Source organism: Hibiscus syriacus, unplaced genomic scaffold, assembly GCF_006381635.1.
Source record: "Hibiscus syriacus cultivar Baekdansim isolate YM2019G1 unplaced genomic scaffold, ASM638163v2 tig00010263_pilon, whole genome shotgun sequence".
Taxonomy (NCBI): Eukaryota; Viridiplantae; Streptophyta; class Magnoliopsida; order Malvales; family Malvaceae; genus Hibiscus; species Hibiscus syriacus.
Window position 1 is genome coordinate 1399608 of NW_024062210.1, and position 144179 is coordinate 1543786.

General features: G+C 32.2%; 11 protein-coding genes and 4 pseudogenes across 16 annotated transcripts; 9 read left to right on the forward strand and 6 right to left on the reverse strand.

The window, feature by feature from the left end:
* Positions 1–7005: 7005 nt before the first annotated feature.
* On the forward strand, positions 7006–7865 carry LOC120203684 (transcription factor PRE6-like). Its single transcript, XM_039203874.1, has 2 exons — positions 7006–7360; positions 7707–7865. The coding sequence occupies exons 1-2, from the start codon at positions 7235–7237 to the stop codon at positions 7860–7862; spliced, it is 282 nt and encodes a 93-aa protein (XP_039059805.1). The 5' UTR covers positions 7006–7234; the 3' UTR covers positions 7863–7865.
* A 2615-nt stretch (positions 7866–10480) lies between these two features.
* LOC120203679 (UDP-galactose/UDP-glucose transporter 3-like) lies at positions 10481–13626 on the reverse strand. The gene is made up of 7 exons (XM_039203869.1): positions 13513–13626; positions 13001–13098; positions 12751–12881; positions 12352–12382; positions 12020–12123; positions 11717–11841; positions 10481–11066 (listed from the first exon to the last, which is right to left on the reverse strand). Exons 1-7 carry the CDS (start codon positions 13614–13616, stop codon positions 10661–10663), a joined length of 999 nt encoding a protein of 332 aa, XP_039059800.1. The 5' UTR covers positions 13617–13626; the 3' UTR covers positions 10481–10660.
* A 14908-nt stretch (positions 13627–28534) lies between these two features.
* On the forward strand, positions 28535–31810 carry LOC120203785 (probable serine/threonine-protein kinase PBL3). The gene is made up of 6 exons (XM_039203960.1): positions 28535–28934; positions 29488–29825; positions 29924–30059; positions 30498–30634; positions 30745–30868; positions 31233–31810. The coding sequence occupies exons 1-6, from the start codon at positions 28871–28873 to the stop codon at positions 31688–31690; spliced, it is 1257 nt and encodes a 418-aa protein (XP_039059891.1). The 5' UTR covers positions 28535–28870; the 3' UTR covers positions 31691–31810.
* A 2219-nt stretch (positions 31811–34029) lies between these two features.
* On the forward strand, positions 34030–36291 carry LOC120203833 (receptor kinase-like protein Xa21). Its single transcript, XM_039203998.1, has 4 exons — positions 34030–35254; positions 35403–35660; positions 35711–35782; positions 36188–36291. Exons 1-4 carry the CDS (start codon positions 34030–34032, stop codon positions 36289–36291), a joined length of 1659 nt encoding a protein of 552 aa, XP_039059929.1.
* Positions 36292–39866: 3575 nt separating this feature from the next.
* Positions 39867–60563, reverse strand: LOC120203787 (annotated as a pseudogene).
* Positions 44782–52749, reverse strand: LOC120203784 (annotated as a pseudogene).
* On the reverse strand, positions 55895–59434 carry LOC120203786 (annotated as a pseudogene).
* A 9855-nt stretch (positions 60564–70418) lies between the features above and the next one.
* On the reverse strand, positions 70419–72171 carry LOC120203834 (annotated as a pseudogene).
* Positions 72172–80492: 8321 nt separating this feature from the next.
* On the reverse strand, positions 80493–84889 carry LOC120203788 (alpha-xylosidase 1). The gene is given in 4 exon segments (XM_039203961.1): positions 80493–80941; positions 80944–82581; positions 83826–84508; positions 84592–84889. Coding segments are annotated over 4 exon segments (2805 nt in total). The 5' UTR covers positions 84834–84889; the 3' UTR covers positions 80493–80699.
* A 14309-nt stretch (positions 84890–99198) lies between these two features.
* LOC120203789 (ubiquitin receptor RAD23c-like) lies at positions 99199–113203 on the forward strand. Of its 5 annotated transcripts, XM_039203963.1 has the most exons (13): positions 99199–99209; positions 108493–108578; positions 109374–109535; positions 109863–109916; positions 111048–111190; positions 111267–111314; positions 111484–111661; positions 112200–112352; positions 112434–112502; positions 112577–112624; positions 112713–112822; positions 112910–112988; positions 113079–113203. In XM_039203963.1, exons 2-13 carry the CDS (start codon positions 108510–108512, stop codon positions 113193–113195), a joined length of 1230 nt encoding a protein of 409 aa, XP_039059894.1. In that variant the 5' UTR covers positions 99199–99209; positions 108493–108509; the 3' UTR covers positions 113196–113203. The 5 variants fall into 5 exon arrangements, with proteins under 5 accessions (XP_039059894.1, XP_039059895.1, XP_039059893.1 ...); XM_039203964.1 differs by lacking the exon at positions 99199–99209 and having other exon boundaries at positions 108436–108578; positions 112577–112616; positions 112705–112822; XM_039203962.1 differs by lacking the exon at positions 99199–99209 and having other exon boundaries at positions 108437–108578.
* On the forward strand, positions 104532–105246 carry LOC120203791. Its single transcript, XM_039203967.1, has 2 exons — positions 104532–104602; positions 104651–105246. The coding sequence occupies exon 2, from the start codon at positions 104659–104661 to the stop codon at positions 105220–105222; it is 564 nt and encodes a 187-aa protein (XP_039059898.1). The 5' UTR covers positions 104532–104602; positions 104651–104658; the 3' UTR covers positions 105223–105246.
* Positions 113204–116007: 2804 nt separating the features above from the next.
* On the forward strand, positions 116008–119111 carry LOC120203792. Its single transcript, XM_039203968.1, has 5 exons — positions 116008–116219; positions 117513–117627; positions 117761–118564; positions 118676–118889; positions 119013–119111. Exons 1-5 carry the CDS (start codon positions 116197–116199, stop codon positions 119081–119083), a joined length of 1227 nt encoding a protein of 408 aa, XP_039059899.1. The 5' UTR covers positions 116008–116196; the 3' UTR covers positions 119084–119111.
* Positions 119112–128038: 8927 nt separating this feature from the next.
* LOC120203794 lies at positions 128039–128941 on the forward strand. 2 transcript variants are annotated; one of them, XM_039203971.1, is made up of 3 exons: positions 128039–128300; positions 128401–128482; positions 128646–128941. In XM_039203971.1, the coding sequence occupies exons 1-3, from the start codon at positions 128181–128183 to the stop codon at positions 128801–128803; spliced, it is 360 nt and encodes a 119-aa protein (XP_039059902.1). In that variant the 5' UTR covers positions 128039–128180; the 3' UTR covers positions 128804–128941. The 2 variants fall into 2 exon arrangements, with proteins under 2 accessions (XP_039059902.1, XP_039059903.1); XM_039203972.1 differs by having other exon boundaries at positions 128041–128300; positions 128649–128941.
* A 241-nt stretch (positions 128942–129182) lies between these two features.
* On the forward strand, positions 129183–129848 carry LOC120203795 (heavy metal-associated isoprenylated plant protein 25-like). The gene is made up of 3 exons (XM_039203973.1): positions 129183–129240; positions 129366–129447; positions 129536–129848. Exons 1-3 carry the CDS (start codon positions 129229–129231, stop codon positions 129706–129708), a joined length of 267 nt encoding a protein of 88 aa, XP_039059904.1. The 5' UTR covers positions 129183–129228; the 3' UTR covers positions 129709–129848.
* A 3928-nt stretch (positions 129849–133776) lies between these two features.
* On the forward strand, positions 133777–135729 carry LOC120203793 (aluminum-activated malate transporter 4-like). Its single transcript, XM_039203969.1, has 4 exons — positions 133777–134134; positions 134235–134372; positions 134459–134728; positions 134805–135729. Exons 1-4 carry the CDS (start codon positions 133777–133779, stop codon positions 135719–135721), a joined length of 1683 nt encoding a protein of 560 aa, XP_039059900.1. The 3' UTR covers positions 135722–135729.
* Positions 135730–144179: the final 8450 nt, after the last annotated feature.

Consider the following 144179-nt stretch of genomic DNA (forward strand, 5'->3'; position numbering starts at 1 on the left):
GGGTTATTGTAATTAGCACATTACCCATGTTTAGGTCCACAAATGAAATGAAATTCTTTCAAGAATCTGATTCTGGGGAAGAAATGCCCTTTTAGATTTGATTGACACCCAATTGGATGCAGTTTTTCGTTCACACACATTCCAGTGAAAATGGAATAATATTCTTTCACAACCTCGCCCACAATACAAATAATAATAATAATAATAATAATAATAACAATAATAATATGAGGTGATCCATTATTAATGCTGCAGTTGTATGATATATATTTAAAAGAAAAACAATTACGAAATTTAATTAAAAAGTGGAAGGTTGGTAATAAATAATTGAGTTTATACAGACACAGCAACTGACCATAACCAACATTTTATAACCACTTGTGGAACTCTTTGTTTCTATAACTTAATTAATAATGGTGGCTGTAGCCAGTAGTTGGTGGATGTGTCCCCTATCTTAATTGTCAAAGGGCCTTGCACTTTGGTTTATAAATAATAAAAAACCTCCCAATTTATTAATTTAATCCATGCTTAGCAAATTGGACCACACCTACATCTTGGTCTAATAGATTAATAGTTTCATAATTTATTTATATAATATGCTCCCAAAAATGCTACTCCAAGCCTGGGCCGCCACTATGTAGTCCAAGTACTAGAGTTTTTGTTAATGATTCTGCTTATTTTTAAAAAATTATAATTACAATCATAAATAGTGTTTTATTTTATAAGAAGCAATTATTGTTTTTGTCATTATAAATGGAACTAAACTAATATTATAGATTGAATTGAAATTAATATTATTATAGAATAATTTTAAAATATATCTTTAAATATTAATTGACAATATACCTTTCAGACGTAGTTATTTGAACCCTAAACCTATAACGAATACCACATTCTTTTTTATTACTAAAATTACTTATGAGTTCTATGTAACGATAGTTTCTGTCTAAATTTAATTATAGAAAGATGTAAAATATGGTATAAGTGGGCCAATTTGTATATGTATATTATTCAAGACATTTTAGGCAGAGGTTGTTTGGGACATATAGTTAAGCTATTGTGTGGACTCAACAGGTTGGGCCTTGAGGGATCTTATTACCTTAAGCATATGGAGAATGCATAGAACTGCAAGTACGAAAACTTGGATTTTCAAATCTGAAAGGATCGAAATGGGGATTTAATTATTATTTTTATCTTGGGTTCTAAATAATTAAAGAAATGCAGAAGACATTGCACTCATCGACATCCAAGTAGAAAAATATATCAAACTTTATCTTGATTATTTTATTTTAGTTTTCATTTGCCTTCTTCATATAATTTGCAATGGTATGTTCTAATTAGTTATGGTTAGTTAGTTTAGTTAGTTATTAGTTAATCATAATTGAAGTATTTTTAGATATAAAAACCCACTAATGTAATTAGGGGTGTGAAAAAATATTCGATCCAAATAATCCAATCCGTTTATTCGATGATTCGGTCTGATATTTTTTTGGATAATTGGATCAGATATCCGATAAAAAAAATTAGATAATCAGATCAAATATGAATGTGAGAAACCTCAATTTCGAATTATCCATTGGCCTTTAACCCTAAACCTGATAACCTTCCACGGGAAACTTTCCCAACTTACAGGCTAACTGGAGTACTGGGCCGTTAGTTTTCACTTCTAAACAACCCCAGCCTACAGTAATAACCGGCCTGCTAGGTGATTAATTTTTTATATAATTTATATATAATCCAAGTATAATTATATATATATATCGACTAAAAGGAGAACTAGAGAAGATTAATCTAATATATCAGTGAGCGCAACACGATTGCAGTTAGCTTCATTCGACCAGGCAGCAACTATATTAGATATTTTAGTAAATAATAAGTAAATTAACTATTAAGATATTATAATATAAATTAACTATATTAGAAATTTGTTACTGATTAAATGTCACACCCCAACATTTAAGTGTTGATAGAATTGTTTGGAGAAGAAAAATGAAAATTCCTGTTTAATTAAAGTGTTAAAAGGACTAAATTGAATGATTAATTATTCAAAAGGTTTAAAATTACCATTTTATAACATTACAATTTAGTGAACATAGGGATGGCCCTACAACAACATGTATAGTGAAAGATTTTTTATTTAGGAAAGAAAAAACATTGAAAATGACAAGTACATGTATGATTAAGTCATCTATAGTTGGCTTTTCAGACATTGATTGTGACTCTCCATTATTAACCTTTTCTATTTTCTTCCTGCACTTTCCCATTTCTTCCTAAAAAACCTTCCATTTAAAAAAAATAAATAAAAACATCGCATGTGCTTCTTTGAGAAACCAAACTTTTAGTTTGGATTTTCTTGTCCCCATTTACAACATTTACAACATGCACTTACTAATTCATCCTTCTAAAGGTTTCTAGCTATCTGGTTTTATATTTGAACACATTGCTATCAGAACATGAAGTTTTGCTGAAGCAGAAAACGCTTTGAAATCCAAATGAGACAGCAAGCGGCGAATAACCTGTTTAAGTTTGCTGTCTTTGTCTTCGGAAAACAACTGAGGTGCAAGAGGCTAATGAACGACATCACTGCCCCGGTTTGATCGTAAACGGCCGACTGCTGCAAAAAAAAAAAAAATGAAACCGACGTAAAAGATATCTTAATTATAGCACGAACTAAGTGGTTTAAGTAGTTAAGGGATTATTGATATCCTTGAAGGTTTCGGATTTAAACACGATGTTTGTATGAACATTTATTTCAAATGGTTGAAAGTTCTTCAAACAAATATTATATTGTATTCACCTAAATAAATAAATAAATAAAAAATACCTTAATTATAAAGAAAAAAAAACCATGTTGCCGAGCTTCAGGTTGCTGCAATCTTAGGAAGCACCAGTTTAAGGCTTCAAGATACATGTCTGAAACAAGGCAGAGGGAAAACATCCCACATGGTTGAATCTCAAAGACAGTAGCACAAGGGTTTGGGACCAAAATATCAATTCTGGACCACATTTACAGTTTCTTTCTTGACTTGGATTAGCGTTCGTATATTCTTATTACATTTATTCAATTTTTTTGTCATAATTATGTTTAAAATAATCTTAATCCATATAAATTTAAAGATATTTATATATTCATATCATATTTGTTTTCGTACTGTAATATCGCACTTAATGTCACCAAATAGCATCAGACAATAACGATAACGTCACACTAATACGGAGAAAAAACATGCATATTACATATAGTCACATGTCCATGAATGAACCACTAAACTAAAGACTAAAATTTTATTTGAATATAAAACGAGAGGCGATGAGCTTTGCAAATTAGAAGGTGAAGTGCTAAGATAAAAAGCTTACCAATATAAACTTATTCAAATTAGAAATTGAGTGTATAAATGTTAATTGTCTCTCAATATCGTGATTGTGTCAAAAAAATAATAAATTGAAATATGAGAGATCATATTATAAGAGAGAGCAAGTTTGTGGGTTAAGTTTTTTTTTTCTTGAATAATATGCAGTGATTATAAGGTTCAATTTTTTTAATATTTTAATATCACACTCTGCAGACAAAACTGCTCAAACTTAATACCTCTAAAAAAATAACATTTCTTTTTACCACTAAAATCACCTGACGAGTTCGTTTGTATGTTAAGTTATGAAACTAAGTCATATGTATCGATACATAATCTAAAGAATTGATACTTCAATAGAGGGCTAAGAACCATTTCCCATGTCATTCTTTGATACCCGAAAACCTTCTTTCCTATTTCCCCCATTAGGGCTTGTTGAAAGTATAAGAAAACTCTATAGCTGTTGATCTTTTCCCATCCTTTAATAATAAAAATTGTAGACCTTTACCTCTTTTGTAACATAGTGACTTCATATTTTACTTTTAATAACCTTGGGAGTTTGAAGACAGAAGAACCAAGAGATTTTCTAAGTTAAGATTTTGGTAATCTTTGGACCTAAGAAGAAAATAGTGAGAAACCCTAATTTGTCCTTCCTATTTATATTTAGATTTTAAAAGATTTGAGAGTTCAATCGTGTATAATAGTAACCCTTGGATTTATTTAATGTTTTATGTGACCTGGAAGCTTTAAGTGAAGTAGTTGGGGGAGATGTTATCAAATCAAATTAAGGTTTATATTACTATCAAATCGACTTAAGGTTTAGATGAATAATTATGGTGAATTTTGAAAGTTATAAAATTATAACTAATGTAATAGTGGATTGGGTAAACTACACATTTAGTATATTAACTATTACTTTTGTTCCATTTCAATACCTAAATTTTTCCCTCAAAATCATATCTAATGTTTAATTTGGGTTTCAATTTGATACAAGTCATTAAAAAATTAACAAAACTAAAGACATAATATTTTTTTAATTTTTCAACGAGGATGTGTCATTATCTTATAGTGGTAAACTTTAATCTATCAAAATTATGGTGATAAACTATTGACGTGACATTTTTTATTTTTTTAATAAAGACATATCATTAATCACTTATACAATAAAATCTAAAAGAATCCACGTGTAATTTTACGTATGACAAAACTAAGCTAGTCAGCTTAAAGTCTTGAAATTTTGATAGATTTGAACCCTACAATTAAACTAAAACCTCATCAACGAAAGGTGAAACTTGTTGTATTAGAATTTCAAACATATTAAATAAAAGCATCTTTAAAATTGCTCGTTTAAAAACAAATATATGCATGGCAACGACTTGATCAAAATATATATTGAAAATTGAAATCAAAGTTTAAAAGGATAATAAATATTTTATTTTCAAATGGTTAATAATTTCTATTTTCATGAAAAAAAAATCTTTTTTCATGTTCAATCTTAACTAGCTTCAAGACTTGGAACTTTGACTAAATTAAATCATAATTAAAAAGAAGAAATGATTATTCCAATGCTGCATACTCAAATGCGTGATCTCCCTTAGTCATGAATGCCATTTATCTTATATTAACGAAGTTTAGGGTAAAGTACATAAATAGTATTCCGATCATAGGGCGTTGCTTTGTTGAGTCATACGATTATTAAAGTTATAAAATGGTTTCCAAATTATAAGATATTGATGACTACAAGATATTGTTATGTGGAATTCTTTGACTATCAAAAGTTATAAAATGGTCTCTCAATATTCATATGTTCCAAAATCATCATTTTCTATATATAAAAAAATTGATGCTTGTCTGAGCTGGACATTAACTTACTGACTGAAATATAATAAAATCATATTTTAATGATGTCTATTGGCACCAGTGTTGCTTTCAAGCACTGGCTCGGCAACATAATGTTTCAAATATTGGTTCAATGACATAGTGTACACGAAGATTCGATCCACAATACATCTAAAATGATTCTAAGATCGGGTTTTATCATGTCTCAATCAATAAGTTAACATCCATCTCAAACGGTCATCAATTTTTTAACGAAAAATGACGATTTTGGAATATATGAATAGTCAAGTGGTCATTTTGTAACTTTTAATAGTCAAATGACTCAACAAAATAACGTCCTATAATCAAAAATCATTTTGTAACTTTTAATAGTTTAAAAACTCAACATAATAATACTCTATAATTAGAGACCATTTGTAAAATTACTTGAAATCGTCGTCGCGGAGGTATGAGCTAGGTTTTCCTAATTGAGGCCTTGAAATGTGTCGTAACATACGTAAATTAAAGGTCACATGACACATGTCCCATGGCAAAGTGAAAATTTCATTACATTTTCATCAAAATATAAGATCGATTTATATAATATTATACAAAACAGTCCTTCAATCAAGTCAGCATAACAATAAAAATTAGATCATACTAGACTCAATCAAGTGATAAAATAAAAAATTATTTTTTCTTAAAATTTTTAAATTCGAATAATTATATTTATAGAATATATATACGTTGTTAATATATTACAAAATTTTAAATAGTTATTATTTTATAATTACTTTAGATAATTAAAAAATATATTATATTACGAGGAATCTAAGCTTTGATTTAGCTGACCCTATTTCCATATGTAAAGGGGTAAGAGGAAGTAAGGTAGTAGGCTGTTTTCAACGCCAAGTTAAGAGCAGTTTCCGTGGAAGACCTCCGACAGTAAGAATTATGAATTGCCTACCGTGAGCCACGATCCCACGACCACAATATTAAGAGTCTTAATTGAATTACATAAATATCGAATCGTTGACTTGACCGTTTGAGAAGCTCTATATACCTTATTTTTTAAATCTAGCTGAAAAAACTGGAACATGTGACATATCACGTGTTGGACATGAAACTAATTATTTAAATGTATAATTTTTTTATATTTGTATAATTTTTATATTATTTTATAAATATCTATAATTTTAAAAAAATTAAACATTTTCATTTATATAATTTTATATTCTTATATATATAAGATGACGCCCTAAAAGGGTCGTGTAACTACTCTAACCCACTCATCTTTCTAATTCACTATTTTCAAGTAATTAAGTGTCAATTCAATTAAAAGAATATTAAAATTTATTTTTTTAAATAATAAACATTTTAATTATTTTTTTTATTTTTGATCTGAATTCATTAATAAATAAATTAAATAATAATTTTTAAAACTTTTTTTTATATATTAATCTAACAAATTGTTAAAACTTAGAGTGAGAAAGTGAGTATATATAATTAAAAAGACAGGAAGTAATCAGAGAACGTGGGCTTGCGTGCTAAACTGACAGAGGGGAGGGCCGCATAGATGGGTGATTATTGACTACATTTCCCCCCTTAATCCCACTTGCCTTCTTACCCCGGTTCCCAGACACTCCCATCTGGACACCATGGCGTATCTCTCTCCCCCTTTTTTTTCTATTTGGGATTCTCATCCTTCTTGCCTTCCTCTTAATATCTATATATATATATATATATATATATATATATATATATATATGTATGATTCTGATCTGATTCATATAAATCATATATATATAATTATATATAAACGTGAATACACCAAAATAACCTAATTTATTAAGAAGCATAGCTCACTGCTTTCTCCATGCATTTGTCTGTTATCATTACACTACCAAAGCATCTCTCTTTCTTCTTGTTTTTTCTTTCTTTCTTTGATTTGTCACCCCCCATAACCCCTGTTTTTTAATCCCATCTCTCTCTCTCTCTCTATATATATATATATATATATCCTTAAAATTTTCATTTTGTTGATTTATTTCTTTCCCCACACAACAATGGCAAGCAGAAGATCACGCTCTAGGCAATCAAGTGGTTCCAGGATCACTGATGATCAGATTATCGACCTTGTTTCCAAGTTGCAACAGCTTATCCCTGAGTTTCGTCGAAGACGCTCCGACAAGGTACCAAAACAATGTTCTTTTTTCACATTTATCTCTTTCTTTCCAATAATGTTTTTGCCGACCAGCCTTTGCATGACTTGTTAGTTATAAGGTTTAAGGTTTAAATCTGCATGTTTGAGTTTTTCGATTTGTATTCTGAAATATAGATATGATAGTGTAATGTAAGAATTAATGAGTGACTTCATTAGTAAAAAGATATGATCTCTTAGAAGATTCGAATTTGAGCAGCAACATTGTTAATAAATTTAAAAAATTCTAAACATAAACATCACACACTATTCAAAAAATAGTGTAATGTGATGATTGATTATGTTTTCTCTCTCTAATATTTAGTTTTCTCTTTCAGGTATCAGCATCCAAGGTCTTGCAGGAAACCTGCAACTATATCAGGAATTTACACAGAGAAGTGGATGGGTTAAGCGACCGGTTATCTCAGCTATTAGCTTCGACGGACACGGATACCGACCAAGCAACAATTATCAGGAGTTTACTTGAGGAATAATCAGCTTTTTGTTTTCTACTAGATTCACTATTTACTTACCTTTTCCATATATCTAGGGTTTGTTTATCTATAGTAATGGGTTAAAACAATGGGTATGGTTATCCATGTTATATAATCTTTGTCATCGAGATTTGTATACTCATCAAGTTTATCCTCGTATATTTATGAAATAAAAATAAATTATGAGTGGATTTAAAATTAGGTATAAGATAATTAAGATATATGTGTAAGGAAAATTTTGAAAATTTTTAAATATTTTCATAATTTGTTGATGGTGTTGTGCATGAATCTTTTAAAATGTATCGAGGAAACCTAACTAGTTATGCTTGGCTATAATTAATACATAAAATTAATTAAAAAATAAATGTTAAAATTATATATTTTTAATGCTTTTTGTGCTTAAAATATTTGTTGTTCGATGTAAATGTCTAACGCTTTTAATTTCACTATTTTAGGCGACTTATTCTTTACGAATTTTAAAAAAACATTGTTCGATACATGTCACGTACATATATGTATTTTTGATGTAATATTATTTTTAAAAAACCCAAATGTTTGTAAAATATTAAAAAAAACCTCTAAAATTCATAAACTCAAATCATTAATTCCTTTGTCGGTTGTCATCGTTGCCATCGTTATTGCCAGTCACATACCCACCAATCGTCGAACTCTACTGTTAAACAACTCATTATCATTGTTTCTAAACCCTAAATCCTTGTATTTTAAATCCACTTTTCAACCATCAAGTTGATCAAGAATTTAAGCAGCTACGATCTTGCGCGATCCAACCTCCTCAGCCGCCTCCAACATTTCAATCGGAGAAACAATGCACAACTAAGAAATAGGTTTTAAGGTTTTATGATTTGAGGATTTAGAACTTATATAGATTTAGAGATTTAAAAAAGGGTAAGGAGATTATCGATAGTAAAATTTAGTGGCCGTTAGATAGATGATCACTGACAACAACGATCGTAATAGCGTTCGATAATAGAACTTTTTTTTTAAACTCAACAATAGAGTTGATGATTCGAATTTAGGGATTTTTAGTTTTTTTTTATGTTTTAGAGAAATTTGATTTTTTAAAATAATAAATTTTTTAATAAACGTAATGTGAATGAAAGAGGAAATTAAGCTTTTGAATGAGAGTATGTTACTGGATTTTCACTGTCTCAGGCAGGAGATGTTTTCCCAAATGAAATAGATGCACAGTTAGTTTTACCCTATTTTATTTTAATTACAATTTTATTGCTTTTTAAATTTTAAATAAAAATTTGGTAAAATTATTTAATATAATGTGTTAACATATTATTGATTAAAATAAATTTTTAATGGAATTAATAGAAAATTTAAAATAATCACATAATAATAATTTAAGTATTTGTTTTTAAAAAATAATTTAAATACTTAAAGTAAGCATTTTTCTTTCCTTTCCTTTTCTTTTCCAATGATGTCAGCTTTGGTCTTAACGTTTGATACACTAGTGCCTCAAATCTTTTTTTTTTGTCTATTTTAATATTTATATTTTATTTTTTTAAATTATATTTAACGTTTAATTTATATTCTAATTTGATATCTATCGTTAAAAATTTAATAAAATTATTGATATGATATTTTTTAATGATATATTATCATTAACATTAAATTTTTAATGATAAGATACCAAATTAAAATTTATACAAAATGATAACAAAATAAAAGTAATAATTTATGAATTATATATGTAGTTTATTCTAATAAAAACAAGAACATAGACCTTACGCGTAGAGATCCGGAAACGAGTCCGCATTACTCTCAATGTAGATGCGACGTATCCAAATCACAAGATCCATAAACACGAGCGAAAAACGACCGTCCTTTCCAAGTTTCTGCAAAATCCCTTCCGAAATTTCCAGAAGTTCATATTTTGGTTACCTTTTGAGCATATAAAATAAAACGTTGATTAGTGTTAAAACTGAATGAAAAAAAATGGTTCTTTTGTGCTTTCTCAATTCAATCCAATTTAGTTAGAACTGATTTTTAATGTATTATTGATTTCTTTAGGTGATTGTATCTCTCGGTGCCGGTCCGTGGGATGCTCTATTTGGTGGAGGAAACATACCAGCCTTCATTTTGGCTTCCTTATGCGCCCTGGCTGCGGGGATTATCGCAACACTCAGGCTGCCTGATTTGTCGAGTTCCTTCAAGTCATCTGGTTTTCATTTTGGTTGAGGACCAAAATGGCATTAATAAAGTGAAAGCATACTTGTGTATTATATTGCTTGGCGGCCATGGAAATGTTGTCATTTGATTTCAGAAGATGGCTATTATTTTTCACACAAAAAGATATGCGAAGTGCATATCTAAATTCCTTCATTCTTTTCCCCCAATCTTCGCCGGTACGTGTATCTTTACTTGAGTAGGCAAATTGCCCATTATTATATTGGAAAAAAATTACATGCTCTCATCCACAGGGAGATAGAAGATGTAATTGACATCTGTAATAATGACACATGTTGAATTAATTTCTACTTGTACAGTCACATTTATGTCCGAAAGATGAACTGTATCGGATTTGAAACACAAATATCTTTGAAAATTATGTCATTTGTTGTAGAGTTACGCCAAGTGAAATTAATTTATTATTAACTTATACCCTAAGACACGAGGAAAAAACAATACTCCTAAAAAAAGTTTCGTTTTAAATTAAGGGATCATTGAACCTTCGGTTGCAGTGATATTATTTCGTGGAGGCAGTAAACAAAAATGAGGTGGGATAGAGAAAGGGTTAATGTAAAGCTCAAACCTGTTACGGACATCGTTCAGGCCTTTCTCTTTTTCTGCAGCTCCTGTGACTCCTTCCACTTAAGGCAGATTTGGTAAGACAAACCTGAAAAAACCATGAGTACACAACCCCATTGCTTTGTGGACAGTGGATTGCCGCTCAATAGAGAAGACACCACAATGCTGACAAATTTGCGCGTTGTGGTAATGGTTGTGTTCACCAAGGATCCAAACCGACTTATGGTCAAGAATATGAAATTCTGGCCGATGGCACCACAGAGGCAATAGAGCAAAATATCCCCAGCTGCTTCTGGATGCAGCTTGAAGAACTGGACTGCCTCGAAGCCACTAGCTTGTGGCCAACCAAACATGTAGATCATGTTGTATGCGGTACTCCATAAGTTCATTCCCAACATTACGTCCCAAGCTCTTGTCTTTGGATACCTAAGCAACGAAGTATAATGAATGAACCAAAGTTCTCCTTTGGAGAAAAAATAAAGAGTGCTTGCTCTTTAAATTTAATTGGAAAGCTTATTCAATTGACCAACAAAGGGGGGGGGAACAGGTGGGGGATAATTAGGGATGGTCATAGGTAGGTCAGGTTTTTGGCCTATCCAAATCCGACCCGAAAAGCAAATTCTTTCATCCGCATTTGACCCAACTCAAATTTAAGAGGGTTTCACCCAATCTAAATTTTGACCCGATATTTATGTGAAAACCCACATCCGATCTGATCCCACACAAATATATATATATAATTCATTTTTATTAGGTAAAATAAGGATTTAATTGGAAAAAATAATATAGAAGAATATTATTGCAATTATTCATAAATATATAAGGGATGATTATAATATTATATCAGGTCTAGTCGGGGAATTTTCACCCTATCTGACCCGATCTCATTCTTCAAAAAAAAGAGGACCCGAACCCCATCTTTTTATATATAAAAAAATGCAACTCGATCGAATCACGCAGGAACCGTCGAGATTGAGTCAAATGAACATCCCGGGATAAAGCAGCAATGCATATTAAGTGTAACAAAATAGAAAAGCACCGAAGTTAAGGTGGGACAAAGTTGTCGACAAACATACCTCGTATTTATTGAATCCTGAGTGGCGTTAGTAAAGCCATCAAATGCAAGGTTCAAAAAACAGAGCGCAAATCCAAGGGATGCATTAGGATGTGCCAACTTGCTAATAATTGTTTTTGAGCTAGTCTGGAATAAGATCAAAGCATACGTATTATGAGCAAAGCATATGACTCGGAACTGAGATTTCATTGGTGGCCTTAAAGACATTTAGTCATCACAATGCCTTGTGAAGAAGCAAGATGTCAATTACAACTAAAAAAAAGTGACATTGTTATTACGGTCTAACAAATATCACATTTCTCACCTTCATACGTGCAAACATAGATACTCCTCCAGCCACAAGGAATGTGCAGATATACTCGGGCAAAGAGTATTGAATACCATAAACTAGAGTACCCATCAGCATGACTGCATAAGGGAAATATACGTTAAGATCATTCACAAACAGCATGATACATGTTTCTTTAACCTAAAGTAAATTTAGGAATAAGTGACAATCCTTTATAAACACCAATTAAAAGTTATTGCGTTAAAAAAAAAATCAAAGTTATCAATGCTCTGCATGATACCATCAATTTACTAATCAATGAAGAATCATGAAAAATAATAGTTTACAGAAAATAGTGTATATCTTACCTAGAATCATTTTTGAGGATTTTGCCAGCATCTGCATGTAAGACGAACAGTATCAAATGTTAAAACCAATCAATTTAGCTGTCCGAGGGGAAATCAACAATAACCATAATAGCAAGGGCTAATGCCCCATCTCTAACCAGAAAAACATTTGGATTCAACAATAATCGACGGGTGATGACTCTAAATTATAGCACTAAATTAACAAGTGTTGATAGTTTGACTTTGTCCATGATAATAACATTTTGCCGATTACGAGAACTATACTGGAGAAGGCATACTTAATTAAGAATTGTTTTTGGAATGTGGATTAGGATTGCATATCAATAACTAGAGTGGCACAAAAACATGAGAGATAAAACGAGAAAATATCTAAAAGGTATGAAGAATCTAAGATCATGCCTGAGCAGGGTAACTGATGTATTTCAATGATTCAATTCCCATGGCTGGACCAATTGTATTGGTGATTCCAGCACTCCAATAAGTCCACCATGGTGCACCACCACTGCTGCCACTGGACCAAAGCTTGATCACTGTGTATAAGGCACAAGAAAAAACAGATTATTATCTCTACTTCTCACCAGTCAATGGTACACGAAAAGCCAATTTTATCAAAATACAAAAGTACAGTAAAGGGGATGGCGAAACTTACTTATGTATGACCAAACTAAACAGATCACATTCTGCGCTAAGTTAAGGAACGCAAGATGCTCAAACCTCTTTCCATCAAGGCCAAATCTCTTGGTGGATCTAAAAAGGAAAAAGAAAAAATAATAAGATGAATATGTGAGCATGAAACAATCACTTAGTACGACATGCTCATAGAAAAGCTACAATAATGCTTCACAAGCCAAATAGTCACGCATAAAAATTTGAATGAACAGGTTCAATTAAAATGAACTGAAAGGGAATCACTGCAAATTATTCTAATCCAACACAAAGATTCGGAATAGTAAAATATTCACTAATATCCTTTTTTCCTCGTTTCTGTCTTTGCATCTACATCCACTTCCAAATTAACTGAGAGATTTCGAATAATTTGTTGTATATTTAAAAATGCATAATCAACAACAGTTGATCGGAGACGTACAGACGAATCCGATGAAAATGAGAGCGAATAATTTGATAAAAAATGAATTATACAATTTCAAAATGAAAACATACAGAGTTTCCTGAAGAACGCCTTGGTAAATATAGGCAGACCAAATTCCGGCCACGAAAAACGCCAAAACCAAAGCTCGCCGTAATCCAGCGACGGGCGCTTCCATTACCACGCCATTGAAAAACTGTTTCTCCCTTCTTCTTCCTTAGTTTTTATGTGATAATTAAATCCAAAAGAAAAAGAATCGAGGAAGGAGGAAACATACAGAGATCTTGTAACGACCAAAGCACTTTCTATCATAAGGAAGTAGCGCCAAACTACGTGATTGTTCCACGTATATTCGTTTTTATTGGACGGCTGATTCTTCTTTGATTGGTTGTTGTTGAAACGCAACGGGGGCATTTTGCCGGTTCTTTAATCTCAAGGCCAACCGTCTGTTTGACTTGAAGCTTAAGCCCACTAAAATACTACCGATAATGGGCCTAAACAACGGGACTAAACCCCAAACATCCCATCCATATGTAGGAGTGTAAATGAACCGAGCTTAAACTAACAAGGCTATGTTCGTATTTATTCATTTATTTTTAAGATGTTCATGTTCAATTTATGTTTGTTTAAATTTTTAATATTATTTTCATGTTCATTTTGTTTTCATTTGCAAGCTTAAGCACATTAAAACACTACCAATAATGGGCCTAAACAACCGAGCTAAACCCCAAACATCCCACCCATATTTTATTTATCTCTCTTTTAATTCAATTATATCAATAAACCGAAACACTACCGAATGAGGTTGGTTCGAGTGGTAAGTGATTTTATATCGCTTAAGTAAGTCTCGAGTTTGAGTACTTGTGTATACAGAAAAATCCTGATGTGAGTAGGGCTGTAAACGAGCCGAGTCGAGCTCGACTCGAACTCGAAAAGTTTAAAATTAGGCTCGACTCGACTCTAAAAATCACGAGCTAAAATTTATCAAGCTCAGCTCGAACTCGAAATATAATATTGAAACTCGACTTGAACTCGAAAAGGCTCGAAATCAAAAAAATTAAGAAGCTCGATTGAAACTCGAACTCAAACTCGAATTTGAACCTACAAAAATCTTACATTACATTTAAAATATATATTTTTAAAAAATTATAATTATCAATAATGCATTTTTAATATATTTTTAATTATGTAATTTTAAAAAATCTAAAATTATAATATAATATTTTTTTCGAGTAGCTCGCGAGCTTTTCGAGTCGAGTTCATTCGATTCGAGTGTTGATCGAGCTTTGACCGAGTCGATCTCGATTAGCTCGCGATCTGTCTCTTCTCATTTACAGCCCTAACTGTGAGATTCACTCACTAAAACCAGGTGTACGATGCGGGTCGGTTCGAATTAGTCAAGGCGAAACTTTAAAATCAGGAGGACAAAAAAACAAAACACTTATTTTTATATTTAATAAATATAATTATTTGTAATCTCAAAATAAATTGTTTGTATGTATAAAATATAAATTTAAATCACTTTTTTTAAACTATTATTATATTAGTAGTATTTAAAATTAAAATTACATTTAAATTCATTAATTGATCGAGTGATAAATGATGTTCATATTATTTCATTTTATATAATTTTTAAATCTCTATATTTATTTTGAAAATATAAATATTTCTTCATTTAATTAAAGAAAATTTGAGATTACACATGTAATTATTAAAATTAAAAGAACTACATATCATATTTCATATTAAATTAAAATTCCTTCAAAAATCGATTAACTCTTTTATTTGGTTAAGATATTTTTTCTCTTTACTATATTTTTTTTGTATAAAATAGTATTTAAAAGATATTTATATTTTAATAAAAATATTTAAATGTATGAATAAAAATATATTTATATTTATATATTCCAATGTACGAATATAAATATATTAAATATATTTATATATTTAAAGGTATGAATCATTTATATTTTTATACATTTTAAAAAATAAAACTATTAATTAAACTAAAAACACTTAATTTAAGATTATATATATAATCATTAAATTAAAAATGTGAAAAAAATTAAACTTAGTTTAAAAATATATGAATCTTAAATTCAAATTTTTCTTTTAATTTTGTATAAATTAGTATTTAAAATATATATAAATTCTTTCCAACTATCATGCAAGTTAAGATTTAATTTAATGGTTTAGTGTTTCTAAGTATTTTTTATTTAGCCTAGGTTCGAATCTCTTCATGTCCATTTTTCTTTCATTTTTTCTGGCATTAACTATTGAGAAAATAACCTCAGTGACAAAAAATGTCTTATAATATACTGTTAGGATTTTCGGAAGCTCGAATCGACAACCGGAACGGTTTGCAAAGAGGGGTCGGAACGGTTTTGTGTTTAGGGAGTAAGGAGATTGAAAGATAGAAAATTGCACAGCGATTTAGAGTGGTTCGACTTTCTCAATCAAAGTCTACATCCACTACCTTAGCTCCTCACCAAGGATTTTCCAACAAATTCACTAATTTGTTCTTTCTTTTGAGGACAAAGAGATAACCTTACAACTCCCTAGTTTTTCCGGGCTAAACTAGAACCTTTCCCTAGCTTTTACACGGGCTAAGCTAGAACCTTCCCCCTTTACAAAAGGATAATAAGTGTAAACAAGAAAACCTCTCTAAGGTAGGTGTTTACAAGATTGAGCTCACAAGAACAAAATATTTACAAGAGAAAGATGAAATAAGATTGAAAAACTATTCTCTTGTGTTTGATTGCTTGGATAGTTGTTCTCTCTCTTCTTCAAGTGTTCTCAGCTTGTATTTATAGCTTGGAATGAGTTTGAAGTCGTATATAGCCGTTGGGGATGTTTTGGAGCCGTTTGGGGATGATTTTTATGCTCAAAAAGGTTGCCCAGAATAGAGGGAATCGGTACCCCTTCATAGGGAATCGATACCTCTTCATAATATTCAAATATTATGACCGTTGGGCTGTTGAACAGGGGGGGAATCGGTACCCCCTGTGGGGGAATCGGTACCCCCTGGACATTCTGTTTTTGAGCTTTAGACAGGGGGAATCGGTACCCCCTGGGGGGGTATCTGTACCCGGGGTATCTGTACCCCCTGGGGGGGAATCTGTACCCCCTGGGCAATCTTGAAACCCCTTAAAATATTTTTGGCTCAAATCAGAATTTTAATTGACTTTGAATTATTTTTGAAACCTTTTAAAAACTTTGAATAAATTCAATTAAGTCCAAAAACATATTGTAAATTTAATTCAAGTCCAAAAACCATTTTGCCTTAAATTGTTATATCAGAACATAGTTCAACAATCTCCCCCTTTTTGATATAACAAAACATTTGAAAAATTGTTTTTGACAAAACTCCCCCTTAATAAAATGTTTAATGAAAAAGATACTAATTGTTGGAAAACATATGAAAATGTTAAGCTCCCCCTTTTTCATTAAGAAATTGAATTTTTCAAACCAAACTTCTCCCCCTTTTTGTTATATCAAAAATAATTCAATCTTTGAAGTTCTAAAATAACATTGGAGAATAAGTGATAAAATTGACATTTAAAAAATAATTTGAAAAATTAAAAGCTCCCCCTTAATAATAGCATTCCAAAAAAAAATTAAGCTTTTAAGTACTCGACACTTAAACAAAATTGAATTTCAACAAAGAATAACAAACATGTTAGTAGCACATGAAATTCAATATATCCAAGACTAAAACACTTTATGCAATATCAATTGTTGAAATTTGATATTAATACCAATTGTTAAAATTAAGTGCATTTGCATAAAGTTTTCCAAAAATGTTATGCATTTTTAAAAATTTGATAGCAATTGCTAGAGAGATATCATTTTCATTTAGACCACATGCATAAACATTCAAATTTAGGTCAAAAATTAAAATTTATAAAATCAAAGCATTTTAAAATTTGATATCAATTGTTAGAGAGATATCACTTGCATTAAAACCAATTTTGACCAAAATTCATTATGATGAACTAAAAATTATGAAAAATCATTAAAACTTTAAAATGTTCATCATAAAACCTTTTTAACATACATGAGATTAAAACAAACCATAATCATTCAATATCAAAACTCATGCATGCTTAAAATCAAATGAGCAACCAAATAATCAAATTCAAAAACATTAAGCTTAGAGGTTACCCATTCCTTTTTCATGTGTGGCTAGAGCATCTTGAATATCATCATCTTCATCACCATTGCTCACACACACCTACAAGAGACATTCATTTCGATTATGGTATCCAAATTGCTTTGGATCCTTGGACGTTAGTTTCAATGCTCCTTGTTCCTTTCGGAACCCATACTTGTCTAATTTTAAAATGTTTTCCTTTCTTCAAAGGACAAGTATGTTCCAAATGACCATGAAAATGGCAATGTGAGCATTTTGCCATTTTTACACATAATAGGTTATTTTTAGAAATTAATTCTTTTTCTTTTGTTAAGCCTTCAAGCTTAACTTCTAACTCAAAATTTTTCTTTTCTAAATCTTTTATTTTGATTTTTGAAACCTCTAAATCATTTTTCAAAATTTGATTTTGATTTTCAAAATCAACTTTTGCTTTCAAAATCAAATTATCTTTAATTTTGAGTTTTGAAATTAATTTCGTATGTTTGGAATTCATGGTCTCAAATCCCAAATACAACCTATTATAAGCATCTTGTAACTCATCAAAAGTAAATGAATTAAATTCATTTGAGTTAGAAGATACCTCAACTTCTTCATGAGTGGCTATGAGGCATAGGTTGACTACTTCATCTTCATCATTGGAATCATCTTCATCACTCCAAGATGCAACAAATGTCTTCTTCCCCTTTTTCTTTAGAAGAGGACATTCATACATGACATGCCCCTTTCTTTGACAATCGAAACATACCGGGGGACTCTTCTTCTTGGTTGATTCATGTTCACTTCCTTGGAAATCATGAATCTCTTGAGTTCCTTCAAGAGCTTGACCATTTCTTCTTTTTGTTCATCATCGTCTTCATCAACCTCATCACTTGAATCTTGATAGCTTTCATTGATGCCTACGTCCTCATTATTCTTCTTCTTGTTTTTCTTCTCTTCCCTTTCTTCATCTTCCTTCACCATCATCTCATGAGTGAGAAGGGAACCAATTAGCTCGTCGAGAGTGAGAGACTTTAGGTTTCTTGCTTCGATAATGGCCGTCTTCTTTGATTGCCACTCCTTTGGAAGAGAGTAAATCATCTTCCTCACAAGCTTCTCATTTGGGATTACTTCTCCATATCCATTGAGACCGTTGACAATCATAGAGAATCTATCCGTCATAGCTTGATGTCTTCATCGGGTTTCATCTTGAAGTTCTCGTAGCTATGGTTGAGAAGACTTTTCTTTGATTCCCTCACTTCGTCGGTTCCTTCATGAGTGACTTGGAGCTTATCCCAAATCTCTTTGGCACTGGAACAAGATGAGACTCTTCCATATTCATTTGGGCCTAAAGCACAAAATAGAATATGTATAGCCTTAGAATTAAGCTGAAATTTTTTTTGCTCTTCTCTACTCCAATCGTTGTACTTGTCGGGTGGAAAGGAGTAACCGTCCATGATTGAGTACCAAGCTCCTAGATTGTATGATTGAATGAAGTACATCATCTTATTCTTCCAATGTGCATAATTTGCTCCATTGAAGAAGGGTGGCTTGTTGACCGGTTGTGAATCCATAATAGGATATTCTTCAAGATAATAAGCACCGGAGGAAAAAGTCATTTCTTTGTCGGTTGCGTCGGGAATTGATAGAGCTTCTTCTAGGATCGTCTCAAGGTGGTTAAACCTTCTTAACGAGTTAGGCTCTGATGCCAATTATTAGGATTTTCGGAAGCTCGAATCGACAACCGGAACGGTTTGCAAAGAGGGGTCGGAACGGTTTTGTGTTTAGGGAGTAAGGAGATTGAAAGATAGAAAATTGCACAGCGATTTAGAGTGGTTCGACTTTCTCAATCAAAGTCTACATCCACTACCTTAGCTCCTCACCAAGGATTTTCCAACAAATTCACTAATTTGTTCTTTCTTTTGAGGACAAAGAGATAACCTTACAACTCCCTAGTTTTTCCGGGCTAAACTAGAACCTTTCCCTAGCTTTTACACGGGCTAAGCTAGAACCTTCCCCCTTTACAAAAGGATAATAAGTGTAAACAAGAAAACCTCTCTAAGGTAGGTGTTTACAAGATTGAGCTCACAAGAACAAAATATTTACAAGAGAAAGATGAAATAAGATTGAAAAACTATTCTCTTGTGTTTGATTGCTTTGATAGTTGTTCTCTCTCTTCTTCAAGTGTCCTCAGCTTGTATTTATAGCTTGGAATGAGTTTGAAGTCGTATATAGCCGTTGGGGATGTTTTGGAGCCGTTTGGGGATGATTTTTATGCTCAAAAAGGTTGCCCAGAATAGAGGGAATCGGTACCCCTTCATAGGGAATCGATACCTCTTCATAATATTCAAATATTATGACCGTTGGGCTGTTGAACAGGGGGGAATCGGTACCCCCTGGGGGGGAATCGGTACCCCCTGGACATTCTGTTTTTGAGCTTTAGACAGGGGGAATCGGTACCCCCTGGGGGGGGGTATCTGTACCCGGGGTATCTGTACCCCCTGGGGGGGAATCTGTACCCCCTGGGCAATCTTGAAACCCCTTAAAATATTTTTGGCTCAAATCAGAATTTTAATTGACTTTGAATTATTTTTGAAACCTTTTAAAAACTTTGAATAAATTCAATTAAGTCCAAAAACATATTGTAAATTTAATTCAAGTCCAAAAACCATTTTGCCTTAAATTGTTATATCAAAACATAGTTCAACATATACGATTTTAACCAATTTTTTTTGGATTTACCAAAATGATCAACTAAATCGCAATGCGATCGATAATTCACAACGCGATCTCCGGTATCGCAAATCAGTTTCCAGATTCGCAACGCGAACATCGACTATCGCATTGCGATTTACATATTCGCATTGCGATAGTCCAAGTTCGCATTGCGATAGTCGAAGTTCGCGTTGCGATTTTCCAAATTCGACTATCGCAACGCGAACTTCGACTATCGCATTGCGATTTACATATTCGCATTGCGATAGTCCAAGTTTGCATTGCGATAATCGAAGTTCGCGTTGCGATTTTCCAAATTCGACTATCGCAACGCAAACTTCGACTATCGCATTGTGATTTACATATTCGCATTGCGATAGTCCAAGTTCGCATTGCGATAGTCGAAGTTCGCGTTGCGATTTTCCAAATTAGACTATCGCAACGTGAACTTCGACTATCGCATTGCGATTTACATATTCGCATTGCGATAGTCCAAGTTCGTGTTGCGATTTTCCAAATTCGTTGCGATAGTCGAAGTTCGCGTTGCGATTTATTCCAAATTCGTTGCGATAGTCCAAAATCGCAACGACTGGTGGTATTGCATTTGTTTCTTAAGAATTTTCTCTAAAAAGATAGTATTCGCGCGGACGTGTGGAAGACACGTATTACCACGACCACGAGACGGACGGCGGCGCGCGAGAGTCTCTCTTGTTCTCTATCACTCAACAAGAAAGTGGGAAAGCCAAGCCTTAAATACTATTCCCAATAGTGTTTCCAATACTATGTGGGATTGGGCATTACTAACACTTGTTTCCAATACAATGTGATTTTTTAGGAAACAATTAACAATCATGCACCTTAAAACAACTGAATCAACAACCAATTGTATTAGTATTATACGATTAAATATGTCATAATTAAAAGTCAATCTACAATCAATCGTGATTATTGCAATTTTAAGCAAAACATTCAAAAATAATATCACTATTTAAGGCTCAATCCCACAGTATTGGGAACAAGTGTTGGTAATGCTCAATCCCACATAGTATTGGAAATACTATTGGAAATGGTATTTAAGGTTTGACATTTCCACTTCCTTATTAAGTGATAGAGAACAAGGGGGACTCTCGCACGCCGCCGCCGTCCCGTCCCATCTCGTGGTCGTGGCTAAGTGTAAACTATAGATCAAAAGTTGGGTCTAGCTCAGTGGCTAAGGCGTGCTCTCCCTACACTTTCTTCTTGAAGCAGGTTTGAATCTCCTCGAGCCATTTTCAATTCCCTTTCTTTGTTACGTGTCACCATTTGAGTATAATAAAAAAAATTAAACTACATAAATTTAAAATATAAAAACCCTATAAAATAGTGACACATGTCACAATTTAATTAGAGAATTAAATTTATTAAATTAAATTAAAATTAGAATTAAATTGATAAAGTGTATAAATATTGAGGACTAAATATATAATTATGTTAATTTTATTAACAGACATGTCACCATATTCGTTAAAAACTTAACGGTCGGTGGCTTAATTGAAGCATTTAAATAGTTAAATGATCTGATTGATTAAATAAAAATGTTGATAGTTAAAATATTTTTTTGATTGTAGTTTAGTGGTCTCTCGTGTAGTGTACTCTCTTTTTTTTCTATGCTTCATTTCGCATTTTTTAAATTTTTTCTCTCTAAATTTTTTAGTATTTGAATTATGTTGGTTTCTTTTCTTACGAAAAATAATAAATATATTTTTATCTATTTTTGTACATGTTTGCTTCTTATTCTTTAAAATTAGATTTATCGTTACATCTCTAGTATTATTTTATTTGATAATATTATTTATCTATTTTTGCTTTAAATTATCGAACTAATTTTTTTATATTGATAGAAGCTTATAATAAATTTTTATATTAATTAGAGGTAAGTACAATACAATATTTATCTAAAGATAACTTTCAATCATTTGATATTAAACTTTCATACCTCTAAATGCTTGATACTCGAACCTTAAACTTTAAAATATAACAATAATTTTTTTATTGTCGATATCATTTGATTCTTACAGAAGTTGATAATAATCTTGAAAATATACATGATAAAAAGTCAATTAAAATACGTCGTTATCATTCTTTTTGGTATTAATGTTGATGCGCTTAACCTTCATCACCAAGTATTATCTAACAGTAATTTTTTTCAAATTATTTAGTTGATTTTTTTAATTTTTATCACATATGATATTTTTTTATCTAACAATTAAATTGAGCTCTATGATAGATTAAGAGAAATGTTTGGTTAATGTGCTTATCTACCTCAAAAATTCAATTTATTTTAAAGTATATAAATTATTTATTTATTTATTTAATAAGTTAACTACTATTAAATTAAAAATCAATTTAAAGATTTCATTTTTATTGAAAATTACCCAATGTTACCGGCCCTAAAGCCACGAGAAGGGCGATGTAGATCGTTGGTGACAGTCGTGTAAAGCGTGAAGTGGGCTAAGCATGACCATGACGCTACGATATGACAACTGTCTTGCTCTGGAATCTGCACATCACGACATCTTTTTCTTCTTTTTTTCAGCAGTGAAATTTCCTTATACTTCTCAAGAAATTTGGGTTTTGCACATGTCACAATATCAAAATATATATATATATATATATATATATATATATATATATATATATATATATTGAACAAACAAAAATTATTAAAATGTGAACAAATAAATTTCATCCTCTACTATAGAAACCGATTTAATAAATGAATTAATTTATTTTTTCATTATAGAAATTGATTCAGATTATTATCATTATCAGGTGTGTAAATGAATTGAGTTTGAATGAATAAAATTGTATTTGTGTTCATTTATTTATTTTTAAAGATATATATGTTCGGTTTGTAATCATTTGTTTATTTTTTAAGGTGTTCATGTTCGTTATTGTTCATTTTGATTTTTAATATTGTGTTCATTTGTTTATTTTTTGAAGGTGTTCGTGAACATATTCATTTAGTATTTGCGAATATGTTCGTTAAACATTCGAAAACATGTTCATATAATATTCGCGAACATGTTTATTTAGCATGTACGAAAATATTCCTCATGATGAAATAACACTACTTGTCATTAAGCTCCTTAGGCTTCGCAATTTGAATTCTAAAGTTCACCTTATATTTAATTTAGTCCATACATTCACCAATATTTAAAAAGAAAAGAAAAAGAGAACCGGATAAACGAGTTTATTTGTGAATATAAATCAATCAAACATATCTTTATATATATATATTCATTTGTTTATTAAATAAACATAAAAATTTTATTCATATTTATTGTTTAACTTAATAAACGTAGATTTTCACGAACAGATTATCGAATAGTTTCTTTCCTTACACGTCTAATTTATTATTAAAGAAAGGATTTTTGAGACGTGGGTTGCACGTTTAAACAACGGAGGAGTGTCGAGGAGTTGTGGGATATTGGCGTGATCTCTGATTCAGCCAAATAATTCATGTAAGAAAAGGGGCCACCACCACTCAATCAGTTCACACTTATGTTTGATCAAATGTGCTATAGCTGTTAAACGTCTATGCACATGCATACCGACTTTGGTTTCTCGTTTGTTTCGTCTGTCATTTCCCTTTGGAATTTCTTTGGCAAATTTCCAACACATCATTAATACATCTATATGATAGGGTTTGGGTTTAGATTGACTTGATTAGTTAAAGCTGTTTATCATTTGAATTCATTTAAATCTGATAAATTTTTATTTGTGGATAATTATTTTAATATATTAACAGTAGTTTTTTCACAAGTAAATAGAATTAATAAAATCATTAATCATAATTGATATTTAATAAATAAATTAAACAAACTAATTACTTTCTAGCACTTATCATTTTTTTTAAAATACTATAAACATGTTAAATAATATTAATCCATAAATCTATTGAGTGGTTTTAGTGATAAAAAAATATTATTTTTTAAATGTATCATGTTCGAACAACATCACACACTATTAAAAATAAAAATAAAATATTTATTAAATTACTAATAATTCTTTTTAAATCATAGTTTAATTGATCATTGTCCAATGACACTCATATGTATATATGGCCTCTTTTTTCCTTTGACATTTTAGGAAGTAAGAAGCTACTTATTTAGCTTTATGAGTGAAAAGTTTTATAAAATAGTGAATTCACACTTAGAAACTTGCGAAAGATATTACAGAGACAAAATGGTAGGTCCAAATTTAATGTGAATACAAAAAGTAAACTTTTGGTCAAAATGGGCATCGAAATATTCCAGAGTTGAGTGTATGAGACAAGGGTCAAGATTTCTTTTAATATTTTTCCGTTTATTATTAGTTGATATAAACTTAAGTTCGTTTATTATTATGTATAAATATGATTTATATAATTTATAACTAAATCTTCAACATACATAAAATAATAATTAAAATATTAAAAAGTACGAATAAAATAATAATGATATGAATCTCAATTCAAACGACAATATTGCTCTGAAAATATCAGGTAGAAATAACTTTTAGGGTGCGTTTGGTTCACGGAATGTAAGATTACCAGTGAGAATGTAAAATTACCAGGGAATAGGATTACTGGAAATGTTGTATTTTGTGTTTGGTTGGCTTAGCAAGAATATAAGATTACCGTGTTTGGTTAAAAGAATAAAATATTATTTGAATGTATATTTGACCAAATTGTCCTTATTATATATATTTTTTTAACAAGTTGGAAAATATTTATACATTTTATTTAAAAAAAATTAAATTCATAAAATTTATTTAATTTTTTTTACAAAAATTAAAATATAAAAAAGGTTTAATGAAAAAATAAATTTTTTATTTTAACCCCTGAACTTCATATAAAATTTTAATTATAGATTTTTTTGTAAATCTAAAATAATTTAAGGATAAATTTGTAATTTAACATTCGTAGAATTTTTATTATTCAATGACATAAGAATGATATTTTTGGGGGGAAAATTAAGAGCATTTTAGTCCAAAACGTTAGTAATCTAACAATACCTAAGGAAAGGGAGGTAATGACATTCCCGGTAATATACCTAAAAAAATCCACTATTGGTAATTTTACATTACCGGGAATGAGATTCTCGGGCTAACCCACCAAACGGGGAATGTAGATTTCATTCCCATGAGAATCCCATATTCCCCATCCAAACACCTTAGGATTTATATACCCTTTTCCCACCTTTTGTCCTTTATTGGGTGACGCTTCAATGACAGGTGGTTGGTCTATTTCGTCTATTGTCCTTAGGGTGCGTTTGGTTGGTTTATTTTATCTATTGTTTTTAGGGTTGTATTGATTGACGAGATGTGATATTATTTTTTGTTGGAAGCTACAACCCAATCAAGAAATTGTTGGAAGCTCTCCTAATTTAGAATTTGTTGGAAGCTCCCCTAATTCTTCCTTTTTTAAAAATGTTTTTGTTTAGCAATTAGGTTTTTAGTCAATTTAATTGAAATTAATTAACATTTACCGACTGTATCTCTCCACCCTTTTACACAAATGTCAACATGAAAATAATATCATCATTATCTATCAAAAAATTAATTAAAATTTCATTAACAAAGATTCAAGGACATTCAACCAGTTAAATTTATTCTATTTAATATTGGAGTGTTTGGTTTTAATTATTAATTGTATATTTATTATATGATTTATGTTTGAAATTTATAAGTGTTTTTTTACGGTCATGCAATATTTTATGTTTGACTTTGTTTAGTTTCAAAGACTTATCCTTGATTTGTCGAGGATGGATAATTATATGTTTGACATTTTTGACAATCCACGTGCTTTTGTTTGTTTTCCTATTTCATTCCCATTTTAAAGTTTGATTTTGACTTTAATTCTTAAAAGTGATTTCAATGATAAAAGAACGTTTAGAAAAGTAGATTATTTCTTAATAAAGGGGGCCTCGAGTGCTTCAGACCTCGTATCTCTATAATTTTTGAATTTAAATAGTTGTTTGATTGTATTTGAAGAGTGTGTGTACGTTATTAGCTGCTTAATTTTTTTTAATAAATATTATTTTGTAATCTCCACATATTATTAAAAAATGATTTTGATTTTTTGTTTATTTAGTATATAAAAGAATTAAAGTTTAGAAATTAAACGCTCGAATTTCAATTTTGTCAAACAATGATGAAATGTGATAACAAGTAAATGTTTTTATTAGTATTTTAAAAGTTCCGTTCACAGTAGAATTAATTTTGTACTAATCCTCCTTTACAAATAAAAAAGCCGAAGTCAATTATCAACCATTTTTGGATTAATAATAAATATATAATATTAGATGTAATAAAAAAAATATTATTTGATATATAAGTTTTGTAAAATTTATTTTGTATAACAAGATTATTTTTTAGAAGTATTCAATCAATCACTAAATCAAATTAGTCAAAATCAAAATTAATTTTTTCTTTAACCGTTAATTAAGTATAAGTTTTTACATAATTATTAATCAAACTGAACAAAATGTGACTATTTCGATCAATTTTTGAATTAACCAAAATTTATTATAAGTTTTTTAGTTAATTTAAGTTGGGTTTAATAGAAGTGGTTTTTTAGTTAGGTTAAAATTTGATTGAGTCATGAAGGTTTGATGAGTTTAGTGTAGTTAAAAAATAATTGACTTTTGATTCTTAGCGGGGTTGGACTTAAAATATATATGTAATATAAATAATATATTAAATTTTTAATATTTGCGGTACTTCAGTTAATTCAATTAATTAATCAATTTAGAATTGAATTAGTTAAACTGCAAACAACTTCTTAATTGTTAATCGAACTAAATTTTAATTCGGTTTATTAATACAATTAAAACTCAATAATAAACACCCCTACTTATTTTAATCACAAATCTTAAATTCTAAACTTTAAATAATAGATTCTAAACTCAACACCTATTGCGGCGTTTTTAGGACAAACGCCGCTAAATATCAAAGTCTATTGTGAACAAACGCCTCTATATATCGATACATATTGCAGCGTTTTTTAACCCCAAACGCCGCAAACTTTAACGGCATTATTTTCAGCGGTGCTTTTTGCAACGTTTGTAATATCGTCGCATATGTTTTTAGCGGCGCTTAAAAACGCCGAAAAAAACCATTTTTATTGTAGTGTCCTCACATGGCACGTATCGAAAATTTAATCTCCATTCTCACCGAAGCATAGCAGCAATATGCGGAATCATTGAAGACCTAATCTCCATATCCGCACCTCGAACAAGGAGGTTGAACACAACTTTACTATCGGTTTCACCGACCACATCCTTGTACTCTTGATCCCAAACCAATGAAAATCCCTCATACACTCCCCACAACTTTACTATCGGAATCATACGACGGCTGACCCGAGTCAGCTGGTTTTCCAGTCATACAATATTAATCTCTATCGCATGATGTGCCTCCGCTTGAAGGCGATAGCCATCGCTTAACACACTGCAAATTTATCGAAACTCCAGTTCAAAGAGCAGCCTATTACGTCGACTCCAAAGACTCCAAAGGATCGAGCCAAACAATAAGTCTCAGTCCTCATGAACAAGAGGGAAATATGTAGGCTTATGTAAATTTAATTGCACCCAGTCCCCCATCTGCATATTCATTATTGACATATTATATCCATTTTCTCATAATTTTCATATAATTTAATAAATTTAATTCTTGTGTCTCCATTTAATTAAAAGATTAAATTTAGTAAATTAAAATAAAATTAGGATTAAATGAATAAAATGTGTAATATATCTAACAAAATTAAGACCAAATGGTCCAAATATATAAATATAGAGGTTAAATTATTATTTTATCTAAAGTTTAAGAGTTAAATTAATGTTTTATCTGAAATTTAAAAATTAAATTGATTTTTTATCTAATATTTAAAGGTTAGATTAATATTTTATCCAAAATTTAAAGAATAAATTTAAAATTAAACATTTTTCATAACATATTGCATCATAAAATTAACAGATTTAATATCTTAGTGATCAAAACGTTATACTCTAAATGATAATATAAGTGATTAAAATATTATAAAATAATAATATAAATGAAAAAAAGTTTTTTTTTTAATTTTTAAATCGTAAAAAAAACAAAATCTATCAAACGAAATTAACCAGTTAGTTTACCCAACCCAAATCAAGAGTTGGTGTGTGCATACGTCATAGCAAACGCCAAGTTTTACCCCTCTTGACACTTCTCACGCATTTGTCGTGTCTCGTTTCCAGACCTCTCCCATTACCACAGGCAAGAAAAAAGACCCAAACTTTAGTTTCTTCTCTGAACTTTCCTTCTCTCTGTTTTTCTATTTCATCCTTAGTTCCTGCTAAGAATTTAGCTACCTAAGTGTGTAGCCTGACCGATCAAACCAACCCAAAACTTCCATGTAAGAGAAACAAATTCCAAATCCGAATAGAGTCGTTCTCCAGTTTCCTTCTTTTAAGGATCCCAGAAATTACCTTTGCTTGTTGAATTGTAAAACTTTTAGCTCTTATAAAAGAGAAGAAAGAAGAAGAAGAAAAAGTGTTTTCTGTTTCTTTTGAAGTGTTCGTTTCTCTCTGATGGGCAACTGCTTGTTTTATTCAACTAGAATCGATTCCAGCCAAAGCCCCCAAGCAACTTCTGGTATTCATTTCTTTTCTATTGATGGGTATTAGTTGTCTTGATGGATTATTATTTTTCTGAAGTTTTCTTAAAGGTCTTTTAGCTTACAGGTTTAAACTATTTTGTTGAATTTGACTTTCTGATTTTGATAACCCTGGTTTTTAGTTCTGGTTCAATGTGTGGTTCTTGAGATTTCTTCAATTTCGTGAGTTTTGAGTGTGAGGGATTGTGTTAGGAATAAATCTAGATCACTTGAAACTATCCTTTGATTTTTGAAAGCGCACTTTTTCCAATCAAATTGAGTTTCAATTTGCAAAACTTGAAGAAAGTGTGAGCTTGAATGGCAATTTTCTCTGTCATGAACTTTGGCTTGCTCATATATACATGAATATGCAGCGTTCTTGTGGGAAACAAAAGGATGTATGAATTTATGTTTTTTGAAGGAAAGGAGAAGTGGTAGACATAGGAAGTTGGGAACAATTGGCAGTTTAAGTTTGAATGTCTCTTGCATTTGATATTTCGCTATGTTATCTATTTTATAACCGGACCTTAAGAACTTATTTTTCTCTTTCAGCATCAGGAGGCTCTAGAGTTTCTAGCAAAACCACTCGTTCGAGCTTGACCATCCCATCTTTCAGTGATACAAGTAGTAGTAATGGGTGTCTTCCAACGCCAAGGACCGAAGAAGAAATATTGGCATCTCCCAATTTGAAACCTTTCTCGTTCAGTGAGTTGAAGAATGCCACCAGAAACTTTCGTCCCGACAGTCTTCTTGGTGAAGGTGGCTTTGGGTATGTCTTTAAAGGATGGATTGATGAGCACACATTAGCTGCTGCTAGACCTGGCTCAGGAATGGTTATTGCTGTCAAGAAACTTAAACCCGAAGGTTTCCAAGGCCACAAAGAGTGGCTGGTATGTTTCGTCTTTATCATTTTTGATTCCTTCTGCTTTGCCTCTCCCAGTTTTTGTTTGTCCTTGTGCCCTATTTGCTGATACATTGTTGGTTTCAGACCGAAGTTGATTATCTCGGGCAACTTCACCACCCGAATCTAGTTAAGTTGATTGGATATTGTTCAGAGGGTGAATACCGTCTTTTGGTCTATGAGTTCATGCCTAAAGGAAGCTTAGAGAATCATCTTTTTAGACGTAAGTATCACAAACTATGATTTTTTTTCAGAGAATCATTTTTTGAAAAGTATTACGTCCATGAACTGATAAGGCAATTTGGAATCCAGTTTTGTTGCATTAAGTCATTGTTCTCTGGAAACAATCCTCACCCTCAAATGGTCGCCATGAAAACTTAAAAAGGGAATTCGAATCTTTTCTTTTTTTTAATATTTTAGTTTCAAGGAGAATCTCAAAATATAGAAATATTCTGTTTCATTTTTTCTTTAACAGCATGCATGTTCTGACGGGATAAAGCTACATGGATAGAATTTGGAAATATTCACGAGCCTGAAAAAGGGTTACTCACCATACACTATTGCTTCTTAAACAACTGAACAATGGAGCAGCTATATATATTGGAACTACCAAGTAGTTCTTTTTTTTTTTTAACTTTTGATGCTATGTCTTGTTATGCAGGAGGGCCGCAGCCACTATCTTGGGCGGTGAGGCTTAAGGTCGCCATAGGTGCTGCTAGAGGGCTCTCTTTTCTTCACGATTTGAAATCGCAAGTCATATACCGTGATTTTAAAGCTTCAAACATTCTACTAGATGCGGTATGCTGAATAAAGAAAAATAATAATTTTATGCATTTTCAATATTTTGTCTAAATTGTTTGTATTAGAAAATTTTATATATTGCTGACATAATATTCTATTGGATGCAGGAATTCAACGCAAAACTTTCGGATTTTGGATTGGCCAAGGCAGGGCCTACTGGTGATAGGACTCATGTATCGACTCAGGTTATGGGTACTCAAGGCTATGCAGCACCTGAATACGTTGCTACAGGTACGAGTCCTATAATGAACCTAGAAGGTACCTATTTCGTTCGTTAATAATGAAAACTTCTAATCACTGACCTGGAAACTTGTTGGGTTGAGCTTGAAAATTCGTCCGCGACTAGTTCTCACAACTTTCTTACACCCCCGGGTTTCATCTTTGTTAGAGGGGAAAATGTACCAGATAGTTGCCATAAAAGCGTAATATCTGTTTCGTCTTTTATATGCAATGCATTTGGTCCAAATGTAGGATATTTGCACTAAGCAACTATTTTCTGGGTTCTATCTTCAGTGTGCAAAATGCTTGTCGGAAGGCACTCCGATGTAATATGTTGTCAGAAGTTATGTGTAACAAAGTTTCCATTGTTGAGCAGGTCGGTTGACGGCTAAGAGTGATGTATACAGCTTTGGAGTTGTTTTACTTGAACTATTGTCTGGTCGACGAGCTGTTGATAAAACAAAAGTCGGTGTGGAGCAGAGTCTAGTAGACTGGGCAAAACCATATCTGGGTGACAAAAGAAAACTATTTCGAATCATGGACACCAGGTTGGGCGGCCAGTACCCTCAGAAAGGCGCCTATACCGCAGCTACTCTTGCTTTACAGTGCCTAAATAGCGAAGCTAAACTCAGGCCTCGAATGTCGGAAGTTTTGGCAGCACTGGAGCAACTAGAAGCCCCCAAAACTGCTTTGAAACACTATCAACCGGAACAGCACCCGGTTGCACTTCCTGTTCGGAGATCCCCAAAGCGACAGCATCACTCACCTATGCATCTAACACCCAATGCATCTCCATTACCATCTCACAACAGGCAGTCTCCACGAGTACATTGAATCCATCTGTAAATTTTCTTACTGTATTCATATATTTTCTTATTGCTTATGATAAAGTTTTTGAGCGTGTATTTTTTTTAATGCAATTATGCATTTCATATAAAAAAACACCTTTTGTTGTAATGAGGTATTGTCATTAGTGTATTTGTGCCTTGTTTTCAATGATGCATATTATTAATCTTTAACCTTCTGTCATTACTGTCTCTTAATCTATGAAATGCCCTTTTCATCGGATGAAAAACAATGGCCAAAGAAACGACGAACCAAAACCAAATCACAGAAAAAATCAAGTAAATTCATTCACAGAGTTTTTGGGAATTACAAAATATCCATATGATGAATAAGAAACAAATAAAACCATCTAAGTTGGCATCTCAAATCGGAAGTTGTTCTCAACCTGGCGTTGGGGGAGTCTACTATCCTACATTCCCTTTACACCATTACATATGAGAATCCCTTACACCATTACATATGGGAATAGGCCCAGCTAATTTAAGTTGGCATCTCAAATCGGCAAAGAGGACAGTAATGACTTTCTTTCAACCACTCATTGATGCAGTGATCGTGAAAACTATGGAAGCAAGGCATCTGAGAAGCTGTTGAACCAACCTCGATTTCCTCGAGACATGTGACGCATTCTTCGCCCTTCACTCGCCTCTTTTTCCTACTTCCTTCGTATTCATCTTCCTCTTCGACTCGAACCCTTTTCAACATCTTCTTCACCGACGATTCATTCGCTGGAACCAATGCCGTTGTTTCCCTGCAATGCCGAGTCCACCAAAGCTCTCTTTAGCGAATCCCTTTCCCGGATGACGTGTTGAGTAACTTTGTCGATAACATCAACGCTTAAAGGCAGTACCTCACGTCCCATGTTGGAATCACACTTCCCGATTGTGACTGCATGCTGGATAATCTTATCAACGACCATGCCAAATTCAAGAGATGTTGGGTCGACTGGAAATCTCCTTAACATGTCGGTAATGATGTCGTGACCCTGTTTCTGGTGTTTCAAAATATGGATATTGAATCGTTGTTCAGGAAAATGAATCAGATTTTCAGTAAAACGATCATGTAAAGTCATGAAGGCAGATTACACGATCAAAGATGATGGTGACTTCGATTTGAACGGAATGACGAATAGGGTATTTTACTGGTATTGTATGGGGTTGGTAAACTTCAAGAAGGTGCATGCCATCAGGCAGCTGAAAGAATGAAGCCATGGAAGAGAGTAAGCTTGTAGGTCAAAAGATTTCATTGATGCATTTTTTACGTTGAGGGTTTAAATGTAATTTTGATGAAAATGCTAGGTTAAATCTTTTAAAAAAATTCCAAGGCAAAACTACTTATCAAGTCCAAAAAGATAAAAATTATTTGCACAAAATAAAACCATAAAAGCTAAGAAGTATACAAATAATTCAACATCTTTTTAAATATTTTTAGTCATATAAATGTATATATTATGCGTTTAATATTCACGCTGTCAAATTTTTATGAAACTTCAATTGGAGAATAAACTTTCTTTAATATAATAAATATTACCCATTTCCAGTGAAGCAATTTGATTAAAATAATAAATTCAAAAATATAAATTTAAAATATAATTCGTTATTGAAGAATTGAAATTGAGAGAAAAATAATAAATTTAATATCTGTATAATTAAAATGTGTATTTAGGATTATGGTGAATTTAGAAATTAAAGAATAGGAGTTTAAAATTTTAATATATATATATATATATATATTTTAAAAATATAGATATACAAATTTTCTTATTTTTTCCCATTCCTCTTTATATACTAAACTGAATTTAAAAAATTTCCAGAAATATATATATACAGTCTCCTCTTGGAATTTGCATGCATCCACCTCTGCTTAAGATTTTAGCATATGAATTTCTCTTGTCTGTTTATAATTTTTATTATTTAATTTTTTTAATATAAATTTGTGTTTTTATTTTATGATCTTATTTGTCTATAACCATTGTCTTCTTAACAAATTAGAATTTAATAATCCTGATAAACAGAGTAATTAATATTCCAAGAGAAGATATTATACTTTAATCCGAGAGAGATGGATTTTAAGAAGCTCGATCAATGGCATTCATTCAAGGGTATTAGCCCACGAACAATAAACAAACATAAAATCTAAAAACGGTATCCATTACGTTTCGGTTGATGTTATTTTCAAGCATTTTGAAAAAAAAAAATATGGAGCTTAAAGTCAAACAGAAAAGTCCAACCCAAAGTTGAAAAACATTGAATTAGTTGACAGGAGATAGAGCAGGAGTTTGACAAGTATTTGTTTTGCACAGGGGATTACCAAGAAACAAGTTCAGATCGATGGAGCTACCAAGAAAGCATATCAACTCTTTTTTTCCTGGTTTTGGTTCTTCCCTCATGCTTCAACTTGCTGGTTTAGCAACAGCAAGCCATGTAGTTAGAGGAAACGACACTGATCAACAAGCCTTACTACACTTCAAATCCAAGATAACTGGTGATCAGCTCAGGATTATGGACTCCTGGAATAGTTCCATTCACTTCTGTCAGTGGCGTGGCGTTACATGCGGTCGTGGTCGTGAGCATCAGAGAGTCACCAAGTTGGAACTTCAATACCTCAAACTCTCGGGCTCTTTATCCCCATACGTTGGAAATCTGAGCTTTCTCACAGAGCTGAATCTTACGGGGAACAGCTTCTACAGTCAAATTCCTCAAGAAATCGGTCGTTTAAGAAGATTGGAGGTATTAAGACTGACCAATAACTCCATTAGTGGTGAAATTCCTTCTAATTTATCTGCTTGTTCTAAGCTTACATTTGTTAACATGAGAGGTAACCAACTAAGAGGAGAAATACCTGCTTCGTTGGGTTTCTTGTCAAACCTGAAACTGATGAGTTTTAGCAACAACAGTTTGAGAGGGAGTATCCCACCTTCTTTAGGGAACTTGTCATCCCTGCAGGAACTCACTTTGTCCATTAATCAATTGACTGGGATCCTACCTGAAGCTCTTGGAAGACTCACAAATCTTTCATATTTCACGGTAGGGTCAAATGGAATTTCTGGTATTCTTCCTATTTCCATGTTCAATCTCTCCAATGTTCAAGTCTTTGATATTACTGGGAACATGATTCAAGGTACTCTTTCTTCTGACTTACCAATTACTATGCCAAATGTCGAGTTCTTTTCAATAGGGGGAAATCAAATATCTGGAACAATCCCGATTTCAATATCGAATGCTACAAATCTGAATGTACTTCAATTTGCTGAAAATAGACTTAGTGGAAGCGTTCCTTCATTAGAAAAGCTAGATAAACTGTTCAGATTATCCTTGTACCAAAACCATTTGGGGCACGGGAGAGACGGTGACTTGAACTTTCTTTGCACTTTGGTCAACAATACCAAACTAGGAACTCTATCTATAACTGAAAATAATTTTGGAGGGATGTTACCTAAATGCATTAGCAATTTTTCTAGCACCCTTTCTCATTTATCAATGGATCGGAACAAAATATTGGGAAGAACACCAGATGGAATTGGAAATCTCATCAACTTGGAGGCCTTGGGTGGGGGTATCACGAAATCAACTATCAGGTTCGATTCCCTTTGACATTGGAAGGCTTCAGAATCTAAAGTTATTTTTCACTAACGGTAATTTTCTCTCTGGGGCCATTCCACATTCTATTGGAAATTTAACAATGTTAATTGAACTTGCTTTAGATTTTAACAATCTTCAAGGGAGCATTCCTTCAAGTCTAAGTAACTGTCAAAGTTTGATTCGAATGAGTCTTGCTCATAACAATCTTAGTGGATCAATACCTTATGAAGTACTTGGACTCTCATCCTTGTCCATTGTACTAGATTTGTCATCGAACTATCTGACTGGTGAACTTCCTGTTGAAGTAGAAAAACTGAAAAATCTAGCTAAATTGGATATTTCTCAGAATAGGTTATTTGGTTTGCTCCCAAGCAGCCTTGGTAGCTGTGTAAGTCTTGAGTACCTGTTCGTGGATGGCAATCTGTTGAAGGGTCAATTCCTTCATCTTTTAGTTCATTGACGGGTCTTGCGGAATTTGACGTATCTGACAACAATCTTTCAGGTGGGATTCCAGAATTTCTAGTGAGCTTTAGGGTATTAAAATATTTAAATATCTCTCTCAATGATTTCGAGGGAGTGATACCAAGTGAAGGCATCTTTAAGAATGCAAGTGCTACATTTGTTGAGGGAAACAATAAGCTTTGTGGAGGCATCCCTGAGTTTAACTTATCCAGATGTAACTCAAAAACATCAGTCCAAAGATCAAACACTTCCCTTAAAATTTTAATTATTGTTTTGATTTTAGGAGTGGCTTTGATTTTCAGTTGTCTTCTCATCTTGTGGTTTAGAAAAAAGAAAGAGCCCATGCCAACAACGACAGATGCAGAAAATTCACTTTTACACTTATCGTACCAAAGCATCCTAAAGGCTACGAATGGTTTCTCTATGCAAAATTTTCTTGGTTCAGGAAGCTCTGGTTCTGTATACAGAGGAATTCTTGAAGAGAGTGGAGCAATTGTTGCAATAAAAGTGTTTAATCTTCTGAATTGTGGAGAGGAGTTTTTTGGTTGAATGTGAGGCCTTAAAGAATATTCGACATCGGAATCTTGTCAAGGTATTGACATCCGTTTCAAGTGTCGATTATCAAGGCAATGATTTTAAAGCATTGATTTATGAGTTCATGGAAAACGGAAGCTTGGAGACTGGTTACATCTATCGACATGAATGAATCAGAGACAACGAGCAAAATGAGCTTCCTTCAAAGAGTTAATGTGGCCATTGATGTTGCTCATGCACTGGATTATTTGCACAATGGTTGCGAGACATCAATCATTCATTGTGACCTCAAGCCAAGCAATATTTTACTCAATAAGGAAATGGTTGGCCATATAAGTGACTTTGGTTTATCAAAAATCCTTTCTACAGACCTTCTTAACTACTCTACTAATCAATCAAGCTCAATTGGATTGAGAGGAACAATTGGTTATGCTCCACCAGGTAAGTTCACTTTGTTCATTTACCTTGTTATCTAATCAAAGCAAAACATACAATATTAAAACAAATATTTTTTCATATATTTAAAGGATTTTCCTTTGCAATTTGTTTGCATGTAATTTGTGATGAATTAATGGTAGAATATAGCATGGGAAGCAAGTTGTCGACAAGAGGTGATGTGTATAGCTATGGCATTCTCTTGTTAGAGATGTTTACGGGAAAAAGGCCGACCGATGAAATGTTCAAAGAAGGTTTAAATCTTCACAACTTTGTTAAGGCAGCTTTGTCCGGACAAGTGATTGCGATTATAGATCCCATTCTTCTTCAAGAGATAGCTAGACACGGAACAGTCGTAGATATCACTCTCAATGGAAACAACATGGGAAATGACAGACATCTTCAATGTTTGAATTCGATATTTGAAATAGGACTCGGTTGTTCTGCTGATTCACTAGGTGAGAGGATGGATATGAGTGATGTTGTTTCCGAGCTTTGTTCAATTAAAGACAAGCTTCTTGCTGAACTTTATATGCAACTCCATCAGCAGGTATAATCAAGTCTTCTTATGTTGATGTAAACAACTTGCATTATTCTTAAAAAAATCATTCATCACATGACTTTGTTACATTAAATTTTGCAGGTACCCACGGTGCATAATATCAAAGGAATGAAGGGTTTGTGTTTGTCAGGTACACATGGACTCACTTTGGTACATTATTCTTAAGTTCATTAGTATTAACGCATAGGATCTGTAAACCGCATATGGAGGTATCGTCCATTACCGTCCTACAAAGTCATCTTTGAACCATTTTGCCATGTTGTCGGCTAGCTTATTTCCTCCCTTTCAAACCTGTGAAAAATAAACTGACCAATTCCTCTCCACTAATTCTCGTATATGTTGCATAATAGAAGGCGATATCGCCCCTAGAGAGATCTTTGTTAGCATCCGAAAAACCTCAACATTGTCCGTCTCGAGTACAACTTTTCTTACCCCTATTTTCTATGCATAGGATAACCCTTCAAATGTCCCCCAAAGTTCCGCTTCCACCACCGAAAAAATCCCGATAACTTTGGCGAAGCCAATCATCCATTCACCATTGCTGTTCCTAATGACTCCTCCACATGACGCATATCCATCACATTCATCCCTTGCCCCATCGGTATTTATCTTGGTCCATCCCTCTGGTGGGGTCTTCCACCTAGTTGTCCTGGGCACGCTTGCAGGCTCCATGTTCTGTGTTCTAGCTATCGCTTCCATGGCCCGAATTCCTTCTACTTGAAGCTGTTTGCTCCGTTCCAGCACTGAGTACCTATCCAACTTCTCCGGGTCAAAGAGGTATAGGTTCCGGTGTTTCCAAAGAGACCAAAGCAGCGAACCAAGCAGCAGATCCCATTCTTTTTCCTCTCTCGCAAAATAACTTGGTTTCAACAGATTAATCATCAACCGGTTCTTTGTATTCAAGGTTAAAAACTCGGTCATCTTCTCGGGTCGTATCATTCCCTTCCAAGCTGCTAGTGCTGGCGGGCAGGTTCGGAATAGATGATCGATTGTTTCTTCCGACGAACCGCATATTCCACACTTCGAATTTGTGTCCATATGATGTCTCACTCTCTCATTATTCGTGATAATTTTACCACAAGCAAGCAACCATAAGAAGATCTTAACCCTTTGCCTCCCACGAAACTTCGCAATTGCTTGCCATAATTTGTTCGTTGATCCTGAAGTGTTCCCCGTCCGAACCTCATATGCAGAGCAAACTGAAAATTTTCGAGTTGGGTTCCATTTCCAACCTGGATGAATATTATATGCATCTAACACCCAATGCATCTCCATTACCATCTCACAACAGGCAATCCCCACGAGTACATTGAATCCATCTGTAAATTTCCTTTGTGTGTTCATATATTTTCTTATTGTTTATGATTAAATTTTTGAGCGTGTATTTTTTTTAAAGCAAGTATGCATTTCATATAAGAAAACCCTTTTGTTGTAGTGAGGTATTGTCATTAGTGTATTTGTGCCTTGTTTTCAATGATGCGTATTATTAATCTTTAACCTTCTGTCATTACTGTCTCTTAATCTATGAAATGCTCTTTTCATCGGATGAAAAACGATGGCCAAACAAACGACGAACCAAAACCAAATCACAGAAAAAGTAAGTAAATTCATTCACAGAGTGTTTGGGAATTACAAAATATCCATTTGATGAATAAGAAACAAATAAAACCATCTAAGTTGGCATCTCAAATCGGCAAAGCGGACAGAATGACTTTCTTTCAACCACTTCTTGATGCAGTGATCGTGAAAACTATGGGAGCACGGCATCTGAGAAGCTGTTGAACCAACCTCGATTTCCTCGAGACATATAACGCAGTCTTCGCCCTTCACTCGCCTCTTTTTCCTACTTTCTTCGTATTCATCTTCCTCTTCGACTCGAACCCTTTTCAACATCTTCTTTACCGACGATTCATTCGCTGGAACCATGCCGTTGTTTCCCTGCAATGCCGATTCCACCAAAGCTCTCCTTAGCGAATCCCTTTCCCGGAAGACGTCTTAGTAACTTTGTCGATAACATTAACGATTAGAGGCAGTACCTCACGTCCCATGTTGGAATCACACTTCCCGATTGTGACAGCACGCTGGATAATCTTATCAATGACCATGCCAAATTCAAGAGATGTTGGGTCGACTGGAAATCTCCTTAACATGTCGGCAATGATGTCGTGAATCGAAGAGTTTGTTCAGGAAAATGAATCAGATTTTCAGTAAAACGATCATGTAAGCAGTCATGAAGGCAGATTACACGATCAAAGATGATGGTGACTTCGAGTTGAACGGAATGACGAATAGGGTACTTTACTGGTATTGTATGGGGTTGGTAAACGTCAAGAAGGTGCATGCAGTCAGGCAGCTGAGAGAATGAAGCCATGGAAGAGAGTAAACTTGAGTAGAAAGTTTTTTGTAGTAGGTTAAACTAATTGCGCGGTATTTATATAACTCAACAGGAGTATGTGTGTGATTAAACAGAATGGGAAAAGAAAAACTAAAGAATAGATGTATACAGTATAAGAGTATTATGCCTATCTAATATATATTATCATCTAGCAGTATAATTTTATCTGCAGAACAAGTAAACTTTATAGTTCCACTTGTATTTACACAAATCACCATCATCAAGAAGTTCCCAAATGTAAGTTTCAAGTTTGATTAACCGACTTAAGGTTTATTTATGCTTTTTGAGCGCTAGATGAAAGTGCTACCCAAGGAGCAGCGTTCATTTTCGTAACACAAACAGCTAATAAAGTCAAATAGTTTGCAACACATTTTCAGTTTTCAGTGTTATTTAGCAGGCCATTGGACAATTTTTGCTGTTCCATAGAAACCAAACCTCAAGCTATGAATCAGCACTCCGCACTCCGTTTGACAGTCTCGCATACTCTCCTATTGTATCCACGCTTTGTTCTTACTGTGGAGTCCAACATGAGATATCAATCGGCAGTCCAACTCTGCTCGACAATCTCGCGCACTCTCCTGTTGTATTCGCGCTTGTTCTCACTGAACATCCGAGCAGCTTCTGAATTTGCAGGGGAGTTTGGGTTTGGATCACAAAGCAATGACTGCATACACAAAATAAGAGAGGTTTAAAACAAGTCTGAGAGAGAGAGAGAGAGAGAGAGAGAGATCACCATAAGTGTCATACAAGTTAAATGAAATAAAATCACAGTTTTATAACCTATCTGGGTTAGAACTGATGATTCTTAACCGACATGTTTACAAGAAAAGTTACCTCTATTGCCTCCAATTGTTTATCCTGAAGCCCAATTTCTATATGTTCCATGTATACACACAACAGGTCAATGCTAAGCAATATCATACATATGATGCATGCACAGGAATAAAGATCTAGATTCTGGATCCTTCACATGAATGAATGATAGGATAAAAAAATATATGCCATTATCATCATTATAATGAAAGATCTTCCAACAAAATATCAGAAGTTGGTTGTCTATAGAGCTTCGCAAAGGTAACCAATGTTTTCGCTTCAAACATCTTCCATAAGGAAGTTTACGATATTAGGCAGGTGGTTTCAAAGCATATACTATGAAGGGTGGAATTGGAATTAAAAATTTTATTCCATGGTCCTGAGCCGCAAATGAAAGCCTGAAGAAATTATAACCTACCTGAATAGATGTCAGTATTGCAGCTACATCATAAATTGGACTCCATTGATTTTGTAGAATGTCCAACAGATGCTTCCATCAGCATATACTGACAAATTTGCAGGATAAAATAGGGATCAGATCAAGAATGGCTAAAACTGTTGATTACCAAAATATAAAAGCACAGAGATAAAACTTATATCATAATAAGAAAATAAAATATAATATAGTATCAAAAGACGAGAACCAGAAACTAAAGTTGAACATGTAAATTTGCCATGTCAACATCAGCTTCAAAGCTTCAGTTGTACGGATGCTTATGACACAAGAAGCTAGCAAATGATGTCATTGTGTTTACTAAACATTCGCTCATGTTTGCAGATTCAGAAACAAATACTACATAGTCCTCCTTAAACACCCACTTAGGGATTCATTCAGAAAGCACAAGTATCAATCACTTTCTCAATATTAGGTCTACTTATTCAAAGGTATAGTTAACAAAAAATAACAGCATGAAAAATGAGATAAGCACAAATGCTAGAGTTGCACCCTATGTATTGCACCTATAATTCGAGAAAGAATAAGTTTTCTTGCACAATGTCTAAAATGTTGAAGCTAGTAATAAAAAGTTTAAAAACCGCCTGGCAGGCAATAATAAATGAAATGTAAGCTGAAAACGTGGATGCAGTTAAAAATAATAGGATTTGTCTAGAGGCTTACTATTTGGATGGAACATTCGAGATACAAAACGAACCGTAGGTGGCTTGTTTGGGTAATCCTCCGTGAACTGAAGTGTCAGCTTAAACGTACCTAAAAGACTCAAAAAGTCAAAGCATGTATTAATTTATAGTTGTTAGCAGTTTACCTGCATTATGTGATAAAAGTATCCGGTCATAATTCTCCAAGCTATAATACTTAAATTCTACTATTCAAATTAAAATTCACAACAGAAATATGCATGAATAATTCCGTCCTCACTTTAAGGTCAATGCAGAGGTCTTATAGTCATCCTCTCAAAACATCCTTAATAATAATCTTGAGGCCATTGAATTAAAAAAATTACTAAGGTTCAAGTCCATGGGAAAAGATTGTTCACTTATGTTTCACCTATTCGCATGAAAAATAAGTCTATGAGAGCATTAAAAATGCCACTCCCCATCGAACAAATCAAACTTCAGCCTTTGAAGCATTTAACCAATTACTATATGGGAAATTGATAACATCATTATTGGAGTACGGAACTATTGATGAATTGTCTCCAATTAGATGGATTATATCAACATATAGTGTGCATAACAATCTTTTAAAGAGTCAGTGAAACAAATCAACCAAAGATCCATAGACAATTTGGTACTTCAAACCAAAATATGCACCACAATTTATTTTACCTCCATCCCATGGGGTATCATCAGGCCTGCAAATCCATCAAGTAAAGACATTAGCACTGTATTGAATCTTAATCTAAAAAAGAATATGGGTCCATTCTTATTTTATCATATACCCAAATATAACAGCATTCCAGAGCATAATGTTGTTATCTTGAGGAGCACCACTAATTCCAGCAGGAGGATCTTGCTGCAACCTCTTAAAATCCCTCATCAGTCTCTTCCTCGCGGGAGTCGACATTCTCACCACCTCCTGTAGATTTAAGGAAACCAATCCCGAATCAATACAAGATGCAAAAAATGAACTATAAATCAAATTTAACATTAACAGAAACCAAACCAGACTAAAATCAGACTTCTGCAAGTAAACCAAGATTTGGATGAGTTCTATAACTTTATATGCAGACTGACATTCAAACCTCAATATTTACTTGAGGTGCATGCAAAGGCCCACTCAAGGGCTACACAACAAGAAGCAACTCATTCCAATCCTATAAACTCTAGTTGACATCCCACGGTTCTAATTAACATTCACAACTTTGAATCTCAAACAACAATTGCTAGGAAACATCGATTTAAATGCTACTCCTACAGAAAAAGGTGGGAAATTGCTTACAGATAAAGAAATTGAGACAAAAGGACCAAATATGACAGAAAGCACACTTTTGCTTTTAAATTCTGTTCAGGACACTGATTGAGTAAATCACAACCATTAAACATGAAACTAAGATTGTAATTCAATCATTTCTAGAATTATTTGAACAAATTAACACCTAGCATAAAAACCCGTAGAATCTACGCGTAGGACGTTAAAATCGCATGAAAATAAGCTAAAAACAAATCTAATTAACACCAAAGATCCATAACAATAACAACGATAATAAGCTTCAACTATCTTAGCAATCAAACCGAGAACTTTCCTTTGATATGTAATTATCATACACAAATCTAAGCAAAATTAAAGAAACAAGCCAAAATGAACAAATCTAGTTCTAGAAATAGAAATCAAAGAACAATAAAAGGGATCAAAAAGACTTTCATACAGAGTAAACGCGGCGAGTTAACCAAGATTCTCCAAAAGAAAGCTTAACAATCACAACGAGTTAACAACAGGAAAAAGAAAAAAAGGTTTTCTTTCCCGATATTTGCTCAGGAAACAAACGGAAATTTTTATCAGAGAACCATTTTCTTAAAAATAAGACAAAGGTCTTTTCTTCTCAATTAATTATAAACCAATTGATTCCATTAATTTAAAATTTAATAGATTTAATATTTATGTTTATAATATTTAATTTAATTCTTTTGTGTATTAAAGTAGTAATTAAAAATTACATTTTTAAAAAAATAATAAATTATTATTATTATATCAAAAAATAAGAAGAATGTATCATATTATTTTTAGAAGAAGGACAAGTAATTTAAAAGACAAACAAAAGTTAAATTAATAAAAAAAATTAAATATATTAAATTATTTAAATTAAAATTAAATTGATAAAATATATAGTTTAAGGATAAATTATTATTATATTATATTATTTTATTATTGTATTTAATATTTAATTTTTAATAATCTGTTTATATTTTAGTAAAATGATATATTTATATATATATATATATATTTTAAAATATTTATTATAAAAACACATATTAAATAAGTATGTTTGAAAAAATGGGCGAATAGTCCATTTGATATCTACTTTTTGCTATTTTTTAATGAAAATTTTCCATTAACAATTCAATTAATTTATTATTATTTTATTTGGGTGGGCCCTTGCTGCCAAGTGATTGCGGAACTACGACATGCATAAACATTCCTACGTGTAATTTTGTTTTATCATATATGACAATAATAAAAAGATTAATTTAATTAATTTTTTTCTACAATGCTCTTTAGAATGAAAAAGATACTTGCATGTTAATTTTATCCAGAAAGCTTGGGGACACAGACGGCCCAAAATAAATATTACATTTTTTTATATAAATGAAAGTAATTAATTTATTAAAATATTTAAAATTACAATAAAAATTTTATAATTATAAACATAAACTGAACATATAACCATGACATTCTCTATAACTATTGACAAAAAAATTAGTCACTTGAAATCATACAAAAAGCTTAGAATGAAAAGGTTAAACATTTATCAAAAAAAACCCGAATAAATATATATATGAATATATTTTGTTGTATCAGCAAACGAACCATAATAAGGAATCAAACTACTAAAAAAACACATATAATAAAAATCGAGTTATTAGAAACTAAAAAATAAATAAGAGGAGAAAAACAATATAAAAAAATATTAACGATCAAAAACCAACACTAAAATTATATTACCGCCAACCAACAAAGATGAAAAAAGAAATAGGCAATAGCACAAACTTTAGAGAAAACTATGATTTTATCATAAGAAAAAATTAAATATCATTTTTAAAATAGAATAAAATAATTAAATCTACATAATGGATCATGTTGGATAGCATTCTAGTCTTAATAATTTTAGGTTCAAATTTAGTACTGAATAATGTTTTATTTCATTACAAAATAATATGAATACAATATGTTTTTAAAAATATATGTCCTATTTATACAAAGGATAATATTTCCTACGACATTAGCTTAACTGGCTTCATAATCACCTGGTCTAGCCTTGCCTTTAATCAATCCCCACCCCAAGTATATCCGAGTAAAAATGCCAAATGGTACAACGATGCCAAATAATCAGTGAGGCCGACCCTCCCCGCTATCCCGAAACAAATACAATAATACAGGTTCAACATTCTTCGACTCGATGATCGATATCCGTATAGGATATATACACTTCGAAAAATAGATAATGCCCATGGTTTACATTTAAGATGCTTCCCAAACCTTGTAATCTTTCCCTTCAAGGGCTACAGACCATCTTTGGGGACCACTTGGAGGCTCATAATAACCTGGTCCGATCTTCATTGCGACTTTTTCGTCCATGATGGCTGCATAAACATCCCTCTCTCTTGGACAATTTTAATCTGCCATTATATAATTCACAACATGAAGTTAGTATATTCCTTTGTTGAAATCCGCTTGTCAATATTTATCCAGGTTGGTGATTTTGCCAACAAAAATAACTGCCTATAGGATTCATGCAATCTGAATAAACAAGTTAGATGAACTCGAATCAGTCCAGCAAACATTTCCGGTTTTTCACACACGGTACTTTGGAATTCTAATAAACAGTCTATGTTTACTTCCTAAAATTTTCTCTTTATAACGATCAGATTGTGTTAGTTCTCAAGTATAAAGGTGAGAAAATTATTTGGAAAAGCTTCCCACATAAACCTTAGTACACCAATATGAAGCGAAGTATTTGATACTCACTGTACTCCGGCAATGGATTTGGTTTCTGTTTCTGATAGAGAAGGGCAGCAATTTCAGATCGATAATGAGAGAAAATGTGATCGTAGAACACAGCTGGTGTTCCTGGATGAGTCAAGATATAAGCATATCCTTGCACTTCTTTTCCACCTGGAAACCTCCAATGACCCTACAAGAGTGTTGCAAAAACAAAGGATTAATGGATAAGGGAAAAAATAAATCTCTCTCCTCAAAGTTTGAACTTCACGTTCTTTCTCCTCAAAATAAAATTGCAGTGAACATATATTAACCCATATATGAAGGCGAATACTGTGCACTCTGACTTAATATTAAAAGTGAACTGGACTTACCTTGAACTTAAAGAAGTAACAATATCTAGCTTAAAGCATTTTACAAAAAAGAATCATTTAGGATCAATTAAGAAATTCATAGGACTCTACATGTGAACACTGCTTTCTTCCATAAAATGTTTGAACTGAGTAAATTTCAAATGAAACCTAAAGAAAATTTATTTTGTACATGAGAACGAAAAGAAGAACTCCAACAATTTCATGCCTCGTTTCAGTTCAGGGTAATTATAACATGCACTTGATTTTGCATGCATCATTTGGATTACTTCAGCTGGCAAAAAAACAAAAACTAGAAGAGTTAAAGACTTTGAGTGAGATTCAACCTGGGTAGAACCAGTGTCATGATTCTCTATGAAGGTAACAGCACGAGATGGCCACCATCCGACAACCCCAGGAGGCCTCCCTTTCTGATCTGATAATCTCCAATATCCATCTTTCCAGAGCCTGAGGGAAATTATCCGTAAAAATAACATTTGCCTTACTACTTTAGGAAATTATTAGAAAAAATTGCCAAGGAGAATCGGCCAAGAGGAAGAGGTTAGAGAAGTAAAAAAATAAAATCCTCAGAGTTTCTCGACCTCTTAAATGTTTGAATGATGCAGAAGATACAGGATAACATGCATGCCATAAAAGCTAGGTGTAATACACCTGGAAACACCAATGGTAGTTCTCAATTTGTAGGAAGAGCAACGACAGCAACCAATAGAAAAGGTTGTATTTTTTCTTTCACTAAAATTCTACAGAGAAATTGAAAGAAACTTACTGAATGAAGAATCCCCTTGGTTGTGACATCAAATGCACCAGCAGTTCCATTAGTGGCATTGATCCAGTCAATGATTCTCTGCCGATGGGATCTTGGTTGCGGTCCATTTCACCGTATGTGTAACTAAGAGAATCCCAATATTCACCCACAGCAAAGTAAGGTTCACTGGCATCCAAGTAGTCCTTGACATAACCACCCCAAAATCCTCTGACAAAATCCAGCCTCCATCCATCATAACCAATTTCTTGTCTACATGTCACAAAATGACAGCAAAATATCAAATCAATAAATCATGCAGTACGTATGTATTATAAAGAAACATGAAGTAAGAAATGTTCTTGAAAGAAACAGAAGACGACTTGTCATTGAAGGGGGAGAGGGGTGGAGTTCAATAATTTTTTTTTTAATCTGGAATAAGTACAAATATGAAGGAATAACAACAATTCTTTACCACAGAGGTCGCTTGGTTCATGCGGAGTCAAATAGTTAAAGTGTAAAATAGGGGAGTTTAACCAAAAAGTAGAACCTAAGATTAAGCAATTGAAACAATCAAATATCTCAACGGAATGCATTTTGATGCAAGACGACTATTAATAGCTATGCCAAGAGAATCCATTATCAAATAACTTCTTTATTTTCACAAACCTTCTGTAAATTAGGCCATACAGTGAGAAAAAAAAGAAACTTTCTTCTCTATTTTTTTCTTTTTTGTGAAAGGAAAAGGTTAAATTTCAAATATGGAGGATTGGGCTGAAAACTTGTGACAAATACCACTATTTTGCACCTTGTTGTTTACAGAACGGAAAATTTTCAATTAGCACCCCTGTTTCTCTTGGGAAACGTATTGAATTAGAAACAAAGGATGAATACTAATAATATAAACTGCAACTGTGTTTCTAGTTTCATTTACGTAATCCTATTGGGAAAACTTGTGACAAATAACCACTATTTTGCACCTTGTTGTTTACAGAACGGAAAATTTTCAATTAGCACACCCTGTTTCTCTTGGGAAACGTATTGAATTAGAAACAAAGGATGAATACTAATTAATATAAACTGCAACTGTGTTTCTAGTTCATTTACGTAATCATCCTATTGGCAGCGTATAGAATTATGTGAACAAACAGCACAATCCATAGTAGCTGCAAATAATATATAAATATTTCATGATGCCTATATTGTATATCTTCTATTCTCAATATAGAAGGTTTTAAGTAAGATCTGACACAACACAAGACAACGTTATCACTAGTGTTGAACCAAATATTCAGCATATATCCAGCTGTTTCCATTGCATAACTTTTGACAGGGAAAGAAAAGAAGGCAAAAGCATGATCAAACTAAGAAAATACACGCTTTACTAATCCTTTCATGCATATAAGATAGTATAAAGAAATTAGATTAAATTTTAACCTCAGCCAGCCAAGCCATTCTTTGAGATCCTTCCTCACAAACTCTTGGGAATGATCAATGTTTGGAGCAGCATGGAAATTATCTCCACTACTTTTGTTGCCCCGCCCCTGTATAAGAAATTGCAACATATCAAGCATAAAATAAGAAATGTTATTCAGGTTTGGATTGAAAATTTGGATAACAAGCATAAACACATGCATGAAGCTAGATGAACAATGTTTTCCTATAACAATCAAAATTTATAGGTAAGCCGTATAGGAACTTGTGCAACAACTCAGTCGTAAGCCAACTAAGGAATTTAAGATATGCTATCTATGAACCTCTTGAATGTCCTATGTTTCTCGAAGCTTCCAGAACAAAAGAAAACATCAATACCTGAAAATGAGGATCGTCACCAACCACTGCACGATCATCCCAATTTAGGCGCCCACCAAAAATATTCCATATACCATTCTGATTTTTGAAGTGTGCACAACGGTGATTCAATACAACATCACCGAGAACTTTTAGACCAACTTCATGGAGGCTCTTCACAAGTTCCTTCAGCTCATCAATAGATCCATATCTGATAAATCAAGAAAAATTACACAATGTTTTGCTTTAGTCCCTTTGAGGATCATGGAACACATATTTTCTTTCATATGCAAGAAATAACTATTGATTTTCTACACCTTTGGATGTCCAATAGGTATTTGCATGCTATATCTTAGACTAATAAGAGTAACAGAAGTCTCATTTTAGTTTTACCATGGCAGTTAGTAAACAACAAGTTGCAGAAGAGAAGGTCCACGATCTGATACTTGGAACCAACGTTATATGAGCTACTGAAGCAAACCTAAAAAAATGCAGTTTCATCTCTCTTTTTCCCTATTAGAGATTCTCGGTTATAATTATCATAAAGTACTTGTTATGTAAAAGAATTTGAAAGTTCATATTTGCAAGTTTCAGCTTCTATGACCTAGTCCAAGCACCAAATGGTCTACCCTGAAAGATTGACCAACGTACAAGCTTGAAATATGTACCTGGAATTTAGATTATACAAGTCCTTTGGCATGTATCCTTCAGGTGACACAGACTCTGTTGGTGGTGGTAGCCAAATCACAGTAAATCCAAGCGAAGATATTTCTGAAGCTCTCTCTTTGAGTTCCATATACCATCGTCCAGATTTATGAGATTCCCAGTTGAAACCTTGCAACAATATTTCAAAACCTGTGCCTGTTCCAGAGGATATTTTAACAGCAGGATGTACTGTATCAGTACCAGTTTCTGAAACATCTTCCTCTGGATAAGTTGCAATGGAGCTCCGGAAGATGCTATAAGCTTCTGCAGCTAGCTGTTCAATTTCTTCAAGAATGCTTTCTTGTGCTTCCTTTGTTTGGGTCTTCTGACTCTTCTCAGCGCTAAGGCCAGTAACCAAGTTTCGTATCTCATTGATGATACCATCCGTATATGATTTACTAGAAATTTCTTCACTTGTAGTATCAGATTGACCCCGTTGACCCAGAACACTACTTGCACCATAGAGGGGAACATAGAAGTCGTCTTCTTTAAATTTCAACCAAGTGTTATCGTCGAGCTTGAGGACAAAAAGAAATCCAAAAACTTCTTCATCTAAAGTGAATAATGCTCCTGATCTGTTTCCTGTAGCTTTTGCCTGCAAAAAAGAAGGATTTTGACGTAAGAACAATACTTCTAAACCAAGAGGGTCAAAAAGGGGAAAAAGTTGGTCAAAACCCTATAACAAGGCTACATCAAATAGATTCTTTTAGACATTTACACTTGATAAATAGCATGGTCGCAAACTATGATTAGTGATGTCTTCTGATATTTACATCCTTTAGTAACTACAGAGAGGTGTTCCAGCATAATCTAACAAAAATCTTTGTATCTGTGCCCCAAAAAATTATATGCTTTGATTTATCACAAGTAATAAAGGAAAACAAAGCAACAGTGTGAAATTGGTATAAAATTATTTGCTGACATGTCAACAAGAATATATATGCTTACTTAACATGTTTTAGCAAGAATAGAACTATTTGTTTGTGGTAAGAACTCAGCTTACGTTTAAGTTATCAATGAGAAATATAGTTACAATTCACACCTGCAACAAAGTGCGTAAAGCCTTGTTCTTGAATAGAGTTGTTTCCGGTGGATATGGAGCAGCAGGAGTTTCCCATCTTTTAGCATCATCTCTGCAAATGCCCCAGTGAACCACAACATCTCCAGGTATATCAGTTTCCAAATACAACATAAATTTTGCAGTTTCAGGTGACTTCCTAACAGCGACACTCACAATGTTATCAACAGAAACTTCTTTTACTGTTGACTGCCACATAGAACCCTTCAAGGGGACTATTCTTACTTTTAGAGTCCTTGGACTCGTTGTTGTTGTTGTTTGGAATATCAGGAGGTGATGCTTCTGTTTTAAGTAGCGCATTAGAGAATTGCTGTAGAGCACCTAGGATCAGGAGAAGCCAAGGGAAAGGATCAGTATATCACTGAACAAGGAACAGAGAGAATACGAAAGATATGGTAGAAAAATAGTCCACTGTGTTCCCACCCTGAACCACATCCCATGAATCAGGCTCGGAGGGGATCCCCTAAATTATCAGAAAGTAGGCCACTTGACTCATTATTCTATATTGTTCTGTAACTGAACCTAAGAGGCTTTAGGGAACGAGGCAGAATTCAATCTCTGATACACTAACTATAATTCGTGATTGCACAGGTCACAGACCACACGGAATACAAGGACGATAACAATAAAGTGATTGAGTGATGTTAATCCTACCCATCTTTTCAGTAAATTAAGCCATTGTCAGTTTACAATAAAAGTTAATTATCAGTTCAAAACCACTGAATTTCATGATCTATAATATATATTATATCAGGAATGATTACTGTTCACACTAGAATTTGGTATTAAAAAAGTTATACTTGATTAATTTAAACGAATAGCAGAAACTGATTTCTTGAATAAGTTGGGATTCTTGCACAAAAGAAAAGAAAAAAAGAATATAGCGGACAGAATATAACACTTTCAGCAACCTGACCATACACCAAACCCTGTTTTTGCTCCAACTGTATTGCCATCATCCTCGAGGTAATCCACCAGAGGCACCTTAAAATCCCTACCTCTGTGCTGATACCATGCTCCAGTTTCTTCATCCTGCAGCAACATATTACCCCACAAATAATAAGATTGACTGATGTTTAGTATATCTAATGAGAAGCATTTACTCAATCAATTAATATTGGAAATACAAACCTTGAACACAAAATGTATAGCAGCAATTTCACTGCTGGGGTTAAAATCGATCTTTACTTCGTGAAACATATCTCCTTTAGACGATGTCTTCAAGGGAGTGTCAATAGCATAGTCCTGAAAATATTCCACTTACCCAATACGGTTATGTTCATAATGAAAAGGCAGCCAGAAATACAAAAATTAGAAGCCAATTCATACTCTAATTGGAATTGAACCAGGAGGTCATGTTTTAGGAGGTTGATCCATTCACTGCAAAATTCAAAGACAATCTATTACTAAACAGAAAAACAAGTACTAAATACCCTTCTATTTTGATAACTAAACTCCCCGACAGTAAAGTAGAATCTTTCTGTGCACGAATAAAATTCAAATCCTTAACCTACAAAAACATCTGAGGAACTCTTAGAATCAAGGCTAACCTGCCACTATCGCCAAGATAAGAAACTCCCCAATGAAGTATCCACTTTCCTGGAAGACTACATCCTATTGTAAGCTGCCAATCCAGCTGGTTCTTCGATTGATCTAGCCTGATGAAAATTTTTCCCTCCACCTAACATTTCAAATCAAAGAAATTCATAGCCAATCAAAACGAGAGAAAACATCGAATTAAACCGAAACCTAATCCTTGATCTCTGTTCAAATTATCAGTAATTTCTTTTCTCCAAAGTTATATTGATACTAGAATAGTGTAGTCAGATCTGTTAGAGTTGAAAACAGTACTTTTTCCCAGGAATTATTACAGTGTATTGAATTAAGCTTCATTGATCAGCAGGACTTACAAAACTAACATCAAACTTTTTAAACTTTCCAAACATATCAAGCAACGCTATTTCAAAGTACTAACAAATACACAATAAAGCCGAAGATTAGAAAACCTTTTCAATTCGCTTGACGGGAAAAGTCTCCTTGTACAAGACGTCATCGGAAGAGGAGGTATCGAAGTTGTCAACAAGAGCTGTTTCCGATGAGTTGGCTCTGACGACATGACTCGACCGGCTAGGCTTGAAGCTACAAAAGCAAGAGCTCCGAAAGTGGATAATCTTCCGATTTCGAGAACAATCCAATGAGCGAGACGGTTTCAACAACACCTTAGATTTGGGACGAAGTAAAAGCGTAGGATTCTGGAGAAGCGAGTCTACGGTAACCGCCGCCATGGCCGGTGGACAAAGCAAGTGGAAAGACGTAGATTTTTATTTTTGACTTCTTTTGCGGAATCTCGTAGAAGAGAAAGTTGAGGAGGTGATGATGGATTGCTGTAATTATTGCACCGTTTTTGGTGGATCGTTAATTTAGCACCAAACAAAATGAAAATATCATCGAGATCTCCAGCAATTTCGAAAATAACACAAGTGTATCCTTTTTTAAGTTAAGCAGATATAATATAAATGCTCCATTTTTTGCTTTTGACAGAATTCAAATCCAGCACGTTAGCTGTTCGGCTAAAGATTATACTTTTTAATTTGGTTTATGGGAAAATCTCACGTGAGGCTGCCGCACAGTAGAATTCTCCTTTATTTACCTACTATCAATCATTTAAAAGTTAATTTCTGAATAAACATTTATTTCATATTAATTTTTCAATTGATAAATTTTTAATCGTATAGATTAAAGATGTATCCTATTAATATCTTTAAAAGATATTTTTATACGAAAGTTATACTTGGTCACGAGGGGTCATTTCCCCCTCATTCTAATTATTTAAAAGAATATCTGAGTAAATCATAAATTAAAGTTTTTTAATTTTAATTTATTTTATTTTCCCCATTTCTTTTTCTATGATATTACAATTTGCCTCCTCGTATTTATGATTAATTATATTTTGCTTCCTTGAGTTTTGAATCCTGACTCTATCCCTGAGGACTAACATTTCAACGTTACTATAATAATAATAATAATAATAATAAAATTATTATAATGAAAAATAATACAAGATTATTATTATTATAATAATTAAAAAAATGATATTATATTAAAAATGAAAACATTGCATTTCTTTTGACTTCTCCGTGAATGAGTTCACAGTATGGTTGTATGTTTCGCATGAGATTTTTCAGTATTAGTTGCTCTTCGATAGGATCGTCATCAGTATTATGTTTGTCATCTTGGTTCACATTATGTCTGATATTGTCGACATTAATGTGTATTGTCGACGTTGATGATGATAAATGACATGTGAAGAATAATGAATGCATAAGTGTTTGTCCAATAATCACAAAAATACGAAAAATATCATCGCTAAAAATAACGTCTTTGGTTGAATTGTAATACCCCTAACCTGTACTCGACCCGGATACGAATCTGAGGTGTCACATTGACTTTTCAAATTATATTTTATTAACAAATAAGTAAAATTTGAACTTTTATTCATAATAAAATAAATGAAACCCTTTAATTTAAAGTATTTAACAAAACCCAAATTCATACTTAAACCACATTCATAATTAAATAAAGTCTTTAATAATTTACATAAATACAAAAATATGAGTTTACAAAAATAGATCACAAAATTTCAAATTAAACGAATAGTATATGCCAACAATTTACAATTTAAAAGAACCTACATTTAATTTGTCTTGATCTGATCTTTACAAGAGAATACTATCCACAACAAACTTCAACCTTTAGTTTTCTTCAAACCTACGAGTGAGGAAATCACACGTTAAGTCGATGACTTAGTGAGGCAATTACGGGCGACTAAAAATATATAATCAAAATCATTATTTATTTCATAGAAACATTTCATAAGGAATTCAAATTATTTTCCATAACAAGAATGTATATTTTTATACATTATTCGTTTTATATAACTTTGTTTTCAATGTCCAACGTATACTACTGAGAACTCTAAGTATTTGAGTACATTAGATTGTGCACTAATGTTGTCACCACAGTTCGCATAATTTGCACCAAAGTGCCACATAAATTGTCCCGAATGACCACATAAAAACCCTCGACTCTTGACATGCCAACTATACCCTAATCCTCATACATATATCTTGGGCTTTTAACCACATAATTATTTGTCATTCATTATTCGAAGTATCTCTTATTCACATAGATACTTTCACATTGAGTATTTTCGTGTACACATGTTCACATGTCACATTTCCATAATCATATACACATAATCATCAAACATAGCTTAAATAATAGAAATTAAATAAAACATTATAGAAATATAACATAAAAGAAATTGAAAGGTTTTCGATCGAAAACACTGAGGTTGACTATCGCAAGTCTTCCTCCATTCTAATACAAAACCAAGGAGAGTGTGGGGGTAACGAACAAAGATGAGCTAGGTAAAGGCCTAGGTTTAGGTTTGTTGCAGGCTTGAATTTGAGTTGGGCTTGGAGTATTCGACTCGGTGGGCCCATGTGGGTTAGTTCGAACAAATATGAGTGCAAACAGTATGTCCCGTTCGATCTGTCATAGTATTATATACTGAATTTGGGTGATATTTTCTGTTAAATTTGGCGTGGTACGGTATGTTGAATTTGGTATTGCATTTCCCACAAATTTGGTATACTATGTTCTACAGAATCTGCATAACAAATTTTCAGCATATTTTACCAAGGCATTAAGATACATTCACCAAACAACCTTCATTATAAATACTCGTAAAATGCCAAAACTCTATCATTATAGGCATGAAGTGATCCTTTCTCAACGGACACACTATTGAACTAGAATTAGCCCAACACTCGAGATAAATACCATCATCTAAAAGGAGGCAATCATCGAGACCCCTCCACATAAAAGGTCACGTATAAGGCCAATTTTCATTCACAACAAGCTAACACCACACAATGCTACTGATGTCTAGTGAACATATCGATATTCAATACCATGTCAAATATATCGATCTTTCAATAGCATACATTTGTCTATCGGTGTCATACAATAAAAATTCTTAAGAAAGTTATAAAAAATTTATGAATACGATTAACATCCATATAATATAAGGATCAAGTGTTGCAACTCTCCGCTCACATCAGAAAAATGAACTTGTTATCAAGTCTTATACTTTGGTAAGAAAGAAAGAGGGATAAATGTGGTAGACCCAATGAGGGAGGACCAGGGCTCAATTATCGGCTTTCTTCTCCTCCCCTCCATAACTATTACATCTTAACTGTACGTAACCTTTCGCTCAAATCAAAAGGAGTGAACTACTACCATCGATTGGTATCAACCGTCACCATTTGTCAATTATCCTCTGTTGTACACTAACCGGAAACCACCACTCCCAAGTCCCAAGTTATGCCTCAACAAAATTAATTTGATCCAACTGAATAAAATAATATTTTAAACAATTAAAATGTCCGAATGTTAAATCCAAATGATCCGAAGAAATTAAAATGAACATTGATTTCATACAACGTAACATCAAACTAAAAAAAGTAATCCATAATTTAAAAGTCACGGATTAAATAAAGAGCAACCCCCTCCGTTGCCTATGTACAAGCCTATCAACAATATCCTCTAAAGGTAATGCGTGAAATTCAACACGCTAAGCCCACACATAAGCCAGTAGAATCTGTCAACGATAACTGTTTATCGTATGACCTGAGAGCCACGGCCCGTTTCCTGAGTTTCTGTCGCGTTGTTTACTATCGATACGATCACCGAGCTCAAATAATACCCCCTGGCCAAAGAAGCCCAGCAGAGAGAAGTAGCCAAAGATCTCATGCTTGATGGCGCCTCGGTGAAGAAAAATTCAAGTAAGCCTGCCAAGGTGAAAAGATCTGCCGATCCCAGGAACAGATACTGCTCCCGTGTTAATCGCCACTCTTTTTCGCTTGATTTCGACAAGAGCTGCCACTGCCATGGCTATTACTGAAATAAACAAACCGATCCCTATTCGTTGCAATTGCGAGATGCCGGTCTCGGTTTTCGTTAATCTCCGAGCGAATGGGATGATGAATGGTCGTAAACCGGTGCTAGAATCATGATGAAGACGACTGGAAAAACCGGTAGGGAAGCGGGAGGGGTCTTCAATGAACCGAGCTTAGTGTTCATGGTAGCAGCTTGCTCGACTGAGAATGTTGAGAGCTGAGCTAGGCAGCATTGAGAAAATGGTGCAAGCAAATATGGGAAGGATTTTAAGCACAATCTTGACTTCATCTAATTGCTGGACCGAGCATTCGAGTGCCCGGTAACTCGGCTTGTTCACCACTGCTCTGTCGATGAATTTGAGGCTATTCGTCGGAATTTGTTTACAATTTTCTTCAGTTTCCTTGCAGGTTTCTGTTTGATAGGAGGGGCTGGCGGCAAGGTCGCAATGGCATTGCTTGGACTTCGGCCTACGCAAGAATTCAGCGTAGCAGCAAGCAAAACCTGCACAAGCACATACATTAATCATTTCTTATTTTGAGGACTTCAATTTTAGCATACAAAAATGTACCTTGCAAATGGTGGTTAAAGGGCTGCCAAAGGGTATTTTGTTCCTATAGAACGTCGAACCGGAGAGGAAGATCGGGATCGATAACAAGATCGAAATGGTGGAGATCTCGAAACCCCATTCTCACCCTTTGTTATCTTCGATCCAAACAACGAATGTGACGGCAATAAGGGCGCCAAACGAGAGACTGAAGACGAAGTAGTTGAAGAAAGTCGATCTTTGCTTCCTTCCCTTTGGGGTATGCTCATCAAACTGCTCGGCACCATGAGTTGGTAAAGAACCCTTAATCCCTCCAATGCCGAGTGCCACGAGATAGAGTCCTACGAATAGCATAACCGCTTTCGCTCCACTAACTTCCTCGCATGGAATCGACGATGTTGATGGACTGCAGGCAGGTGGCTTTAGGGAGGGAGCCCGAGCTTGTATCGTAAGAATGGTCAAACCCTAATAAAATCATATTCGATTTTATATCAGATATTATCGGAATAAATAAATGATCGATTTATCAACAAGGTTACAGTTGGAATGCTAAAATTGTTGACGGAGTTCAAATGATGATAACTTGATGAAAATAAAAAGGGTACAGGGACAAATTTCTTTCTAACATTTTAAAATGATTACTTTGATTTCTATTTTTATTTTTTGAGATATTTTAACCCAACTTTTCAATTTTGACTAATTGAATGTATATCGTTAGTTGATCGATGGTACTACACGATATTCACATGTCATTTTTATATGTATTTAATTATTGATTTGATATATATCATATTACATAAATTAAAACGTGACATGTATTACATTTAATTATTGATTTGATATATATCATATTACATAAATTAAAAACGTGACATGTATTACACTATCAATTAAACATATGTGAAAATATAACATCAATAATATATTTAATCATTTTCATCCAATATTAATCATTTTGATTAAAATTTAAAATATTAAGGACTAAAATATGAAATAAGATGAGCTAAAACACTAATTTAGACAAATGTGGGGAAATTAATTTTATGATTATGCTTTAAAAAATGGTCCCTTCCTCTCGTATTATCCACACACAAGATTTTGGACAACAATGTCATTTACCAATGAAATCTCGTTGTAATGAACCTGGTGCTGTTTTCTAATAGGCTTTAAAAAGAACGATGATTGTGGGTTAGATTCTCACTTTCGGCCTACCACAGTAACAATTAGCCACACACGTGGTTCATGAACCTGCCTAAAATAAGTACCTATTCGTATATATATATTTTTTTTAATAAAAAAATGTCATTTTTGCTCTTTAGATGATAAACCCATTTTAAGAAAGATTGATTCGATCTTCTAATCTCGTCCCACTTAATATATAGTCAATGGTGGATCACATGACCGTATCCTAGAGGTAGACCATAGGAGCTGTGATGGGACAAATGTGCCCTCCGGCAGTCACCCAAAGTTGCGACGATTTGGACATTGTGAGAACAGGTGTCGAACTAGAGCAGGTGCTTTTCAAACAGGGACAAGATTTCAAAGCAATAAAGACAAAGATAGATATACATGTTTAATTTGCCTAAACCCAGAAAAAAAGAAGTTTCTCATGTGCGATAGAAATAGTTTAAAAGCAACGGGTCCCCGCCACCTTCCCAATCCCATCCCCCAAGGCGTTGCCTTTGATTGAATACGTTTCCATTTCCATGGCGGACCCCATCATTTACTGAATTTTGTTTACTCGACTCAACTTATTTCAACAGAATACTCACTCCTTGATGGTTGCTTGGATCTACTATACCGAAGTTATAGGGTTGCTTGAGCCTATGACGGCCCTCGAACCTTTAATGCTTTGCACAATCAAATGTTTGACCATTGCTTTTACTTTAATTTTTGTGCCTATTTTGCTGTTTTCTTGAAAGTACTCATCTTTTCATGCGGCCCTAACTAATTGCTTTCTCGAAAGAAAGAAAAAATCACCAGAATGCAGAAAACGAAAGAAAAATAATAATATTCGAGTGTGAAGTAGTACCAGAAACTCGATGAATGCGCTTATGAGGTAGAGATGCTAAGTGGTGAGGAAAGTATCCGACAAGAAGCCTCCGAGCAAAGCTAGAAGGAAAGCAGTGCCCATGAAATTGGTGACATTGTTTGCGGATTTAGATGGTGATAAGTGCATGTACTTTGACAGATACATCACCAGGTTGCTGGCATTTGCCAAGTACGCCAAGTTCTCCAGTACTTCCACCAGTGAAACACACCACCAAAACTTCAATCGTTAAAACCTATAAACAGATAAAGTTAAATATAATACAAAAGCTAATTACCCAAGACAAAAGAGGCAGCAAAAATGCCACCATGTTTTCCCTTTAAAGCTGGTCGGTTCCTCCAGTCGGCATAGCCTTCCCATTTGGTATCCTCAAGGTTCAAACCATCTTCCTGTCGACAAATCTCAAAGAAGAAAATAGGGTTATTATAAAAAAAAAAAAAGAGGCTAAGAGGAGAATATCATAAAAGGATAAAATTTTGGGGGGTGAAGGAGGAATTACCCACCATTGTTGGTGTTGTTTCTCCCTCTTTTGTAGAAACACTTTGGTTGGGAAAGCTGGGTGATGAGTGGTGGATGTATATAAAGAGTGGGAGGGAAGGGGAAAACTATGGATTAGAGAATTGTCTAGACACTTTAGAAAATGACTTTGATCCATCCCCATATGGAATTTATGTTATTTTTAACTTGGATGATTTTATTCTTAATATTAATTTTTTTATCTTTAAATAATATCACAAAATCATATAATTTTGACTGTTTGAGGTCTCCCACGGAAATTGTTCTCACCTTGACGTTGGGACAGCCTACTATCCTATCTTCTCTTACCCCATTACATATGAAAATAAGGTCAGCTAATTAAAATAAATTTTACTATAATAATAGTTAAAATATATTTAAATAATAAATGAAGATAATTAATTGAATATTACCATATCTTCCCTACCAAAGGAAAGGAGAGAAAGATGGCACACACCTGCTCTTTGACTTTCGACACAACCACATACTTGGTATATTTTATAATAATTCAATAATATTATCAAAATTTGTAAAGTTGATTGTAATAGGGGTGGAGGATTCTTGGTCACTTGCCTGTTGTTTCAAATCCTCTGTAAGTATTATTTCCAAACCTGACAAGATTGAGAGATACTTTAAAAAAAATACTTAGAAAGCCCCATTTTTATATTATCAATCATATTAAATATTTGTAATCAATCTTTCAAACGCATTTTGATGATTTTAAATACATGTAAGACTAGAAGAAATTCTTATTTTATTTTTGGTATTAAAAATTTTATTAATTTAAAATTATCAACCATATCAGATATAAGGGTTTCATAAAATTTAAAATCTTTAAAAATATATTTAAAATATACAATTTATAAATTTTGAAGTTTACAAGTTTCGAAATTAACAAAATAATATTAAAATTTACTATCCGAGTAAACATTTAGACCTCCAGAAATGATGTGGACATTGCAAAGGTGTAAATATATAACAAGTAGAGGTATAATGATTGTATAACCGTGATATGAGATGATGAATTTCTTATAACATTCAATGATGTAAAATATCATTCAGTGGCACGAATTAACTTACATATGTGGTTAAAAGAATCGTTTTGTTTCTAGAAATTATGAGTTTGAATACCAATAATTATAAAGATGATTTAGCGTTTATTATCAAATAGTTGTGAATACTTAGAACAAATACTCTTTTATATTTATATATATATATATATCATGATGGATTATTTAATTCATCATTATATTATTTACATATAGCCTCGTAGGCAACTAACATCTATCCATATATTCACGTATGAGGAAAATAACATATGTATAGTTGCTTTAGGTTTAGCGTTAATATAGATCAAATTGGATGAATTGACAATTCTTATATATATCATATCATTTAAGGGAAATTCATGTTTGATAACTTATAATTTAGCATATGAATCTTTATGTAAACATGCTTAAACATTGAATTAATCATCATAACATAATTATATATCTTGCATGTTCATTTCCATGCACATTTAATCATACATCATCAATTTTCGCTATTTATTAAAATGGGGTAATAGTCCATTAAGGACCCTAACTTTGCATGTTCCCAATAATTTCTTTTTCTTTCTAATTACACCTCTATTTTTCATTTTGGATGTCTTTCGGCAAAATGGTTCATCAAAGTCTGTTCTAAATATTTTATCGAACATTTTGAGAATGATAATCAAATTTTGAAATTCTACCAATCTCGATATGGTTGCCAACCTAATTTCAACACCCAAAAACTAGAGATATTGCAATATTGGTTTGAAACTTGAAAATTTGCTAAATAGGAAGTTAAGGGCACTAGTGATTACTAGTAATCTTAAGGGTTCTAATCGTGATGCATCAATTGAGAAGGTAACAAGACATATTTTGACTGGGTTGATTTGATGAACTTGCATGATGATTACACATGGTTGGGTTTGATGAAAGCAAGGTTGATATGGGTTGTTTGGTCTAAATTTATTGTTCTGAAAGGTGTTAATATGTGGTAGGTTCATCCTCGTCAACCACATAATTGGTCACGAAGGAAGCTTTTGAATTTTAGAGATACATTGATGCAAATTTAGATAATGAAATATAACTTCAAAGTTACGAAAATTTGAAAACTTTCAGGAAATAAGCATGAGAAAATGCATTGAGTAGAATGATCCGTAGACGCTCATATTGTTGTTTGACTTGCAATTCAAGATTGATTCATGTTATATCTCCTCCGCATATCACGTTAAATTGTATCTTTAGAGCCTCTCGTAACAATTTTGTATCCTCTGACAATTGAAATTATTCACTCGATAGAGTAACGAGTAGTTATCATTGACTTTACATCTGATACCAACACTAAAGTTCAACATATGTAACTTCAGGCGACCTTCTAATATGTAAAAAAAAAAAATAGGTAAACCTTCATCTTCTTCATCAATTATCTTCTTTTTCTACACTTAAAAAAACATACGACCTTAATCGCCTGTAACTGTAACTCCACCACTAACAACATATGTATCTTTAGAGTGTTTCCGCATGATCCTTTACGTATACCTTTGTCAATTCACGAATTTTATCTTGTGGATAATGGTACAGAGAAAATTATTAAAGGATAAATATTTAAAATTTTATAAAAAAATTATGATTTTTTTATTAAAATAAATTATTAATTAAAATATATAATAATTTAAATTTTTTAAAGAGTGATTGTCTTTATCTATTCTCTTCAATCCATCTTTACTCTCACATATATATATAGTTTAGGGTCCACTTACACGATTTAAAACTTTTTAATTTTATATAGATTTAGAAAAAATAGATGACTAAGACTGACTCATTGTTTTTCTAGTGAATATCTTATAATTTCCTACTATTAATCTCGATCGTATATTTTCATTCATCTATCAATTATAAATTTATGTAAAACTAAAAGAATTTTGCATCGAGTAACATGATTCTATATATGTATATATCACCTTTTATACAAATAAATTTCTAACCGTCCAATTAATTTGATAAGATTACTATTTCTCCCAAATCAAAATTTTACACTAATGAATGGAATCTTGGTAGATTTGGTGTGATCCAATTTATTATAATATAAGCATGCTTTAATTTTAAATTTAGCCTGGACCGACTCTTATATGTAGAAATGTTGACCACGAGTATGCGTAGGGAGCATTGAAAAGCGAGTCAAATTAAAGCTTTCCTAAGGACATACCCACCATCATCCACTTAACCTGCCTAGTGGTACGGCCGAAGATGATGTTTTTAATATATATTATAAAAATATACCTTAGAAGATTTAATTATTTGATTGGAGCAGCAGAGGTTAAAGCTAATTATACAATTAATAATTGCTTGACATGATAGAATTTGTCGTAATATTGATGCCCTCTCTCTCTCTACCGGCTTTAAGCCAACCCTCACCTCCATAATTTGGTCTAATATTATTCACCTCCACATATATATATATATTCTAAAATATTTTTAAAACTATATAATATATATATATATTCAAAAATTAATTTTTAAAAAGTATATTTATGTTTTCAAAATTCATTTTCTAAAAACTATATTATATGTTTTTAAAAAATTTCAAAAACTATATTAATATATATTAAATAAGTCTCGGACGAAAATGAGTGTCTACATGATGATAATATTCCTTTATTTCAATTGGAGTAAGACCTGACTACTTTAAGGCATGAAAAGTATTTTCTTCTCAATAGAAAATAATTAAATATTATCATTTTTTTTTTGCATAAAATTCAAGAACATTATTTAAAGTGATCTTAAATTGAATTAAATTTGAATTTGTAAGTTTCATTACAAAGATAATTAAGTAATCGACTAGGTACCAATGGGTGTGAATAATTCCCCACGCGTAATAGACTCTCGAACTTAGCTTTTGGCACCTAGACTTAAAATCGTTGTTTTAATAAAATTAAAATTAATCTTTTATTAAAATGACAATCGCATTGGTGTTCAATCACACCCTAATCAAATATTGGTGGCGACTCCTCTAACCACCTTTTTATTTTAAAAAAAAACTCAAATTAATCGAGACGAGATTTTTCTCACATCACGCTTTAAAACAATTTTTAAAAAGGAAATCGTTTCGACAATAATCTTAACCTTCCAAAATTCAATTTATATCCCTTGAACATGAGTAATATATATTACTTACATAATTTATCTCAACCACCCAAATTTCCTTCCTCCAAACCTAAAAATTACTCTAGCCAATACATGTAGTACCTAACTATTGAATCCTAAATTACAATGAAATTGATATGTATACTTTTTGCTAATAAATTATCAATTCAATAATAATAATGCGCATACGATCAAATTATGTTACTCTCTTCATTTAATGTAATGCAACGTAACTGATCGAACAAGAAATATGCGTGTAAACATGGAACCAATGCTGATTTTGAGGCCATGGGATGGAGTTCAAGTATACCATTGAATGCTTTTGAGAAGTTTTTGTGGACATTCTACTGTGTTGGTTCCAAGTTTAATGTGTAATAAAAACTTGGTCGAAAGCATAGGGAAAAAAAAAAAATCAGCATGTTATTAAGCATTTCATGGATCACCATAAATTTTTATAAAGATTCGCTGAAAAACCAGCGAGAGAATGCAAGCTGATAATTTATTAAGGCATGGCACATAAGAACGATCACTCATTTCCCATCAGATTATGACAAGACTTTGCGACCCTCACAAACCATAACCTTAACATGACTTTGGTTCATGGTTTTGCTTGAAATTCTTTTGGTTTTTTGAACACCCTGATCTCTCCGATTAAAGCTTACCACCACATACTGTTTTATGGACTTGTAATGATTTCGGATGTAGATAACAATGTTGTTCAAACTTGTATCCAATCACTGGATGACACCTAATGAATGTGAAGGTCACTGTTCCAATGAAAGACGGTGTTATCGACACCAATAAAATTGTGTCTTTCCAACAATTATTTTTTATCAAAGTTAAGTATTTACACAAATTTTTGTCTAGATACCTAATGTATTTTTAATTAATATCTCATTTCAACTAATATATATTAAAATTTTACTTTAATAAATGTATTTTATATTCTTAGATGTACAAGATAAATATTTTGAAATAAGCCTATTTTGAAGTACATGTAGTTATCAGATTCCTGTCGTTGATCACAATTTGTTCAATTTGTAAGCATTTTGTGACGACTTGGCATTGCAACGTGGCTTATCTTCAACCTTTGAGTATAATTTGGCATATGATCACTAACACCACATTTCCACATATTTCCAAAGTTTGGTAGCTCGAACAAATCTTAATTCACACATTAACACGCTGTTAGGCATAATTTCATTACTAAAATATGCGATTATTCAAATATACTGAATGTTAAATGAATAAATTTAATTTTATTATTACATTCAACCCTAATAATTAGAAAAATAATGAACGTCATTAGAAAACGACGAGAAAAAAAAATAAACATCACTAATTTTCACTTTGAGGGCGATTGGTACCCAACTTCAAATGAGCGTCACAAGATTGTTAAACGCAGTGTTTAGAAAATCGGACCGGATCGGCCGGTTCAACCGGGAATCGTAGCCTAATCCGGTTCAATCTACACCGGTTGAATCGCTACTAGTGAACCGGTCGGAACTGTTGAACCGTTCGAACCGGACCGGCTGAAAACCGGAAAAACCGCCAATTTTGTTTTTTTTTTTAAAAAAAAATAAACCAAACGACGTCGTTTGTTAAACGAGCCAAGTCGAACTCAAGTATTGCTGAGCTCGACTCGAACTTGAAAACTTTAAAAGTAAGCTCAACTCGACTCAAACTCACGAGCTAAAAATTATCAAGTTCAACTCGAAATCGAAATATAATATTGAAACTTTAACTCAAAAAGGCTTGAACTCAAAAAAAAAATTAGAAGCTCAATTGAAGCCTAAAATTCGAGCTTGATTGAAGTGAAAGAATAGTTCACTCAATGCTCACCAAAAGGCTTCATGATTTTGAATGTCAAATTATCTCTATTATTTATAGAAGTTAGTTAGGATGTTATTCTATGTTTCTTAGCCATGTGAGATTGTTTTTTAAAAAATTAAACCAAACAATATCATTTTGTTATGATTTTTTAGCCCCAAATTTATTTTTTGATTATAGTTATATAATTATATTTATTATTTAATATGTTTTACCTTAAATATTATGTTGTAGTTAATTTGAATCATTTTGTTTCGCTTGATTTTTATGGTTTTTAACTTATATATGTTATGACTTGCTTTGAATATGACTTGTGATATAAAAAATTAATTTTTATTAAATATTTTTGGTATTTTTATTTAATTTTTTAAATAATTATGACGTCGTCCGGTTCTTCCGACCGAGACCGGTCGGACCGGTACGACCGGTTGAACCAATGAACCGGTAGCATAACCGGTTCGCTAATCGGTCCGGTTCTGAAAATCATGTTAAACGACACCGCTCAAGTGATTTTCTTCTTTTTATTTATTTTATATGGTTTTGAATTTTAAACTGGTTTAAATAAGGATTTTATTTATTAAAGAACGCAGAAGTAATGTCAACCATCTTTAGAATAAGTGATTAAAAACTTTCGCTTAATATATTTTCTCTGTTTTAAATACAAATTTCTCCTTTCCTACGTAAATAAAAAACCAAAAAAATTACAATAATTATAAAATAATGTTTTAATCTCAATAATCACAACCCTAAACCCTAAAGCTTAGTAATTTAAGCAAATGAAGGGTAGCGCTTTCGCAGTGTATGTACATGTTTTTATTCCAAAGGGTATCTTTACAGCAAATGGTGATCTTTCTCTTTGGAAATAAACCAGTGTTTTACCATTTAAACGACGTTATAAAAATGTGGTCCACTCTTAGGGGGTGTTTGGTATCTTTGTGGGATTCTCATCACATGGGAATCCCATATTCTCATATTTGATTGGTCGAGAATCTCATTTCCAGTAATATTTTATTATTAATAGTAGATTTTTTTAGGGTATATTATCGGGAATGTCATTACCTCCCTTCTCTTAGGTATTGTAACATTAACGGCATTTTGGACTAAAATGCCCTTAAATTTTTATTTTTTTAAAAAAATATACTTCTTCTGTCATTGAATAATAAAAATTCTACGAAGGTTAAATTACAAATTTATCCTTAAATTATTTTAGATTTACAAAAAAGTCTATAATTAAAATTTTATATGAAGTTCAGGGGTTAAAATTTTTTTTACCCTTTCATTAAAATTTTTTTATATTTTAATTTTGTAAAAAAATTATATAAATATTATAAATTTAATTTTTTTAAAGAAAATATATAAATATTTTATAATTTGTAATATTATACAAATATATAATAAAGACAATTTGGTCAAATATACATTCCAATAATCTTTTATTCCTTTAACCATACACGGTGATATTACATTCCTACTAAACCAACCAAACACAAAATACAACATTCCCAGTAATCATATTCCCTGATAATCTTTTATTCTCACTGATAATCTTACATTCCGTGAACCAAACACACTCTTATAATATTATGATTCATGCTAAATAGGGAAAAAGTCAAAAGTTTAATCCATGCTTTCCTTTTAAATGTTTAAATAGGACCACAACATCCGCACTAAAGCAATTCCACGCTGTGATTCTTCTGCAAAGAATCTGATCTTTATCCCACTAAACAACTTTAGATCACATCATATGTTATTCAAGCACAACAAGCGATGGAGAATGGATTAAATATCAGTAGGGTATATATAATGTTTTAATAGGTATTGAAACTTAAAATTCAGAAGAAAATATCTAATTTGTTTAATATTTAAATTTATAATGACTTAAATTATAATTAGACCAAAATTTGAGAACATATAATTATTCTTCTTTCGGTCCCTACTTAATCAAATATTTAATAAATTCTTGTATTTTGTAATTGAATGCTTATTTTTACATGAACCAAAATACTCCGTCACTGAACACAACCCACCATATAGGAATTACTTCCCCCCTAAACTTTGCTTTTTAGTAGCTTCATTGGTCTATTATAAACATATTTCAAGTAAATTTTATAAATTATTTTAGTTTTGATATCTTTGAACGCATCAAGTGATTTCAATAATAGAGGATGTTGTTTTTCTCAGGACTTTAAATATTCATGTTCGAGTAATTATGTCTATAAAATATATATGTTATTAATGACTAAGAAAAATATTAAACAAATATTATTTTAGTCATTTCATATTATTAAAAAAAGGAGTTTTCCGTATGATTGTATCATCATATTAAAATAACTCAAAACTTTTTTAGATTACAATTACAATTTAATATAGAATAATCGTTAATATTAAAAGGTCTAGTACGAGGGTTCAAAACATATATATTAATCTTAAATATTATATAGAATTGAGAACAAAATGGGGGGGGGGAGTGAATCTAGCTTGGGCTTTCCTTTTTTAAGGTGACATAGTCATGTGTTTTGGACTTAAATTATTAGACCTTTCTATTCATACAAGGGACTCTTTGGGTCATAAAGCCCAAAACAATTAGGTCTTACTTCGTCATTTCATTGAGCCTGATGATCGTAGCTAACAAGAAATCAGAGACATGATACATAATCCAAAGTGCTGACTAAAAATAAATAAATTTAATTCTCCATATGTTATTACTTAAAAAAATACTTGTATACTTAGGGATGGCAATTCAACCCGAATCCGACGGGTTCCGACCCGACCGGGTCGGATTTTTTTTAAAAATTCGGGTTCGGGTCGGGTTTTTTTTTAATGTACTGTTCGGGTCGGGTCGGGTTTCTGGTGAAAAAAATCCGACCCAACCCGACCCGAAAAATATATATAATTTTATCCTATATATTTAGGGATAATTACAATAATGTCCCTCCATATATAATTTTTTCAATTAAGTCACTGTTTTCATTGAATAAATTTTTTTTATTATTATTTCGGGTCGGGTCGAGTAGGGTTTCTAAGTCATATATTCGGGTCGGGTCGGGTCGGGTGAAACCTTAATTTCGTCAGGTCGGGTCGGGTCACGGGTGAAAAACCCTTTCTTCTCGGGTCGGGTCGGGTGGCCCAAAAACCCGACCCGACCCATTGCCATCCCTATGTATACTGGACGCGTAGGATTTTCACGTTCTCTCTAGCGCCACTTGGATTTTTTTTTTTAATTTTGTCGATTTACGACGCCATCAATTTTAATGATAGTTAGTAATTTTATTCTTTATTTATTTTTTTATATTTTTTCTTTTTTTTTAATGTCTAATAACTATGTATTTATGGTACGATTTTTTTCTATCATTATAACACGTTCTCCGTTGTTTGAAATATTTTTCGATCTTCTCTATCGAATGTTTGGTCGTTCATTTTTGCTTAAACTTTTTTAGGATTGTATTTGACATCTCTTCGATTGATAAAGATGGTGTTTATTTGTTATCATGTTAATCTTCCCTGCGTTGAACCTTTAGATTAGATTTGGATGAGTGTTTGCATTTGGAAATAGTTTTATCATGTTCGATTGTCAGTGGGTTTTCAATAGTTTGGTTGCTTGTGTATGATTTATTTGTGGCCGCACTCAGATCTGTTTGTATCTATATTTTATTTGAGTTCTTTGGATAGTTTTTTAATATTTTTTTGTATAGACTTTGTTTGATCTCAAGCGTTTAATTTCTTGTGTCTATGATTATAAAAAAAATATCTTAATTATAAGTTTAATATATGATTGCAAAACCACCATTATTTTAGATTTTTTTTCTAATAAAACTAGTGGTTTGTATTTTCATTAAAAAGAGCCTTGTAAAACTGTAGTAATGAATAAGTCGAGTCCCTAGTCGAGAGAGCTAAAAGTAACCTAATCCTGCCTATGTGACATTGCTTACAAGTTACTCAACCAAATTTAATATTGGCCATTGAAACGGTCATTGGATTATGAACAGATACAATCTCCAATCTCTACTGGCATCAACTGCTTTAATTTCCTTCTAATTGTTTAATTAATCCCACCACTAACCTAACTCTTCATGCCATTAATGAAAAGACTTGCTTTAATTTGCTTCCAACTAATAGAGTTGATCGTAATAAATAATATTAGATACAACAACATTACATAATTATAAATTTAATTAAAACGATGACTCAATGATACCTCATATCTTTAAAATGTTGATGAAGTTTTGGTTTCATCAAAACAATTAGACTATAGATCTTAGAGGCGTTTAAGTAAAAGTCATACCCACCGTCATATTTTTTTCTCTCGAAAACATTTATTGACGCTTGGAGATGAATAAATAATTTGTATCCGATAGATTCTAATCCGATTCGATCTAATCATATTAATTTTTTATTTGAAAATCGGGTCAAGATTGGATCAAATCTTGAGAGGGGTATAGTTGGGTTCGGGTTGAAGTCAATTTAGGATAAAAAAATTCAACCTTGACTCAATTCAAAATAATTAATATATTTATAAAAATACCATTATATATTCATTCAATTTACCCGAGATAAAAATTAAACTTAAATATTCATTAATTCAAAATTTGCGAACTTTGACAAGATCTCAGTAAAAGTAATTTATGATTTTTGAAAATTAATTACTGCAAACAGAGATAAAGAAAAGAAAATTCAAAGTCTGTTTAAAATAAAAAGGTTGAGGCATTGATTTAAAGGATGGGAAGTGGAGCAAATTGCGCACACGAAACGACCAGTCCTCCACCATATGCATGCTTTGTGGGAACCTCTAATTTCATTTTCTGCTAGACAAGGGGCTGCGATCTGGGAATAAAATAAACTATTTTAATTAATTAAATTAATCGGACTCTGGTCTCACGACAAAAGTTATGGGCAATACGTCAAATTAACATTTTATATGTCATTTGTATATTCCAAGGACAATTGGAATTTTATTCTATGGACAATTTTCAATCCCTCTAGAATCAGGCTGTTTCCTTAGAATCGAAGCATTAGGTATATGTAACTTTCAACTACATCACCCCCACCCTTTTCCACAAGTATCTAACCCATACCAGAGTCCCTGGGATAGATAACAGCTTAAAACTAGTAATAACACGCACGCTTATAATACTAAACTTCTAAGTGCAAACTTATGGCAAGCTAGTTGAGGGGGGCGGAGCTTCATCAAAAAGGAAATCGTGCCGAAATCACAATCAGGTAGCTCATTAGGTTCATCGCTCCAATACCACAAATACTCAGTCTTCGATACTGCAATAATCCTCCAACATCATACCGAAATCATTGACGAACATAAATACTAAACTTCTAAGTGCAAACTTATGGGCAAGCTATGTTGAGGGGGGCGGAGCTTCATCAAAAAGGAAATCGTGCCGAAATCACAATCAGGTAGCTCATTAGGTTCATCGCTCCAATACCAAAATACTCAGTCTTCGATACTGCAATAATCCTCCAACATCATACCGAAATCATTGACGAACATATAGTCCCAGCATCGTCATCTATGTTGGAGCTCCTGGCCAACTGAAACAGGCAGTAAAGGATCATTGATGAAACTGAGGTCGGGTATCGGTATATCATCGAAGTTGGCATTGAACACTTGTTTGTTGGCATCAATGCAATCGTCATTGCTGTTTTTCGAGACTGAAACGGAAGCAGATGTATCTGCTTCCTGCATCGATGGGGAAGTATAAGATAAGAGGCTATCAGACACCTCTGAAAGCTGCAGAGCAGGAAAGGTCATTGGTTTTCTCAGATGAAGCAGCAGCAAGAGCCAGAGCATCAAATTCTAGCTTTTTAGCATTGTAGCCTTGGCTGCTGCTTCGGATGTGCCGTAAGTACCCAACCAAATCCTGTTTTCTTCAACGGATGCCGGATTTCAGCAGCCCATTTGCCCCACTTTCTTTGACGAACACCAACAGGTTTTTTTCCTTTCGCCACTGATGATTTATTATCTCCGAGAGCTTTACTCAAAAACCTTTTCCTGCTGGTCGGGGCTTTAGAGTTACTGTCTTGAGAAGAAGACTCAGATTCAATGGTTTAACCACAGGAGACAAGCCTAAAGCAGGAACTTAATCTCACGAACAAATCTTCTTCCCCTAAGGGATTTTCTAGGGACAGTGTCCTCGTATTCATCTTCGCTCGAAGAAGAATCAGTAGCATAAGGATCATGGAAGATGACGCGAACTTTTCTAGTCATTCGTGCTTCTTCTTCAGTCATGACTGATTCGGTTTCTTGCTCTTTTTGCAGATCTTGTTTGAACTCATGCTTCGTTTTCGGTGGAAACAAACTGGGTAAAACTCAGCTAATACCCCCCTCAAAACACCCGGAAAATTGTGGATAACTATGAAAACAAAATCAAGTGAGAATAAAAGGGTGAACAAAATTTCTCTCAGAAAATCAAAGCAATATCAAGTATCAGCCCCTCTAGAAACAAAAAAAGATAGATAAATCGTTGTTTTATCTGAAAACCTCCAAAACACTCACACCGGAACAAGTCCTGCAACAAGAAAACAGAACAATCCAACATCAAAACACAGAAAAAAAAACACAAAAAACACAGATTCGGATAAAAACAAGAGCATGGGTTTATATGTTTGACATACTTTTTTGGTCTCAAACGCATCGAAACAGTCGGGAACACGGGATTCAGTCTCTGCCTAAAGAAGCAGAGAAGCATGCAAGAAACAGTCAACAAGCAGTAAGGAAGAAGCGAGCAGAGACAATTTTTGTTGTAGAGAAAACAAGCTGCAACTGAGCCCCAATCAAAGCCAAAACAGACTCAGCCGACATAATCCACTAATCAGCCTCCCTTTAGAGCTCTTCGCAACGGCAACGGAAACCACACCGAAGAGAGAAAAAGAAAGAACGGCGCTAATAAAAAGCCTCCCTCTGCCTTTTTTACCTTCTCAAGAGAAACCAAAACAACAAAAGGGTTTTAGATACTGCTAGATCTAAGCAGAAAAAAAAAGAAGAAATGGATTAGAAATCTATGGCTATGATTCTCTCTCGGTAGCTAACAAAAACCCTGCACAAACAGGCCCTTATCATTTGCTACCTACAGTAATATAGACCAAGGCAAGAAGAAAACACCAGAGTGAAAAACGGTGTTACAAATATGACTAACCAACGAGGTTTTAACACAAAGCACAAATCTCAATGAATAAATTAAATATTTAATAAAAAAACATTTTTTACTTCCATTTTCCTAAGAAAAGTCAGATAAATATAATATTAACATTTCCAAATTTTCCAATACCTTCTCTCTGCGGTGGGTGTGGACTGATTCTGGATTTTCTTATTCAAATCTTCAAGTCGCTTTCTCTTTTTCTTCTTCTACTGCTCTGTTTTACTTTTAAGGCCACTAACCTTTTTATCACACCGAGCAGTCTAAAACCATAATCTATATAAATAATTAAAAAAAAAAATTAAATTAAATATTTATTATGGAAAATAAATAAATGAGCTGTCATGCATATCCCATTAATGCCATGACAACTCCATTACCAATCTTACCATCTCATCGAATCATGGTTTCACTGCCTTGGTTTTTTAATTTTTTTTATTTGCACGAGGTTTTCTAGCTAACACTTACACTCGCGATTGGGATCCACGTTTGCATCGACGAGCTTTATATCTTGGCGCCTGGGATTGGACTGGCTGATGGAGTGTTGAGTACACGGAGGTAGTATTGGATTGGGTATAGAATGTATTATGTCCGATGCTTTATTAGGTATATAAACGAAGCCCACTGGATTCCCGTAACATTCGAGTATGCTAGTAAATTACAATGCTGCCACTGAAGCAGTGACTGACTGACTGCAATTCGTTTTTATTATTTTCAATGAAATTAAAAGCTAATGAACATTTTAAAAATGTTTAGAAAATATCTAAATCATTTTAATTGATAATAAAAAATCGATAAGCTTCAAACTAACAGGATAAATATGATTTTTGATAATATGCATATTCTATGAAAATTAAACAATATTATATTTTTTGAAAATTTATTTCCTTTTAAAGTTTTGAATAAATATTTTTAAATAGGAGATAAGTAAAAAGTTATAAATATTTATTTTTTTCTGGTAGTTATAGTCATTACAACATGTTTGATTCACTTTGTAAAAAAAATAAAACGACAGCTACCAATGTATTTCCATTTAATGTTTTAGGGTTTCCAAATAACAGTCTTAGCAATGTAGTAATGGAAGAGACTGCAGCCATAAACATAAATCACCGTCGTGAAAATCCAACACGTAATATATATCACACACAACCCCACACCCATACGTTTAACCATTCATTCATGCCTGAATTTTTAATACCGTTAACCTAATCAATACATCAACACAGCAGCGATTAAAGCCACATAAATCCAATTAATTATTTTTTATAAGAATATGTTGATGTACGTAATAATCAATATATTAAATATTAATTAGATAAATACTGATTAATTGTGCTTTTTTTTTATATAAATACAAGTTGCCAGGATGGGATCCAGGTTGGAGGATAACAATTAATGCGATTTAATCTTCCTAACTGATATAGGTTATTTTTTTCTTCCATGAATTTGCAGTCATAACAACTATATATATATACCATTAATTGTATCAAACAAATAATTCCAAGGGTTTTTTTTGCTACAAGCAAGGTGTTTGATTTGAAAGATAAATATGGTATATCGTACTTTGTGCCCTCAAAATTTGATAAATATGATAAATAACTTTGTGGTTATACTTTGTGCCCTCAAAATTGATAAATATGAAATAATAACTTTGTGGTTAAACTTTATATATAATTTATTATACTTTGTGATAAATAAGAACTCTCGAATAAATAAAAAGAATATATATGATAGCTAACTCTATATTCCATTGAGAAACCACAATTAATCGATATGACCTCTAATAAGATTATGTGACCCATCAAAAATCAAATACACCACCAGTCTAGTGTATTCACCTAGTTTACCAATTTACAAGTAATTATTATAATTTTAAAGTTGACACATGCATTAATGAGTTTTTATATAACCTTTTCGAGAACGACCAAGAGACAAAATGCGACATCAATTAAAGAATCTCACCTTAACTCTTCATGCAGACAAGGCACTTTGACAATGAACAATAGTCGATTTTCATGGATTGCAGCTCCTCTTAAATCAGAAAGGGTAAATCGTCAATTGATGCCACAATTTTTGTTCTATCAACAAATAGTATATTGAGCATGAAACACTTCATATCCGAAATAATTAATTGAAATGCACCCTAAGGTGAAATATCCGACATCATATCTTAGCATTCCTAAAATCCTTCTCGACATACTTGTTTATTTTTTACTTACGCCCGCAAATTCGAGTTACATAACTTATATGCACAGGCAACCACCTTTAAAAAGAGAGAGGAGTGACCACATGTTCTGTTCACCCATATTCCTCTTCCTACAAGCACTACAAAACTGGTGGACACTGACAGCCCTAAGACCTGTTGAGCCATCTACTAAGAAGCTATGGGTACCGCTACTTTGGAGGCTCGCGGCAACAGACACTAGAACGACCTCGAGAACACCAGCAGGATAAAAGAGGGAGTTTCTGGAGTAGGCAAGGAGACCCTTCTGATGACTAGAGAGAACGAATCTTATTTTTTTTTATTTAATTTTACACATATTTAAGAGCATTGAGTAAAAATAGATAATTAATATTTATAAAAAAAATAAAAAGATATTTATTAAAAAAATAATCTTAATCATTTATCTTTGGTATCATTTTATCTTTATTGTTTTTATTTTAACCCTTGATATTAAAATTGTTGACAACTACTTATAGTTTTGAAGTGTCTATTTTTCACCCGACAAAAGTTATCAATATTAAAAATAATGAATAATTGCCGTTTAAAATGATTTAATTTCCTAATTCATATTCTGAAATTCATATTTCCTATTTTTTATCTATTTTATTATTTTTTAAATAAAGTTCTTTTTTACATATTTATCTAAATAAGTTAAGAGGGACCTTAAACGATTGCAAAATGGTAATATGGATAACAAATTTTTGTGATTTTGATTGGATTTAATTAAGGTTAATTTCTTTCTGTTTTAAATAAAATATATCCCGTTTCAGTTCGATATATTCATCAAAATACCTATTTCTTATTATAGTATTTGAGATGACCAAACCGTTCCTAAATGGCAACCGCAGCTTCCACCGAAAATTACGAAGGTCCAGTTGTCCGTTGTTACACAGCAAAAAGGAAAGGTCCCAAGAAGCCACGTCATCAATTCCACATCCGAACAACCACTTCTTTTTCTTCAAAATAAAAGCAAATAGAAAATCATATTGGAGAGCAATTTGCAGTTGCAGACAGATCACCTCAAATTGCATGGATTCAGGCACTCATACAAGATTTTGTTTTTGGGAGGTAAAATTCTAAGATTTTAAGAAAATATAAGTTTATAAAATTCTAAGAAATAAAGATATAAAAGAATTTAAAATATATAATATTTTTTAAATAAAAATATACGATAATTTTAAATTTTTAAAAGATTAATATTTTAATATTTCGTCGATCCATTCTTATATGGATCGATAAAAAAAGAAAGAGGCCGTGTCAATCCTCGTCAGTATCAACCAGGTACACAGATGTCCAACACCAGTCACTCCTTCTCCCTCGTGTCGCCGATATCGGACTTTGTAAAGGGGTATGCCCTTTTTGGCGGGACTGGAGGGGCGGCGGGCTCCACGTCAGCCTCATTTGGCGGGAAAACGAAGCTACCTTTCTTTGCTCCATTCATCTTCACTTGCGTACCCGACTTGTCCTCTAGTTCAGCCCCGCCCCGCCCTCCCTTTCTCCTTCATATCTACCTTTTACTTTTAGTCAACATACATATGACATGTATGCATGTATTTACGATGTTCATTCGACATAATAAACATGGTCATTAAAGTCACGTGACTTGTGACGACAAATACCACTGGACAGTTACCGAGTCATTTCTTATTCTTATTAATTTTTGGGCATGCTTTGCCATTGGGGACAGATCTCGGTGTTCTTTGCATTTTATTTTTTCAGCTATTATTTTTAATTTTATTTTAGACGGCTGCAGATTTCGATGCAGACATGGTCACGTGACAAAGCTCCCGTTCTTTTTAATAAACAGCAGTCCTATTTAATATTTAATATACGGTAAGAGAGATTATTTCATAGTATCTTTTTTTGTTAGTAATGAGGGTCACTGTTCGTCGGAATATACTATGGTTATACAATAGTTGTAATACACCAAGTACCAGCTCGTTGCAGAAGATTAAAGGAGCATAAGGGAAGAAGAGAAATGGAGGAGGAATGGTGAGTTGGAAAGGATATCATTATCAATAATGTTTTGGTAAAATCTTTGATGACAGGTGTTGAAATCATTTTGTGGTGCCTTCGAAATGTTTCGAGCCTTTAAAAGATGGCTAAATGCTACGTTAGATCTTATAAAATAACTTTTGTGGCAGCTCAGGACACTGAGACGATGATATATGATACTAATGCAATGATCTGCGATGGTTGATTATGTAACATATGAGTTAAATTATTTTTTAATAGAGTTTTAGGTTATTTTTTTTTTAGTTTAGAGGTTTATTTGATTTTCTAGAAAAAAAATAAAGATATTTAAAATATAAAAATATTCTAAAAATAGATATAAAAAAATAGAAATATCATCAATTGAGTCATTCTATAAGTCAACAGTTTCGATCTAAACATAAAAAATGCGAGACTAAAAGAAAAAAAATATCAAATGTCAGTCCAATGATGAAATATCAAGCATAATATATTCATAAAGATTTAAAACAAGACGTATAACGTATGTGTTTTTTTAAACATTTTTAATCTTTAATAAGTTATCATTTTATAGTTTGTGAAATATTTTTATTTTTAAACTAAAAATTTTAATAGTATTTTTAATATATATATTAAAAATTTAGTGATTTAACTTTTATTTTTTCATATTTTGATATTTAATTTTTTGAATATTTTTAAATTTAAAATTTGAAATATTTTCTCTAAAAATCAAATAAGACATTATTTAAAAAAAAACCTTTGAACTCATAAAAAAATCAATTTTGTCTATCTACCACTATGGACGGTCATGTTAATATTATAAATTGTCACATAAACATTGTAACAATTAACGATAAAAGTAATTGGCCAAAGAACCATATTAAGTGTTTTCTTCTTCTTCTTTTTAATTTAAAGGTCACGTCGAGTGTAAAAGTTGTGTGAGGATCGTATTAAAAAACGTTTAAAACATATTTTCAAGTTTATTATGACTTTGATTTATTTTTAAGAAATTCTGACAAATCTGATTAAGTCCAAATCAATTTTATAATCATTTATTTTATCACCAAAATTTCAACAAATAATATAGATCAACCTAAATTTCGAGTTCATTTTTTCCATCGCATTTCATTCGCATCTTTTTTTGTTCTTAGAATATAATGTTAGATTGTATAATTTAATTCTTAATTTAGATAAATCATATATAAGAAAACATTGTTAACCAATAACCATTTAATTCTTAATTTAGAATATTGTCAAAACATATTAGAGAAATTATATAAACTGAAAATACAGTAAATATAATTTTTAGAAAAATAAAATGATATATAATTAACATATACCATATGTATAGTTTGTTCAAATTTATAGGCTTATATAAGAAAAGTATAAAACCATCACAAAAGTTTAGAATTTAAAAATATTTAATATATATTCTTTTTCTCATATATTCGTCGTGGATTCGTGATATACAAATTTAAATAAAATTTTACTTAAAATAATTACAAATTAATAATTAATATTGAGATTATTATAAACATTTACGTTATATGTATATAATTACATTTAATACAAAATAAATTTGAATCCAATCTCGTATCAAATCCAAAAAGAACTTGATAATAGAAAGGGCTTAAATCCAACATGATCTAAACTAAATAAAATCCAACTCAAAATAGGCACAATTGACGCCTATAAGAAGGCCCCGACATATTTTCTATGAAGTCCAAAATTTTAAATATTTATATACCTCCAAAAGATTTATGGATATTCTCATTAACCTCCAAATTAGGGATGGACATGAGTTGGGTTTTTGGTCCTCATGACCCGACCCGACCAAAACAAGTTCACCCTACCCGATATATAACTTAAAAATCCGACTCGACCCAAAATAATAATAAAAATATTTTTATTCAATAAAAACAGTGACTTGATTGAAAAACATAATATATAAAGAGGTATTGTTATAATTATTCCTAAATATATAAAGTAAAATTATATATATTTCAGGTCGGGTCGGGTATTTTCACCCTACACCCGAACCCAATTTTTTTTAATGCAACCCGATTGGGTCGGGTCGGGTTCGGGTCCCATGACCATCCCTCCAAATAGATTAAAAAAATAATTAACGCTCAATATATTTTTTAAAATTCTTACCAAATCCCTAAAAAAATTAATATTTAAAAAATTAATTAGACCTCCAATACTTAATTTCAAAATCTATAATGATGTTTTTTAATTGTTGATTACAAAATAATATTTGTTTAATTTTTTTAATTTATTAACCTTCCATATATATTTTATCAATATAGTTGTTCGAATTTAAGACTTTAAGAAGAAGAATAACCTTCTTTTTATTTCCCTTTAACTAGATGTCTTCAAATTCGTCATTGACTTAGGTGGTGTTTGTTTTCACTGTGCAAGCTCTTCAAACCACTTATGTCTGCGTCGCGCAGACCACGCGCAGACATTAGGCTTCGCAGACTGTTTATTTTTTAGAAGACAGAAGCTCTTCAAACGTCTGCGCGAACTCTTCTTGGTGCAGACTTAGTTTTATGTCTTCAAAGGTCTTCAAGCCTCTTCAAGAACAATTATAAAATAAATTTATTTATTAAAATAATTTTAAATAATTTAATAAGGTTATTTATTTTAAAATAATTTATTATAAAATAATTTATTTTAAAATAAATTATTATAAAATATGGATTTGATTTATTTTAAAATAATTTATTTTAAATAATTTATTAGTATGGATTGATTTATTTTAAAATATGGATTGATTTATTATTGTAGTTGTATAGATTGATTTATTTTAAATAATTTATTAGTATAGATTGATTTACTTTAAAATACGGATTGATTTATTTTAAATAATTTATTAGTATTGATTGATTTATTTTAAAATATGGATTGATTTATTTTAAATAATTTATTAGTATGGATTGATTTATTTTAAATAATTTATTTGTATGGATTGATTGATTTATTTTAAAATATGGATTGATTTATTATTGTAGTTGTATAGATTGATTTATTTTAAATAATTTATTAGTATCGATTGATTTATTTTAAAATATGGATTGATTTATTTTAAATAATTTATTAGTATAGATTGATTTATTTTAAATAATTTATTTATATGGGTTGATTTATTTTAAAATATGTATTGATTTATTTTAAATAATTTATTAGTATGGATTGATTTATTTTAAAATATGGATTGATTTATTTTAAATAATTTATTAGTATAGATTGATTTATTTTAAAATATGGATTGATTTATTATTGTAGTTGTATAGATTGATTTATTTTAAATAATTTATTAGTATGGATTGATTTATTTTAAAATATAGATTGATTTATTTTAAATAATTTATTATTTTAGTTGTATGGATTATTTAAATTTCAGTATTGTAAAACTAAAATTATTTAAATCTCAATATTGCAAATCTCTTTTAAGTTTAAAAAATCAGTTTATTTATATTTCAGTTCATTTTAGCAGTGTGCAGACGTTAAAAAACAAATAGTCTTCTTCTTGCAGACTGCAGACTTTTAGTCTACCTCTTCTGCTGCAGATGCCTGCAAATGCGATCCGCAGACTGCAGACCTTTTACCTCTGCAAAAACAAACACCAACTTAGTTTATAATGGTGTTTGTGTTTTTATGAGAAGAGATTCCCTTTGTATTTTTTTTTTTGTAGTTGATCAATAGATCGAATATTAATAAAAAGGTATGAATCTAATCAAAACTCATTTAACAGCTGCTGAATACCTCAAATTTGCATTACTGCATTTTTAAACCATAACATCCACAACACCCTAAGGAGCATACAATGAAGATTTAAACCTCAAATTTGTTTGGTTACATGGAAAAGGATGAACATGAAATCATCATCATTTCGCCATGCACCCAATTAAGAACAGCAGGAAATGAAAATGGAAGGGATAAAAACCCCCCGAAAGTGAGAATAAATGGCACACAATATAGAGAACATCCTAATCATCAACCTTGTGTCCCCATTTTCATGGACATTTCAAAGTTCTTTCCAACGTACAAGTTCAAACCCGAAATTTCCACCATTAAAGGCTTCTTCTCTCCTTGTTCATCTTCAACATCAGCTTGCAAACGCATCTGTTCCACTGAGCCCAACTCAATGTTCGGCGCACCATTAGCTACTGGACTTCCATTGATTTCGAGACTGGATGCGTCTACACTTCCACCCAATCCCAATACAGTTACTTTCTTATTTTCCAACCTTTGTCTAAAGCAAACTTACCCTCATGAACCTCTGACCAGATCTTCACCGATCCCTCCTTCACCGTAGCGTATAAATCGACGTATGTCGAATACCCGTTCCCGAGTTTCATTTCAGGGAGCTCGTCATTGTCTAGATAAAGGTTGCCTTTGGCTTGTGCTTCGCTAGCCCCGATTGGGAAGGCTACTATGAGAGTAAATGGTGTCATTCTAGCTTCCTTGGAGATCATTCCACCTTGTTGCATTGGTAGTATGGTATTCTGATACAAATGTACATTAACCACATTCAACGGTGCATCAAGTGTAAAGTATTGTCCCTTTGACACAATGGTTTGTGTCATATCGAAGACACTGTACCAAGATCCGGGTGGGAAAAGTGCTTTAACCGATGTTTTCCCTTGTTCAAGCACCGGAGATACCATGAGACTGCTTCCGAGCAAGAATTGGGTGCTCAACCCATAGCATTCCTTGTAAGCAGGAAATGAGAAGAAAAGTGGTCTGGCTATTGGTGCTCCACTTGTATGAGCCATGTAGTTGAGTGTATAGAGGTATGGAAGAAGTTTATACCTCATACCTAGAGCATTTTGAGCAGATTTGGTGACAGTCTTCCATTGATACAGCTCCTGCCTTGGAGAATAGTAATTTGCATGATCTCGAGAGAAAGGGTAAAATGCACCGACTTCGATCCAACGATTACACAACTCTTCGGTTGGAGCAGGATAGAACCCACATATATCTGCACCAACCATTGGAACACCAAATATACCGAAATTCAACACTGTAGTTATAGAATACTTCAAATCTTCCCAAGTGCCCTTATTGTCACCTGTCCAATGAGCAGCATACCTTCCTGAACCAACGTATGTAGATCGTGACAATATAAATGGCCGTTTTCCCTCGAGCCCTTGGAGTGCTTTGTGAGTTGCTATGGATTGAGCAAATCCGTAAAGACTATGAGCATCATACTCTAGAACACCGTTGTAGTGAACAGCGCTAGTGGCAATCGTTTTGAACCCAATTGGTACCTGCAACCCAGAAGCATTTATCTTGTATGGTGGATTGTCCCATCTTGTACTTGTTATGTTCTTGCAGTCTAAGCAACAGATCCAACCAGGGCCAGTGCCACTTGGGCAAACCTTGCCTTTTGGAATCGTGCACTTCCCAGAACAGAAATTCGATGCTTCATTCATGTCGATCCAGAGCCCATCAACAGGTACAAGTTCATGAAAACGACGGATTTCATCACCCCACCATGCAACAGTTTTTGGGTTGAGGAAGTCCGGAAAATTAACAGCCCCAGGCCACACTTGAGCCAAGTAAGGCTCACCATCATACTTGATAAATACATCATTGGCAATCCCTCTTTGGTATACACCATAACTGGAATTAACACCAATTCCAGGATCAATAATGACAATGTATTTCATACCTCTTTTATGAATTTTGTCCAGGAATGCAAGAAGCTTCGGACGAGGGTAGTTTACGGGGTTGAGGGTGAAGTCCTTATGGCCATCCATATGATCATCATCGTTCCAGATCACATCCAGTGGGATCTGAGCCTTCTTGTAGTTCTCAACAACATCTTCGACAACAGAGAGGTTATGATAACCCCATCGACATTGGTGAAACCCTGCAAATCATATTTATAAAAATATATACAAAAAAATAATGAATACATTTTATTCATACAAACTGGAAAGTATAAGATGCTAAGTTAATCTTTAAGACTTCTCATGTTAAGAGAAACCCCAAAGCTGACAATGAAGGCTACAAATAACACGAAGCGGAAATCTAATGACCAATGGTACCTTTGTTGTTCTATGCTCTTTTTTAACTTCCATTTTTTCACAAAAAATGCAGAAAACAACTCCATATCAGTATTGGAATGAAATATTGCAGTAAGAGTTCATAATGGCATGAAAATTTCAGAAAGTTGTAGGAACAACCGAACTACCTGACAAAACTCCCTCATGCTATTGCGAAAATACAAACACATTATTGAAGATCATGGGACATCCATCACATGTAAGCTGGCTTTACCCAAACATTGCAAACAAATAACAAGCCTCAAAGTCACATGCGGATCTTAACCATTAATTACACATTAGATGGTGCCTTTGAAGGAAGAAAGGCACAAAAAATGCTTGTTTTTTTTACCTTGATATACATCTACCGACACACAAAAGGTGCTATAGAATGAAGGTAGCAAACAATAGTTTACTGTGGATACCCCACAGGCTAAGGACTCTTGCCCGAGCTTCGGACCACTGTCGACACTAAATTTTTTAGGGTTCACCTATGGTTACCATCAAACTAGGGCCTACTTATGTGGAAAAAGATGTAATTTTAGGGGGGGAAACATAGTGTGCTTCATGGGATTCTAAAAGGTGCTTTTTTTACTAAATGGTGCATCTAACAGTAAAAATAAAATAAGTATCAAGAACTTTAATCATTGATGTTATATATCTCTATGAGACCTAACATGCCACAAGTCATTTCATTATTGATCATAGAAAAAGATCTCTTAGATTTAAAAAGGTTGATTTGCTTTGGAGAGAATTATTAGACCAAAGGCATGTATAGATGGAGACTTTAAACACATACAATGAAGTAAAAATCAGATATGGGACCAAATCCACCTATCCATATTAAAAAAAAAGGAACAAAAAGCCTCCACCTTAATACGTTACACAAATAGCAGGTATAACCATGTCCATTAGCAATCTAACACTTGCCAACAAAGATATGAATCAAGTGGACCAAGTTTTCTTTAGATTATGCAGCAAATCGTTTCTTTAATGCAACATTAATAATTAAAAATCTAACATTTTCCATCTAAAACAGATAATGTAAGTGAGAAAAAGAAAAGCATACCTAGAGACCAGTAAGGCATGGGAGCTGGCCTGCCGATGAAGGAGGTGTATTGATCCACAACACCGAGGGGAGTCGGTCCGGACAAGAAATAGAAGTCGAAAACGCCACCGATAACCTTATAGGTCAGTGAATTCCCTCTGTAAAACACATCCATGCCATTGCTGTTCAACAAGAGAACAGCATGTGCATATGGCTCACCACCCACATTCCTCAAGTCCATATAAACAGGGTGGGATCCGTACAGATCGGTGTTCAAATTAATAGCCGACACATCGGTTGTGTACAATGTGTAAGGGTCGTTTGGGTACAGCTTGATGCCATGGGGCTGAGTGTTCTCTCCGAGTCCATAGAGTGAGGCATCTTTAGGCAACTGAGTCGAAATCTCCAAGTATTGGTCTTTAAACACCATTTCTCCAAACGAGTCCGACCCATAAGAGCTGGAATTGAAAAGGGTCTGCCCATTTGATTTCCTCTTAACCGCAAAGTTAAAAGGGTCGGCAGTGTAGCTGAATATGAGCTCCGGCCCGGCAATCTCCGAGACGGTTATCGGGTTCTTCCTTGATCTCCCAACCGTGTGCTTTAATGCCGGCGGCTGTTCCCTCGGTAAAAGATTGTACGGAACTTCCCATCTTTGCTTCTCGGCATCTGTTATGTGCACCCTCAGACGATCTTCAGTCTCATGCCTGTAAAAGAAGAAAAATAATAGACTTTTAAGGAACATGCAAAAGAAGAAAAAAGATTGAAACTTTAGTGATATTTTACTCACTTGACGTAGAGTTGCAAGAGAGGAATATCAGGGCCATAAATGTTGTTATTTTCCTTGACCTCAAGGTGGCCTATGAAGCCACCATCGGTGGTCTCTTCAGCAAAGATCAAACGGTACCCTTTGCCAATCTTAGAGGGAACGGATGAAGAAGAAGAAGAAGAATATGCTCCATTGAAACATGATACTAAAACCAGAAGAACGTAGAGGGAACACAAAGAAAGTAATGAACTTGGAGAGAACATTGCTTTAACAAAGCAGAGACTAGTGAGCACTGAGCAGAGTGAGTAGCTAAGCGAGTAAAAAAACTACTCCATTTAATACCGTAGTCAGTCGTTTGATGCATGAATGGGGTGACCTTAGACATGTGATGATGATGATGGGCCAGATGTTACTTTCCTGTTTGATCATTGATATTTTTTTTTCAACAAAGGGTGGTCCCATATCTTATCAATGGCTTTGATTATGGTAGAAACTTTGGTTGATATAATTCATAGAAATATCTTTGGTATATTCTTCTTTTCTGGTATCATTAACACTCCGTTATACGGCATTTGCAGAATTTTAATCTGCCTTTAATTAGTAGAGAATTGATCAAATAGAAGTTGGATTAACTTAGAATCCAATGCAATTGTGGTTAACAAAAATTTTGACTGGTTAACAAAATTTAGCAATTGTGATGAATCATTCATTTAGAATGAAAATATTAAAAATGTTAAATATGTACTTCGAATGAAAATAATATTAAAAATATTAAAATTTAATATTTATATATATATATATATATTAAAAATTAAATATCTCAAAATAAATATCTATAGTATTATATCTAAATTAATCTTTTAATAAATTAAATATTAAAAATTATACTAAAAATGAATTAAATAAACGAATTAATCTTTTGATAATAAACCAATTGTTCAAAAGTTGTCAATATGCAGAAATGTTTAATTATTTAAACATATTGGTTGATAATTTATCATCTTGTTCATATCTATAAAATATTTAGAAATATCTTTAATTTTTTTCTCCCTCTAAAAGAAACGACCTTGTAATATAGTTTTTTATTAATATAAATATAAAGTGATTATAATATAATATATATTCAAAAGTTTCTTAACCGTTTGATAACGAATGTTTAATGTTTCTGCGACGTCGTACTCGAATCTAAAACCTTTAGAAATAACATCCCTCTAACTACTAAATCGTTTGATTCATGCACATTTGAAATATAATTAAAAAGAATAATAATAAGAAAACATCCATTTAAAATAAGAAGACAAATTTGTGTTGAGGATTAATGAAACTTATGGAACATGTGCAGCGCCGTGGCTGAGACGGTGCAAAAGGGGCGACCGTGCAAGACCTCAAAAAAAGTATATTTATAGTGACGTTTTTTCAATAAATATCATTATTGTTGCGGCTTTGATTAAAAAAATATCATTATAAATGGACATATTGCAACGTTTGTCAAAAAATGATACTATTATTACCTCGAAATCGAATATATCTAAAAAATATAGACCCTTTATAAGAATTTATACAGGACCCGACAACCTAGCCGGCCCTGAACATGTGAATATTGTAAGGAACTTGAACAGGTTGTTTGGGGGGGGGGGAACCAATGGAAAATAAGAGGTGGATGCATTAACCTCGGATCGGTCTGTTCTTTGGCTTGTAAGTTCGATGTACGAAGGGATCTGCCAATATTGTCGCAACTCAGTAATCAACTACCTGGATCAACAATTATAAAATCCTTTTACATGAGGGATGCCGAGCTGGCTGGTGAATACGTATAATTTCATATTAAAAAGATAATTTATAAAATTTTAGAAAATAAATTATCAATAAACAAAATAAAAATATTTAAATTATATATAAATTTAAAATTTTCTATAAAAAAATTATCTCGTTTACTCCCCTCGATCTACTTTTACTAGCGAATGGGGATTGTTGTGTCGGTGACTTAAAAGCCCGTTGTCTCAGCCGGGTAAAGTCTAAATATTACAGCAGGTAGAAATTCAATGCATTCCTTCGCATTACGGTAATAATACCTGGATTTTATGACACCTATATTATAAACGAAAGATTATATTTTATGTTAAAAAGTAATTTTATAAATTTACTTCATTATAATTACATATATAGTAATAAAAATTTATATTTAAATTACAATACAATGGGTTTGATCTTTAGATAAACAATTATTAATTATCTTATTTAAAAATATATAAAATACAAAAAGGTACTATAATTATATAAATTATTATTATTATTTAAATAGATAAATATTCTTATAATTATTTAATTGAATTGGCACTTAATTAATTGATTATTTCAACTTAACCAAGAATTTAATAACAGTACTAGAAATTGAGATACACGTGTATGCGTGAAAATAATACCTATTTTGTGATGAGATCTACGATACTTTAAAATAATTTAGGATAAAGTACATAAATGATTTTTTATTATAAGGTATTATTTTGTTGAATCTCTTTATTTTTCTAAAATTTGAATATGTTGATTTGAACACAAGTAGGGGTAAGCAAATCGTAACTCAAGAATTTATTTTTTTTTAATTTCAAGTTAATCGAGTCAACTTGAATTATCTAGTTGGATTTTGAGATCGATTCGAGTTAAAATTTTAAAATTTTGAGACACTCGAAAAATCAAAAATTAGACTGAGTATTTTGATAGATTTGCAATTTAGTCCATGATTTCATTATTTATTTAACTCCTCCTTCATTTTAACTATATTTTTTCTTTACCAAATTTGAACCACATACTCCTAAACCATCATAGAATACTTATATATTTTCAATTTCTCTTTGATAATAAAATTTTTATTTTTCAATTTAGTCTCTCAACTTTATATGATTTCCTTATTTGTTTAATTCATCATTAATTTTAAGTCTGTTTTCGACCAAATTGCAACCACGAGCTACCCTACACTTATAGAATACCTATTTAATTTCTATTATATTTTTTTACTAAAATTATACCCTTTTTTCAATGTAGTCCATTAACTTTGCATTTCACTTAATTTAGTCTTTTTTGACTACAATTGTTTGTAAATCCTTTATTCTCATCAATTCATTGACTCATTTATACTCACATCACTCCTTTACCTCCAAATTACATCCTTTGAAACATAATATTGTAAATATATTTTATAATTTTAGATTGTATTTGATTTATTAAATAACATTATAATGTGCAAAAGAATATGATATGTGTGTGTGTGTGGTTAGAGATATTCGAAACTAAAATCAACCCGTACCATAATACTATAAATAATTACACTTAAATTTGTATGAAAACTTGAGTAAGTTGACTCGACTTAAAAATACTCAAATTACGTATGAGTCGTAAAATATGACTCCTCAATTCAAATAATTCGAAATATTTTGACTTAACTCAACTTGATTAAATAATCACCCCTAAACAAAAATTTTATGGCTTAGTAAAAAGATGTCTACTTTAATAAATAATATTTTTTAATTCAATTAATATTAATTTATTTATAATCCTAGACCGAAAATTTAATAAATAGTATAAATATTATTTTGAACAATTTTTATTTAGGAAGATAAAATTTATTCCTAATAGATATTGAAATGACCACAATCTAAAACAAAAATAAATGTCAACTGAAAATTTATAACTATTTACTCTAGATATGGTTGACCATACGTAATTTAAATATAAAAATTAAGTTTTACCTGTTTATCTTATGCTATTTACAATTGCAGCCACAAATTGCAACAGAAGGTTACATGATTATACTCTGTCTTCGTCTCTTTATGAGTTCCACCACAATGCCAACTTCATCTCTATTTTCTGTTGATGTAAAGCGGCAAGAAACTCGTGGCATCCTCGAGTCACGCCTTGGAACTGTTGAGCACTGAAAAGTCAAAACAACCAACGATATGTTAGGCGACAAATATAGAGGGTAAATGGGTATAATTTCGTAGATTCAATACCGTATCCGTTTCAATTGCGGTGAGGATGAGTAAAACTTTAGTGGGTAGTGGGCACGTCTCCAGTTTAGTAGTGATTGTGTGAAGAAAGATTTGAGAATGTACTCGCGTGGGTTGATGTGGATTTAAAAAATATTATCCATCATAGATAATAGACGGGTGGTAAATTTGAAAATATTAAGTAGATATCAAGATGGGGGAGGGGGTATCCGTACCCGACCCGCCCGTTTGCCATCCTAACTGCATGTGCGCGCATGCATGCTGGTTTTGGAAAGCTCTTGAAACCCTAAAACAGCTAGGAGAATGGACCATGTTATTTGTCACAAAATTCAGCCCACCATTCTTTCAAAAAGTGGGCACTTTACAGGAGCATCACGGCGGCTGTGGCCAAAACTGGGCTACCGGACAACCCACTGGCCTGCTTCTCAGAAATGGACCCGTGAAAGCATTGTCATCGTATGAGTCTATTATGCGACAATTTAATTTAATATAATTTTAGTATAAACCGTTATCTTCTTGAATTTAAAAATTATAAAATTTATAACATTTTTATTATAATTAAAAGTCACATTACAAAAAAATTAATAATTATAATTGAAAATGTTAATTTTCAATTACAACTTGAAATATTGACCTAAAAATTACAATTTTAATAATATTATCGACTACAACCAACTTCTATTGATTTTTAATATTACATTAACAAATTATATTTTAAAATTCCGTTACTTTATTAGATAAGGCCACGAGGGGGGCATGCGCTTGATCCTTATCTCCATCAAAGAAGATCCTCTTGTCGACTCAATGGGCGCTAATGAAAGCAACAGTGGACAATGGTTGCTTTCATTGGTTTCCTCAGCATTTACGCTTCCCAGCAACAAAAATAAAACTATCTAAATAATATTATAAAAAATATTTCACAAAATAGTAATAAAAGTTTATTTTTATGGATGGCGACCTATGTTCGCACTGTAGAATTCATTCTATATCAGTAATTAATTGTTGGAACGTATTATATCGTGAATTATTTTTTCCAACACATTATCTCGTGGATTTTATCTTGTGGATTTTGCCTACTTAATATATCTGGTCAATGAATATATATATATATATATAGTATATACTAAATTTAGAATATATATTTATTATTTTACTTTCTATATATTATATTTTTAAAGCTTGATATATCACTTGTCTTCTAAACTTTACAATATTGTCAAGAATAAATAATGGACGAAATTATCAAAATCAGAAATAAATAAAGTCAATTTAGGGTCAAATATTTTTATAATTAAATTAAAATAAATAAAAAGAAAATTAACATTTCATTAACTACATTAATTTTTGGATGAAATGTGTAATGTTTGTATACATTAGAGACACTGATGGCCAAAAATGTGTAAGTCTTAAGTTAAGAAAACATGTAAACGTTAAAGGATAAAATGTATATTAAGCCTTTTTAAAAGGATTATACAGTAATTTGACTATTGTTGGGGACCATCAGAGGGGAAGGATAATTTCGTTATTTATTTTATGTCTACTGTTGATTTTAGTCCCTCAGCTATGTTAAAAAATATAGATTCAAACTAATTTATTTTAAAGTATGTGTTAATTTATTATTCGTCACTAGATCCAACAATAAGAATATTGAATTTTTGGTCTCGAGAGATCAAACAATGTAATTCGATCTTTCAATCAATTAATCTGAATCAGGTACTGTAGAGGTGAGGACGATCATTCTAACCAATTTGTTCTACACAAATGTCAGGTTTCAAATATCTAACATTGTTTAAGGGATCTAGTATATCATCCCATTAGATCAACTGATTGTTAGTTATCATCGTCACATTTTTAATTATATCTTTTTAATTTTAGGATATACCAGATAAAAATGATAACTTAAGTATTATTTTTTGTGACTCGAAATTTCAACCTAAATTTGGTGTTGAACTTCTTAAAAAATAACGAATCAAATGATATTATTTAAAAAAGAATTTCTAGAAATTAGATGCAAATAATTCTACATATGGAAGAAAACCAAATCAAAAGAAGTGTTGTAAAAGCATCTAAAAGGCACATTCAACGGTATGCACTCAAAATATATTATTTTTTATATAATATTTAAATATTTTTTTTAAAAATAAAAGGTATTAAAATTTCAAATATATTAACTAAATTAAACTTTCTTTTATTAATTTAAGGCGATTATAATGTAATATCTATTATAAAGATTTTCAATCATTTAGCAATGAAAACTTAAATACTCTTTGTAAATACCCATTTTCGTTCGAGTTTCTTTTTATATGATTATATCATATTATATATTATTTTATACAGTATATATTATATAGTATGGTATATTATATAGCATATATATTATAATATTTATATAGTATACTTTATTATATATTATGTTATATTATATAGCATATATTGTATAATATTTATATTACATATTATATAGTATTATATTATATATTATAATAGTATATTATATATTATATATATTATAATATATGTATTTATTATTATTATAATATAGTATTATTATATCATATATCATATATTATATTCTTTTATATTTATTATTTTTAGGTCCAAATTCGAGTCTAGTAAAGTCCAAATCGGGTCTAGAGTGAAGCCTAACCGAGAAGCAAGCCTGACCCAACAAGCAAGTCCGATGGGAGCCCAGTAAGGCCTAAGCTTGTCTGCGTGACCCAGCAGAGGCTAGGGTTTTGTACTTGGTAAAGGCACCACAAGGGAGACATCAAATGGCACGTGAGGGCCATGTGTCAGTGCCAAATCGAAACCAAACAACAAAACGAGGAACAAATCGAAGGGGAAAACGTCCCCTATTTTTCACCAACAACATGCCGAGAAAATCGGCCACAACTGAACATGCAAATGAATCCTAACAAGATCGGGATTTTAACAACCCGATTCAAGGGAATTTTTCCCTTTCCGAAGGCTATAAAAGGCCTCCGATGAAGCTAAGGAATGGCACCAAGAAACAAAGCAATATACAACAAATATACCAAAACCCAAGTTAAAGTAAAAAGCAAAAATGTTCGAAATTAAAAACAAAAATCAAAGCTTAAAGCTTTGTTTCATCGAAGGTTGTCGGGATGTGTAGAAGCCTTGTCGGGAAAGGAAAAGCTACCGGAAGTTGAAAAGGCTCGTCGAAAAAAGTAAACCTGAAACTTCATGTTTAGATCTACGCCGGTGGGGAATTTTTTGGGATAATCGGGCCTTAGTTTCATGTTCACGGTGTTGAGAGGAGTAGTTTAGGTTTTTCGACCACCGGTGGTGGTGGCCATAGCGGCGGTCCAGGCGATGGGGCGTAGTCGGGTTTTGGTCGTTTTTGACCGGTTGGGGTGAGTTGGGAGAGAATTTTGAGAGAGGGGAGATAAGATATTTTGATGAAATGGTTAAAATGAATGGGATTTGTGATTTTTGGGCTATTTATAGGGGTACCCTTGTGTAATTATCAAAATTTTAAATTATTTTCGCAGTCCCTACAGTTTTGATGTGTAATTCATTTTGGTCAATTGTTGTAATGTTGCAATCGAATTTTGAATTATTTTAATTTAATCCCTATTTATATCTTCTATATTTTGCAATTTGGTCCCCTAACCCTTTTATTTCTTCTTGCATCTTTCATCTAGCATCAATTTGACCCTTAAATTTCAATTTTTTTTACAATTTAATCATCTCTAATATATGTGTTTTTAAATTTAATACTGATTTTTTATTTTATTTTTATTGTTTAATATTAATTTTTACTCTTTTTTAGGCAATTTAAAATGGGTCAAAGGTAAGTAATTTAGATAGAGTTTTTAAATTTAAATTTAAATTTTTAATTTTCGCAATTAAGACAACCAGTAAATCAAATTGGTACGGAAAGGGTAGTGCAAAAGTGTTATTCCTTACTTGACTGTAATCGACTCCCGAATCCGATTAATTTCTGATAAATCGTAGATCAGATAAATGGTAAGTTAAGGTGTCCGATCAACCTAATTTAAAATGATCGGTAGCGGATCCTTACACCAAATTAAGTCGGAACTCGATTCCGGGACCACCCGAAGGATAGTTAAGACAATCTTGTAACCTTTAATACTCAAATTTAAGACTTTTAAAGATAATAATAATCTATTTAATGTGGAACCTTTAGTACATATTCAATTGATAGGAACTTGGCACATGATTTAATATGGATGGACTTGGTTCAATAACGTGCTTCGTACTAACACACATTATGTGTGTATATGTGTGATAGTATCCTATTACACAATATAGAACTCTTTTAGTTTTATACATGTTTAGGATAGTTGGATGAGTGAAAATAGATAGCTGAGATTTACTCCTTATGTTTTTCCAGTGAATATCTTCTAATTTCCTATTGTTAATCTCATCTAATGGTCTTAAATTTGTGCAAAATTAAAAGAATTTTACATTGTGTAACATGATCTTATCTCATATATATATATATGTATATATATATATATATATATATATATAATTGACACTTTTTTCTTTTAAATTTAATATTTATTAGATGTAAAATTCACCTTCCGCAGTGCATTGATTTTTATTTTATTGCCTACGGCTAAGGAAATAAATCAAAGAAAAGAAATTCATTGAATATTAGTAAAATTGATGTTTTAAAAATAATTCAACTTCATCACTTAACTACGACAATTAACTATATAATCAATTTATAATTACTAGTAATATTATAAAAAACATAAAACAAATTATATTATATGAAAATAGAGATAAGATCCTATTACACAATATAAAACTTTTTTAATTTTACACAGATTTAGTACCGTTTGATGAGTGAAAATAGATATCTGAGATTAACAATAGGATATGAGAAGATATTCAAAGGAAAAAAAAATAAGGAGTTAATCTCGGCTATCTATTTTCACTTATCTAACAGTCCTAAATATGCGTAAAACTAAAAAAAATTACATTAGGTAAGTCGAGGGTTTAAGTCACAAAATTAATAATATAATTTATCAATCAATAAATTGAATATCACTAATTAATTTAAAAGATAGTATAATTTGTGAGCGCGCATTAAAAAAACTTTAATGTTTTATTTTAACCCTTGAATTATATCTTTTAAATGATAAATAATAATAATAATTTAAATACTAGATAAAAATAATAATGAAAATAAGAGAACGAATATAATTCAAAGGTCAATATGAACAATAAACCTTTATTTTTTTTATATATAGAATAGTTTATTAAATTATTTTGAATCGTTAAATATTAAAGTGGACCAAACAAGACAAGTTCAAATAATAAAAACTTAGTCCAAGGCAGCTTCAAGAAATAAATAATGATGGCATGTCATTTTAAATTCAGATTGAAATAAATAATATCACATAATTTTAAGAAATAGTTAAATTTATTTTTAAAATATTTAATGGTGTATTATTATCAAAACATTGTTAATATATATTGTTTTACTAATTAAAATGTTTAAATATATTTTCACGTAAATTAAAAAATATATTATTATGGTATCTCCTTTGCTGGTCAATATCTTTGGATGAAGTTATATGGTTATCAAGGCAAGAGACGTGCAAACTCATACTAGTGGATTTCATTAGAGAAGAGATGCATTCGAAATGGATTTCTACTGTAGTTACGTTCAAGAAGGCAATGATAATTTGAGGATGTGCACCGATTTTACAACCTTCAACATGATGGTTTCCATATCTATAGGGGGACTCTCGAGATGAGGAGAAGACCTTCATTACATAAGACAATCTTTTCTGTTATAAGGTCTGAAAAAAGTCAGCGCCACCTTCGAGTTCCTTTTTTAACAAAATCTTCGAATAAAAAGAAAATAGAGCCTTGTGCAAACGACGTGATTGTGAAGAGTTCCTTCATAAAGCAATACATAAAAGACCTAGTAGAGGTCTTCTAAGTCCTCAGACTATATGGCATGCACTTAAATTCCTCCAAGTACTCACTCGGTGTGGGTGCATAGAAGTTTTTGGGTTTCTTAATCCCATTCAGAGGATTGAGGCTAACCCGAAGAAGATCTCGGCCATCCTTGAAATGAAGCCTTTGGTGAAAATTCTATATCTAAAAATATTTCTAATATATGTAAACACTAGAGTTCTACACCATCATCTTAAATACTAGAGTCCTCTAAAGGTATTTTGTTGTTATCTCTCCAGAAATGTTCATATCCTCTACTATGTAATCATAGCATTGAGATGCTTGTGCAGTCACAACGTATAGATACATTCTCTTTGGCCAAAAGCATCAAGATGCCTCTCCTACATCCTAAACAAAATGATATATTCACCATCTTTCATTAACTAATCATACGAGTTAAGACGCCTTTGTTACGAATAAGTAACATCGAGATACCTCTATCATTTATGCAGAATCGTTGAGATGCCTATGTCGACCTGTGACCTCTTTAAGGAGTAGAGTTGCCTCCACGCTAAGCTTACAGCTTATAGAACTTATTCAATGGGTTGAGTTCCCTCTGTTATAGCAATATGAGTTATTCCATTATGTTTTAACCAGAGTCAAGATCTCTTTTCCCTAGCCAAAGCAATTTCTTCGTCACTTTTAACATGGTGTAGATTCCTCAGCCCAACGTAAAGTATCCTTCCGGATGTGTGGAGATGCCTCCGCTCCATATCCAATGCCATTGTGTTTGAACGAGCATCGAGATGTCTTTGTCCTAGCTAGAGTGACTTCTTCATCACTTCTAACATGGTGAAGATGCCTCAACCCAACCTATAGTATTCCTTCAGATGCGTGGAGATGTCTCCGCACCACATGCAATGCCATTGGGGTTGGGTTGCCTCCTCTGCCTGACAAGAGCGTTGAGACACCTCCACTCCTCTCAAATTAAAGGGACTCTTCCTAAAACCAGCTGACAATATGAGTATCTTCACAGCCAACACACAGGTCTTAGAGATGCCTCCACCCCAAAAGCATCAAGATGCCTCCACATATTTTGAAATATCTTACTGGATAGAAGTTGCCTCACACTCTAGTTGTTATAGTCAAAGATTCAAATCACAATCGTGTTGCATTTACCGCGGTTGCAAGTATAACGAGCACTATTGTCGTGATTACAAGTGTCGCCGTTATATAATAACGATCGCGGAGGGCAACGCATCAACGCATCAACTAAATTTAATAATTTTAAATATGATACAGGAAATATAATATAAATATCTTAACATATTATATTATAATTTATATAAATCTAAAATACATTACATATAAATAAAATATGAACTCGTAAATTATGATGATGGATGACATACAATATTATTTTAATATTTGATTTGATTTTTTTGGGATTTAATATCAGCTTTTTATATTGGTGCATCTATCACCGGTCACCATTAATTTCAGGTGGGGTATCTAGATATTAATTTTAAATGTTTATTTTAATGAAAAATAATTTTAAAGGTTTGTTGTTATTATTATGATTTTTATTTACTACAATTATTCCCTTTATAAAATAATATTAATTCTTATTATTAATTCTAACTTTTAATTTTTTCATTATTAATGATAATTTTTTCAAACTAAACGATGAATAAATATTAAAAATAATAAAAGTATGAAGGATTTATAAAAAAATATAATGTCAATTTTACATTATATGTAACTTTTACTATAAATTCAATCATCATTTTTTAAGAAAAAAAGTCAAAAGTTTTCATTTTTATGATTATTATTTACTAAGATTATTCCCTTTATAAAATAATATTAATTCTTATTATTAATTCTAACTTTTAATTTTTTCGTTATTAATGATAATTTTTTTCAAACTAAACGATGAATAAATATTAAAAATAATAAAAGTATGAAGGATTTATAAAAAAATATAATGTCAATTTTACATTATATGTAACTTTTACTATAAATTCAATCATCATTTTTAAGAAAAAAAGTCAAAAGTTTTCATTTTTATGATTATTATTTACTAAGATTATTCCCTTTATAAAATAATATTAATTCTTATTATTAATTCTAACTTTTAATTTTTTCGTTATTAATGATAATTTTTTCAAACTAAACGATGAATAAATATTAAAAATAATAAAAGTATGAAGGATTTATAAAAAAAAATATAATGTCAATTTTACATTATATGTAACTTTTACTATAAATTCAATCATCATTTTTTAAGAAAAAAAGTCAAAAGTTTTCTTTTATAAAAATGTTAGTTAGTATACTAATTGTTTTTATAACCATTAGTATCCGATCTATTTATCCAAAAATTCAAGTCGAGTTCTGCAGAGGCGATGGCAATCCTCCAAACTCAATTTGCTTCATTTGTAAATGCCAAAATTCGTACTGCTGACCTTGCTTAAGGGATATAGCCTTATCCTACTAGACTAATTTGTTGTTGGTTTATTAATTTTTTAATAATGATAAATTCTCAATTTATATATACTTTATATTAATATAATATTATTATCTTAAACATCGTTATGTGAACAAATAATTTAAAAAATATAAAAATAGTTGGAATGAAAAAAATAACATGAAAATAAGTGGAAGGTATTGAATATCTCGTCAAATCTATCCGAATTTTGCAAAAGTTAAAGATTAAAATTTAATAAAATAACAGTAATATGAATTAAATTAAATTAAATTAAATTAATAAACATATAAATATTAAAAACCAAAAATAATATTATATCTTACCAAGCTAAAGATAGAAACTCGAAAGCATATGGATGTGGGTAAGTTTTGACCATTAAACAAATTTGTTTTAATTAAGCAAGATTAGCTTTTCATCAGTTGGCCGAATCTCGTCTCTATTGCGTAGATGTAGCTTAGCTTTTGCTTAGCTATCGCCGGCCTCGCACATCATCAATCATTTTGCATTTTTATATATAGAAATCTATTAAAATAATAAATTATTTTCTATATATCGTCAATTAAATTACTTATGTAGTAGTAATAAAATTAGAATAATTTAAAAAATAGTTTGTGGCAATGTAAATTAGATATAAGTGTATTTTAGGTGGCACTAGAATCTCAAATTCCTTTAGTTATTTATTTATTCATTTTATTGATAATATTTACTCTAAAATTTTATTTAAACTCAATACATATAAAATAATTATATTATTAATATATAAATATTTACCCTAAAAAATATTTTAATATCCACTTCTATTCCACTCTCTAGAAATTTTTGAAACACATCATAATTTATATAATTACGTTCAAATTTAATTACATCATTACTTCTAAACATGTCTAATTATAAATATTGAGTGTTTAAAAAGACACGTTATATTTTAAATTAAAAAATTAAATTTCAAACTTAAAATATATTATTAAAAGGTACCCATAAACCCAAATAAAAATATCAAAAAAATATTTGAATATTATACTAAAATTGTTTTTAATTTTTCTCCATCTGAATTATGTCATTTAGATTTTACTTGATATAAAAACATAAATGAAGAGGAATAAAATTTTGTTAATCAGATAATTAAAATTTATAACTTTTTTAACCATGTAAATCTCAACCATTTTTAACAAAAAGATTAATTCTATTTTACATCTTAAATATCTAATTAATAAATTTTTCATTCTTAAGATTTATATTAAACAAAACTTTAATTTCAATGCAAATATAGATAAAAGGATAGATTAAAAAAAGAAGCAGCAAAGTCTTCGACAGACACCAAATGTAACAGCAAGTACAATAGCGTGCCTAAAAGAGCTATCGGTTCTATCAAACCTCCGTACCCTTATCATCTTCACCGTTAATCGTTTTCATCTAAAATATTAACAGTAGATTCTTCATTATTAAGAGGTTTTCTACGGAAGTTGCTCTTAATTTGGTGTTGAGGGAATCCTACTATCATACCTCCCCTTACCTCATTACATATGGGAATAAGGGTCAGCTAATAAAAGGTTTAATATAAAAAAGTGCCTCAACTATAATATTTTTTCCATTTAGGTGTCTATATTTTTTTCCAGTTAATCTAAGTGTCTAGTGTTACAAATATTATTATTTTAAGTGTAACGACCATAACTTCTGTTAAAAAGTTAACGTGTCATGTAATTTTGCATATTTTATTTTTAAAAAAATTAAAAAATATTATATTTCAAAAACCTATTTTTTTATATAAATCCCTCCCACAAAATGAATGTAATAAATCCACCCGGCGTCATTCACCAGCAGTGTTAAGCCCTTGATTGTTTCTGAATCTCTCTTTCTTGCCTTGTTGAGTGAGTGCAGCAGGGAAAGAAAGTTGACTAACAGTAACATATCAAAATGTTTAAAGATTTGGTGAATGAAGATTAAACTTCAGTGAGCCCTATTAAATTTAAGAAGATTAGAAACCTCTGAAGCTTTTAATTGACTCGTGTATACGAATCCAGAATCCTCAAGCAGAGGACAGGCATGAACCATTTTATAATCATTACAAGGTCCCAACTTACACCCATGACATCAGTCTGAATATTACAAGCGGTGAAGTGATTTTCCCAAGCCTTCAAAGGATATGTCGGGGATGAAGTGGGGGATTTGTGCGTTAGTCAGTGGTTGTTAATCGGGTGGCTGGTCATCGGGGTAGACTCGGTCAACGACAACAATGATAGCAAAGGACGGCTGTCGACACAAGTATATGGATTAAAATTAAAATTAAAATTAAAATTTTTAAATTTTTAGGGTTTTTTAAAATTTCAGAAATTTTGGGGATTTTCGATAAAAGAAATTATATTTTTAAGTTTCTTTAAAAATAAAAATTTCAACATTATCAAAATGAAACACATGTTATTTAATAAAAAAATTTAACGACAGTTACGATCGAGATAATTAAAATGATAACGTTTATAACGTTAAACATCTAATTAACTAAAATAAATTTAAGCATCTAAATATAAAAAAATATAGTTTAAACACTTTTATTAAGCCTTAAAAAAAGCAAGTTAGTAGCATAAACTAAATGTAAGTGGTTAAAGAATTATTATTACTATATATATATTAAAAGTGTGAACATTTAATATAAAATGATAAAATATATTTAAATAAATATTACATTACTCTCACTTTAATTTAATTATAAAAAACAGTAAGTCTGTAGGGAAATACTCGGGTGCGGTAACCTTAATATACGGTTAAAAAAAGATGTTATTAGTTTTGTTATTGTTTAAATAACAAAATCAATAACAAAACCGAAAAAAATTGACCGGAAACATTATTAGGCGCTACCGATTTTGTTATTATTGGATATTTTATCGGATTTGATAAAAATGACCGGAAATATTATTAAACATTTTTACAATAAATGTTAAAAAAATATGTTTTAGATAAATAATAATAATATTTTAAATAATTTTTTATCAAATTTATTATTTAAATAATAATAAAACGGGCAACACATTATTCTAATCTTATATTATGGTACTCACCGTAGAAATTCCCAAGTCCGTGACCGTTTGTTGAAACCCATTTTCTAATGTTTTCCCAAAGCACTGTATTATTATCAGGATATGAAAGATCTAGACCGTCTGATCTGCATCGATTGAGGATTACCCCACAGAAAGAATGACAACCCATCGTCTGATTTGATCAATGCAAAATCTCGACAATGACATGACAAACTGACCCATCCTCTCTGTACCATGTGATTTCTTCTAACAATAAAAGTCCCCACCACCTGCAAAACACATGGCCCCCACTTTTCGAAAACCGTATATCTTCTCCCGATACGCATACGGCCATACCCTTTTTTATTTTTAAAATAAATAAAGAAATTATAAAAATATGAGATTATGAGAAGCTTCGGAAAGTGACGCGTGGGGAAAATGTGCAAAGGAAGGGCAAGTTGATTTTTCGAGGAGCGGGTTCAAGACACGGCAGCCAACTTGAGCGTGAAACTAGCGGCAAAAGCTGACGTTTCTTTGGGGATATATCTTTACTTGTTCTCAGCTCAGCTGCTTCTGGAAATGTGTCGGCTGACCCTCGTTGGCTAAAACTGGCTCAGACCGCTAACCATAGGTAAATCGTGGGGTCCACTAAATTATTTAAAAAATAATAATAATTTATTTATTTAATTTCTTTTTCAGCGGGTGATAACAGAGATGGTCCATCCAAATTATCCAACGGTCACCGAAGTCGGGCTCTATGTTTTGCGCTAACGTTTTGTGTGGTATTTTATCTATTTTATATTAGTATTTTTTAAAAATGTAATCCATTAATTTTAATGAATGAACACATAAAAAATAATTAAAAACTGATCAAATAAATTTAAATTTTAAAAAAATAATATATAAATAAATATGATTATAAAGACTAATATAATCATGAAACATGACATCAGACTAATAATTAACTTCATCACAATAAAAACATTATATTATTATTGAATTATTTTATATTTTAATATTTAATTTCATAATTAATCTAAATTAATTAAACGCATACATACAATTCGTGATTGAGTTTTTGAAGTGTTGTTATTGTTTACACGTGTAAGTGCAAAATTTATCGAGTGGACTATTAGGTTTCACCAATCTTTCAGTGATTGTTTTGTTTAATGGAAACGTGAAAGAGTCACGTGTGGTTTCAATCTTTGATTACTTTGTTAAAGGAAATAGCAAATTATGTGATAAATTTTCAATTGCCACAAATTTCTATAACGCAATTTTTGAACATCGAAGTTAATATCGTTTTACTGATATGTATATTTTTTAATTAGTGTGATTCGGTTATAAAGCAATATATTTTTAGACTTTTTAATTATTATTAACATACATATATTTTGTATAAGTAATTTTTGTACTCATAGGATGAATAATAGTATCTTTAACCACAAAGGTCATTTGATAGGTTCATATGTATATATTTATACTTTTTTTTAATTATCTCTATTAATATATAGCGTGATGATCAATTTACATATTGTAAAACTATTATAGTGTTACACAAATTTAAGATTATTGAATAAGTGAAAATACATAATTGAGATTAACTCCTTGAAAATACACAATTCTAAGATCATTAGACATATACTGAAAGGATCTTGACGAGATTCAATATAAACAAAAAATATTTTATTTAAGATCATTATGCATTATGCATTATGCATTATGCAAGCCACAAATATGTTTAACTAATACTCAACCCAACACGTCTAAAAGATATGTGATTTATTTTCACATGATAAGATATCAATTATCTTATTTGAAAACAATACAGAATGTATTGCTCAATTGAAAGAATGATACATAAAAGGAAATATACTTCCCTAAAGTTTTCTCTCTTGTGATTTTTATAAGAATGGTAATGAATTCGTTCAAATGATAATTTGAAACATTTATTCAACAATGCAATTATCTATTTCAAAATTTGAATATTGTATTAAAGATTTAATTATAAAGACTCAAATATCTTATGTGATATTGTTACGATGGGAGTAAATACACGTTGTGTACTTTTTAATGAGTGTTTAATTGTATTCAACAATGCATTATCTATTTTAATAATTGAATAAAGAGCTTTTCCGTTAAGTTTTTTAATGAGACAATATGTTATGTGTATAAAAGATATGTGTAATTTTTTGTCTTCGTTAAATTTTCCCATGATATTTTTATCTTAGTAAGATTTTAACGAGACACGTTATATTTATAGACATCTAAAAGGAGTGTTGTGAATATTTATTTATGTGAATATCTATTATGATTAAAATATTATGTATTAAATATGAATTTGATGTACTTTATTATTAAAACTTTAATATCTATCAAAATCATAATTCTATATAATATGTATTTCTTAAGTTTATAAATATGAAATTTAGAGAAAACATTATATATAATTTTAGATTGAGGTTATATTACAAGTTTCTCTCTTTATACTTATACCTTTTCTTATTGTTTATTTTTTCAATTTCACAACAGAAATATTATTATCATGTGCATTTAATGGGAAAATATTTTATAAATAGGACATGCATCCATTTAATTAGGGATGGAATTAATAGGGCCCTAAAAAGTGTCTTATATTTCCCTAAGAAATCATACAATTATGCATAGATTAGTACATTGTGAAAATTACACATTAACCTCTCTAAATTTTTTTAATTCATTATAGTCCCTAATGAAAATATTTGTTTTGTCTTTGCATTTAGTTAATTTTTTTTATCTTGATAGTGCCGTTATCTAAACCCTCTTCATATATAATGTACGATAAAATAAACATTTAAAAAAATAAAAATAAAATTCAAATAACAAGATGTGTCCAAATCAATTTTATAGAATGGCAATAAGACCATCGCTGCTGTATGGATCAGAATGTTGGGCAATCAAGAAGGAGGATGGAGGCCGTAGAAATGAGAATGCTTCGATGAGCATGTGGTAAAACTTTGTGGGGCATGACACCAAACTCTGCTATTAGGATGTCCTTGGGGGTGGTGTCTGTATCCGAAAAATTGAGGGAGAGAAGACTACGGTGGTTTGGGCATGTCCAAAGGCAACAACCGTCGGATGCGGTCAGGAGGGTAGAGTTGATTACAGTAGACGGTGCCAGAAGGAGAGGAAGATCAAGGCGGAAGTGAGAAGGCTGCTTGAGATCTGATCTGAAGGATTTAGCCATTACCGAGGACATGACCTTTGATAGGAAAGTATGGAGACTTAAGACCAGGGTAGCTGAGTAGTGCGGGTCACAGACATATGGTATAACATCTCTGTCTTCTTTTTAACACCTTTGTAATAACTTCCATGACTTCTACTTTATATACGTTTATGTCATTAGATTTTATGAAGGCCTAGAACTAGGGTAGCGGAGTAGTGTTGCCTTAGTTTAGGTTTTAACCCATTTGACTTTATTCCTTCTCGTAGCTTGCTGTCGTTGACTATTGTGTATCATTCTCTTCTGGTTTCCTCTTTTTAAATTTAGTCGGGTCTTACTTTTATGTCTATATGCAGAGATTTTTACGTAGGAATTTATTTACAGGGATTATTTCCCATTACAGATGCACATATGAAGCCTGCATATGAAGACGTTTCAACTATGTATTTATTTATTTACTTATACATGCATTACATTTAATCTTTATCTTTGATTTTCTGACTGCTGTAGGTCTTCCACGGAAGCTGCTCTCAATCCTGGCATTAGAGGCAGTCTACTACCCTACCTCTCCCTATCCCATTGTATATGAGAATAGGGTTTTGTTGTTGTTTGTTTGTGCAAATCAATTACATCCATTTTCAATGAAATTATTGTTTTAACAGAAAGACAAGCTTTTTTATTTGTTTGTCGATAAAAAATTAAATTAAAGAATTAATACTTGAATTTTAATAAGATTAGCATTTTAGAAACTATGGGTTTAAATAAGCTCAAACATAGTTCGTTAGTGGTTACGTTCAATTAAAATTTATTAATTATTTAAGTAATCAATAATACTCATATTATTTTATTTTATATAGATTTAAACTTCATTTTCTAAAATAATATATTTTCGTTTAATAAAAAATAATTTTAAAAAATTAAGTACGGTACAAAAATAGATTAGATATTCGATAAAATATGGAAAAAAAAATTCACCGGAAAATATCTTGGATTTTTTTAAACGAAAAATCAATTTTAAAGAAGTTGACTAAAACACCCTTTCACCAAACCACAAAATCCAGAGCCCAGCCACGCCAACCGAATGCAAAAGCTGATCTAAAACAAAAGGAAAATTCCCAAAGGGCCGTGATTGACTAGGATTGTGGGTCCCATTCTGACCGGACCTCAAGCACGGACTTCAAATCCTTTTAATAAAATCTAAATTAGAAACTTTTCTCGGGACGCTTTTTTTTTTTTTACTTTTAAAAAAGGCATGAGCCCCGTTATGACCTAAGATCTTGCTTCCCCACGCGCCTGCGTTTCCATCGTCTTTCTCTCTCTGTGGTCTCACTATATAAACTCGTGCCCCCCCCAACTCTCTCTTTCACGACAAACTTGCTCGTTCGCATCTTGTTTATTTTCCAAATCTCTTAACGATACAGAGAGAAGAATTGGATACCTTGAAGTTCTTTCCCGATAGTTGGTTTTCATATTTTTTTGATCGTTTTCATGGATGAGTTAAACAGTAAGAAGCGAGTCAGAGATGACTCGAACGAGTCGGACCTGGATTCGCCCGAGGTGAAGAGACTCAGAGATGATTTCTTGGATTTGCTTGACGAGTCGGATTCTTTGCCTGTTAATCAAGACCTTGCATCGGTAATGAAGAGTTTCGAAGATGAGATATCTGCTGCGCAGTCTACTTCGACGGAATCGGCGCCGGTTGTTTACCTGACTTCCGATTCCGGTGATTCACAGACGGATCTCGGTTACCTTCTCGGGGCTTCCGACGACGAGCTTGGTCTGCCTCCTCCTATGGCTTCTACAACTGGCGGTGAAATAAGGTCGGAAGTGACTGATCTGGCGCCAGTCGACTCACACTCGTCTGGAATCGGTGATTTGTGGGGGTTTGAGGGGCAAAACCGAAGCTACGATTCGCTTGAGTTAGGATTCTTTGATAATTACTATGTTGACCACGTTGCTTATGACGGATTGTTCGAGTATGCCGATGTTTACTACGATTCTTCCGATATTTCCGGTCAGTTATGGCCGCCGGAAACTCTTTCGGCGGAGTAAAACTCTTGAACATTAATCTTAAAAGAAATCAAGCGAAGCGAAATACAAGACTTAGCCGATTTGTAAATTGTTTTGGCGCTTCTCTTAGAATATCTTTTTATTAAAACATACAGTTTGGTTTAGAATTTTGAAAGGAAGGGTACTTGGGCGTTTTACAAAGCACAATGTTAGTTAATGATTTTTTTTTTTTAAAGGGGATGGGATTCAATATCCATGAGGTTTTACACCAACTTGGTACTTGTTTTACCAGTGAAGGAACGTGCTGTGTCCGCTGTAGGCCTTCCTTTTCCAGATCGAGATCGGAATCGGATTTCTCCCGCTAATCCATTAAATTTGCCGGGTCTAATTAATTTAATCTTTTTTTAAGTTTCTTTTTCCGGGTTTCCTAAATTTTTGCTTAATTCATATTTTAATATTTTGTCATAACTAATTTAAATAGATTTATGTTTTGTTGAGTTTTTTAATTATTAAAAATTATAAAATAAATATTTGACTATTTATATGTTTAAATCCATTAAAATGTTGATAATTGTCTTAATTAGAATTTAACATATTGACTGAGATATAAATATAATAATATTTTAATGATCTATATTACTATTTGTTATTACTTTCAAGTATTGATTTTGTATTAATTTAATAACATAATTTATAATATTTAAATTTTATTAGATTTCAATTAATATATTAACATTCAATACATATGGTTATTAATTTTTAATGAAAAATGGATGAATCTAAAACATATAATAACAGTTAGATGATTATTTTATATTTTTAATAGATAAAAGATTAATAAAATAAAATCATATATTTTAGAGACAATTTATGTATTTTATCTTATTATTTTAAAAATTTTAATCATTATTCATTATATTCGCCCGGGTCTAAATTTTGGTTGACTATTTTTCTTAAATTATACGTATCTATTTTGATCCTCTTTCATTAGAAGAATAGTGATAGTGATAATGAGATATTTTTTATTATTTTTTAATTCCCATGTCTTTTCTAATAAGTAACATATTTTTTAAAATGACCATCCAGTTCAGTTGGTAGAGCACAAGGTTCTTAATCTTGAAGTCGTGGGATCGAGTCTCACGGAGGGCATTTCATAATTCGGATGTCTTTTACGAAAGTTGCTTTCAACTTGGTGTTGGGGGTAGCCTACTATCTTACCTCCTCCTTACCCCATACATATGGGAAAAAGGGACAGTCATTTTTCTAATAAGTAACATATTTTGTTCGGTGATGTATATAATTATTTTATGAATCAAATGTAATTAATCAAAATATATTATTAACAACAAAAATTATATAATTGTTATTATTAGAGATCTTAAGTTTGAATATAATATTGTAACTTGTAAGGATATTTGAATAATCATTGTCAAATGATTGAGAATATTTTATACGTATATTACGTTATAATCACTTCATACTAATAAATTATATAAATCAATATAAAGTTACAAAAAGTTGATATATTATAATATTTTTATAATTAAAAGAAAATAAAACTCGTATTTTAGATAAAAATATCTTAATATCATGTAATTATTAAAACAAAAAACTATCATTTACAGAATATACATATAATCTATACAAAATATATCTCCGTAGTAAAGTTTTAAAACTTCAACTTTAATAATAATTTAATACCTTATCCGCTTATATAATTGTTCGTAGGGACGAGACAACATTTTATGTTAGAGAAATATATTAATAAAATTTTAGAGAAACAACTTATAAAAATCATAAGGAAATAAAAAAAAGTTAATAAAATATTTTAAAAATATTTAAATTATGTGTACTTTTTTTTTTATCAACAACCCAGCTATCGCCTCTCAACCCTTCGGTTCATCTTGATTGTTTGTTACGACACGGTAGTTACTCAACTTCGTGCTAATAAAGTTTTGTTGTTGTTGTTCGAATTGGACTGAAATGAAAGAAAAGGAAAAGGAAAAAGAAAAGGAGGGTGCCAAAAAATATGAAAAAAAAGTATACAAATTTTATTCAAAAAGAACAAACGAGCACGGTACTCAATAAATACATATTTAAAATGATATATTTAAGTACTTAAAAAACTTCATATCTATACAACATGAGATTTGAGAATCTCATTGGAATTATATATATATATATATATATAGTTCACAAGTGTTTAAATATAGCATTCGACGTGTTTCACGCGCGTTTATCTTTTTGATAAAATTTGTTTATTTTTTTCGTATATATTTTACCCCTATTTTTTATTTTCTTTCATTTCACTTCAATTTGACCATCTTTTGCCACATCAGCGGAATGCGTTTATTGTAGAATGAGTCTGGTCATATTAGCATAATTAGGTACTAATTTTTGATGCGATGGTGCTAATTTTTTCTCATGTATAACCAATTTCGAACCTTATTTAATTTAAAATAATTTTTTAAAGGGACTTTCAAAAGGTATAATGTCAAAGTTTACTTATAACATTTGACAAAATAATCTATTTAACCTCTATTTTCTTAAAGCACTTTGGTACCCAATATTTTATTTTGGATAAAATACTTTATAATTGGATAAAAATAATTAATTAACTAACGATTAAAGCTTTATCGATGATGTGATAAGTCTTACGTGTCCAAAATAATAATGTGACATGTGATATATCATCACTTTGAACACATATTATGTGACATGTCATCTCTTTAGATACGTGACATGTGATATATCATCATTTTAGACATATTAAACTTATCATATCAACAATAAATATTAACCGTTAACCAACTGCTTTCATCGTCAAAGGACATGTTATCTAAAATATCACATGCTTTAACGATGCGTTGAAATGAAAATCCACACATGTTTCCAAATATATCTAATATTTATGTTATAAATATGTTAATATAAAAATATATTTATCATGGTCATAATAAATTCAGGGGTTAAATCTCTAAATAAATTTAATGATACTAATTTTAATAAATGTATAATATATATCACGTCATAGACATGAATTACATAATTTATTAACATCCAAACAATAATTTGAACCTAAAAAATCCAAACAATAAAAAACCAAAACAAGTGGGTTACATTACTATGCACCGTCCGATTTACTTTAATCCACGTGTCAGATGATTACTCATGGTGCTCATATGGGTTTCAGAGTTCTAGTGCTCTACTGGATATTCCATACTTGCCCACTGCTCTAATAAGATCGGCGGATTTTTTATTAGAGAGAAAAAATAAAAGAAAAAAAAGGAAAAAATAACCAGAGTGTGCGAGAGAGATCCAATTAGCAGATGATGAAGATTTTCGTCAAGACTCTCAAGGGAACTCACTTCGATATCGAAGTCAAATCCGAAGATTCGGTTCGTTTATTTTCCCTTTTTAATTTATGTTTCCCCCAATTTTGAATATCAATTAGGGTTATTAGATTAGAATCCACCTATATTTATTCTTATTATTGTGCATATGTTTGAATTAGCGTTCATGAAATTGAATTTTGAGGATCTTGATTATTGGACGGTTTGTTCAGTTTTTAGGCTGTAATTGTTTGAATACGTTGACCGTGTTGGATGGGCTTGTTATTTTGATTACGGTTAAGTGACTGATAACTCGTATAGTTAATTGTGGTTTCGTTTCCTCTGTGGGGGATTAATAATTGCGTATAACTTGTTAACTTCTGGGTTGCAAGCAGAATAAGGAGATGTAATATGTTTAATGAAGAAAAGGAATTGCTCAATTTGATTAATTCGTGTCCTTTAATACAAATGTATAGATTGTATATATTGATGTGTCAATGTTATTTTCTTTTCGAGTATAGATTAGACTCCAGATTGAAGGTATAGAAGTTGTTTTTGTAAAATGTTCTATAAATTGGTTGCCATTCTTGAACAGTGAGAATGAAGTTCTGCATTTTGGGCGTACTGCTGATCAGGGGGCGTGTTATTGAAGGATGTGGATGTTCGAATTATTTAATAAAATATTTATTTTGAAAAACTTCATCCGTTTTCTTATGCTGCACCTCTCCCTTTTTCTCTTCTTTTAATAAATATAAGTGGGATTGATGCCTTTAGGATAAACTGCATGGTGCAGCTGCCTTTTACTTCCTCATTGGGGTGTAATATAATTCTTTTATTAATGCTTTGCAATTTTTCTTCCAGGTAGCTGATGTAAAAAAGAACATAGAAACAGTTCAAGGATCAGATGTTTATCCTGCTTCACAACAAATGCTTATCTATAAGGGGAAAGTTCTTAAAGATGACACGACATTGGCTGAGAACAGTGTTGCTGAAAATAGCTTTATTGTCATCATGTTGACAAAGGTGAGATTGGTTACAACTTTCAATATCCGGATATGTTCTCTCTGCTATTACCTCCCTCCCTCCCTCTCTTTCTTATGTTTGTAAATTTTCAGCGACTCTTCCAATCTTTTGTCTAAAGTAGGCTTGCTTTGTTCTGTTAAATGCATAATCTGTCATGATTTTTTGTGCATAATATGTCTGAAAACAAAAGTAGGCTTACTTTCCTAAATCCAAAGTATTCCTTCTTAATGTCATCTATGGTCCTTTAATCTATTTGCATCCTTATTTTGCAGTATTTTTAATTTTGTATTAATCATGTTCTCTCTCTCTTGCTTAAATCAATGCTAGAATAAGAGTTCAACTGGTGGGGGTGCGGCTGCTTCAACAGCTTCTACAGCTAAAGTAAGATGTAGTTTTGGCACGTCTTTTTCTGTGTTTGTCCACTCTTTTTATAAATATTACTGGCATGCATAATTTATTGTGAGCAGGTATTGCCAATGTGTCTTTTCAGCTTATATGCTTGAGAAGACATTTGCATTTGGTATGACATGACTTAGGATTCTGTTCTCCTAGTGGAAGAATTATTTTTCCCCTTAAATGCTATTACGACTGATGAGCAACGAAATTGAAAAAAAAAATGCATTTTTACATGTTCAAATCATTGGATGAGCTACCAACATGACTTGTTTTTTCAGATGTGGCACAAGGTTGAGTTGTTTTGTGCCCAAAAACTTACTATCTTAGTCAAACTGTTGAGTGATACATACGTACATACATACATGCATGCATGCATATAATGCATAATGTTGGAGTCTTAGTTGGTTTGTTTACTTGGTCTTTCTTTTAAACGTTTATTGGTTACACAACCTCTTAATTAAGCTGCTCAGTTATTCAATTGTTCTCTCTTATGTTCCCTTCCAATAGCAAATCAGCAAGAAAGCTAGTGGCCACTATCCAATCCTCCACTCATTCAATCTATCAAGAACAGTAGCAAATTTTCTTTCTTTCTTTTTTTAATTTAAATCCTCAAGAATGTGTGAATGTACTGGCCAGATCATAATCATAATATTGATATTGATGATGTGAGAATGTGCACAAACTTAGCTATCAACTCTCACAAAATCTTTATGTGAACTTTGGTCTTCAGATTTGTTTTTGAGTATGAATATAGATGTTAGAGTCTGAGTTGGTTTTATTACCAACTTGATCTACAGAAGCAAATTTTCTTTTTGATTTATTTGATCCATCAAGAATGTGTTAGTGTACTGGACGATATTAATAGTTATTGTTATTATGTGTGAAAGTGCAGAGGTAGCTATCAACTCACACAGAATCATTATATGGATTTTGTTCTTGTAATTTCCTTTCGAGTATGAATGAAAATGTCTGTTTTTCTTCGCTTTATTTACTATACAATATTTAGGGTAATTACTTATGTAAGCTGTGCACATTATATAAAGGTTATTGAGTAGTGATCTGGCATAAAAATCTTGCTGCTGTTTTCTCATCTTGGAATAAATGTCATCTTTGCAGGCTCCCCAAGCAAGTGCACCAGCTCCGGCACCAGCACCGGCACCAGCACCAGCACCAGCTCCGGCACCAGCACCAGCTCCGGCACCAGCACCGGCACCTGCTCCAGCAACAGTTTCTTCTACACCTGTTGCAACTTCAGCTGTGTAAGTCCTACTCCACACTATTGTTGAGGCATAACAGCTTTGTAACTAATTAATTTGCTTGTTATGTGATTTTCAGTGCTGCACCTGTCTCTGAATCTGCACCTGTTGCATCAAATACCACTGCGTGAGTAACCTTTTCTCGGATTGTAATTCCATGTATCCTCCTGTTTTAAAGGGTGGAAGGCATGCTTTTTCTTTAATTGTCTCTAAGTGCTTTACAATAGGAAAGCTCCTGGTTTTCCTCTTTTTTGCCATCATTTTTGTAATATCTTCTATTATATCTTTGGGAACAGGTCAGAAACTGATGTTTACGGCCAAGCAGCTTCTAATCTGGTAGCAGGAAACAACTTGGAGGGAGCAATCCAACAAATTCTTGACATGGGTGGGGGAACCTGGGATAGAGATACCGTTGTCCAGGCCCTTCGAGCAGCTTATAACAACCCAGAGAGAGCTGTTGAATATTTGTATTCTGTAAGTATTCCTTGTATCTTACTTGAAGAGGGGGAAGCAAGCCCTTTCTTGTGTGCATTCTGTTACCAACTTTGCATATGGTTGACACGTTGTTACTACCATTAGTTTATTTTTCTTATTAGTTTAGATACAGTAATTACTAATTGACTGAGCTCGATAAAGAGGTTCTGTGGGACTGATGATTATGCCATTTTATCATTTATAGTTGGTCTAAGTTTAAATTTCCATGTGCCCAAAATGCAATTTCTTCCATTTTAGTCCCTTTTGACGTGGGGATGAGTGTGAATTATGAATGATGGGAAAGCTAGATATCTATAATATGGTGGGTTCTAATGCCATTTTATTCTTGCGCTATTTGGCACTTCTTGTCCTCTCTTACAGTGTTATTTTCGTTTGTGATTTTTTTTTATATTTCATTTACCATGTATGTACATGACTTAGGAACAGTCTCTCTTTGGTTGGAGAGAAGCTTTCATTTTATTTCCTACCTTTTAGCTGCCGCTTCTCATTTCCTTATCCATTGATTGCAAAATTTTAGGGTATCCCAGAGCAAGCTGAAGCTCCACCCGTGGCCCGTGGCCCTGTAGTTGGGCAAACAACCAACCCTCAAGCACAGCCTCAACAGCCTGCACAAGCAGCATCTGTTCCCACAAGTGGACCCAATGCAAATCCATTAGACCTCTTTCCCCAGGTAGAGTTGATATGCAGTAAATATTTGTTAAACTAGACGAGAAAACTTAACCATCAACTCAATGGTCCTTTCTTTATACAGGGCCTTCCCAACATGGGTGCCGGTGGTGCAGAGGCAGGCACTCTTGATTTCTTACGCAACAGTCAACAGGTCTGTCTCTTTCTTTTTCTCTCTTCATGTAAATTCCTACCTAGAACCACACTCATTTTGCCTCTCTTTCTCAGTTCCAAGCTTTACGATCGATGGTGCAGGCCAACCCCCAGATATTGCAGGTTATTCTCTGATCTGTTGTTTCTACTTAGTCATGTGCGTTCGTTTTTTTCGCATCTTTTCTGAATTGCTTTGTTTATTTTATTGCAGCCTATGCTTCAAGAGTTGGGGAAGCAAAACCCTCATTTAATGAGACTTATTCAAGAGCATCAGGCTGATTTTCTTCGCTTGATCAACGAACCTGCAGAAGGTGGAGAGGGGTGAGTCCTATCACTTTTTGTTGCCAAGTTCTTGAACCTAGTTGTGCATGTGTATTGAATGCTTATATGCTATCTTCCGTATCATAGGAACATATTGGGGCAATTGGCTGATGCTATGCCACAAGCTGTACAAGTCACACCTGAGGAACGTGAAGCCATAGAACGGGTTAGGGTTTTCTTCTATTATCTATACTTATTTTTCGCTTCCGAGCCATGTGTTTTGCTCATAACAATTTATGATGGGCTTGTTTTACAGCTTGAAGCGATGGGATTTGATCGAGCAACTGTCCTCCAGGTGTTCTTTGCGTGCAACAAGAACGAGGAACTAGCAGCGAACTACCTTTTAGATCACATGCACGATTTTGAGGATTAATTCGGTAAGAAGATAATTGGTAGGGGAAGTACATTTTTTTTTCTTTGCTTTTGTCATTCATGCTCCTTCCCTCCCGGCCCTTCCGTCTTTGTTTTAATTTTCTTAAACAAGTGAAGTGTTTGGTGCAGACACAAGGGATATATATATATATATAAATATATATAAGATGTTCCTTTTTATGGATCAATTATTGTGACGTTATATACAAATTATCTTTCTATTGTTCGTGAGCCAACTTCCATGCACTCGTTTCTTTACTGCGTGTTAAATTTTAAGTTATTTGAATTTCATCGATTTTCAAAATAATTATTAAATCAGAAAATGACAGCTATGGTATATTTTTACCTTTTGATTTAATTTTTTTATTGGGTTGACAAATTATAAAATTATTCTTTTTAAACACATTTTTTTTAGAAAAACATTTCCGAACTACAAAAAACCAATTTCAAAAAAGGTTTGATTTATATTTTGAAAAAAGAATTGAAGTATGAACCTAATTTATAATTTATAATAAATTATATATAAATTTCTCAAACTAGTATTAACAATCGTGTCAATCAAATCGAGATTTAATCAAATTGAAAAGTTTTGGGTTTGATCAGTTTTGTCTGTAAAGTGTATGTATATTGTTAATGGTTAATTTTTTTTTGAAATATGTATTACTTTGTAATAATATCATACTATTAAAAAAGATGATTTATTTATTTATGTTATTTAATTTAAGGTAGTGTATTCTATATATATGACAAATAAGTATTGTTAGTAAGAGTTTTATTTTAAATTATATTCGAATAAAAACAAACTACTTCTAATTATTTATTTTACTTTAAATATAAAGTATTAACTAGTAAAATTAATTATGAAATTCAATTAATTAATCATAACATTTTGATAATGGTGCATTCTTTACATTTTACAATAAGAAACACACACGTCGAGTAAATTTCACTCCTGGTTTATTACTTTTTATCAAAATTTCATTTATCGTCTATAAACTTTAAAATCGCATATAAGATTCATAATTTTTTAAGAACATTTCATAATCGTTTAATCAAAAGTTAAAAATCTAACTGTCATAACAATATAAATATCACTTGTCAATCTCCATGGTTTGCACCTATGAATAATAATAGGGGTTTTGAAAATTGCTTTAAAAATATTTGCGAGTTTAATTTAAAATTTAAATGTGTGAGGTTGTTGTTGGAAAAATTAAGTAAATATTGCTTTTAAAAATATAAAATAATTTATAATTTTTTTATTAGTCTAGGATGATTACATGGTAATATCTGTTTGGAAGAATTTAAGAAATAATAACAATTCATTTAACATCGAGATCACCTGATTCGTGCAATAATTTATAATTTAAACGAGTATAAATGAATAATTTTACTCATAATTACTTTTGAGAAAATTAAAAGCTAAAATTTTCAAATTTTAAAAACAACTTTGGTCTGAAGCCTACAATTAAATGTTATAACATGCATGTGTAACTAAATCATTTTTATAAGCTAAATAAATCAATTTGTAATTGAATATAAATGCATAATTACTTATATATATATATATATATATTGAAAGTGTTACAAGTAGGGGTGTTCAAATAACCGAATTAATTCGTTTAACCGACCGAACCGAATTAGTTCGGTTAATTCGGTTCGGTTATCGAATTAATTCGATTGGTTAACGGTTAAGAAAATTTTTAGAATTCGGTTAACGGTTAATTCGGTTCGAATTCGGTTAATTAACCGAATTAACCGAAATTAAATTTTAAATATATTATATATAACATATGGGTTCAGCCCAAACCATTTAAAACCCAATTAATAATTTAAGATCTAATAACTTTTAAACCTAAATCAATATTAATTAATTAAAAAAATTATATAAAATTTTTATTTTATAATTATATATTATTTAAATTAATTGTAAACTGTTTTTTAATTAAAAAATATTATATATATTATAAATAACATATGGGCTAAGCCCAAACCATTTAAAACCCAATTAATAATTTAAGATCCAATAACTTTTAAACCTAAATCAATATTAATTAATTAAAAAATTTATCTGAAATTTTTATTTTATAATTATATATTATTTAAATTAATTATAAACTTTTTTAAATTAAAAAAAGTAATTTTTATATAAATTAGAAATTTTTTTAAAAAAATCGGTTAATTCGAAAATTAACCGAATTAACCGAAATTTATTCGGTTCGGTTAATATATTTGAAAAAAAGTTCGGTTCGGTTAACGGTTAAAGAAAAAAAAAGTTTGATTAATTCGGTTATGATTAATTCAGTTCGGTTTTAACCGAATGAACAGCCCTAGTTACAAGTACAATAATAAATTATAAAAATAAATAATTAAATTAATAATCAAAATATATTTGAATCTTAATTATAATAAATCTATTTATAATTTACATTTGAAAAAACTAAAATCAGCATAAAATTAAATTTAAATTCATATAAAATATTTACATATAATAAAATTTGCCCATGAAATCTTGAATTTTTTAAACCTCAATCATACTATTAAAGTGTGTATCTTTTAAAAGAAATCTTACTATTGAAGCCAAAATATCATTGCTTAAACTAATCAAATTTTAATTTGATTGGTTGATTAAAGCGAAAAGATTAGTATTGAAAATTATTAAAGTATTTTGAAAAATTATTGATTTTATATTGGTGATATCAAATAATTTAATTATCCGAATTATATTCTCAAATAATTTAATAAAATGATAGATGTAGACGTTATTGCTCAAACCTAAAACTTTTTTTCCTCAAGTATATGTGTTGTCATCATTTCTGTGTTATTTCTTTTTTTCCTCTGAGGCATGTGTTGTTGCTTTTCTCATTCGAGGCATCTTAATGGAATGGAATATTTGTGTATTTGTTTTTCTAATTAGTATTTAAAATGTACAGATTCATCCTCTCGTGGGTCACACTGTTTGGTTGACGGCATTTTGAATGGAAAAACTGTGAACTCTGAACAGTATGGATTTTGGAGCCTTCAAGGGTTGACAAATGTCGTTTCGGATGTTAAAATAATTTTTTATTTTTAATTAATAAAAAAAAAACGTAATATAGAGAAATAAGGGTCAAATCCTTAGGGACTTAGAAAATTACAATTTAATGTTTGAATGGTTCTAACCAGGCGAAAATAATAAAAAAGAGTTTGTAATATGAGATTAAAATGGTAAAAATAAATAAAAGCAATTTAAATAAAAATAAGAGTATGAAGATTGTGAATAAATACTGTAAAAGTAGCCTCAAGCTTCGCTTTGATTCAATTTCCTTTAGATCATCGAATAAGATTTTCTCTTCGGGATTCACGTCGGTTACTTTGTCTACAAGGGCTATCATTGTGACTCTATCTTGTATACCGAATACCCAAAGCAATCTTTGATTCCGACTTCGGTAATTGATTCTAACAACATCTATTGTTGTAGATCAAATACCGTTTAAGTTCGTGGCGACCAATTCAGATTGTTGTTTCTATAACCGTCAATTCCGATCTCAATTCTCGCAACAACCTCTTGACCAAAGTCAATTTTTGATTTTGAAAACTGTTTTGATTTTTGAAAAATAAGCGCAGAGATTGAGAAAGATATTCCGAAGATATTAAAGGACCGTTTCAATTCTCCCGTTGGAATTGAATCATCGCGACAGCTCTCGACTTATGAAAAATTTAGCTAAGCATGACAAAAGTCATACTTAGCATAAAAATAAAACTTGAAAATAAAGAAAATTAAAAAGAACTTGAAAAGGAAAAGAGAAAACTTTTATAAAAACTAAAGAGAAAAGAAGAATGTATTCCGAATGATGATTTTAGGCTTACCCCAAGTGGATATTTATAGCCTCTCAAAGCCTAAAGGATAAACAAAGAAAATAATAAAATAATACAAAAGATAATTGTTTTTAAATTTAAATTTAAACTTAAACTAGTCTCCTAATGCAACTCTGCTCGTCAATCTTCCAGAAGGCGTGCGGACGAAGTCTTCTAGAAACCGTCGCTGACTAGACCTTCTAGAAACTGCCACGTCAGACCGCGTCGTTCCCATGTCTCCAGCCGTGACCAAATAAAAAAAAAATACAGAATTCATTAGTTTTGTCACAAATTCTGGAAAGCAAGGACTTGTACAAAAACAAGTATAACACGACCAATTCAGCAACAATAATTCTACAAAATCGAAGAAATAACGAGCAAAGATTAACGATTTTAAACACTCATCAATGATATTTCTAGTATTTGGGCTTTTATCTGTTATATTTTCATTTATCAAATATTCAGAAATTTTCTCTCTACAGGATCTTCAATCACAAAAGTTGGTCCAAAAAGATTTTTTATGGTTAGGTTCTTCATGGACATGCAAGAGAAAAAGGAAACACTATCGGTCTTTCTGTAGGAGTGGTATAATAATTACAGTGAGTATAATTGTCTTTATCGACTCTCCCATTTGTGCTGCTTTGTCGTTTATGGTTTTGTGCATCTCAGAACTTGACAATCTTACCTACTTTTTTTGCCTTTTTTTGTCACTTTCTCCTAAAATCATTTCAGGTTCACGACTTTGTTTATGTTTTAGCTGAGGAGGATAAACTTGTTGCCTATTTGGAAGATTTGTATGAGAACTCTAGAGGCAGCAAGATGGTTGTGGTTCGATGGTTTCATAAAATCGATGAGGTTGACATTGGCTTGTGTCACAATTATAATTGCAGAGAAATTTTCTTTTCTCCTTGTCTTCAAGATCTCAGTATTGAATGCATTGATGGATTGGCTACAGTCCTTAATCCTCTGCATTTTAAGAAATTTTTGAACATGTCAAAGCATACTCTGCTGGAGTCATTTGTATGCTGTAAGCAATTTGAAAATGATGATATCAAGCCTTTTGATGTGACTCAACTGAAGGGGTACTGGAAACAAGATATACTTAGATATATGTATAGTCCTTATCCTTTGAATGATTGTGTGACTCGTCAGCACCATGCTGATGACTGGAAAACAGATTGGGATGTTGATGATAGTGTTGGGATCAGGCCCAGAAAGAGACATCGTCAATCAAAAGATGATGATGTTGTGCACTTACATATTAACGGCAGTAGCGAGTCAATGGATACATCACGTGCAGATCTGCAAGATCTTCAGAACAGTCAGAAAGGAAATGAGTCATTCAGTTTCCAGGTTGATTATGCTAAGCAATGTTCTCTGCATTTGATGGTAGGTTCCCAGGTTGAAGTGTCATCTCAAGATAGTGGTATGAGAGGGTTTTGGTTACGAGCTCGGATAATAAAAAATCACAAAAATAAGTTGAAGGTGCAATACCAAGACATCCAGGATGCAGTTGATGAAGCAAACAAATTAGAGGTATTCGATTTTTAATTTGCAGAACTGAAAGTATGCATTAATAATGGAACTCGTATTCATAGCCTTTTCTTTTGGAGTTGTTCAATGTTCATTCATGGTTTTATGTTATAGGAATGGGTTTTGGCATCCAAGGTTGCTGCTCCGGATGAAATGGGTGTTCGTATTTCTGGTCGGACAACCATTCGACCATCTTCACATTATGCTAAAGGCAGTGCTTCACGTATGGATGTTGGGTCTGTAGTTGACGTCTGGTGGCATGATGGGTGGTGGGAAGGCCTTGTTGTTCAGAAGGATTCAGAAGATAAATTTCGTGTTCATTTCCCAGGTATGTAACTGCCTTAAAATCTAGGTATATGTATATGCTTGATTTTTCATGGTCATGAATGGTGAAATATGTTAGGTTGTTTTTGATTTTTTATCTTTCAATTCTGACATTTATTACTTGCAGGAGAAAAGCGGGAATCAGTCTTTGACATTGGTGATATAAGGCAATCTCAGGAATGGATAGGAAATCGGTGAGTAGATATAAAGGAAAGGTGTGATCTTGTCGTACGGTGCTCAGAGTCGGAAAGCAAGATGCAAGCAACTCCGATCATTGCAACTTTGACAAAAACACCATTAGTGAGAGTAGTCCGAGTGGTAAGGACACAACTGATTGTAATGACTCACTTGCCAGATTGGGAAATGATAGAGCAAAAGATGCGAGTCTTGCGGAAACTGAATTGCAGTCGGAATCTCATTAAAAGCACTGCACAGCTAGTTTCTTCGGAATGTTTTTCGATCCCTGCATCCTTAAAAGTCGATAACGATAACTGCAAGTACATAGGTGATCTCTTATTCAGTTCTTCGGTAGTGCCGCCTCTAACAAGCTCGGTAATGACCAGGTGATTGTTGATTATTCTCATCGTTTTGTTCGAAGTTTTCATTTTGAGAAGTCCATGACATCCATCTCTTCCTCTATTTCCCTCTATGTAACGTTAACCTGTGCTGGGCTCTAACTTAAGAGCCTTGTAGATTTCAGATAATTACCTGGTAGATGTCTAACTTAGCAAGCCTGGTTTTATGTAGGAAGATTTCTGCTTGTTTTTGTATTCTGTTTATTTATTTTTTCTGGTAATAAAGGTTCTTCATTTTTGCTGTTGTCCCGTGATTCAACAGTGAGCTTTTTATAACACATTTTGCTTCAATACAATTTGTCTTTAAGGAGTGTGTATAATACATGTTATGTCATATTATTAACATTTTCTATTCTTGGGCCAATAAAAAAAATAAAAGTTTATCCTCAGATATAAATTTAATTATTTTTCTTTCTAATAAGGGCTACATCTCACTGGAAATTGCCAATTGGAATTAGACCAGTCATTTAATATTCTAATTTACCCAACTATCGGCATGATTCAAACCAAGTGAATTGGGGAAATTAATTGGGCATTTTGGGGGAACATCATCAATTTTGAAGAGTGTGTTATCTATTCAAAATCTTACATCTTCCGTCGTTCTGCAGGGGATGATATAATAAGACGAGAAAGATTGTAACATCCCAAAATACGAGTTAGTGACTAAAATTGTAAAGTTTCAGAATATGGTGATTAAAGTATAATAGTTTAATAGTTTAATGATTTGTTCAAAAATATTTCCTAAAAGTTTATAATAATTATCCAAAGAATTAAAGGGCAAAATGGTCATTAGACTTGAAAATTATAATTAAATGATATATATATGGATAAGGATGGGAGATTTTCCAGAAAAATCTCTTCTCTCTTTTCTTCTTCATTTCTCTTCTCCACGTGTGAAGCCAAGCAAAGGTGAGTTTTCTCTTGAGCTGATTATGTGCTGAAATTTAAGTTTAGTTTTGATTATTAGATGCTAAGTAAGATTAAGGAAGGATTAATTTGCTTTAAAACAACAAAGTGAAGAGTTTATGAGGATTTAAAGATTTGAAGTTTTTGAATGAAATATCAAAATAAAGTTTATATTGAGAATTGAAAGTTGAATTTGACTTGTCATCAAGTTAATTAAGGGATAGGAAGTGTTAGAATAGGAATTTGAACATGTTGCAAAACTAGTATAATTTTTGCAATTACATAGGAATGACTAGATTTGAAGTTAAAGAAGTGATTATGGAATAGAAATAAGTTTAAGTATGTGTATGAAAGTTAGGAATATTAATGGAAGTGAAGTATGAGGTATGGAGCTGAAATGAAGTGAATTTCGAGCTCAAAAATGTGATTCTGGGCAAGGGGAATCGGTACCCATTCAAGGGGAACCGATACCCCCTCAAACGAACATAGAATTCCATAATGCCAGAGGGGAACCGATACCCCCACAGGAGGGAACCGATTCCCCCCTAAATGAAAATATAGAATTTGACTCATTAAACCGGTTTAAGTTATTAACATCAAGTTTAAAGTTTAGGCTTCTGATAGTTGTTTTGAAATGATATATTTATGTAGATATTGAGCCTAAACAAGTTCCGGAATAATCAAAGGATTATAATCGAATCAAAGCAAAGCTAAGGTGAGTGCATATTAATTCATTTATGGTGCTAAATGGAAACAAGACTTGTGACAAGTCTATTTCCTATGTTTAATGCATGAATATATGATTATATGTATATGCATGACATAAATTGTATGTATGCATGATTATATGTGTTAACATGCTTTTGAATAAATGATATGAAAAGTGAGATAAACAAAGTATGGTTGATATAGGGTAATATAAGAATAGCTCATAAGGTTATATGCATAGGTAATATAAGTTATAAGATGAGAATATATAGGAATATCAAATAAGTTATGAGATAAGTTATGTGACATGATCTATATATATGAGTTTATGTGATATAAAAGTGTATAAGTGAAATAACATGATAGGTGATAAAACCGTAAGCCTATATGATTATGTGTTATATGTTACATGATATGACATGCAAGTTACATGAACAAATGAGAAATAGTATAAGTCATATGAAACGATCTACGTGAATACATGCACTTGTGATACAGGTGATATGATATGAGATATATGGTTACACATACCTGTGGTATGTGACAGAAGAGAAAGAACAAGTGATACGAAATGTATAAATAAATGCCCATAGTATATGATCTTATGTGAACAAGATATGATAAGTATGGTTATATGAATAAAGGTGATTGGGTGAGAAATGATAGAAATTATATGAAAACATGATATATGTGACCTGTGAATTATATGGAAATGATCTACGTGTAAGTGAACTACGTGACTATGTGATAATATGAAAAGAAGCTATGTGATACGTGATATGTGAAAGTGAATTACAAGTGTATGTGAATATTTGAAATGAAATAAATGATAATGCCCATGTTATGTGATATGAGAGCTAGGGGTATAGTTGGCATGCCAAGAGTCGAGGGTTTACCTATGTTCTACGGAACATATGGACAGTTTTACCTATGTCTTTCGAGACATATGGACAGTATACCTATGTTTTAAGGAACATATGGACAGTTTACCGAGGATCTTTATGACCTCTGGACAGTTACCGAGGATCTTTATGACCTCTGGATAGTTACCGGGGTCTGTGTGACCTCTGGATAGGTCCTTCGGGACATTTATATGAGCTGTGGTGACAGCATAGTGGTGCACAACCTCAATAGACTCACATATCTACAGTTCTCACAGGTGCACATGGGCTAATAAGAGATAACATGGAATGTAATGTATAAGATATATGTGATGTATATACTTATGGTGATATGTCATGTGTTGCTTGAATTATAATTATGTTGATAAAGATAATAATATACATGGGCAATGCAATTGGAAGACAAACGAAAAGTGAAAGTAATACAAGAAGATATGTTGCGTGTGTGTATGACATGATTATATATATTGTTATCATGCAATAGATACATGCATATTGAAATGTCATGATTCAATGGTATGAATGCACGTTCATGAATGTATTGTTATATGTTTAATTATTGTCTCACTAAGTCAACGACTTAGCGTGTGATTGTTTCACACGTAGGTTTCGAGAAGAATAAAGAGTAATGCGGAGCAAGACAGGTCAGTTCTCCTTACCAAATGTCAGATCAGAAAATGTATGTACTGTTTACAGAGTGTAGTTGGCATGTAGTCTAAAGATATAAATGGTATGAACTCTGATATCTGTTGTAAACGTTTTGAAATAATGTAAATGTTATCAAAGTTTTTTTAAATTACTCACTAATTTATACGAATAAATGTTTGAAAAGTCAATGTGACACTTCGGACTCGTATCCGGGTCGGATACGGGTTGGGGGTGTTACATTTAATGGTATCAGAGCTAAGGTTTAGCCGATTCTCGGCATAAACCGAAGTCCAAAGTGTAATAAAATATGTACATGCCAACATAGAGTGAAAAATTTCTGATCTGATAGGGTAAGGAGTGTGATGTCTTGTTGATAGAGTTAAATTGTTATGTGATATAAGATAAGTGAATACTGAGAATGAGTTATGAGATATATATATGTGTTTATATAATATGATAGATGATATGTGAACATATACAAATGACATACGTTATATGATATGAATTGGATGATCATATGCACACGTGATATGTAATAGAAGTAAGGATATGAGCACATGAATATATGAGAGCTTCCAAAGTGAAGCACAAGGCGATATGCCTGAGAGTAATAGCATTCACCTGCCCTGGCCAGGCAGGGAGAAGAGCGAAAACCTTAGGGAATATCTGTATAAGATTAGAGGATGATTCATGATGTTGAATGATATTCCGATGTGTTTTTAATTGTATACTTTGTTAACTCATAGAATGAATGGATCGAATAGAGTTAAGTGCACCCGAGTTCAAGGGTGAATTTGAGGAAGGTTCTGTTGTTACAGACCTTTGGGTATATGATATGAAGATAATGCTAGAAGATGTTCATTTCTCCATAGTGGAGAAATTAAATTGAGAAGTTTGTTATTATGTGGATAAGATGGAATATGGTGAACGAGTGTCACCATAAGGATGTTAAAAGATCAAGTGATGTGGTTATTGTTTGTAAAAGAGTTTGTATTCTAGATGGAAATAGTTAGCATTGGCTAACAAGAGTATGTGATGAAAATGTAATGGAATTATAATATATTGACAGGTTATGATAGCCAAATATGAAGAGGATTTGGATACAGTTGTATAGTTTGATCATTGTAAGGTGTTGTGGTGAAGAAGATAAAGATTTGTATGTTTGAAGGAAATACAAGTACAATAGATGATAAGAATGAGGTTCTGTACAAGTAAGGTTGATTATCAAAGTTATGAAAAGATAGAGTTTAGTTATGTTATAAGAAGATTTTGATAATGAAAGGATTAAAAATGATAAATGATTATAAGGAAGTGCAGATTATAAGTTTGATTAGAAGTAAGAAAAGTATTTAAGGTTATATGAAGAGATTATGTGTATCGTAATACAGACAAGGATGAAAGAATAAGTAAAAGTTTGGATTGCGGTGAATTAATTAGAAAATGAGGAAAAGAAATCAATTGATTGATTTTTTTTAAATTTTTGAGTGATAAGAATTGATGTTACTGTCTACAGGATAAGTAACATTATATGAATGAAATCAGAGTTATGAATTTTAAACAAAGGGATAGTATTGTGTATAAGAAAGAGTGTGGAGATGATAAGGATTTGTACTTTAGAATGAAAGAGTTAGCGTTGACTAACAAGATTTTGTGATGAAATTGTATTGGATATAGTTGTATATTTTGATTACGTAAATGTGATATAGTGAATGAAGTGAGGATTCGTATGGAAGTGTAAATGATAAGTTCGATATAGAAACACGAAAAGTGTGCAAGGTGATGTGAAAATATTGTCTGACTCCTTAAAGTATATGTTTTATCACAATTGAAGAAATTTAAAGTTGTGTTTTGGTCAAATGATGACGAAAGACAAGTTGGTATGGCTATAAGGTAATTAGAGAGTTATGAAGAAATATATGGATTTATGATATAGAGTGATGAGATGGATGTTACTGTCAACGTGATGAGTGACATTATATGGAATTGTAGAAAGGTCAAAGGAAAAATGCATAGTCGAATGAGAGAAAAGACAACAATGGATTGATATTACTGGTTATTGTTTATATGATAAGCAACAGAAGAGGAATGTATAAACGAAAAAGATAGTTGGAAAACTAAAGGATTGAAAAGTAAGTTTATGATAATGACAAGAATGAATAAGTCAGGGAAGCAACATAAGAACATTAGAAGATATGTTCTTATTAAGGGATGCAATGAAAATTCGAGGACGAATTTTCTTAAGGGGGGAAGATTTGTAACATCCCAAAATACGGGTTAGTGACCAAAATTGTAAAATTTCAGAATATGGTGATTAAAGTATAATAGTTTAATAGTTTAATGATTTGTTCAGAAATATTTCCTAAAAGTTTATAGTAATTTTCCAAAGAATTAAAGGGCAAAATGGTCATTAGACTTGAAAATTATAATTAAATGATATATATATGGATAAGGATGGGAGATTTTCCAGAAAAATCTCTTCTCTCTTTTCTTCTTCATTTCTCTTCTCCACGTGTGAAGCCAAGCAAAGGTGAGTTTTCTCTTGAGCTGATTATGTGCTGAAATTTAAGTTTAGTTTTGATTATTAGATGCTAAGTAAGATTAAGGAAGGATTAATTTGCTTTAAAACAACAAAGTGAAGAGTTTATGAGGATTTAAAGATTTGAAGTTTTTGAATGAAATATCAAAATAAAGTTTATATTGAGAATTGAAAGTTGAATTTGACTTGTCATCAAGTTAATTAAGGGATAGGAAGTGTTAGAATATGAATTTGAACATGTTGCAAAACTAGTATAATTTTTGAAATTACATAGGAATGACTAGATTTGAAGTTAAAGAAGTGATTATGGAATAGAAATAAGTTTAAGTATGTGTATGAAAGTTAGGAATATTAATGGAAGTGAAGTATGAGGTATGGAGCTGAAATGAAGTGAATTTCGAGCTCAAAAATGTGATTCTGGGCAAGGGGAATCGGTACCTATTCAAGGGGAACCGATACCCCCTCAAACGAACATAGAATTCCAGAATGCCAGAGGGGAACCGATACCCCCACAGGAGGGAACCGATTCCCCCCTAAATGAAAATATAGAATTTGATTCATTAAACCGGTTTAAGTTATTAACATCAAGTTTAAAGTTTAGGCTTCTGATAGTTGTTTTGAAATGATATATTTATGTAGATATTGAGCCTAAACAAGTTCCGGAATAATCAAAGGATTATAATCGAATCAAAGCAAAGCTAAGGTGAGTGCATATTAATTCATTTATGGTGCTAAATGGAAACAAGACTTGTGACAAGTCTATTTCCTATGTTTAATGCATGAATATATGATTATATGTATATGCATGACATAAATTGTATGTATGCATGATTATATGTGTTAACATGCTTTTGAATGAATGATATGAAAAGTGAGATAAACAAAGTATGGTTGATATAGGGTAATATAAGAATAGCTCATAAGGTTATATGCATAGGTAATATAAGTTATAAGATGAGAATATATAGGAATATCAAATAAGTTATGAGATAAGTTATGTGACATGATCTATATATATGAGTTTATGTGATATAAAAGTGTATAAGTGAAATAACATGATAGGTGATAAAACCGTAAGCCTATATGATTATGTGTTATATGTTACATGATATGACATGCAAGTTACATGAACAAATGAGAAATGGTATAAGTCATATGAAACGATCTACGTGAATACATGCACTTGTGATACAGGTGATATGATATGAGATATATGGTTACACATACCTGTGGTATGTGACAGAAGAGAAAGAACAAGTGATACGAAATGTATAAATAAATGCCCATAGTATATGATCTTATGTGAACAAGATATGATAAGTATGGTTATATGAATAAAGGTGATTGGGTGAGAAATGATAGAAATTATATGAAAACATGATATATGTGACCTGTGAATTATATGGAAATGATCTACGTGTAAGTGAACTACGTGACTATGTGATAATATGAAAAGAAGCTATGTGATACGTGATATGTGAAAGTGAATTACAAGTGTATGTGAATATTTGAAATGAAATAAATGATAATGCCCATGTTATGTGATATGAGAGCTAGGGGTATAGTTGGCATGCCAAGAGTCGAGGGTTTACCTATGTTCTACGGAACATATGGACAGTTTTACCTATGTCTTTCGAGACATATGGACAGTATATCTATGTTCTAAGGAATATATGGACAGTTTACCGAGGATCTTTATGACCTCTGGACAGTTACCGAGGATCTTTATGACCTCTGGATAGTTACCGGGGTCTGTGTGACCTCTGGATAGGTCCTTCGGGACATTTATATGAGCTGTGGTGACAGCATAGTGGTGCACAACCTCAATAGACTCACATATCTACAGTTCTCACAGGTGCACATGGGCTAATAAGAGATAACATGGAATGTAATGTATAAGATATATGTGATGTATATACTTATGGTGATATGTCATGTGTTGCTTGAATTATAATGATGTTGATAAAGATAATAATATACATGGGCAATGCAATTGGAAGACAAACAAAAAGTGAAAGTAATACAAGAAGATATGTTGCGTGTGTGTATGACATGATTATATATATTGTTATCATGCAATAGATACATGCATATTGAAATGTCACGATTCAATGGTATGAATGCACGTTCATGAATGTATTGTTATATGTTTAATTATTGCCTCACTAAGTCAACGACTTAGCGTGTGATTGTTTCACACGTAGGTTTCGAGAAGAATAAAGAGTAATGCGGAGCAAGACAGGTCAGTTCTCCTTACCAAATGTCAGATCAGAAAATGTATGTACTGTTTACAGAGTGTAGTTGGCATGTAGTCTAAAGATATAAATGGTATGAACTCTGATATCTGTTGTAAACGTTTTGAAATAATGTAAATGTTATCAAAGTTTTTTTAAATTACTCACTAATTTATACGAATAAATGTTTGAAAAGTCAATGTGACACTTCGGACTCGTATCCGGGTCGGATACGGGTTGGGGGTGTTACAAAGATAGTATGTAATTCAAGTTTTATTCAGTTCAAGTTCGATTAATAAGATGAGAAAGATCGTATGAAATTTTAAATTCGTATGTTTTCTAATCAAGTCGAACTCAATTTTAAACTTTTTCGAGTCGAGTGAAACTCAACAATATATAAATTCGATTTATTTCATTTACACCCTAAGTGTGATTATGACATGATATATTAAATGAACTCAAAGTTGGTCTCATATGTAATTTGGTTAAGACATAATTATTATAGATGACAAATTTTCAGTGAAAAATAAAAATGAAAAAAGAAAGGCGTGGGTCACACCTTGTGTGACTTGAAGGTATCTTTCAACTAGGCTTGAAAATGATCCCTTTTCGCCAATTCGCTGATTACCAGCTTAAGATGCTCTTTCTCCATCCTCGAAAGAATGGGGTTGTTCTTTAAATCGCTCAGTTTAAAAAGGAGGCAAGTGGTGCAGTGCTTTCAGTCTTGAGATCGAACTGGAACCACCTTTTTCTTCTGTATGAAGTCCTTCAGTAGGTAAAGAAGCTATGGTTCTGCTCAGTCAGGCGCATAAGAAAGTGTCCAGAAGAGTTGAATTCGACAACCCAAAGAGCTTTCTGCTTCCTGGAACCAGCCTTGCCTCTGTTGAATCCTTATCCATGCCTCTTGTTTGTGCTTTCATTCTCTCTGTGTCATTCTTTTTCCTCTTTGAGAGAACTGATCTTAACATGTTTTGGTGTGTTCTATTTCTATTTGCTGAAACTGCAGGTCCACGAAGTTGTTATTTCAGCAGATATTGGATGTGCAGATTGTCAAAAGAAAATTGCAGACATGATCTCGAGAATGAATGGTATGTTTTCTTCAGTATCTTAAAACTTCAGTTTCACAGTCTCTATTCTCTAATATGTTGTGGTGCCCTGTTTCATATCAACGTGCATAAAGCATAATGATAGTTGCTTACTTGATCTTTTCTTTAATGCAATAACCCAGACCCTAATGATATTGTTTCTTAGCAGATACGGATTCTGTTTTGGTAAATGTGTTGGAGAATAAGGTCACACTCACTTGCACATACCCCAAGTCGGCTTCATCCGAAGTTCCTGTTATTCACAGGAAGCCTGTCAGCACAATGTCCATCATCAAGAAGTTCATCAGATCTTCCCGGCGATGATTCCAAAATGCAACGGAATTCTTCGTGTTATGAATATTCTTGTTGATATACTTTATTGTTGTAAGATGATTTTGTTCCTAGTTTTTCTGTTTGTCATATCTAACTTGTTCATAGAAACGCAGAGCATTGTTGGATGTATTTGAAGTTATCACCCAAGTTCTTGATCTTTGCTATATATTTTCTTCAAAGTATAAGTATTATTTTTCTTGTCTTTCAGGTAAGCTATAACCAAAGGTAACTGATGCTTAAATTTAATGCAAAAAGGAACCTTTTTGAAATAAGAAAAGGATACTTCAGAATCCTGTACAGGTTAACACAGGATTAGAGAATCAAATTTCATCCCTTTAATTCCACTAGTTTCTGCAACCAAAAACCAGATTTTCCAGTCATTGATCTTAATTTTCTTTAATCAGTTCTAAGTCTTCATGTCAGGAAGGGCAAGTTTAAATTTTAAACTTATATTAAGGATTAGCTCATACTAATTACCAAATTAATATATTTAGAGAGAGTTAACACTGATGATTCTTCGTTTCTTTCTTCTTCTCAATTTGCATGTTAGCAGCTCTGTTGCATGGTGATGAGAGTTAACATAGACTGCCATGGATGTTTCAGGAAACTAAGAAGAACCCTTCTTAATATGAAAGGTAAATTCTCCACTAACAGACATAAAATTTCTGGGTCGTTTTTCTGTCATAAGTTTGAACAATCTTTGTCTGGTTTCCGACGTTGAAGAAATAGAGACATATGCGATAGAGAAGGAGCAATGCAAGATAAGCGTATGTGGGAGGTTTAGACCGTCGGATGTGGCGATAAAGGTAAGGAAGAAGATGAATCGGAGAGTGGAGATACTGGAAATCAATGAGATTAACGGTGGACAAACAGAGCAAATCACCACTGGCCAGTGATTGGTGTGCTCGAGTTTTCTTTCAGCTGACGAAACCGTCCCTTAGTCCATTATTAGACCTTGAAAAGCTTTGATTGAATGGAAGAATGTGCAGAAAATTATGATACCATGGGGGGCAACTAGAAATATGTAAATGATTATGGACATTGAAATTTGTATGTAGAATGTCCCAAATTCCTTAATTTGTAGGCATGATACTAAAATAGACCCTTATATTTGATTGAATAGTGATGACTTGATAAATTTTATACGTTTAAAGTGATAATGTAACATATGTCATTTGTATATACGTGATGATATGATATATAATAACGTGTTCAAAGCGATGACGTAACAATGACACATGTACATAAGTCACAACAGAACATATAAGTCACAACAGAACATATGTCGTATATAAAGTGATGACATGACATGTCTTTGGACATACATGACTTATCACGTTAGCGATAAACAATAACTATTAAATAATTAATGGTTTTCATCTAATTACAAATCATTTTATTTCACAATAAAACGTTGAAGATTAGTATTTAATAAAAATAAAGATTAAATTCATTATTTTGTAAAATATTGGAGTTGAGTTTGAATATTATGCCTAAAACTTATTGGTTCGGCAAACCTTCCCTCTAATTTAGGAAGCAAAAGAGATTGGGTGAATAATGCTTTTTCCAACTTTTTCATGATGTCTCTTTTTCACCCACTAATGGCATTTTGTTTTGCAATGATTAATTGCACATGGAAAAGTTTGATATAAATCATACAGTATAATTGGAGGATTTTAATTTAGATTGGATTTTATAGAAACTTATTATAAGGATAATCTTCTCAGCCTAGTTTGTATTGTAAACGTCAGGGTTTAAATCTCTGACATTGTTTAAAGAATTTAGTATTTCACAACACTAAATTAACTGATTATTGACTATTTTTATATTAATGGTGATTATGTATATCTTTCATCAGTAACAATAATCTTCATTTTATATATTATTTTTCGAGTTATTTAGTTGTGTTTTAATCCTTTTCTTATATAGTCTTGTTTTATTCCTTAATAATTTGTGCACTTTAATAGTTTTGAGAGAAATGGCCGATTAATATGATTAATCTACTCTAGTTTTTGTAGGCTCATATTATAAATGTATTGGATTTCTTATTTATTCAATAAAATTACAACTACTATTAATTAAAAAATATGTAAAATTAAATTAATTAATGTAAATGGATGATTTTGACTTCACAACTGTTCCCAAAGCATTACTATCGATGGACTAGGGCCGATTGCCATCCCCAGGCTGTAGTAGCAGAGCCCACAAGGGAAACAAGCCTAGTGTCTGTTCGAACAAATGCCTCACCCAATTGAAACAAAAAAAGCCCAATATTAAAAGAGCTTTAGCAATAAACAAAAGAGTAGCCTGGTATCTTTATCTTCCTTCGTTCCTTTTTCTCCTCGTTGGCTCTTTCCTCCATCGTTGATATATAGTCTACGATTAAGTGATTGTCTATTTCTCTGTTTATATGTCAGTTTCTGAATCAATATGGCCTCCAAAGTACTACTCTTTAAAACATATTTTAAGTATGTCCGTGAATGCTTTGTTGAAGCTGATCCGGTTGCATTATAACGCTTCTACTTGTTTTAATTATTACGAGTTTTATTTTCATTTTCTAAACTTCTGGGATCATGCAGAATTGTTGCGCAGTGAAGAAAGTGGTGAAAAGGGGTGGCCAACATGGCGAACAGTGGGGCAAAGCAGCCTCTTTTGGTCAGCTTAAGGGCAAACGAAGTCGATGGAAAGTTATGAGAGAAAAAAAAAATCAAGAAATCTTGGGTTGAATTGATGGATTTTGTTAGTAAAACATTGGAAATGTGATGTTCGGATCACAAGATAGTTATATTCGTATTGAAAATGAGATAACATTGTGAAGGAAGAAAAATATATATCGATAATAATTATCAATAAATAGTCAACGTTTTAAAATAAGAAGATTTTTTATTATAAAATAAAATGTTGAGAGTTGAAATATTTAAAAAAAAAGGATTAACGTAAACTGTTACGGGAAAAATGCTAAAAGAAAACATTTTTTTGATATTATGTCATGTATGCGTGGGTGTGACATGACCAACTTACACATAGAGTAAGACTTTTAGTTTTATACAATTTTAGGATAATTGGATGAGTGGAATAGATGACTGAGATCATGGTTTTCAGAACCGGATCGTTTAGCGAACCGATCATGCTACCGATTCACTGGTTCAACCGGTCGAATCGGTCCGACCGGTCGAAAGAACTGGACGACGTCATAATTATTTAAAAAATTAAATAAAAATACCAAAAATATTTAATAAAAAATAATTTTTTATATCACAAGTCATATTCAAAGCAATTCATAACATATATAAGTTAAAAACCATAAAATCAAGTAAAACAAAATGATTCAAATTAACTACAACATAATATTTAAGGTAAAACATATTAAATAATAAATATAATTATATAACTATAATAAAAAAATAAATTTGGGGTTAAAAAATCATAACAAAATTATATAACTATTCTTTCACTTCAATCAAGCTCAAATTTTAGGCTTCAATCGAGCTTCTAATTTTTTTTTGAGTTCAAGCCTTTTTGAGTTCAAGTTTCAATATTATATTTCGAGTTTGAGTTGAACTTGATAATTTTTAGCTTGTGAGTTTGAGTTGAGTTGAGCTTACTTTTAAAGTTTTCAAGTTCGAGTCGAGCTCAGCAATACTCGAGTTCGATTTGGCTCGTTTAACAAACGACGTTGTTTGGTTTAATTTAAAAAAAAAAACCAAAAAACCCGGTTTTTCCTGGGTTTTCCCGGTTTTTACCGGTTTTCAGCCGGTCCGGTTCGAACGGTTCAACGGTTCTGGCCGGTTCACTAATAACGGTTCAACCGGTTTAGATTGAACCGGACTAAGCAACGGTTCCCGGTTGAACCGGCCGGTCCGGTTTTCAAAACAGAGCTGAGATGACGTAGGAAATGAGAAGATATTCGGTGGAAAAAATAAAAAAAAGATAATCTAATCCGTCTATTTTCACTCATCTAAGAATCCACTTACGCCTAGTGTAAAACTAAAAGTTTTACACCCTTTTAAGATTGTTAGATAAAAGGAAACCAAAGGCTGAGATTAACTCATATTCCCCCGATGAATATATTCTCATTTCTTACTGTTAATGTCTGATTTCTCTCATCTAACGATCCTAAAACAATATAAAACTAAAAAGTTATACACTATATAATTGGATCCTAGCCTATATATATAAGACATGATCCATTTACACTGGTAAAACTTTTTAATCTTACATCTTTTTAGGATTGTTATATGAGTAATAATAGACGACTGAAATTAACATTAATATATGAGAAGAAATTCAGTGAAAAAAAAAACAAAAACAAAAAGATAACTCCATTATTTTATTATTCTATATCCATTCATACAATTATCCTAAAATTATAAAAACTAAAAATTCTACGCTGATATACACGTAAATCCTAAGTTATATATATGGACTGAAATGACTAAATAATCCAATTATATGGTAAGTTGATAACAAACTTTATTATGATGCACCTAACACATTACCTCAGATATGGTAACAATAAATATTAATATCCTGTACAGATATGTTTATTCTGTCATATTCCTTGCTTCTAAAAAAACTCCTTTTTACCATAACCAACGATGATAAATTTGATCTTATTGTATCACATGGGTCATGGCACCAACTAGCCGTCCTTAACGGTGGTTGTGGGACATGCGACGAGCCGGTGTTAGGCCGAGGGTTGAGTGAGGACCGCCAAGTGCAAGTCATTGTCCAAAAGTTTTGAAATCTCTCTCATTTAAGAAGTTTTATGATACATTCAAGCTTACCTTGTTTTCCTTCTCAGAAAAATGAAAGAAACATAACATGAAACAGGGCTAGAGAGAGTAAAGAAAGGCAGCTTCAAACTCTACCAACAACTGCTTTTCAATCTAGCATTCGGTACTCACGTTGATCAAGCACCATTGAATCTTGTTTTCGTAGTTTGATATTCTTTTGTTGCAGAAATGGCAGAGAGGTCTTTTATGTGGGGTAGAGAGAGTAAAGAAAGGCTGCTTCAAACTAAAGGGATTTCGGAATTAAGGTTCGGCAATCGAAATGCCGCCGAGGATCGATTTAGATGCCGGTGTTTACGATCATGTCTCGATCCCATTGATAAATTCTGGAAGAGCGTGCGAGATGTCTCGGCTAAACTATATAAGATGGGGCGATCAGATCCTCGTAAGGTCGTTTTCGCCATGAAAATGGGGCTTTCGTTAACGTCTGCATCGCTGCTTATGCTTTTCAAAGAGCCTCTACAGGGTGCTAGTCAATATTCTATCTGGGCCATTCTCACCGTCGTCGTCGTTTTCGAATTCAGCGTAGGTACATACATGGTACATATATAGATGTATATATATATATGATTCAACATTCATTTGCACACTACCACCATTTGGTTTATATGTAATATATCTGAATGTAGGTGCAACACTTAACAAAGGGTTCAATCGAGCTATCGGGACTTTCTCTGCCGGAGCTATGGCTTTAGGAATCGCAGAACTATCGATAATGTTCGGAAAGTACGAAGAAGTTATCATTTTGATAAGCATTTTCATAGCAGGTTGGGAGTTCTATCAGTTTAATAAAAATATTTACTGTCACAAGATCATTCAACGTTGTAACTCATGAGCTTTCATTCTGCTTTAGGATTTGTTACAAGCTATTGCAAATTGTACCCTCCGATGAAGCCGTACGAATACGGTTTCCGGGTATTCTTGTTGACGTTTTGTATCGTACTGATATCCGGAAACAATTCGAGAACCTTCTACATCACCGCTCTTTACCGTCTGTTGCTCATCTTCCTTGGGGCGGGCATGTGTTTGGTGATAAACATATGTATTTACCCCATATGGTCAGGAGAGGATTTGCACAAATTGGTGGTTAAAAATTTCAAGAATGTTGCTTCTTCCCTGGAAGGTTAGCTTTCGCTTTTCGAGAACTGCTTGGACCAGTTTTTTTGATAGAAATATAATATCGGAGTTTCGTTTTGTAGGGTGTGTTGATGGGTATCTGCAATGTGTTGAATATGAGAGGGTCCCTTCCAAGATTCTTACATACCAAGCATCTGATGATCCATTGTATAGTTCCTATAGATCAGTTGTGCAATCTTCAAGCCAAGAGGATACTCTGCTAGATTTTGCCTTATGGGAGCCTCCACATGGTCCTTATAAGTCATTCAGCTATCCATGGAGGAACTATGTCAAAGTGAGTGGTGCATTGAGACATTGTGCATTCATGGTCATGGCAATGCATGGATGTATACTTTCAGAAATTCAGGCACCAGCAGATAAGCGATTTACATTCGCTCTCGAGCTTCATAGGGTCAGCAATGCCGGGGCTAGAGTGCTGCGTGAGCTCGTAGAGAAAGTCGAGAAGATGGAAAAGTTAGTCCCCGGAGACATACTGAAGGAAGTTCACGAGGCGGTGGAGGAATTGCAGACGAAGATAGATGAGAAATCGTACCTTCTAGTCAATTCGGAGAGCTGGGCGACCCCGCCAACACGGCAGCACAAGGAGTTGAAAGGATCCGCGAGCATGGTCGAGGGCAAAGATGATGAACGGCATAAAGTGATCAAATCCATGAGCGACATGTGGGAAGTTCAGCACTCGATGGAGTCTCGCGCCACCCCGGATTTAACGACGACTGGGAGTGGTCTCGACAAACCTTCATGGCCTCGCCTCCCGTTCAACTCCGATGCAATCCTGCACCGCCAGGAATCCAAAATATATGAAAGTGCTAGCAGTCTATCATTGGCAACCTTCGCATCGCTATTAATCGAGTTCGTTGCAAGGCTACAGAATCTCGTGGATGCATTTCAAGAGCTTAGTGAGAAAGCAAATTTCACGGACAAAGCAGTTCAAGATGGGGCGACTGGATTCTGGAACAGATTAACAAGTTGCTTTCGGTAACAGAACTAAATTCTCCATATTTTGGGGTTTAAACTTTTGGAACTGAATGGATTTTGGACACTGCTATTTCCTGTACTGTTTGTTGCACACCCTAATGGACAAGCTTATTTTGAGCATATTAAATGGCCTAATAAGAAATAACCATCAGTTCCTTGATTTTACATTAGATTGCATGAAAACCTCTGCTATGATCTGAACTCCGTGGTGTACTGGACAGATGTTTACAAATCTCCATGTTGTAATCTTGATTCTGTCAGCAAGTTGTAGTGCCCAAAAAATTAACCTGTAAAGTTGTAATTAAATTGGGGGTAAACTATCATAATGGTCACTTTCTTTACATTTTTGTATACTTTTATTCTTTGAATTTAAAAAGTAACGTTTTGGTTACTTACTTTATTCATTTATAACTTTATGATCATTGACGTTATCAATTTATAAAATTTTGATCACTAGGATGTTAAATGGCATTAATTTGATGATGTGATATGTCACAATGATATGTTGATATGTGCCACCTCTTGATTAGAGAGTTAATTTTTTGAATTAAATTAAAATTAATACTAAATCGATAGAATATGTAAGTAACGAGGATCAAATGTATAATTATGCTAATTTTTTTTAACTATAACGTTAACTAAAAATTAACGACTAGTGACTTGATTGACAATAATTAAATAGTTAGGTGGTCACCAACAATAGTTGGTTTAAGTGATAAACAACTTGATAACGCTTAAACAAGTCTCGAGTTTGTAGCCTTATGTATGCAAAAAATCCTTGGTGAGAGACTCACTTACCAAAGCTAGGTGTGCAACACGAGTTGATCCAGATTAGTCAGAATAAAGCCTTGGGCAACTGAGAGGGCAACAAAAAAAAATAGTTAAGTGGTATGATTAACAAATTAAAAGAATGATTGTTAAAATAAAAGGAAACAAATAATTAAGTGGTTATTGATATAGTTTTCCTTAATTTTTGAAACTCTAATATGAGTTATTGAGTAAATTCTTGGTTCTAATAAATATTAATTACCCTCGATATTTGGGAAGGTTAAATCAATTTTAAAAAAAATCTGATTTTCTAACACGATATTAGATAAATTATAAAATATTTTGTATCGAGTGTGTTTTTTAATTAATTATTATTTTATTTGAATATTAAATGATTTTTAATATTTGAACATGTTCGGTTAATTTTCTATGAAATTCATTATATTATCGATTATTATTATAAATTATTCTATGTTAAATATCTCGTCGTGATTTTAATTATCGAGTGTATATTTCGAAGATTATTTTAAATATCAAGTAGAAATTTAAACGATTATTTATTATATGTACGTGCATACTTAATTTAATATTAAAGCGAAATTAATGATATATATATACACACATTAATGAAGTGTTATATATATCGAATGGATCTCCTGTAATCATTTTAAAATACCGAATAAATATTTAAGAGTTTCATATAAGAATATACATGCATATTCCATTTGGGGGCTTGGGGTGTTTTTGTGAATGAAAATAGTTCAGGGGCCATTAATCAATTGGTCCATCATTCACGAAAATGACGCCGATGACCATCATGGTCGGCATTAGAATTTCAAAAACAAATAAATAGAAAACCAAAAGAGAAAATAACTTCAGTGACAAAAAATGCCTTATAATATATGATTTTAACCAATTTTTTTTGGATTTACCAAAATGACCAACAAAATCGCAATACGAAATACAAATCGCAACGCGATCTCCAGAATCGCAAATCAGTTACCAGAATCGCAACGCGATTATTAAGAATCGCAATGCGATAGTACAAATTCGCATTGCGATTTTCCATAATCGCAACGCGAACATATAAATCGCAACGCGATTCTGACTATCGCAACGAGTATCCGTAAATCGCAACGAGAATACGTAAATCGCAACGCGTATCTGTAAATCGCAACGAGAATACGTAAATCGCAATGCGTATCCGTAAATCGCAACGACAATACGTAAAATCGCAACGTGTATCCGTAAATCGCAACGCGATTTTTAATCGTCATTACAATTGCAACGCGTATTTTATTTTCAAATTCCAAACACGAATATTAATTATCGGAACACTAAACCGTCTACAGTATATCCCGTAATCGCAACTCAAAACCTAAAACCTAAAATCACAACTCAGTCTCATCTCCATCTCTCACTCTCTACGGCGAAATCCGTCCCCATCTCCGAAGATTTCCGTCCCCATCTCCGGCGAAATCCCTCACAACCATTCACGGTCAGAAATCCCTCACAATCATTCAGAAATGGAAAATCAACCTCCGAGAGTTAGTTTTTTTAATTATTTTTATTTTGAAATTTTTGCATTATTTTAGGTTTTTCATATTAAAATTGATGATAAGTTTACTGGTAATTTCAATAATAGATTAACCATTTCACTTAGATTTCTTATTAAATTCATTTGATTGCTGTCAATACTGCTAAACTGTTTAGTCTTTAACCCTGTGAAGTTAGTATTTGTCTTTGTTTTGTCTTTTGGTTGAAGTAATGCAATCCATTAAAGTTTCAATTTGCAGAAGAAGAATAGTTTCTAAACTTAAAATCGCAACATGAAAATGAAAATCGCAACACGAAAATGACTATCGTAACGAGAGAAATGAAAATCGCAACGAGAGAATCGCAACGCGAAATGAAAATCGCAACGCGAAACCAAAATCGCATTGCGATTTTCATTTCGCGTTGCGATTCTCTCGTTGCGATTTTAATTTCGCGTTGCGATAGTCATTTCCGTGTTGCGATAGTCATTCTCTCGTTGCGATTTTCATTTCAACCAAAAGACAAAACAGTGTTACAACTTTATGTTTATTATTTTTGGTATATCTTCACAGTGTAGTTTTTGGTATATCTAACTTGGTATGTTTATTGTTTTTGTAGAAATTTTTTTCGGCTTCATTAACATTAAGGAATAAAGTTAGCCTAGCCACTACAATTGCTTCGAAGCTTTCACCTGCACAAAGAAAATTGTTTGAGGAAACCTGCTTCGGGCTATGGCTGAGAGTATAACATCCGGGCGGAGATGCTAATTTGACCCATTTGTGGCTTCAGATCATGACTAGCGATCTACCCGACAGTATACAACGTGGTGAGGAAGAGATATGGTTTCATTTTCCACCGGTGTATACTTGTTTTGGGCGGAAGGAGTTCTGCTTAATCACTGGTCTACGATTCGGACACGATGATGTAGGCCGGTACACTTGTCATATCACCCGCCCATCATGGTTATCCCGGGTTTTTCCTGATGAGTCAATAGAGAAGCCGAACTTACACGTCGAAGACCTGAAGAAATTGTTTAATAAGAAAGATGGGTTTACTCGGATGAATGACGTCGATGTTGTCCGAGTATGCCTTCTAGTACTTTTGTATGCCGGCTTTTTAGGCAGAGAGGCCAGACAACCTATTCTTCAGGAGCTGCAGTAGGCTTGTGGTTTCGGCATTATATAGCTAGATCGATATATACGAGACGCTGCCTACCTGCATCCGTGTTATAAAAATGTCCATAAACAATTGGTAAGTTTATAGGCTTTTGGTTTGAAAATGTTTGGTTAAGTACCTAGAATTCAATAATTTGCTGTTTGTAGGTTTTAGATGTGTAGAAAGTATTGTTTGAGCAAATGTTTGGTTTCTGCAGGTTAATCTCAGAAGTGAGCTGCGTGAAAATGATGTATGGCTGCAAAAGTTGATTCAATAGTAGATGAGGAAATAAGAATTATTGATTATTTTTTGATTGTTTAATTGATTTGTAAAAGATGATTTGTAAAAGTTGATTTGTTTAATTGATGTGAACATAATTCTTATTTGTGCTTGTTTAATTGATTGAAATGTAATGTTGATTTTGTTGATTTCAATCTCCATTATGTTGAAGGCAAAAATGACTATCGCAATGCGAAATGAAAATTGCAACGACAAAATCGCAACGCGAAACTAAATTCGCGTTGCGATTTTTATTTCGCTTTGTGATTCCCTCGTTGCGATTTTCATTTCGCATTGCAATTCTCTCGTTGCGATTTTCATTTCGCATTGCGATAGTCATTTCCGCGTTGCGATTTTAGTTTCGCGTTGCGATTTTGTCGTTGCGATTTTCATTTCGCATTGCGATTCTCTCGTTGCGATTTTCATTTCCGCGTTGCGATAGACATTAAAATGATTGCGAACGTCATTTCCGTGTTGCGATAGTCAAATGAATGTCTAATAAGTGATAACAACTGAACAGATCATATCAATTTTCAAACTCAAGTTACTAATACATGCCTAACTGAAAATGTTAAAAGTTCACACATAAAATCCACATAATACAACGTTTGCGTTTAAAAATCACCTAAGTTAACAGTCCCAAAAGGTGAAGCCGGTTGTGATTGGAATTTTAAAGATGATTGCAATTTTGATTGCCTTTTGCTTGACACCATATGAGCTTTGGATTTTGATGATGATCCATATTTTGGTAGAGGAAAAGCTGATTGTGATGGCACTGGTGATCCACATGTCAACCTTCTATGACCACTTTCCATGCACCGACTACATGTCGATCTCTTATTCTATTCACCCTTAGACGGTATACGATCGTGACTTTTTGGTCGGCCAGGTAGCCTTCTGTCCATGGCTGGTGGCAAAACTGTTTGTAAGTCATATGGTATGTCCCACTCAGAAGGATGTGGAATAGGGTAGACAATCTCGCCATAAGTCTGTCGATATACTTCTGTAGTGTAGCAATCCATAGCGTATGCGCTTGAATCATCTTGGTTTAGATGAAGAGAAACTTTTATAACATGGCCACACGGATAACCAGATGTTTGCCATTTCATACAACTACACGTCTTTGCATTTAGATCGACAAGACCATTTAAGTTATTATCCAGTACTTCAAACAAAGTGTTTGAACATGGTTCAAGTCTCCATGACGTTGACTTCAGAACACGTTTCGTTATCTTATTTTCTGTCCATGGTGTAACACGATGTTCCAATGTTCCTGTAAATTTAAATAAATAATATTTAGTAAAATATATGATAAGTTACGAATTTAAAGAAATAATATCTGCATGGTTTCTTTTCTTGTAGTACCACTGTTGAATAGAGGCTCGAAAAAACTCCATTAACATAATAATGGGTAATTTCCGGGAATGACGACTTAGAGCGTTGATTGATTCTGCACTATTAGACGTCATGAAACCATATCTTGCTCCAAGTTGATGTACTCTTGACCATCTTTCAAACCCGACATCTTCTAGTGTTTGAGCACACTGAGGCAAAACACGTCTTAAACAGTTTATATGCTTATTAAAATCCACTTCCCGATAAGCTTTTACAGCCTTCCAGTATGTCCATTTGTGATTTTTTATACCAGCAGACCTTGATTTTAGATTTCTATACAAATGAACACCACAAAGTCCATGAAAAACATATGGGAAACACCTTCTAACAGCGTTGTCAATTGAGTTTGCCCTATCGGATACGATTGTCAGATTGCTAATAGGACCTATGCAATCCCTAAGATGCCCCATAAACCATGTCCATGAATCAGAGGTTTCAGATTTGCCAACCCCGTAAGCTATTGGCAGTATCCCATTGTTAGCATCCATGGCTACTGCTAATAAGTTTACTCTAAGGTATCGACCTTTTAAATGTGCTCCGTCAACTATAATAACTGGGCGCATGCAATTAATAAACGAACGAATCTACAAAATCATATACACAATAAATATAATCATTTAAATGTGAAATGCATGTAACTAACAAAAATGAGTCAACAAAATTATATTGATTTACTAACCGCAGCACCAATGGCGATAAACAACAACTCAAAGCGTCCATCTCTATCTGTTTTGATATGAGTTACCGACCCAGGATTTTTCAGCTTTAAATTGTGACAATAAGCCGGCAGTTGGGCAAACGATGCTTCTGGCGACCCCCTCAACAATTCCAAGGCATAACATTTGGCTCTCCAAGCTTGAGAAAATGAGATACTAATCTTGAACCGAGCATTCATGTCAGTCATAATTTCATGTCCCCGATATACCCTAACATTCAAAAACATTAACTCAGCCAGAAAACAACCCAACACCTTTTTGTTTGCCTGTCTATGGTGAGGAAAAACTTGGGTTCTTGAACATGTATGTTTATCAATAAAAGTCTTAACTTGAAACATTTCGTAATCTTTTATCCTCTTTGCAATCATAAGCCACATACAGTTTTTGTCAATCATACACCTTGTTTCGAAACGATCTTTGCTTGATTTGTTAACTTTTAGTTGATAGCTATCTTCCACACATTTCGTATACAAAGTTATCTTCAAGTCTTCCTTTGTATCAAAACAATCATCTTTCTTGATACGAATAATTTTTGTGTGACAATCAACTGCTATCTTTACCAACTCTTCTTCCGGTATCTGAAGTAATTCTGGCATATTTCAGTTATACTCCCGTGGTATTTTCTTCAGGGACTTTTCTTTGGGGATTTATTCTTCTTCTTTTTCTTCTTCAGTGCTATATGAATTACAGAATGGATGTTCAACATGTTCATTTACAGTCGTAAATTCCTCCTCATTATCATCAACAACATCTTCCTCGGCAACGGCTGTTTCATCATCAAAATTCGGGTATTGACCAATATCAAAATCATTACACGCAGGGTCTGTTTCTTCTTCTGAAAAATCATCAAAATCCAAGTATTGACCAAGATCAAAGTCCGGGTATTGACCAAGATCAAATTTCGAATACTGACTAGTACTCACAATTTTTTTTGTTGGCTCATCATCGTCTAACTGGTCAATACGAAAATCGGAATTTGGTGCTGAAAGTTGATTGAGATTTGGATTAGGGAAAGGTTGTGGGTTTTGAGATTGTGTTTGGTATTGGAAATGTGGTGAAATAATATTTGCTTGGTGATGAAATTGTGGTGGAACCATTAAATTTTGAGCACCATAAACTGGGGTTGAAAAACTTAGTTGATTACTACCCACTACTAACCCAACTTCACTACTTCTAGGTTCAACAACATACAATGTAACATCATCACTTGAAACACTAATGTAAGCAATGAATCGTTCAACATCTTCATTGTCGATTAACAAATAAACTTTACCATTTCTATGATAAGATAGCCTAAATCCACTTAGGGGCTCTAAATTCAATTTATTTGCAACACGTAACATTAGAGTTTCATAAGTTAATTTTTTTAATGACAGTTTTAGTTGAAGATTCATGGGTAAAGGCATATATTGTAAAACACCATGAACATTCTCCCATGACCCTCCAAAACACAAATCTATCCAAACATGATCAACATTAGATGATTTTATTATTGTAAATTAATTTACTAAACAAACGAGCTGCGAAACTAAAACCTGTTGCCGGATGGGGAAGGATGTCGTTGGATATAGGAACGGATGTCGCCGGAGAGAGTGATAGATGAAGATGGAATGAGTTGCGATTTAAGGATTTAGGTTATGAGTTGCTGTTGCTGCGTAGTTTTATACCCAAAACATTTGTGTTGCGAAATTAAAACCTGTTGCGAATTCAGAAATCGAGTTGCGAATTTGAAATTCAGTATTGCGATAGTCAGAATCTCGTTGCGATTTACGTAATCGCGTTGTGATTTTCCAAATTCGCGTTGCGATTTACGTATTCGTATTACGAATTAGGAAAATCGCAACGCGAATTTGGGAAATCGCAATGCGATAATTAGAATCGCGTTGCGAATCTAGAAACTGATTTGTGATACCAGATATCGCGTTGCGAATTATCGATCGCATTGCGATTTAGTTGGTCATTTTGGTAAATCAAAAAAATTTAGTTAAAATCGTATATTATAAGACATTTTTTGGTTACAGAGGTTATTTTCTCAAACCAAAATGCAAAATATTTCATTCTCATACTCTCTATATTTTGAGAAACAGCCGGCGGGAAGGCGTCTAGATCGGTAAGATTACATCTCTCCATTTCTTAGTTTTATCGCCAGTTGCTAGCATTTTCATTTTGTTTCATAAATAAATATTGATATTTTTAGTTATTAATTTGGAGTTTTTTCAACCTCTGTTAGTTAATGTTGCTATCTCCCGATCTTAGCTGCCGAGTATTTTATAATTTCAAAGTCCATTCGCTTTGCTTTTCTTTTTCTCCACATCCAGACAAGGCCGTGGTTTTTAAAATTTTTCCTGCATTTCTCAGCTAAGATATATTATTATAATACTCTATTACTCCTCGCCTTTTTTTGGGTTAAATTTGTTCGCTTTCTGGTATTGAATTTCCCGGTGTTTGTTTGGGATTGATCTGTTTATCAACTTTTATCTGTTTTAAGTGCTTGTAAGATCTACGAATACGGGCTACGGCCACAAAAGCATTATTGAATCGTGAGATTTAAGGATCAAAGGATGGAACACTTTTACTGCATGTTATAAAATTTAAATGATTGGTAATTAACGA

Bases quoted from the DNA above. Each gene is read 5' to 3' on its own strand.
- LOC120203794 (XM_039203971.1), top strand. From the start codon at position 128,181: ATGGTTCTGCTCAGTCAGGCGCATAAGAAAGTGTCCAGAAGAGTTGAA. The intron at 128,301-128,400 runs GTTTGTGCTTTC...CTGAAACTGCAG, and splicing joins AATCCTTATCCATGCCTCTT to GTCCACGAAGTTGTTATTTC. The intron at 128,483-128,645 runs GTATGTTTTCTT...ATTGTTTCTTAG, and splicing joins CATGATCTCGAGAATGAATG to CAGATACGGATTCTGTTTTG.
- LOC120203679 (XM_039203869.1), bottom strand. From the start codon at position 13,616: ATGGAAGCGCCCGTCGCTGGATTACGGCGAGCTTTGGTTTTGGCGTTT. The intron at 12,882-13,000 runs GTAAGTTTCGCC...CCTTATACACAG, and splicing joins TTTAGTTTGGTCATACATAA to TGATCAAGCTTTGGTCCAGT. The intron at 11,842-12,019 runs GTGAGAAATGTG...ATCTTATTCCAG, and splicing joins CTATGTTTGCACGTATGAAG to ACTAGCTCAAAAACAATTAT.
- LOC120203793 (XM_039203969.1), top strand. From the start codon at position 133,777: ATGGCAGAGAGGTCTTTTATGTGGGGTAGAGAGAGTAAAGAAAGGCTG. The intron at 134,135-134,234 runs GTACATACATGG...ATCTGAATGTAG, and splicing joins CGTTTTCGAATTCAGCGTAG to GTGCAACACTTAACAAAGGG. The intron at 134,729-134,804 runs GTTAGCTTTCGC...TTCGTTTTGTAG, and splicing joins TGTTGCTTCTTCCCTGGAAG to GGTGTGTTGATGGGTATCTG.
- LOC120203795 (XM_039203973.1), top strand. The intron at 129,448-129,535 runs GTAAATTCTCCA...CCGACGTTGAAG, and splicing joins AACCCTTCTTAATATGAAAG to AAATAGAGACATATGCGATA.
- LOC120203785 (XM_039203960.1), top strand. From the start codon at position 28,871: ATGGGCAACTGCTTGTTTTATTCAACTAGAATCGATTCCAGCCAAAGC. The intron at 29,826-29,923 runs GTATGTTTCGTC...TGTTGGTTTCAG, and splicing joins AAGGCCACAAAGAGTGGCTG to ACCGAAGTTGATTATCTCGG. The intron at 30,060-30,497 runs GTAAGTATCACA...CTTGTTATGCAG, and splicing joins AGAGAATCATCTTTTTAGAC to GAGGGCCGCAGCCACTATCT.
- LOC120203684 (XM_039203874.1), top strand. From the start codon at position 7,235: ATGGCAAGCAGAAGATCACGCTCTAGGCAATCAAGTGGTTCCAGGATC. The intron at 7,361-7,706 runs GTACCAAAACAA...TTTCTCTTTCAG, and splicing joins GTCGAAGACGCTCCGACAAG to GTATCAGCATCCAAGGTCTT.
- LOC120203833 (XM_039203998.1), top strand. From the start codon at position 34,030: ATGGAGCTACCAAGAAAGCATATCAACTCTTTTTTTCCTGGTTTTGGT. The intron at 35,255-35,402 runs GTATCACGAAAT...AACTTGCTTTAG, and splicing joins CTTGGAGGCCTTGGGTGGGG to ATTTTAACAATCTTCAAGGG. The intron at 35,783-36,187 runs GTGGGATTCCAG...TTCTTGGTTCAG, and splicing joins ATCTGACAACAATCTTTCAG to GAAGCTCTGGTTCTGTATAC.
- LOC120203789 (XM_039203963.1), top strand. From the start codon at position 108,510: ATGATGAAGATTTTCGTCAAGACTCTCAAGGGAACTCACTTCGATATC. The intron at 111,315-111,483 runs GTGAGTAACCTT...CTTTGGGAACAG, and splicing joins GTTGCATCAAATACCACTGC to GTCAGAAACTGATGTTTACG. The intron at 112,989-113,078 runs GTTAGGGTTTTC...CTTGTTTTACAG, and splicing joins AACGTGAAGCCATAGAACGG to CTTGAAGCGATGGGATTTGA.
- LOC120203792 (XM_039203968.1), top strand. From the start codon at position 116,197: ATGGATTTTGGAGCCTTCAAGGG. The intron at 117,628-117,760 runs GTGAGTATAATT...AAATCATTTCAG, and splicing joins GGAGTGGTATAATAATTACA to GTTCACGACTTTGTTTATGT. The intron at 118,565-118,675 runs GTATTCGATTTT...TTTATGTTATAG, and splicing joins ATGAAGCAAACAAATTAGAG to GAATGGGTTTTGGCATCCAA.
- LOC120203791 (XM_039203967.1), top strand. From the start codon at position 104,659: ATGGATGAGTTAAACAGTAAGAAGCGAGTCAGAGATGACTCGAACGAG.